At 34.7% G+C, this 144,179-nt stretch overlaps 5 protein-coding genes across 6 annotated transcripts; 3 read left to right on the forward strand and 2 right to left on the reverse strand.

The window, feature by feature from the left end:
* Window positions 1-14,913: 14,913 nt before the first annotated feature.
* Window positions 14,914-17,084, reverse strand: LOC139857323 (serpin-ZX-like). Its single transcript, XM_071846060.1, has 2 exons — window positions 16,550-17,084; window positions 14,914-15,814 (listed from the first exon to the last, which is right to left on the reverse strand). Exons 1-2 carry the CDS (start codon window positions 16,937-16,939, stop codon window positions 15,032-15,034), a joined length of 1,173 nt encoding a protein of 390 aa, XP_071702161.1. The 5' UTR covers window positions 16,940-17,084; the 3' UTR covers window positions 14,914-15,031.
* A 2,747-nt stretch (window positions 17,085-19,831) lies between these two features.
* On the forward strand, window positions 19,832-23,975 carry LOC139857304 (F-box/FBD/LRR-repeat protein At1g13570-like). Of its 2 annotated transcripts, none has more exons than XM_071846040.1 (5): window positions 19,832-19,909; window positions 20,593-20,691; window positions 21,123-21,968; window positions 22,119-22,274; window positions 23,503-23,975. In XM_071846040.1, exons 2-5 carry the CDS (start codon window positions 20,680-20,682, stop codon window positions 23,785-23,787), a joined length of 1,299 nt encoding a protein of 432 aa, XP_071702141.1. In that variant the 5' UTR covers window positions 19,832-19,909; window positions 20,593-20,679; the 3' UTR covers window positions 23,788-23,975. The 2 variants fall into 2 exon arrangements, with proteins under 2 accessions (XP_071702141.1, XP_071702142.1); XM_071846041.1 differs by having other exon boundaries at window positions 19,871-19,973.
* Window positions 23,976-27,524: 3,549 nt separating this feature from the next.
* LOC139857251 (small ribosomal subunit protein uS9c-like) lies at window positions 27,525-29,590 on the forward strand. The gene is made up of 2 exons (XM_071845988.1): window positions 27,525-27,943; window positions 29,054-29,590. The coding sequence occupies exons 1-2, from the start codon at window positions 27,602-27,604 to the stop codon at window positions 29,339-29,341; spliced, it is 630 nt and encodes a 209-aa protein (XP_071702089.1). The 5' UTR covers window positions 27,525-27,601; the 3' UTR covers window positions 29,342-29,590.
* A 17,930-nt stretch (window positions 29,591-47,520) lies between these two features.
* LOC139858046 (small ribosomal subunit protein uS9c-like) lies at window positions 47,521-49,286 on the forward strand. Its single transcript, XM_071846897.1, has 2 exons — window positions 47,521-47,939; window positions 48,999-49,286. The coding sequence occupies exons 1-2, from the start codon at window positions 47,598-47,600 to the stop codon at window positions 49,284-49,286; spliced, it is 630 nt and encodes a 209-aa protein (XP_071702998.1). The 5' UTR covers window positions 47,521-47,597.
* Window positions 49,287-51,657: 2,371 nt separating this feature from the next.
* LOC139857031 (probable galacturonosyltransferase-like 1) lies at window positions 51,658-72,175 on the reverse strand. The gene is made up of 4 exons (XM_071845742.1): window positions 72,120-72,175; window positions 62,457-62,699; window positions 61,807-62,330; window positions 51,658-51,887 (listed from the first exon to the last, which is right to left on the reverse strand). Exons 1-4 carry the CDS (start codon window positions 72,173-72,175, stop codon window positions 51,658-51,660), a joined length of 1,053 nt encoding a protein of 350 aa, XP_071701843.1.
* Between the last annotated feature and the right edge of the window lie 72,004 nt (window positions 72,176-144,179).

Below are 144,179 nucleotides of genomic sequence, written 5' to 3' on the forward strand. Positions count from 1 at the left end.
TAAATTCGGCTTTTTATCATCGGTTTGTTGTGGTGGTTTGTTTTGAAAATTTGGTCTTTGCTGATTATAAGTATTATTGGATACTTGTTGATTGCTAGGACCTTGTTGGTTGTTGTATGGAATATTTCGGTTATAATTCTGGTTTTGATTGTAAATCGGTCTTGGCGGTTGATAATTATTCTGATAATTATTTCCAGGCCTTTGGTTTATGTATGAAATATTCTCTCTTTGTTCCATTGTTAATTCAATACTTAGACAATCTTTTGTCAAATGTGGTCCTCCACACTGCTCACAACTAATTCGTATAGCATGAATATCCTTAGTCATCTTTTCCATTCGTCTCTCGAAAGCATCTATCTTTGCGGAAATGGAATCTAAGTCATGGCTAGAATCGGCTCTAGCTGCTTTAGATGATCTAATGATATCTTTTTCTTGGTGCCACTCATGTGAGTGGGAAGCAGTGTTATCAATAATTTTGTAAGCATCAGTTTCGGTTTTCTTCATAATAGAACCACCAGCTGCTATATCTATGTCTTTTCTTGTAGTGATGTCGCATCCTCGGTAGAATATTTGTACTATTTGACAGGTGTCTAAACCATGTTGCGGACATCCTCTTAGTAACTTTCCATATCTTGTCCACGCCTCATATAGAGTTTCATTTGGCTTCTGTGTGAACGTAACAATTTCTGCTTGAAGTCTTACTGCTTTAGATGCAGGAAAGAATTGTTTAAGAAATTTATCAACTAAAACATCCCATGTATCGATCGCCCCTTCAGGTAACGATTCCAACCAATCTTTGGCTTCTCCCTTTAAAGTCCAGGGAAATAACATGAGATATATCTGTTCATCCTCCACTTCTCGTATTTTAAATAGTGTGCAGATCCTATTAAAGGTACGTAGATGTTCATTTGGATCTTCCTTCGGTGCACCACTAAATTGGCATTGATTAGTCACCATGTGTAGAATTTGTCCTTTGATTTCATAATCTGGCGCATTAATGTCTGGATGAGTAATTGCGTGACCTTGGCCAGTGCGTTTAGCTCTCATTCGGTCTTCCATACTTAAAGGTTCCAGATTCTCCATAATTGAATTTGTTGACTCGGTATCACTAGATGATTCTGATTTAATAGTTCGTTCCTCAACAATCTCTGTTTGAATGATTGGTGGTTCCGGAGGAAAGTTTAATGGTTCAGGATCTACGAACCGTTCCTGAATATTTTCTGGATTCTCAATTGTGAGGTTGGGTTCAAAAAATGGATTATCGGAAATTTGAACTGAAGTACTTGGTCGACTGGATGACGATTCTAAAGAAAAATCAACGGCGGTTATATTTGTTAAACGATGTCTTGATCGAGTTACAGGTGGTGAACGTACAAAAGGTGATGAACGTCTTGCTCGGTGCATTCACTGAATATCCTATTAGTTTTTAAAAGGAAAGAAAAATTATAATAAGTTATCCAATCAATAGACTTTTCTGATTTTGCCCACGTTTCGAATAGCCAAAAGATGCAGCAGAGGGGCAGGATTCGTTTGGTCTCAATATAATTGAGGACTGTTTGGCTCCAATAACCCGGTCCACGTACAAATCCAACTATTACTACGAACCAGAAAATTTTGATGTCTATTAATTTAACCACTTAAAATAAATTTTCGTAATTTTAAGAAATTTAGATAAGAAGTAGAATAAAAATCTATGTCCTAAAAACTAGAATGGCGAGAAATAAGAAAGACAAAGATTGCGCGTCGAAAAATGTCGAAAAAGAAAAAAAAAATGGTTGAAAAATAAAAGGTGACGGAAAAATAAAAGAAACTTATAAAAACTTAAAAATACTTAACTAATTTAACCTTATTACTATAACTAACTTAAAATTATAATCGCAAATTGAAATTACTAATTGGAATGATAATTGATACATAGTAAAAGGTCTAAAAATATTAAAGCTTACAGGAAAAACTAAATCCCAAATGGAAATAACTTAAAAAGAAACTAAAACTTAAAAAGGCGTCGCAAAATTCTAAAGCACCTAAATCTTAGTCTAAAGAAAAAGCACTTAAGGAATTCTACGGCAAAGCCTAAAAATCTAGGAGTAAAAATAACTATAGCAAAAACTAAGTTTAAAATTAATTATGAGCTAAAAATATAAATATTACGCTACAACGATTAAAAAGGTACAAAATATAAAAATATACAAAAAGTTGTAAAAAGTACAATTTTTATAAAAATATTATTTTTATATTATTTATTTTACTAAACTATTAATTTTACAATTTAATAAAACTAATTTAACTAAAATATATAAATATAAAGTAAAAAGTAAAAATAAAACTAAAATTAATAATAATAATAATATTTAGGTTTTAATAATAATAATAATTAAAAATAACCCGTGATTAGGGTTTTTGTCCGTGTGTCAGAGGGTCTCCGCGAGTCGCGGCAAATAAAGAGGAAAACCCCGCAAGTCGCGGGGTTCAGGAATTCAGTTGACAGCTTTGTCTTTTTACGCGTTTTTCTTTAATTTTTTTTTCTTTTTATTTTGTTTTCTGTTTTTTTTTAATTAAATAAAAGATATTAAAATTAAAACTTATATTTTTATAAACTAAAATAAAAATAAAGAAACTTATAAAACTTAAATATTTAACAAAATCCTAAAAATACTTATATTTTTGTTTTTCTTTTTATATTTTTGAATAATTAAAACGTATTTTTACAAAAACGAATTTTTAATAGAAGTAGATAAAAATTTTTTTTTTTTTTATATTAGCGTTGCGCTTCCGGCTTTTAAGAGTTTTCCCCGGCAGCGGCGCCAAAAATACTTGATGTTAAAGCAGAGGGGTATAAAATACTATTAAATTTTAGCAGAAAAATACTATTAAATACGATACAATTTTACACAAGATATTTATTTATTTATAGAATGGATATACTTAAACCTTGCTACAACACTTATAGGCAGTGTACCTAATCGTACAGTAGTGTAGTTTTTAGTAAGTCCGGTTCGTTCCACAGGGAAATCTTTAAACAAAGCTCAACGCTATATTAGTTTACTTTTATAAAAATACAAATATATATATATAAGTAATATTATTATTATAAAGGGGGTTTTTACCGTTTAATGACCGGTTTGTCGATTTTAAAACTTTAGTCGCAGTTAAAACCTAATGTAAAATATAAAATACAAGACTTAAATTAAAGCGTAAAGTAAATAACGATAATGAAATTGCGAATAATAAAAGTGCGATAAAATTAAATTGCGATAATTAAAAAGTACGATAAATAAAAGTGCGATAAAATAACAATAAATAAAAGTGCGATAATTAGAAGTGCAATTAAATATAAAATAAAGGAAATTAAATATGAAATAAAAGAATTATGCTTATTTAAACTTCCGTAATCATGATGTTTGACGTGTTGATTTTAGTTTTATGCCCTTGGGTTAATTGTCCTTTGTCCTGGATTATTCAATATGTCCGTCTGGTTTTTGTCCATAACAGTCCATCAGTCATAAATATAAATTGCAAGTGTCCTTGTCAAATTATTATTATACCCGAAGATAAATATTCCAACTAATTGGGGATTCGAATTGTAACAAGGTTTTAATACTTTGTTTAATGAATACACCAGGTTATCGACTGCGTGTAAACCAAGGTTTTACTACTTTGTTAACAATTACACCAATTACCCTTGAATGTAATTTCACCCCTGTTTTAATTATTCTAGTGGCTATTAATCCATTCCCGTGTCCGGTTAAATGAACGATTATTCGTACATATAAATACCCCGCCCATCGTGTCCGATCGAGTGTATATGGTAATTTATAGGGACGCCCAATTGTAAATCTTTATATTAACATTAACAAACTTTCATTTAGTTAAACAAATATAAAGCCCATTAATAGCCCATAGCCTAGTTTCCACAAGTGTCGTTCTTTTGTCCAAACCCCAATTATGGTACAAAGCCCAATTACCCAATTTTAGTAATTAGCCCAACATCATGATTACTTCGTTTTAAACAAGCATAATAATAACTTAGCTACGAGACATTAATGTAAAAAGGTTGAACATAACTTACAATGATTAAAAATAGCGTAGCGTTACACGGACAGAATTTCGACTTACACCCTTACAACATTCGCTAACATACCCTTATTATTAGAATTATAATTAAAATTAAAATATAAATTATAAATATAAATATATTTACGTATGAAGAGGAAGAGAAAAATGATGTAAAATTCGATCAGAATTCGGTTGGCTTTATAGCCAGAAGTGAATTTTGGGGCTCCGCGACTCGCGGCAAAATACCCTTACAACTCCGCGAGTCGCGGAGAGGTATTTACAGTTTACACCCTTGGAGTTTCCTGCTGCCGACGGTTTTAAATATATATATATAATATATATATAATTAATATAATTAATTATATATTATATTATATTTATATATATAGTTAACTTGTAATTTTTAGTCCGTTGCGTCGAGCGTTAAGAATTGACTCTGGTCCCGGTTCCGGATTTTCGAACGTCCTCGCGTACAATTTAATATCTTGTACTTTGCGTTTTGAATCTTGTACTCTTGTGATTTTGAGACGTTTCTTATCAATAATTGGAACCTTTTTGATTGTCTTTTGTTCTTTTGAGCTTTTTGGTCGTTTGCGTCTTCAATTCGTCGAATCTGTCTTTTGTCTTCACCTTTTATTATTTAAACGAATATCACTTGTAAATAGAACAATTGCAACTAAAAGCTTGTCTTTCTTGAGGAATAATGCTATGAAATATATGTTCGTTTTTAGCATTATCAGACAAGTATAATAAATGATAAATAATAATATAAAAATTTTAATGATAAAAATAATTAATAATTCTAATAATAATAATAATAGTTCTTAATGATAATATTAATAATAAAATCTAATAACAATACTAATAAATATAATAATGATAATAAAAATAATAATAATGATAATAATATCAATAATAATAATAATTGTATTGATAATAATTATTAGTAGTAATATTAAGAATCATAAAATTTATAACTTTAATAAGTTTACTAATAATAATCAAAATAAAACGATAATAATAATAGGTTTATTTATACTAATAATAATACTACTTATCATAATATTGTTGATAATAATAATATTAATAATTTTGATAATATAATAACTTATGTCAAATTTCATATATACTTTATATAATAATATTATTGATACCAATATTGATACTAATAGTGAAATTAATGGTAATGATATTAATATTACAAATATAGTACTATCAATTATATAACTTATTGAATCTTTAATATTTATAAATTACAATATATATCATATTAATTATGTATATATCTAACAACCAATATTCCAACTTACGTTATATAAACAAAGATATTTTAATAAACAAGTTTTATTATATCGAAAAATGTTTTCGCATGTTTGAAAATAGATCAATCAAGTATTATGAAATTCAATTCTCCATTAACTTCTGTCTGACACTAGATAAGTGATTCATTGTTCTCATTTGAAAATCACTTTACCATTTATTCCGAATACCGTTAAAAAGATGATTTCTCAAATTAACGTGGGCCTCGTAACAGAGACTCGTAATCATAATTCAATGTATCTGATAATTCAATCATATGATATTATCTTTTAATTCCGTCAATAACTATATTGAACAAATATTGAAACAAACACGTTTATGTAAAGTATTATACATCTAATATCTTAACGTTTTCAATTAATAAGTATATATTATATATACATATCTATATACACATAAATGTTCGTGAATCGTCAGGCATGGTCAAAGGGTAATTGATTACATGAATATAGATTTCAAAACTTTCGAGACTCAACATTACAGATTTTGCTTATCGTGTCGAAAACATATAAAGATTAAAGTTTAAATTTGATCGAAAATTTCTGGGTCATCATACAACGGGGGTTGTACCCCCTCCGATACAACTCGTCTAATAAATAAATAACACAAGCAATTGAGACAGCTAGACCCCACGTCTTCACACAATAACAACTAAGACCATTGCCAACAATAACGAAAAAAGGCTCGTCAAAGCCAAGTCAAAGATTGAGGTCGTTGACTGCCAAGCCAAAGCTAGCCAGTCTCATCGCCAGTTCACATCACACTTCATCACGAACACAGTGCAATTTTTTGTTATACATTTTAGCATTAAAATTTATACTTTAATTTTAATGAAAGGTTCTACACCTTCGCAGACTTCATGATCCGCTTTTGCCGCAAGCCTTTCTTCAATTGTTCCTTCCAAGAACTCATCCATAAACTCAGCGACCTTATCAGCTTTAGCATTTGCGCCACTAATTTTGTCGATCCATGCAAGCTGAGGAATAGTATCCTCAAAATAGAAATGAGTGACGACCTCTAAATGGGCCTGCGAAACCTTTTTAAACTTCTTCCCTGCCTCCCCACTATTATACTTCCTCCCAAATGTCGCTCGACATGAAACACCATTTGTATGCTAAGAGATCAAATCGCTCAAATTCACAACCTTATTGCATGACCATAACTTTTCAATTTCACTTACAGTAAGCGAATCATCATAAAACTGAAAGCTGTAAAGCATGTGAAGGCGATAAGTTTTGACATTCCAATCAAACCGAGTCCAACCCAAAAGTAACAAGGCTTTATAATACTCGAAACATCCACCCCACCAAACACCTGCACAACAAATAATGGCTAGACGGCTTCATATCGACAGAACTTAGTAAAATAAATCCACTAACGTTCTTCTTTCAGTAATAACCAAATGCAAGAAGACCAAATTGTCAATTGCACTTGCAGCTTTTATAGTATTTGATAGATAAGCTCTGCATTTGACCCATCTACTTGAAAAAGGGTCCACATGGGCTGTGTGGTATCTCAAACAGGTAGAACATAATCTCTACCATTAACAGCAGAGCCATAAAGCATGCAATTTTCCCAACCCAATTTTTCTAACCTACAATTGTTTCAGTTTCACTATTTCGATTTCGCTCTAACATAATCTGTGATGACCTGGAACTTTTTGACCAAATTTAAACTTAATCTTTAACGTTTCCGACACGGTAAGCAAAGTCTGTAAAGTTGAATCTCAAAAATTTTGAACTATTCAATTACCTTTTGATTTTTCTCAACGATTCACGAACAATTATAGGTAAATAGATACATATATATACCATAACTTGAAAACGTAACAAAGTGTTGAGTATATGATACTGTGCAAAAAACTTATTGGTTTGATTATCTGATTGATATATTTAGATACAGAGTTAAAAGATTATGCCAAACGATTGAATTAAAAGATAATTATTGAGTCCCTTAAGGATTATGATATTATTACGGGTCTCTGTTGTAAGGTCCACGTTGATTTGGGAAATCATTCATTCTTAACGGTATTAGGAATAAATGATAAAGTGTTTGTTTAAATAATGTAATTTGGACACATACAATAATAAGGAATATCAACTGTTGGAATTAGATATATGAATAACTTGCGATATGTATTTTAAAACGTGTTTATTAATATCGAAAATATATATTTAACAATACGATAAAATATAATATTAACTTGGTCATAAAAACGAATTGTTATTATATATATATTAACAAATAGCGAGACGATGATTTATAGAAGTAAATGATCAAAATACTCAAAAGTTTAAGATATACTTTGAGTGGTATAGTTTAGGGATAATTTAAGGCTATATTTTGACAAAGGTACGTGACACGAAATGTAAAATACAAGTTTTCTCAGCGTACGAAAGGACATTTGAAAAACCGGAACCAGGACATAAGTTGAGTGATGACGTACGACTTATCGGAACAAAAATTACAAGTCAACTATGCATGTGAATTTAATATAATATATAATTAATTATATAAATTAAATATATTATATATATTATATAAAATTATGTCGACAAACAAAAAGTTAAAAGTTTGTAAGCTGGATCAGAGGGCCATGCGATCGCATGGCCTTGAAGCACAAATCCCATGCGATCGCATGGGGTGCTTTTTCAGAAAAGGTTCTATAAATTGCACGATTTCAGTTCTCACACTCTTAATATTACTCCTAAGTATTTATTTATATTATTATTATTATTATTATTATTATTATTATTATTATTATTATTATTATTATTATTAAGATTAATATTATTATTAATCTTATTATTATTAGTATTATTAATTAGTATTATACATAAAATACTACGACGAGGTTATGAGCGTGTCACCTTCAAAATGGGTTTTCGAGCGAGATAGAGCTAAGGAAATTATGGGTAATGTTCGGGGGTATATTTATGAATCAAACCTAGTGTTTATCATCTCCGTTACGTCTACGTACTTTTCTACAATATTGAATCTCAATATTAATACGTAAGCATTTATATTTTATATTTTATAAATTAATAGTGTATACATACTAGTGCTCGAGTGTATATATTTATACATGCTTGTATGCTAAATTTCGTCGTTAAACATTTTATAATAAATCACGAATCAAATACATATATTACGGGTAAAAGGTATATGATATACATGTTTTCAGAAAGCTGGCGAAAAATCAATAACTTTTCATTTAGATATCGAATAGTTTCGAGGAACGAATCAAAAGATATGGTCAACTGAATTATAATTGACATTAATTGGAATTGCTTTTTGAATCTGCAATTAATACTTAAACAACTTGTTTACGAGATTGATAAAATAGATTTTTGAATATTATCAACCGAGTAAATGAATCCTTATATAAGGTATGTCTCGTTTGTTGAACTATTGTCAAAATTGACTTTTTGAAACAACTTGAATAACTTTTGTATGTCAATTTCGAGCATTAGGATTGTGATACACTATGACCTGACCTAGCTTGATAGACATTTATTGACCAATATATGTTCTCTAGGTTGAGATCTACGATTATTTGATATACCGAGTTTCGGTCACATTACGATGAACAACTTTATGTGCTGCTAAGGTGAGTTTCATTTGCTCCCTTTTTAATTGCTTTTGCAATCTATATTTTTGGGCTGAGAATACATGCACTTTATTTTAAACGCAATGGATACAAGTACATACTAAATTCTACACTGAGTTTGAACCGAAAATCCCTTAGCTTTGGTAACTGTTAACTGCCAGTTATAAGAACCGGTGGACGCGAGTAGTAGTATATGGATCCATAGGGCTTGATATCCCCGTCCGAGCTAGAGCACTAGCCTTTTAACGGACGTATGCTATTTGAGAAGCGTACACGTTGGTTTGCGTGTATTATTAAGATGATTATACAAAGGGTACAAATTATATATACGTTAAGTTTAGTTACCAGGGTGCTCAATTTCGTAGAATATTTTGATAAACGTTTCTGGATGAAACAACTGAAATCTTGTGATCCATCTTTATGTACAGATTATGTGAAACATACAAACTATGAACTCACCAACCTTTGTGTTGACACTTGTTAGCATGTTTATTCTCAGGTTCCCTAGAAGTCTTCCGCTGTTTGCTTATATGATAGACAAGCTATGTGCATGGAGTCTTATATGGCATATTTTTCAAGAAAACATTGCATTCACCAATTCATCATCATGTACCTTATTTTGACTGCATTATCAACGGAAGTACTATTGTAAACTATTATATACGGTGATTGTCTATATGTAGAAATCATCAGATGTCGAAAACCTTTGAATTAAATATTCATTTATGGTGTGCCTTTTCAAAAGAATGCAATGTTTACAAAACGTATCATATAGAGGTCAAATACCTCGTAATGAAATCAATGAATGACGTGTTCGTCCATATGGATTTGGATCGATCGTCACAGTTGGTATCAGAGCGTTGGTCCTAGTGAACCAGGTCTTGTATAAGTGTGTCTAACTGATAGTTGTTAGGATGCATTAGTAAGTCTGGACTTCGACTGTGTCTGCATGTCAAAAGTTTTGCTTATCATTTCTTGTCAGAAATTACCTGTCTATCATCTTAAGTCTAAACGCGTCTTATTGCATTGATTGCATAAATAGTATATAGACAAAATTCATATCTTGGCATATCTATTACAGCAAACTTTGACTGCCATCTTCCGAAAATTTCTCCGTAATTTACGGGATTTTGGTATTATATATACATATGTAAATTATGTATTGAAGAGTACCAATCTAAATTCTATAATCTATTTCATATCAAAAATCATCTCTCTAATTATACAAGATGGATCTCGTATCTAGTTCAAATTTCTTAAATTCCGACAGCTATTCCGATATAGATATTCAACTGAATTCCGAAGACAGTGTAACCGGAATGGATCAACCAATTAGCCATCATCTATTCTGGATGAATTGGGAATGGGTTCGTAGCTAACTTAATTATTGGAGACAAGAAGAAAGCGATCCCTTCCATCCACCACATTGCCCTCTTGGCGAAGAACCTGAAGCACTTACCGACGAACCTGTTCGAGACACCATTTTCTCTCTCATTTCCAGAGTATCTCGTCATGACCATATACTATCTCAAATTCTGGATCTTATTCATCCGCTCGTCCGAACCGCCAATCATCCCGGTGTAGTAGAAGAAGTCAACGAGCTTCGTGCTCGGGTAGTGGCTTTGGAGAATATGGTGCAAAGGTTACAAACACCAGCAGCATCACCGGCATCAACAGTACCACCGACAACAACACCAACAGTACCATTACCACCACTAACAACATCCGCATCGCAAACCTCAACTTCACAATCTGTTCCACGAGCATCAACGTCATACGCACCGTAGTTACCAAGAAATACCAGCAACAATAACCGATGAAGTATTAACTCATTTCCCCTGAAGAAATTTTATGTATATTTAATATATATAAATTTTAAAACCATCATAAATCTTTTCGTACTAAGCTATTATGTATGAATTGAAAAAGGGTAAATACTACTCGGTTAAATTCATATTATTAATGTGCTATGATGTACATCCTTCGATAACAACTTAACCTTGTTAACTACAATCTCTGTTTCAACGCAATGAATTCCATTTCCTAATAAACCAAGTGTATTATTCAATTACATAATTGATTCTACATTTTCATTTTCGATGTACTCGAAACTTTCCAGAAAACATCATCTGTGCCTTGTAAGGTTCACAAAAATTTCCCGAGCATCAACATCCTTCACCAAGGAATAAGAATAAATAATGAAGTATTGATTTCATTAGTGAGATACTCCGCAAAGATTATGTAATCTCTAATGTTTTAGAGATCATTTATTTCTAAGTCAAGCTGAAAATCAAATGAGCTTAATATGATATTAACTCATTAAATCTGTATTACATCTGAAGAAAATATACATACATATATTTTCATAAAGACGGTAATAAAAATTCTTTTGTACAAAATATTAATTGTGAAATCTTTAACGGGTAGGTAATACTCGGGAAATATATAAGTTCACAATTAAGATGTTACACTGTACATTCTTCAACTTTGATTAAAAAAAAATTTATTAACAATGCTCACAATGATATACAATCGTTTTCATACAAATTCAATTACATATTCTGATATTGACGGATCATAATCCAAGTCATAACTCTAAACCGGTGAAATCATTCTTAGATCTCTACATCTTTCAAAGCTATACTTTGACTTCAAAACTGTGAAAAATCCTTTAGTATTGTTTTTACCAAAAATAACCTTGCAGTTCCTTTTCAAAGTATCCAGTATTATCAACCATTCAACCAGTCAACGACAACCTTTCAGACTTGAAACTTTGGTATATACGTTTTTGTTACCGGGGAACTTTTTTGTTCCACCACATTAGCAGTAAATTTACCAACAACTTCATTTATCCTTGACCTTTCGAAAAACCCATATACTCATTGAAACCCTATCATGTACTCATCCACATCTTGTAACAATAATTGTCATACCAACTACCGGGAATTAGCAATCAGTATTTCGAATTTCGCAGCAATTCTACGCCAACAGATATATATATATACATATAATGTCTATCTTCTAGACTTACATACTTCGAATGTGAAGTTTCTGAAAAACATCCCAAACTATGAACTAGCCCTCCGAATTTTGGAAAAATGCTGATGAAGCAGCAAAAACTGTAAACGACCTTAACAGTCAAAAGTTTGATGATAAATAATAGTATGGTGGTAAAGCTGAGAAAAAGAGAAGGTTTGGAACTGGAAAACGGATTGAGCAGACTATGAAGGAGGCTGTAGACAAATCACAAAGACGAAATCTACCTTCAAAGAATACAAATGATTCAGTGTCTGCAGAAATCCTTAGCAAATACCTTGCTCCTTACTCTAAAACCTTTGCGGACAATATTTTTCATCATCATCTTATCTTAAATATTCTAAGATATCATCGTATCTTCCATTATAAATATCATCCATATTTCTGAAGATATTTTTATAATTATTCTTATCTGAAATCATTCATCTCTTCGCGCTATCTGTGTTACATTATAAAAGAAACTATTTTAGTTTCTAAAATCTGAAAAATTCGAAAAATGGATGTTTGAAGTAGTGTTGGGAACTGAAGCATGAATTAGTATAATATAATGACACTTGATCAACGTGATTATATTACAGTAAGTCATGCTGAGTTTCTAATGGAACGTGATAAAGGTTCACAGATCATACCCTCATCATGAACCATGTTACATAACTCTTTCATTCTATTTAACCTCTAAACATATTAAGAAAATATTTTTCTTGATGATTCGGTTTTTTTCGAGGTATTCTGGTAATTTGACAAGTCAGATTATGCCATTACCGTTTCCTTCTTAGAACATTAATTATGTTCATTTCAAAATCCATACCTATGAATTTTAGACCATTATTCGCTTGACTTAAAGTCGGGAAGAGAAAACGAAAGCATGAAGCTCCGAAATATAATGGAAAATATAAAGCCCGAAAACAACCCCGAAATTACAAACCGTGTATATCAATGCGTATAGCAATATAAAGACACGGGAGAATGAAAAACAATATAACCCCAAGGTAATAGTAGAAGAAAATAACCTCCTCTGGTGACAGATGAAAAAGAAGAATGAATGATATGATAGCCAAGAAAATATCAAGAATCAGAACTAGATGAAGCATTTTCACAAATCTTTTGTAAGTATGAAATAAGAAAGAAGATTATAGGAGTGGTGAAAATAAATGAAACGGAAGAGGTTATGTAACGACCCAGAATTTTCCGATCGTTCTATACTTATGAGATTAATATTTACATAAATTAAACCTTACCAACATAATAAGCAAATCCAAACTGTTGAGACTTATATTTTTGAAAAGAGTTTTACACAACGTTTGACCGTCCAATTTGACCGATGATATCACGAACTATATAACACACGATAATTATACGATTATGTATATGTACATATCTATACATATTTAACATGATTTAAGGATGGTTTAACATTTCATTGTGAACTAACAACAATGAGTTATAAGTATACTTTGAGACCATTAACTTAAGTTTTCAAAACGATAACTATATGTAACATTTTTTGACATATATACTTACAATCTATAATGTGTTGTGATTTATGTCACCAATATGATTTAAGTGTAATGAGATTAATTTGTAACCAAAATAATCTTGATAAATATCGAACAAGTTTGGAGAAGTGTGGAGTGCACACTTGTTTGAACTTATCTTGATTATGACGGGGGTTCGGGGGCAGCGCCCCCGATAAGCGGGGTCCGAGCTAGAGCACTAGCCTTTTAACGGACGTATGCTATTTGAGAAGCGTACACGTTGGTTTGCGTGTATTATTAAGATGATTATACAAAGGGTACAAATTATATATACGTTAAGTTTAGTTACCAGGGTGCTCAATTTCGTAGAATATTTTGATAAACGTTTCTGGATGAAACAACTGAAATCTTGTGATCCATCTTTATATACAGATTATGTGAAACATACAAACTATGAACTCACCAACCTTTGTGTTGACACTTGTTAGCATGTTTATTCTCAGGTTCCCTAGAAGTCTTCCGCTGTTTGCTTATATGATAGACAAGCTATGTGCATGGAGTCTTATATGGCATATTTTTCAAGAAAACGTTGCATTCACCAATTCATCATCATGTACCTTATTTTGACTGCATTGTCAACGGAAGTACTATTGTAAACTATTATATACGGTGATTATCTATATGTAGAAATCATCAGATGTCGAAAACCTTTGAATTAAATATTCATTTATGGTGTGCCTTTTCAAAAGAATGCAATGTTTACAAAACGTATCATATAGAGGTCAAATACCTCGTAATGAAATCAATGAATGACGTGTTCGTCCATATGGATTTGGATCGATCGTCACAGTTGGTATCGATCGTCAATGAAATCAAGAATCATGCTTGCACTCTTCTGTAAAGATCTAAATTACTAAAAACCACTGTTGCAAAACTCCCCGTCTCGAGCCGTCTCGACGCCCGTTGCGACGGTTTGGTGACTAGCCCGTCCCGTCTCGAAGAAAACCGTCTAATATGACAGTTAACGGTCAAAATTCGGGTCAAAGTTGAAAAAAATCATGTCAAAGTCTCTCAAAATTCGGAAAATCCAGAAAGTCAGCAAAATCGGTCAAATTTATCGTATTTTAGTTTAAATTTTCAGTATTATATTAATGGTGATAGCAATTATGAGTACAAATTAGTCAATTAAAGTTTTTGACTTCAAAATATGTACACATATATACATTTATATACTTATATATTTAAAAGTCAACTTTGATCAACGTCCGTCTCGACCCCCATCTCGACCCCGTCTTGAACGTCTCGACCTTTTTAGGACCCGGCCGTCTCGACCCCGTCTCACGTCTTTTGCAACCTTGCTAAAAACAATAGCTAGCGATCGAGAAACTAGTAATTCAAAACATAATACGGGAGATATTCACACAATAACATTTATTGCCACTAGTAAGATAGAAACATCACAGCATTCGTATACAAGCAAAAAGTACTACCATTACAAACCATCATACAGGTGCTAAAGTTTCAAAATACAAGTTCAACCAACACGAGGGTCAATTACCTGCCCCATAAACAACACGACCCCAGTCAAATCTTCTCTAATCACAAACAAAAACGGATGATCCGCTACAAAGTCAACCTTATCATTAGTCATCAAAGCTCTCAACATTACAACACCTGCAGAAGCTGCTGCAGCCTCTGTACCTTCTTCATTCACCTCCACAAAAGCCTTATGATGAATGCTCGAAACAAACAAGCTTTGACCAACAGGTGAATCCACCATTTCAGTCAAACCTTCTTCACCACCGAAAGGCAATACAAGCCCTAACTCCTTCAACATATCCGAAGCTTCAAACCCGAACGAGATCTTGAACTTTGGGATCAAAAACTGCCCGACTTCCACTTTTTGACGTGGAATGTTTCTGTTCAAAAACTCAGATCCTGAACTTAATTTCTCGACTAAAGATGATAAACCGTCTTTTGCATCTGGGAGATAAAAGTACATTGTGAATTGGCGTTTATCTTCGCCTTTTAAATAGGGAAGACCCAAGACTTTGAAACCGTCATATTCACGCACGAATTGCTTTTTCTTGCTCGTCATGAATGGTAATTGAACTTTGCTACCATCAAGAAGGTGAAAGTCAGTGTCTTTAGTCTTTGACTGGTCAAACTTCTCACTCCAGGCTCCTTTGAAATAGACTGCATTTGCAAAAATGAGCCTGGTGGAACTCGTAACCGCACCAGCAGGAAGGATATCTTTAATAAGGCCATTCGTATGCTTATCAGCCCAGATATTCACTTCATTGGCTACCTCAACGGCCTACATTAACAAATTAGTACTAAAGGTTGGCAATAGCTTTCATAAACCTTCTATATTTATTTTATATATATAATAAAGAACAATTTAAGAATGGGGAGAGATCCGTACACCACTAATTTTTAGCCATACATGATACACCACCAAACATGCTTTACACATGCTTTATAGTGTTGTAAAGTACAACATTATGCTTTATAGTGATCCATACAACACTGTAAAGCATGTTTGGTGGTGTATGGCTAAAAATTAGTGGTGTACGGATCATCATTTAAGAATCCCTAATTCCTATTGAACCTATTGAACCTAACATTTTAGGCTCATTTTCACTTGTTTATTCCTTTAAAAATAAACACAGCGTTTAAAGGGGGCTTGAATTTACTTATGTAACAAAAATAATCAATAAGCAGATAACACTTGAATAAGCAATCCCAATCACTCCCTTAATCAAACTAATCAAGTTTCATCATTTTGATTAGTTATATGTCAGTGTCTGTTAGGGTTTTGGAGTTTCCACTTCAAACTGAATCAAATCCAATTAAAGTTTTCAGCTTTTGTCTAATCATATAGTATGTCAACAAAATTAACAACACCCATAACAAATCTTGATCAAAAAGGCTAATAAATATATAAATTACCATATATACAGCAACATTAACCTTATTATAACCCTAGATCCTGTAACATAATAATAAAAAGTAACTCTAATAAAAAAATGGAAATGAAAAAAGAACTGACCTTGGATTGAAAATCGACTTGATTAGAAACGGCGTTATAAACAGTATCAACAACCTGTTTAAAAGACGGTTTAAGAGGAAGTGTTTGTTCAACCCAAACGCCGTTAACAAACGACAAACGTGGGCCACCGCTTGGGGTACCGTCAGCAAAGATTAAAGACACAAGCTGAGACGACAGCTTATTGAGATCATCGATGGTTTTTGTTTTGAGAAAAGATAGCATCTGGTCGAGTGTTTTGTTTTTGGAACCGGCGGCGATTAAGCCTAGAACTACGTGGAGCGAAAGAGGTGAGAAAACGATGTTGGAGTTGTGTGAGATCTTGGTCAGCAGATGGTTTGCGAGTGTGATTGAAACATGGGTTTGATTGGTAATTGATTCTTGGATGTCCATTTTTTGTGTTTTTGGAACAAAGATGGTGAACGGTTTGATTTTGATTTGTTAAGGTACGGTGGTCGGACGGTTTTAAAAGAGCGATTTGGTAACGACGTTAAGGAACGAACCTGGTGCTTGTACCACGTATCCGCATTTTTTTATTTTTAAGTTTAATATAGTTTGATTGATGATTGATAGAGATACAGGTGGCTCAATTATATTAACGAGTTGTTTACCCTCGCTTCGCGCCCGGGTTTCGATTTTCAATGTATTTTATTGCGTTTAGTTTAATGATGATGTCGTTGAAGCGCAACTCGAGTCGAACTAAAAGGTATAACCCCTAAAAGATTTAAATGTTATTTTAAATTAACAATATAGGTGCATCTCTGCGGGTGGAGAAAAATATAAAGGAAACCAAAAAAGAAAAAAGAAAAAAAAATTGTTACAACGGGTAGAGAAAAATATAAATGAAACAATTGGTACTATTCATATTTTTTTGCCTAATAGATATTTGCTGCTGCTAATTATAAAAAAACCAGCGGTACTATTCATATTTTTTGTTTAGTAGATATTTGCTGTGGGTGAAGAAAAATATAAAGGAAACTTAAAAAGGAAAAAAATGAGGAAAAAAACGGTTCCAAAAAAATAATAATTAAATTTGCTACATTACCATGAATAGTACTGTTCACGTAAATAGTACTGTTCACGTAAAGAAACCAGCAGTGCTATTCATATTTTTTATTTAGTAGATATTTGCTGTGGGTAAAGAAAAATATAAAGGAAACTAAAAAAGGGAAAAAATGAGGAAAAAAGGGTCCAAAAAAAAAATAAAAATTAAGTTTGTTTGATACAGTATCATGAATAGTGTAAGGTGTACAACCATTGTTGCGAGATGTACAAGCGTTTGGTGCGTGCGAGTAGTATTATTCATAGTTTGTTGATGTTAGTATATATGTAAATGAGTGAGTGAACCACGAAATGTAGATTTATTGGCGAGTCGCTTAGAGTCTAAATTGAATTTAAGTCATATTTAAAATTCATAGAAATTTTGACTATACCATTTTCAAGGCTTCTCACTATTTTTTTAACCTACTTATTGGCTGGAAGTCTATTCGAAAACAATCTTTCTATTCATAGAACATTGAGAGCGAGGATTTTTTCTATTCTTTAGTTGTTTTCACTCTTGATGAAAAAATAACTTATCTTTATTCTAAAATAGCAGAAATGTTTATGTTGTCTACATTTTACCTCTCCATACACAACTTATGAGTTTTGTTGTTGTCTACATATTGAATTTTGTTGTTGTTGTCTACATATTGAGTTTTGTTGTTGTTGTTGTTCAGTTTGTCTTCAATTTCACAATTTTTTTTTTAATTTATATTTATTCGTTATATCTTTGTATCTCCATTCCAATATCTCAATTTCCTCCATCGTCACATTTTTGAAGTCATATTTCAATTAACCAAATAAATGATTGAAAACGTTATATATACTTTTTCTTTTGGTTCTCTTTCAATCCCGACTGATCCAACTCGATATGCGAGTTGATTAAACTCAGGATAACAATTTGATTTACGAGCTGTCCGAGTTGTTCATGATGAACCTCTATAAACGCTAAAGGAAGAAAACGTTTATACTAAACTTCATAAATAATGTGAACAAGATAAACTTTATCAATTCATATGTTACAGTTGACTAAAGAAGTGATTGTAAACATTTAAGGTGGATGTATATTTGATACTCTACCCGAATAATGTGAACAAGCTAAACTTCATCGATTCATTTGTTTTCTTCATGTGATACTTAAACATCACAAGATATTTAGCAGTTGACATCATAATATCCTTATTAGTCGCATATTTTAAAATAATTTTGAGGAGGAGTTAAAAATGGTCGTGGAATAATCAAATTAGATTGTGTATATCAAAGTAAAATACTTATTCTTCTTAAATTTATTTATTTTATATAAGTAACAAAACGTGAAAATAAAAAAGTAACAACTCTTTTAATACATCAAAACATGATTATTGATTTTTCATTTCCATCATATTCTTTCTCTAAATACCCCTTAATAACCTACATAAATTAATGTAAAATCCCTAAACAAAAGAATATTTGTTTTTATAGTTTTACTTAGACACTTCATACAATGATATCGAGCTCGTTTAAGCTCGACTCGAATTTTTAACGAATTGAGCTTGAATAGTTGGGGAGTAGTTGAGGTCTATTTAGGGGTGTTCATCGGTTTGGTTTTCGGTTTTTTGGTTTATTCGGTTTGGTTTTTTCGGTTTTGAAACTTATAAAATCAAAACCGAAACCATATTTAAATATCAAAACTGTAACCAAAACCGAACCAAAAACCGAATTTGATTTCGGCTTGGTTTCGGTTAAAACCAAAAATCACTAAAAGTAAAAATCCTAACCAGCATAAACCTACATATAAATTAAGAATAACGGTTGTTGAATTAATTTAAGCATACATGGTATATAACATGTTTATTGTTTAGTAAAAATATAATAATACATCAAATATAATATAAATATAAATATATTTTAATATGTTATGTATTCTGTTTTTAATTCAGTTTTCAGTTAACCGAATTTAAAATTTTCAAAATCAAAAAACCGAATTACTAATTCGCTTTCGATTTCGATCGATCCGAAAACCGTTTAAAAAATTCGGTTTTAATTTCTTTTAATTTAGATTCAATTCGATATTCAATTTATTCAGTTTGAAATCAAATGATGCATACCCTAATTGAGGGTCTTAAACAGAATTGATGTAAAAGACGTTTTGCTCGGTTAAGAGCCCCTCGTTTTCTTTCTTTTTCTTTACGAATCTCTTTTTCATCTTCACCCAACATTCTATCTTTCTTTGTCTTAATTTTTTTTTGTTAGCACCAAATTTTTTTTTTTTTTTTTTTTTTTTTTTTTTTTTGCGCCAACCGATCATCCCGAATAACAGTTTCAACTTACGCCATATGTTATGTAATTTACACGCTTTACCCTCTTCATTCTTTCACTTGTCTGAATTTCATCAATATCTGCTTAGGTTCTAGCCTTTAATCTATTTTATTAATTTCCGTCTCTGCACGCTTTAATTTTATCATCTGACGTACTTTTTAAGCATTGATTGTCTCATATGATATGACTATTAGGGTAATTGATGTAAAGTTACTAACTTTATCATATACTTGTCACACTGTTGGTGATTAATTGAGATAATTTGTCTTAATTTTGTATCTGAAGGCTTCTAGGGTTTGTAAATTTCATATATCTTTTAATTGAAATGTAGTAATGTAGTTTCATAAGGTCGTTGAACCGAAACCCTCAATTGGTTATCAATTTATATATGTTAACTTGCTTTTCCCCCTTTTTAATTGTTGATGCTGCATGAGACATCTGTATGTATTAATTTGTTCTATAATTTTATTTTATTTATGTTAATTGGGCTTTTTATAAAGGCCAAAGTTTAATCCTTGCTTTTGAATCTAATCTAATAATCGAATTTGAGCATGAAATGAAATAAAAAAGTGATTGCAACTATTATTTGTCATTAATAAGCTACATTTTTCTTGCTGATAAACATGCAGTAGAGAAGATAGTGTATTTTATTTTTCAGTTTTTTGTTTCGTCACTGATTGCCTTTTTTGCTCTGTTGTGGATCAAAGATTCGCCTTTAGAGAATGACAGAAATAGTGCAATGATGATTCCACAATTTACTTGCAAGTTTACATCTACGTCGTTTGTACCCAATCATGAGTAATATGGTAAGTTGTTTTTGTGAGTAATTTGGTAATTTTGCTTTTATTGGATGCTTCCATTTACCTTATGCTGTAAATGTAAAATGAGAATGTTTTAATCGTACTAATTTGACTGTCTTGTTTCCTTTCGACAACGCTTGATGTAGATATTCAGCAGCAGGGCAAGTTTTGGGGCAGAAATATCAGCTTCTACATGTTTATATAAATTAGGCTTAGTAATAAGGAGATCTTATATATTCCTTAAATAATTACGTTTATAAGAAGATAATACATTTTGAGATAATACATGTTTATATATATTAGGCTTAGTCCGATAAGCCTTCAGCTCGTATGATAACCCTTAAACTCGTCCGATAAACCTTAAGCTACTTTCGTCATTGTTTGTGTTCTTTCTGCAACTTATAATGTCATAATTACATATCTGAAATATTTTTCAGAAACAAAGAGAACGACCCAAGGTCCCTTGTAAAACGGATATGGAGATCGACCGAATCAGCAACTTACCAGGTCATATCGTAGACAAAATTTTATCGTTAGTAACACTACGAGATGCTGTAAGAACAAGCATATTGTCAAGTAAATGGAGATACAAATGGGTTAACCTTACAAGTCTCGTGTTCGATAATCAATCCGTGTTAGTCTCATCTCAAGATCCAACGGTAATAAAAAATAAAATGGTTAAAATAGTGGATCATGTCCTCTTACTTCATAACGGTCCGGTTCACAAATTCAAGCTTTCTCACCGAGACCTTCAAGGTGTTTGCGACATCGATCGATGGATACTTTTTCTTTCTCGAGGATCGGTCAAAGAATTTATACTCGAAATTTGGAAAGGTCAACGCTACAAGCTACCTTCTCCTCTGTACCTATGTGACAAATTATCTCATCTCGAGCTTTTTAACTGTTTGTTAAAACCTCCTTCGTTTTTCAATGGTTTTAAAATGTTGACCAGTCTTGACCTTCAACATATAACAATGGACCAATATGAATTTGAGGAATTGATCTATAAATGCTCGTTACTCGAAAGGTTGACGTTGATGAACTTTGACGGAGTTGCTCATCTCAAAATCCACGCTCCGAAACTTACGTTCTTCGACATTGGAGGTGTTTTTGAAGATGTTAATTTCGAAAACACGTTCCATTTATCTACCGTTTCCATTGGCTTGTATGTAAATATTGGCAATGATCATGAGTTGAGTCTCGGAACTACGTGTAAGTTGATCAAGTTTTTTACTTCTTTGCCTAGAATTCAAAGACTCGAGGTTCAAAGTTTCTTTCTAAAGGTAAATAAACTCATTAAACTCTTCCATAGCAAGTTACAATAAAAATGATGTTTTTTTCACACTTTCTGATGAAATCTTTGTAAAAGTATGATATCAATATTTTGGCTATCGAATGGAGGAATTTAACTTTATTTGTATGCCTGTTTATAGTTTCTGACAGTGGGTATAGTACCAAGGAGGTTGCCTACTCCGTGTATGGAACTAAATTATTTGTCGCTGCGTATAAACTTTAATGACGAAGAAGAATCTTTAGCAGCTCTTTGCATTCTTAGAAGTTCACCTAACCTTTTGGAACTTGAGATGTTGGTAAGTTTCTGTTATATATACCCACTTATTAGAATCAGTTAAAACAGGTTTTTTGGAATGGGTTAATATTAAAACAGGCAGAGTTTGGTAGGGCCAACGGCCAATGTGCATCTTTACATTTTTCCAGTTCTAGAATTGAATAATGTTTTAAGTTTGATGTAAGAAATTTCAAGATATAATGATTAGGTTTTATGCATTTTTAACGCATTCTAGTGACTTTTGACCCTTTCAACCCGTTTCTTGTATCGACAGTTTTTGATAAAATTATACTCACTTGACCTGTTAGGTAAAGCATAACCCAAATCTGACTGTTTACCCATGAATGGGTCAACAGTCAAAATTCCACATTTATTTAAAGTTATATAATAGAGTAAATTATACCCATCGTCCTTGCGGTTCATATGAAATTATGCCAATCATTCTTATGTTTTAAAAATCATACCGATAGTCCTCGTGGTTTTTATGAAATTACACGAATCATTCTTATCTTTAAAAAATTACATCTATTGTTCTCGACTTACCTGAAAGTGTACGTCGATGGTCTCTCATATACATAAAATGTGTGTTGATAGTCCCTTCTATTAACGCACATTTTAAGTAATTCAGGGACGATCGGTGCAATTTTTAAAAGGTAATGACGATTGGTGTAATTTCATGAAAACCACAAGGCCCGTCGTGCATTACCAAATCAATCAGGGACGATTTGTGTAATTTGCAAGAGATAAAAGACGATTTATGTAAATTCAAAGGACTATCGCCGTAATTTAGGGGTGTTTAATATTTGGTTTCAAACCGTTTAGTCCGAAAATCAAACTGAATTCAAACCGAAAAAACTGAACCAAATTTGATTTCGGTTTTCGATTTGATTTTGGACCGGTTTTCAAATCTGAATTCGATTTTTGGTGTTAGTTTTTTGAATTCGGTTAAACCGAAAACTGAATTTAAAACAGATTTTGACTAATAATATATATTAAATTATTAATTTATACAGACCAAAAATCAGTTTAAAAACCCAAAATGGAAAACCAAAGTCAACTTTTTTATTTATTTTGATTAAAGTTTGATTTTTTCAGTTTTAACCGATAACGCAGTTTTGGTTTTCGGTTCAGTTTTGGTTTTCGGTTTTGGTTCCAAAATTTTCAAAACCGAGGAAACCGAACCGATGAACACCCCTACCATAATATACTTTACTCTTATTAATAATAATACTGGTGGATTCATCGTGTAGGCACGACCAGATGAACAAACAGCTCCAAGCGCAATTGCAAAGAATTTGCTTGAAGAAGATTTCACAAATTGCATTTTCAACCAGCTGCGGTTTGTCAAAATTGTTGGCGTTATCGGGGTCGCTAGAGAAATGGATTATATTAACTTTCTGCTTTCAAGTTCACCTATACTTGAGAGGATGTCTATTAAGCCTGCTTCACATGAAGGTATCTTGGAGCTGGCTAGAGAATTGATGCGGTTCAGGCGAGCTTCTGCAAATTGTGAAATGATCTATCTGGATCCATAATTTACCGTCGTGTTCTTTTAAAACGTCATTCTATCTTTTGTGACCCCTGTACTTGAAGCTTATGTAAACTGATTCAACCTTTTCTGGAGCAATTTTAAACTTTGTATAAGGTATGTATATTGTCATAAGTATGGATTTGGCTTGTGTTTAACTGTCGTTTTTAAATTTTATCAGTATGTTTCATCTGCGATTGGCGGACTTATGCATCTTAAAACTATGTACCATATAATTTTGCTTATATAGGGTATGTTTGGCAAAACTAGCTGGTAACTGGTAGCTTTTAGCTGTAAACTTTTTAAATATATTTTGTTGTTTGACAGAAGAGTTGAATCTGTTAAATAAAGAGTAAAATGACAAAAAACTAGAATGTAAGTAACGATAAAATGCAATAATGTAAGTAACTGGTGGGGTTATTCATCGGCGAATCTCATTTATTCCGACATTTTTGAGGGTACATTTGGCGCGGTGGCTTCCGACAACAAAAGATTCATTTGGCAAGCATTATGTTGGTGCGTCTCTTACTTGCTCTGGAAATCACGGAATTCTAAAGTTTTTAACAACAAGACGGTTTCGGCTTCGTGTTTGCTAAGTGAAATTCAAGTGGTTTCGTTCGAATGGATCTCGCGGCGTATTAAAAATCATAAGTTAGATTGGCATGTATGGTTCAATGCTCCATTATTGTGTTGATTAATTGTGGTAGGACTTTTAGTTTCTTGTTAGATCTCATGTTGCGATCTTAGCAACGGACGTTTGTTGTATTCGTGTTTGGTTTGTGGTTGGTAATATATCATCTTGCTTTTCAAAAAAAAAAATAATGTAAGTAAAATAAACAAGCTTATACTAGTTAAATTACTAGTTAAACGTTGTACAAAAATACTAGTTAAATTACAAAAATAGGAGTAATAACAAAACAGTATAAGCAAGTTTATACATTGTACGAGTATATTGTATTGGGAAAGAGAGGAACCTAGAAACTGAAAATGAAAGAGGGATATTAAAATGACTAAAATATTATCGTGATAGTCAAAAACTTGCAAAAAAAATTTAAGGTTGCAAGTGAGATTGACTACCACCGCTGCTCGGAAACATCCGGTACTGACCAAGCTGACATACACGAAAGCCGGTGCCGACAGTTGGCCTGCTACAAGTGAAAATTACGAGTACCATTCACGTCATAAAAAACACAAAAACCATACTAGTAATTTTATACAAATCGACATTCCACTTGTTTTTGTATATATAAAATTGCTGAAACATCCCTTTGTGTTAGTACTTTTTATTCGTTTTCATCACTTCTAATTAAAAACTTACATAAACAGTCCATAGATTGAGTTTTAATCCCAAAGTCATCCTTTACAGTTTACTCTAACATTTGTTCAACTATCTGGTTAACTTATATGTGTGTGCAGTTCACGTGGAATGTATTTAAATGCTACTTTCTTAAGTATAATTATGTAAAATGGAGCTCAACATTTGTTAAGAATATCTAAAGGTGTATAAAAAATTTTAACATTCCAATTGATATCATCATAAATTACCAAATAAGAAGTTTATTATGTAAGAGTTGTAATCACTTGCATCCATAAATTTGCTTGAAAACAAAGGGATCAATGAGAACGCGACATGTGGCGCGAAAATCACATGTGATTGGAAAAAAAAATTCGAAAATTTTTTTTTTTAAATTTTTTTTCGAAATTTTTTTTTTTTTTGAATTTTTTTTTAAAATCATATGTGATTATGCATGTCAATTACATGTGATTATGCATGACAAATCTAATCACATGTGATTGTACAATTCAATCACATGTGATTATGCAGGTAAATCACATGTGATTGTAAAAAAAAAAAAATTTTAAAAAAAATTTTAAAAAAAAATTTCGAAAAAAATAAAAAAAAAATTTTCGAAAAAAAATTTTTGAATTTTTTTTCCAATCACATGTGATTTTCGCGACACATGTCACGCTATCATTGATATCTTAAATCTCAACTTAATTTATGGACTCAAATGAATATTCCTCAATAAACAACTAACTATACATAGCATTTAATGAATGAATAAGACAATGAAGTTATGCATGTTCACGATAATCCTAAGGATTCTCGTTAAAAAATATGTGTTTTCCGAAAGTGATTGCTTATTCTTATAACCATTTGGATCGTAATTTTGCTAATTTTCTCTTTGTAGTAAAGAAGGTGTGGTTGAGATGTTTTTGCACGGGATATAAATATAAATAAATAAATGAATTTAATAACAATAACAATAATAATAATTCAATGGGACCCTTTGAAGAAAGTGATGTTCCAGCATCCCCTTTGTATTCTTTTGATAGTGGGCTTGTAAATGAGAAGCAGCCCAATTTACCTAGTGAGAGTATTCCCAAGACGGGCTTGGTTAATTCGAGGCTTATTAATGCTGATAAAGTGTCTCGTGAGTTGAATGTTCTGAATGGTGTTCCTCGAGATGGGCCTACCTCAGTGTATCGTTTTCGATGTAAGCAAAAGATATTCAGGCCTCTGATTAAACAACATTTTATTAATTTCGTTCTTGAAAGAAAACAATTGAAACGTAAAAAATATCGTGAGAAACTTACGTGGCTTGACAGAGTTATTCTCGATAAGTTAATGAAGAACTCAGATGTGGACGAGGAAGATCTTGATGATGACTGCTCATGTTCAGACTCGGACTCGGGCACATAAGAGGCTTTGTTTTGGGCTTCGAATCGTGTCGTAGTTGTTGTCGATTTGGAATTCTTCGTTATTTTGGTTAAAATGTTGTGGTTTGTCGAGATAGTTTGGCTTCTTGGTCGTGATTTATTTGTCGTGGGGTTAGTTTGATCGTTTTTGCTTTTAGAGTTGTGTTTTGCTTGTGGTTTCGGTGTATTTTGCTAGCTTCTTTCTAGTTTGTATTTCGTTTCGTTTCTTAATAAAATTCTTGCCTTTCAAAAAAAAAAAAAAAAAAAAAAAGAGGTTGAGACAAATGTAACCACATGACCTGCACATACATATAATGTAACGCAATAATTAACAAATATTAAGGGAAAGGATGACTTTGAAATTAAAAAGTCATTTAAGAACTGCTTGGGTATTTATTAACGGGGAGGGGGGATGGTTGAAAACGTATATAAAGACCTAGGGATGAGATCGGTACAGTATCGTACCGTACTGATATAGAAAATCCCGATACTGAAAATAAGGAAAATATAGAACCGAATACCGTACCGAATACCGAAATCGGTACCCGTATTTTCGGTATTATACCCGTTTTTCCCTAATTTACATTTTTTTTTCGATTTTAACAACTTTTCTTTTTCAATTCACACAACTAATTTTGTCACACAAATAATATTGGTATATATCTTATATTATATTCACGAATATATATTTTGACAAGGGTTTCATGACATTTTGAGAAATAGAAGGTAGTGTGAAAGTTGTGTGAAGTGATTTGCATGGGTACGAATAACGAAATGTACCGATACCAAATGATACCGTACCGAATGGTACCGATACCGAAAACGTCTCAAATCAAAAACCGATACCGATACCGAATAACATCGGTACAATATTTCAATACCGGTACCGGTACAATTTTGATATTTCGAGATTTTTACTCATTCATATAAGACCTACCTAACAGATACGATTTGAGCAATTTATTTTGTCTTTTTTCTATTATATTTTGAAACTATATAAAAGGGCATTTTGGACATAACAAAATTTATCACATTATCCTATTACTCCCATTTCATCACATCATCTTCGTACAAATCATCTTCTTCTTTCTTTCTTCCCCAAAATTCACAACTCAATAAACATGGCGATATCCATCTCTACCCTCACATCTTCCTTCTCATCTCTATCATTCTCCTCACAAATTTCCCAAAAACCTAATTCAATTTCACTCACTCAATCCCCCAAATCAATTCATTTCACCAAAACTAAAACCCCTTCATTAACTGTACTCGCCACTGTCATAGCTGAGCCACTCACCGGAGACTTGGAAACTGTAAACATCGAGAAATACGTCAAGTCTAGACTCCCCGGTGGCTTCGCCGCTCAAAAGCTTATCGGCACCGGTCGCCGGAAATGTGCTATTGCTAGGGTTGTTATTCAAGAAGGAACTGGAAAGTTTATTATTAATTACCGTGATGCAAAGGTAATAATCACCTTTACATACATTTGGATTGATTTTGCTCTTGTTCTTTTAGGTCATTTTTTTTTTTTAATAAGATAATTCTGTTACAAAATTTATGTATCAAATGCTAACTTTAAAATAAGGGAAGATCATCCCTGCTGCAAACTGCCCACAATCTTAGGTGCCTCAAGAGTCAAGAGTACTTGAAGTGCAAATGTGTTTATATAATAAATTAGAAGGTTAAGATGTTTACTTTTTTAAAAATTTATGCTTAATATATGCCTGTGTTTTAACTTATAAACTTCATATGTTATGTCCTGGATAATTGTTCAGAATTAGTACATTACTTCAACTTGTGATATGATGTCTTAAGATGGAATATATGCAAAATAAGAAGATTGGTAAATGGAAAACGTTTTTCATGTTCAGGCTACGTGGAGAGGTGGAGTATATTTAGTCGGATTAACCGGTTTCTATAATGTCAAATAATAGCTTAAAGGTTCTGCTTTGCTACTGTTTGTGATTAATAAAATTTCTTTGTTGTTACTGTTAGCTAGTTATTATACTCATGTGAGAATATCCCATCATGAAACAACAATGTGTTGTTTGTTTTTCAGTCTGCATATCTTATTACGTCTTATGTCTGCGTGACCGCATAAGTTTTATTGAAGACTGTTTGTTTTTTTGAAGACATAAGATAAACTAATGCCTTATTATGTCTGCAATCTCGCAGACTTAGAAATGTGCTTCTAAATGCTGCAGACAGGATTCAGTTATTTTGCAGACATAAAAACAAACCGTCTTCACATTCATACATACAGACCTTTAGGCCACATCTTTTTCACAGACGTGGCCCACATATTTTCAGACAAAAACATCCTAAGAAACAAACAACACCTTAATCTTGTGAACAGTGTATACAATATACATCATTAGATCATCTGAATACCAAATGATATGAGTAAGTCAAAATTCTCTTTTTGCTGCCTCTACGATATCTGAATATGCGTATTACAACATCCCAGTGTCTATAGTTAACGGTACGTTAGACTAAATATTTCATGTGATATACCTAAAACCAATATTTTATATATCAAGTTCCACCATTATCAATTGTCGAATCTTGTACAGGAATATCTTCAAGGCAACCCATTATGGCTTCAGTATATTAAAGTCCCATTGGCAACATTAGGATACGAGACTAGCTATGATGTGTTTGTAAAGGCCCATGGAGGTGGTCTTTCGGGTCAGGCACAAGCAATATCTCTTGGTATTGCTCGTGCATTGTTGAAAGTGAGTGAGGATCACCGAAAGCCGCTAAGAAAAGAAGGTCTTCTTACTAGAGACGCAAGAATCGTTGAGAGGAAGAAACCTGGTCTGAAAAAAGCCCGAAAAGCACCACAATTTTCGAAACGTTGAGGTACAGAATGCAACCTTAGCCTTTCCATTTTGGAAATTTGTTCATTATTGTCTTGTCTGCTGTAATATCTTTTTTTTTTGCAATTCAACCATTTGTCTATTGTCAAAAATACTAACTTACATAGTAAATTAGACTAATGGTTTGCCTGATGCGATAATATTATCACTTCGACTGCTGCAAAATCTTTGAGCATTATATTTGTAATTTTGTGTGGCCAAAATTCATATTATGTTTGATGTTGCATTTAAGGTTGATGTTAATGTTATGGATGACCAAAGTGCATTTAGGGTGTGTTTGTTTACCTCTTAATTGAGTGGTTCAGCACTGAATTGTAAGACCCGAATATTTATTTTGTATACTTGTTTATTAAAGGCATATGAGATCGGGCTTCGTTGAATATTTATATATATTAAAATTGGAAAAGAGCTGAATCTGTCAATCTGCGCGCCGCGCAAATCGGCCGCGCGCCGCGCAAACGCGCTGACAGAACCTATCTTGTTTTATTTATTTTAAATGAAGGGTATTTGGGTAATTTCACATGGGGCCGGATTTGTGGGCATTATCAGTTGGTTTAGATCCAACTTTGGATCATTTCACATCCATTCATCATCCTCATCCATTCTTAGAGAGAGAGAGAGGTCTAGAGAGAGATTTGAGGTTTTGGGGAAGAAGAAGCTCGAATCGATCAAAGTCTCGGGTTTTAAAGTTGTTCCTTTCGTTCTCGGCTACGTGGTGATAGTATTGGTAAGCTCAAACTCCGAATTTCATCTATTTAATTTGATATTCAAGTTAGGGTTTTGAGTTAATTTGTTGTAATACCCTTTTAGGTGATGAAATGGGTTTAGTGATGCTAGTAATCGGGTTTATTGTTAATTGTTGGTGGATTTTGGGTTGGTGAACAAATTGGCCATGTTTAGAACTTGAAATTTAGTTTAATCACTTTAGTTAGCGATTATGGAAGTATTGGAACCCATTGGAGGTTGTTTGGTTGACTAACTTTGACTTTGGGTCAAATTAGGGTTTGGTGGTGACTATGACCCGATTGGCGATTTAATGAGGTTTATAAACTTAAAATGGATTAAGTTGAAGTATAGAACCGAGTTAAATGTGTTTTGGTGTCAAAACTTGTAAAGGATGAGATTTTGGCCTTTATGGGTCAAAATTAGGGTTTAAGTGTCAAAATGGGTATGACACGTGTTTAACACTTGAGTTCGGGTTTAATTGGCATATTATGACCATTCTCACTTGTGTTAGTGATTATTGGTTGGTTTGGGTACGGTTTGTGCTTGGAAGTGCATTTGGGTCGAAATGGCACTAAGTGACGAATTGGGTTAATTTGTGAATCCAATCTAATTGTGTTGTGGTATTTGTGATAATGGAATAGGTATTTTCCATTGGCGAGTTGCGGTTTACTTGGAAGCTTTCTTCAAGACTTCAAGGTGAGTGATAATATCCTATATGCATATGTATGTGTAGGATGGGTGCGGGTCGGGTGAAGTGATTCTCGGTTATAGAGCTCACTTCACATATAGGTGGATTTGAAGGACTTGTGTATGAGTCCAATTGGCACGTTTGTGCGTCTTGGTTGACCATCTTTGGCGAAGTACACGTTTGTGTGCACGTTATCACACTTGGTTGTGATTTGGTTGTTATAACCCTAATGGCGAAGGGTTGATATGGTTGTGTGGTGGATTTTATAATCCCGTGACCGTGGGTTTTAGTATTGTGAAATGAATCTCGGGTAGTGCGGATTCATGGTGACTCGGGTTGTTCGGTCACCTTATTGGAGGTAATGAATCTCGGGTAGTGCGGATTCATGATGACTCGGGTTGTTCGGTCATCTTATGGTTGAGAAGTGAATTTCGGGTTGTGCGCATTCACAAGGCTCGGGTTGTTCGGCCAATGTTCGTGTGTTTGAGGTTAAGGGGTTAACCTTGTTCGTTTATATTGTTATATATATATTAATGTGTTGTTGTGTTGTAGCTAACCCTCCGGGTGTAGCTATTTGGCGATGTTTACTTTGTCGTTGATGGACTATCTTTTGTGTTGTATCTTTAGCTCGTTGCTTAGATCGTACGGTATGTTTAGTGTAGACGCTTTATACTTGGATGCTTCGGTATGCGGTATTTGTTTTGTGTGGCGTATTCATTTTATACATATATATGTATGTAGTATATTATCATTCACTAAGCGTTAGCTTACCCTCTCGTTGTTGACTCTTTTTATAGATTGCATGCGGACGGTGGCTCGGGTAAGTGCGAGGACTAGAAGACTTTCATAGCTTGCTTTAGAGACTTGCTTTTGGATCGTTTAGGATTGGGTAGCGTATCCCCGATCGCCATGCTCGGCTTTGTGTTGTATTAAAGTCTTAAAGTCGAAAATGGTATTTTGGTACTTAAGGTGGTAAAATGGGTCGATGTGGGACCCGCTTCGTAAACTTAATTTTATTAATTAAACGTGTTAGTTTTATATGTATGAATTCATGGTTAAAAGCGTTTTGGCTAAAAACGTCGGGAACGGGTCAAACATTTTCACATTTCAAGGAAAACCGGACAGCGGGCTGCCAGACAGGTTCTGCGCGCCGCGCAACCTGTTGGCGCGCCGCGCAACTCAGCCAACAGCAAAAAATTTTTTTGTCATGAAATTTAACGGGGTTTTATACGCGGTATGGTTTGGGTTGTTACAAGTGGTATCAGAGCATGGTCTAAGGGATTTAGGTGACTTGAGATAGGTGCCTAGACTTAGACTTTTGTGTGCGCGTAATTTGTTGCGGGACTTGTAGGATTACGGGTCAGGAACAGGTTTAGTTAGTGCCTTGTTTATAGGTCGACTAACGTTTATATTAGTAATGCGGATATTATTAATATATTATTTGTGTTGTGGTGTAATTCTCGCGTGTGCTTCTATCGCGTAGAATTTTGTTTGTGTTTGTTTATAGCATCGAGCGAGGCGGTCGTTGTACTAACGAGTCGATGCGGCGTGCGTGCGTAATAAGAACTTGCAGACCTTATTACGGGTGCAAATCGTGTCTAACAAGTGATGTACGACGAGTGTTTAGCAAGATGGGAGGGTGTTGTGCGTGTCGTCTTATACGTGCGTGGACTAATCGTTTTGCATTCTCTAGAATGACGACGCGAAACGAGACCGAGACGAACGACACGGAATTTAATGCTAGAGTTACGGCCGCCGTTGCGGAGCAAATGAGGGCGTTTCGAGAAGAAATGGATGGGAAGTATTCCGAATTCCAAAATAGGGGTGAAATGGAGCGTTGTCTTAAGAGTTTCATGAGGACTAAACCCCCTATGTATGATGGGAAACCGGATCCTTTGGTGAGTACGACTTGGGTTTCGGATGTCGAAGGGTGTTTTCGTACTATGGAATGCCCACCCGAGAAAAAGACGAGACTCGCTACTAGTTTGTTGCGAGGTAGGGCGAAGGATTGGTTGGATGGCAAGATTGATCTTGTCGGTGGTGAGACGTTTATGGCATTTGAAGGTATTTTGTATGCCCGAGAGACATATTAAATTAATGTGGCTAATGTGTTATGATCCAAGTCGGGTCATACCCAATAACAAGCTTACCAACACTTTACAAGTATTTAATCTTAACGGTTGGATCGTTAAATAAATACGCGACACTTGGATTTTAGAAAATCGGTTTTCTAAAATATTATCACTTGAGATAAATTATTTGGATAATTTACATAATAAGGATTTAATTATTTATAAGTTTAAATAATTATATTGTGTTATATTTTATAAAAGGTTTTATAAAATATGCAAGTAACAAAATAAATTCATGGGTTTGTATATAAATTGTTTTATAAAATAAACACTTATATATAAAATAAACCCCATGATAATTGGCAGTTTTTTTGGGGTCTCCAAGAGAGCATCTCATGCTCTTTTTTTGTTACTTTCAATTCTACACAACTCCATATAAGCATGCTTACACTTCTACCAAGTTAGGCACTTATTCTCTCAAGTGTTACATGCAAAAATAGACTTAAAAAAAACCTGCAGAATTCAGCTCATAAGAGAGCAGTAGGCCGTGGCCTTTTGGGGCTATTAGGGAGGTTCTAAATTCAATTTTGCAAGTCTATAATCAAGTGTAATAAAATTCTAACCAAAGGCTAGGTGTTGGTGCATAAGTTTGGGGTATAACTACTTGAGGTTTCATCCATTTGAAGCTCTATTCTTCATCATCATCTTCATCATCAACTACATAGCTTGGAGAAGGTATAATCTCTTATCTATCTTGTAGTTTGTAAGTATGTTTCACAACTTGATCCTTATTGGGATTTAACTTTAATTGGTTAAAGTTTAACAAGTCTAAAATTAGTAATTAACATGCTTCCGCTTTCTTAATTCTTAAAATGGTTTAAGTATATTATGAACTTGTTAAATCCCAACAATGGTATCTAGAGCCGAAGTTGTTGAAATATGCTTCGAGATGGTTATTAAACCCACTATAATTTTGCATTCTATGAACATGCATGAAGTAGAATGTAAAATTTTCGGTTTTGGGTGGTTTGTCTTTTTGGCCAAAATCACTTGTGATTCTGCATTCTGTACTGCAAATCACTTGTGATTCTGTACTGCCAATCACTTGTGATTCTGTGTTGCCGATCACTTGTGATTCTGTGTTTCCAATCACTTGTGATTCTGTATTGCCTATCACTTGTGTAGTTAATGTTCACAATCTAAGCCTTGACCTTGTGTTTGGTTGCATGCATGGTTGATTGATATTTATTCAATTGGTTTGTAATAATATTTATTCATTTGGCATGTAATAATTCATTTGGTTATGTAATTTATTTTATATTTGGTATGTAAAATAGATTAGGTTGTAATTTCATTTTTTAGACAAAATGTATTAGGATATATTTTGTAAAATGATGAAGAATGATGAAGACTTGAAGAACACATGAAGAAGCATTTGGATGCAAGGTTAAGTGGGAGATTTGAAATCTCCTACTTTGTGTAATTACCCCTTATCCGGTAGCATTTGTTTTCGGCTAAACAAATGTCTACCAATATGGCTTGATTGTGAACATATGATTTTGCATGCGTGGTTGTTTTGTATGATTATGTGGATTGTATGTTTGTATGCTACAAGTTAATCACACAAGTTAACAACAAGCAAAACGACAATTTAATTGGTTAAATCAAAAAATGGCTAAAAGGACATTAATATACGGTTATTAAGATCATGATTAGGATCATATATATAAAATGGTTTATAGACATGAAAATGGAATTTCATAAGAACCATACACTAAATGCATGTTAGTGTATGGCATAAAAGTTTTCTCAAACTAGAATTAATGAAAACTTAAAATCCCTTAACTAAAACAAGGTAAACAAGGTTAACGCCATCCTTTTGTGAGAACACTTGAACATAGTAGGGAATTCATAATGGGATAAAGGTCACCTAACCATTATGAACTAACTAATATGCTTAAGGTAAAATTCGCATGCTTGTGGGATAAAGGTCACCTAACCACTTGTATGTTAATTTTACATGTTTGCACAAGTAGGACGACTTGATTTAGGAATCATGAACTTAGGGTCACCGAAGCATGAGGAACAAATAGGCGTTGATGGGATAAATATGCCATGCAAAAGGATTGCATGATCCCATAACTTAGAAGTTGCAAAAGGATTGCAATTGTCACATAAATGACTACCTAGCTAAATCAAATGACGGGATAAAGGTCACCTAACCAAAATTTGATTTACCGTTGGATTCTAAGATTTAATATAACAATTAAAAATAAAAGGGTATTGTTTATTAAATTTAAAATCGATACTTAAAAGAACCTTGTTGAATTTTGTAGATGGCCGCCAATAACAACAACATGCAAAACGCACCACTTAACATGAACAACCTATCGTTACGGTCTCTCCTCGAGAAAGACAAACTCAACCATACCAACTTTATGGATTGGTTCCGCAATCTTCGGATTGTCCTCAAACAAGAGGATAAAGCGTATGTACTTGAGGACCCCATTCCCGATCAACCGGATGAGAATGATGTGGAGGCAATGGCCTCTTACGATAAGTATTGCCACGACTCCCTTCAAGTCTCATGCTTAATGCTTGGGACTATGATACCCGAACTCCAAAAGGATTTCGAGCACCATAGTGCATATGACATGATAACGCAATTGAAGGAGATGTTCCTTCAACAAGCGCGTGTCGAGCGCTTCGAAACGGTTCGGGCGCTACATGCTTGTCGTATGGACGATACCCAATCGGTTTCATCTTATGTACTTAAGATGAAAAGCCTTATCGATCGTGCTAACCGTCTTAACCTAAACATATCTAATGAGTTAGCCACCGATCTTATCCTTAACTCCCTATCAAAAAGGTTTGATCAATTTGTAATTAATTACAATATGAATGGGATGGATAAGAGCATAGGTGAGCTCCACGGTATGCTTAGAACGGCGGAAACTAGCATGGGTAAAAGGGCTTTACCCGTGTTAGCAATCGATCAAGGTGGATCCAAAGGTAACACCTCTAAGCCTAAGGTGGCTAAGAGAAAAGGACCCGCCCATCAAGGCAAAGGGAAGGGGAAGATGGTTACCCCAACCATCAACAAGGCTAAGAAGCAAAAGGTAGCCGAGAAGGCAAACCCCAAGGAAGACCCATGTTTCGGTTGCGGTGAGATGGGTCATTGGAAACGAAATTGTCCGGTCTACCTTAAGGAGTTGAAGGACAAGAGGGATGCAGGGCAAACCTCAGGTAATATATATATGGTATATATAGAGCTTAGTATTACTTCTTCTAATACATGGGTATTAGACACTGGATGTGGAACTCATATTTGCAATTCTTTGCAGGGGTTCAAAAGAAGTGATGATAAGGCGGGAACATCAAGTCTCTATATGGGCAATGGTGCAAAGGTGCATGTTAAAGCTCAAGGAGATTTTATTTTGAAGCTTCCAAGCGGATTGGAACTTATTTTAGAAAATGTTTTGTATGCTCCAGATTTGTGTAGAAACATTATTTCTATTTCTCGCTTAAAACAATGTGGTTACGTTGTTAATTTTATTGATGATGATATTCATGTTTCTAATGATAATGTATTCTATTTCAAGGCTTCGCCTTCAAATGGAATTTATGAATTGGTTCATGATGACGCATCATCGAGCTCTATATACCATACAAGCACCAAGAAACTCAAAAGGGATTTGAGTGATTCCTATTTATGGCATTGTCGCCTTGGTCACATAAACAAGAACCGAATGCATACACTTCAAAAGAATGGACTTTTGAAATCAAATGAAATGGATTCGTTTGATGTATGTGAATCTTGTTTACAAGGCAAGATGACTAAAGCACCTTTCAAAGGGACTTATGAAAGGGCTAAGGATTTATTGGGATTAATACATTCGGATGTATGTGGACCCTTTAAACCCATGACTAGGAATGGTGAAAGATACTTTGTTACTTTCATTGATGACTTTAGTCGTTTCGGATATGTCTACTTATTAAAACACAAGGACGAAACATTTGAAGCATTCAAAGAATATCAAAACGAAGTACAAAATCAACTCAATAGGACAATTAAGGTACTTCGTACCGATAGAGGAGGTGAATACCTAAGCGATGCTTTCCAAGATCATCTTAGAAGTTGTGGGATTATCTCGCAACTCACTCCTCCTGGAACACCCCAACTAAATGGAGTTTCCGAAAGGAGGAACCGAACCCTAATGGATATGGTTCGATCTATGATGGCTAGAAGCTCGTTACCTCTATCATTTTGGGGTTATTGTCTATGCTCCGCGGCTCGTATTTTAAATATGGCCCCAACCAAGAAAGTGGAACGAACACCTCATGAGATGTGGTTTGGAAAACCTCCATCTCTATCATACTTAAAGGTATGGGGATGTGAAGCTTACCCTAAGCGTTACGTCCCTAATAAGTTGAATGCTCGATCCACGAAGTGTATCTTCATAGGATATCCCAAGAATGATATGGGATATTATTTCTATGATCCATCCGAGCAGAATGTATTTGTTGCTCGGAAGGCGGAATTCCTTGAAACTAAGTTCCTAATGGAAGGAAATAGTGAAAGAAAAATAGATCTTGAGGAGGTTCAAGATCAAGTAGATGATACACAATTGGTTGACACTAGCACTCAACATGAATATGTTGAGGATGATCAAATGGATGATCAAAATGCACAAGACGTTCGCAGATCTGGTAGGATTAGTAATCCTCCTGAGAGATATGGGTTTCTCATGGATGGTTGCTATGTGGTTGATTTGGATGAACCAATAAACTACCAAGATGCTTTATCAAGGATTGATAAAGATAAATGGCAGGAAGCCATGAACGCTGAGATGCAATCCATGTATGACAACCAAGTTTGGGAACTTGTTACACAACCTGCTGGCTCAAGGCTAGTTGATTGTAAATGGCTTTTCAAAATGAAAACCGACATACATGGAAACTTGGATACATATAAAGCTAGACTTGTAGCAAAAGGTTTCACTCAAACTCAAGGGGTTGACTATGATGAAACTTTTTCGCCTGTGGCAATGCTAAAGTCTATTAGGATATTACTTGCCATTGCTGCTCATTATGATTATGAAATATGGCAGATGGATGTCAAGACCGCTTTCCTAAACGGACATCTTGAGGAAGATGTCTATATGGTTCAGCCTGAGGGTTTTGTTGATCCAAAATATCCTAAAAAGGTATGCAAGTTAAAGAAGTCAATCTACGGATTGAAACAAGCATCTAGAATGTGGAATCATCGTTTTAATGAGGAAGCCGTGAAATTTGGCTTCATTAAAAATGGTGATGAAGCTTGTGTATATAAGAAAGCTAGTGGGAGCACTATCATGTTCCTTGTACTATATGTGGATGATATATTGTTATTTGGAAATGATATTCCGGAAATGCAAAGAGTTAAAACTTGGCTAAGTAAATGCTTCTCCATTAAGGATCTTGGAGAAGCACAATACGTTTTGGGGATTGGGATCTACAGGGATAGATCCAAGAAACTGATAGGTTTGAATCAAAGTGCATACATTGAAAAGATCTTGAAAAGGTTCAAGATGGAGAACTCTAAGAAAGGTTTGGTACCTATTCAAAGAGGAACACTCCTTAGTTCATCTCAGTGCCCCACCACGAAAGATGAACAAGAGAGAATGAAGAAAGTCCCATATGCGTCTGCCATTGGGTCAATCATGTATGCAATGATATGTACTAGACCGGATGTGTCATGCGCTCTTAGCCTGACAAGCAGATACCAGAATAACCCAGGAAACAGTCATTGGATTGCTGTTAAAAGTATATTGAAATACCTTAGGAGGACTAAGGATATGTTTCTAATATATGGGTCTGGTGAGGAGGAACTCGCTGTAAAAGGTTACGTGGACGCGAGTTTCCAAACTGATCGAGATGATTCTCGATCACAATCCGGTTATGTCTTCACGTTAAATGGAGGTGCAGTCTCTTGGAAGAGTTCAAAACAGGATGTTGTTGCTCTATCCACTACAGAGTCAGAGTACATCGCCGCATCATTGGCAGCTCAGGAAGCTGCATGGATGAAGAAATTCATCGACGACTTAGGAGTAGTCCCTTCCATTCAGGACCCTCTTGAGATCTTTTGTGACAACGAAGGTGCGATTGCACAAATCAAGGAACCTCGTGCTCATCAAAAGACCCGTCACATTGAGCGGAGATTCAACTACATAAGGGATGAAGTTGAAAAGGGAAAGATATGTATTCGCAAAGTTCACACAGATCTTAATATAGCGGATCCTCTCACGAAGCTCTTACATGGATCAAAACATGCAGGACATGTTTGTGCATTAGGGCTTCGATATTCTAGTGATTGGTCATGATCTGTTTTAAGTATTGTAACGGAACGAAATTGTTCAAACTCATTAATATAATTATGGTTTAATTTATTTTGAGTTAAGTTCCTATTTTGCATATTATATCCATGAATAAGCAATTATTCTAAATTCCGTAGTTGATCACATTTGTGGGAACAAGTGTGAGGTTTAGACTATTATGAACTTGGATTGGTATACATTCACGGACTGAATGTGGGGCAAGGTTGCTACCAAGGTTCATAGATATTTGTGGGATACAAATATTGGAAGACCCGCTTTCAAGATTCACTAAATGGAGCCTTTGTGGTTGATCACATGTAATCTTGAGTAAAGGCGAATATCATTGTATCCTCTGACCTGAGATACATATTGGGTTCAGATATTTGCCAAGTATTGTGCCTTGATTCTTTCCTTCGCTATTCTGAAATATGGTAGTTCATAAGGAGGAGCTCAGGTATAATGCAAGGTATATATTTAGGACATATGTAGTCAAGATGGAATTTGTCCCTCTTATTCGTTGAGAGTCAGATGTCTAAGGCCTGATAAAGTTAAATCTAAAGGAGAGTGATCACTCTGTATCTCTTGGATTTAACATGACATCTAGGACAAAAGGATGTAATGAAAAGATTCACCTATTCATATTCGAGATGGGAACTCGAAAGGGATGATGTTATTGAATGGCACAAAGTCATAACATGTTGGGGGTGATGGACGGTCGTTAGGTGGTATCCATCACTTGCATTAATTTCTTATGTTTCACGTGCAAGTGGGAGATTGAAGGTATTTTGTATGCCCGAGAGACATATTAAATTAATGTGGCTAATGTGTTATGATCCAAGTCGGGTCATACCCAATAACAAGCTTACCAACACTTTACAAGTATTTAATCTTAACGGTTGGATCGTTAAATAAATACGCGACACTTGGATTTTAGAAAATCGGTTTTCTAAAATATTATCACTTGAGATAAATTATTTGGATAATTTACATAATAAGGATTTAATTATTTATAAGTTTAAATAATTATATTGTGTTATATTTTATAAAAGGTTTTATAAAATATGCAAGTAACAAAATAAATTCATGGGTTTGTATATAAATTGTTTTATAAAATAAACACTTATATATAAAATAAACCCCATGATAATTGGCAGTTTTTTTGGGGTCTCCAAGAGAGCATCTCATGCTCTTTTTTTGTTACTTTCAATTCTACACAACTCCATATAAGCATGCTTACACTTCTACCAAGTTAGGCACTTATTCTCTCAAGTGTTACATGCAAAAATAGACTTAAAAAAAACCTGCAGAATTCAGCTCATAAGAGAGCAGTAGGCCGTGGCCTTTTGGGGCTATTAGGGAGGTTCTAAATTCAATTTTGCAAGTCTATAATCAAGTGTAATAAAATCCTAACCAAAGGCTAGGTGTTGGTGCATAAGTTTGGGGTATAACTACTTGAGGTTTCATCCATTTGAAGCTCTATTCTTCATCATCATCTTCATCATCAACTACATAGCTTGGAGAAGGTATAATCTCTTATCTATCTTGTAGTTTGTAAGTATGTTTCACAACTTGATCCTTATTGGGATTTAACTTTAATTGGTTAAAGTTTAACAAGTCTAAAATTAGTAATTAACATGCTTCCGCTTTCTTAATTCTTAAAATGGTTTAAGTATATTATGAACTTGTTAAATCCCAACAGCATTATCATGGGATGAATTTAAGGAGGAATTCTTCGAGGAGTTCCGAACTTCAGCCGATTTATCGGAATTGCGTTGTGAGTTGCGAAATTTGCAACAGGGTTCTATGGACTTGAATACTTTAAAGACGACCTTTATGTCGAAGGCTCGTTTTTGTCCGGAATATTTGGGGAACGATCGTTTGTTGATGGAGGATTTCTATCGAACTTTGAGCGATGACTTGAAAAGCAAAATTAGCCGGGGTTACGCGAAGTCGTTTGCGGAGTTATTTGCGGTGGCTAGAGGTTTCGAGTCTTATACGCGATCGAAAAAGGGCGAACCTTCAAGTGAGGGAAGGGTTGTTTCTTATGGTGCTCCGAGTAAGAGGACTAAGGGTCCGAGTGCGAGTACGAGTAAAGTGGTAAAGGGCGCGGTGGAATCTCGTGCGCCTAGATGTTTCAATTGTGGCGTTAGGGGTCACAAGTTGTGGGAATGCACGATGCCGAGAAGTGAAGGCGGAATGTGCTACTATTGTCATAAAGAGGGACATCGCAAGCCGGATTGTCCCGAGTTGGCGGCGGCGAATGCCGCAAGGAGACGTTGAGGTACGTTTCGTTTTGATAAATATGTCTTTGAATATTTATTTATGTGGCGTTTATGTTCGGACTTGTTAATTGCATAGTGATTTGCATGTTATGGTTAAGGGTGACGTTCCTAACGGAAGTACCCTATGGTGATGTTTGGTTGTTGGAAGAAGGGCGTAAGACTTGGTGTAACCAAGCATTCCTTAGTATTTGGGGAATGTTACTACCAAGCCACGGAAATGGTTTTGGTGTTCGATTGTTTAGCGCGTGTTCGCTTTTGGTGTTGAAGTGATGAACCATGAGGTTCGTCGGGTGATTGGAACCTTTGAGGCCGAGTGTTTAAAATCTCGATGTGTGTTGGTAATGGAGTCTTTATGACGCGACATTAGGTGCCTCTTTTATACCTACTAGCGTGGTGTCGACTCCGATTGTGTTGTGGTTACATTGTACTTAGGGTACCGGGAGAAACCCGTAGGTACATGAGTGACTAGGTGAAACTTGACAAACTAAAGCAATTGGATAATTGCGAGGGTATGGTTTGTGTAATCGTGGTACACTTTTCGTTCGAAGTGTTTAAGGATTGATTGAAATCCTTCGTGTGCTCAAGGTTAGAGCAAGGTGTGGTGATGGGTCGTGTGTACCCAATTGTTGGTAAAGTCTACCTTTGGTAGCATCGTACGGGTGTACGAGTTGTGATGTAGGAACGTGTTTCCAAGTGGGGGAGTCGCACTCCTGCGCGAGGAAAGTGTTAGTGTGATATTTCGGATGATGATTTTGGTAGATCTGGAATTTTTACCGAGACCTAGTTTTGGGTCGATTCGTGGTAGAGTGCGATTTCGGATAAATTGTACTTATGGTTTGGATTGGAATCCCACCGAGGCGGTAATGTGGTAAATCTCGTTGAGAGATAATGGACGTGTTTGGTGAGCAAGGTGAAATCCTTCGGTTAAGGAAGGTGTGTGTCGGGTTCTCTTTTGGAGAATTCTTGTTCGGTACCTATGTTTGATATAGGTGGTTCTTGCTCGATTATGGTATGTAGTTGATGGAGCATGACCTTCGGGGTCCGCTGACTTCATCGTGGTATTGATGATTAATGAAGCATGACTTTCGGGGTCCGCTGACTTCATTATAGTATGGTTGCGTGATGGAGCATGATCTTTAGGGTCCGCTGACTTCATCATGGGAGTACGTGATTGATGGAGCATGATCTTTAGGGTCCGCTGACTTCGTCATGAGCGTGGTGTTGAGATCGGTGAAGCATGATCTTCGGGTCCGCCGACTTCATCCGGTATTGAGATCGGTGAAGCATGATCTTCGGGTCCGCTGACTTCATCCGATATTGAGATTGGTGGAGCATGACCTTCGGGGTCCGCTGACTTCATCAAGAGGGTTGTGTTGTGGGACGTGAATATCGGGTTGTTCGTATTCACAATATTTCGGGTAGTACGAATGTCCCTGTTGGTTGGGCTCATAGTTTGAGGTAGTGAATGTCGGGTAGTTCGGATTCACTAAGGTTCGGGTTGTACGGCCATCCTCGGTTATACTATGTGGCGGTAGTAGTGAATATCGGTTTGCGCGTATTCACGATGACTCGGGTTTTGCGGTCATGTCGTTGTGAGATATATGGATTGGGTTGGTGGATTTCGGGTTGTGCGAATTCACTAAGGTTCGGGTTGTTTCGACCATCCTCCATATGTGTTTTGGCTCGGGTTGTTTCGGCCATGTTGAGTTGTAATCTATTGGTTGTTTGATACACCAATGGTGGGGTCGTGAGGACCATGTTGTGGGAACTATCGGTCGTTTTATGCGTCGATGGTGGGGTCGTGAGGACCATGTGGTATGATTAGTGGTGCGATAGCCGTATTTCGCTCACATGTTTGTTACGGGTGTGACGATAGATGATTTCGTACCCCTTGGGATTTGCGTTCCCATAGCCGTTTTGGGCGCTATCGGTTTCTAACCGTTGGATTGTATTGTTACGGTAGTTGCGTATTGGTCGTATAGCGCACTACAAGGATGTTTAATGATTAGGTGATATCCGTAAGGATTCGTTTGGTTCGGTTTCATCGTTTCGGATTGTTGACTTTAGGTTGAGACTTGGTTGCTTTTAGCGTTGTACTCGGTAATAGTACACTAAGGAATTAACATCTCGGTATGAGATTGGTTGGGTTTTTTTTTTTTCAGTGTTAGGGAATGAGCATGGTGTTAGTGCTCGGATTGTGGATTTGATAAATCGCGGGTGACGATTTAGTTGTGGAAGGCGATTCGTTGGGAAAAAAAAATTGCTTAGGAAAGTCGGATTGGACTTATGTTGAGGACCGTAAAGTGGAGTCTGTTTGGTCAAGTGATGAGGATCACGAGGACGTGATCGAGTTTAAGTGGGGGAGAGTTGTAAGACCCGAATATTTATTTTGTATACTTGTTTATTAAAGGCATATGAGATCGGGCTTCGTTGAATATTTATATATATTAAAATTGGAAAAGAGCTGAATCTGTCAATCTGCGCGCCGCGCAAATCGGCCGCGCGCCGCGCAAACGCGCTGACAGAACCTATCTTGTTTTATTTATTTTAAATGAAGGGTATTTGGGTAATTTCACATGGGGCCGGATTTGTGGGCATTATCAGTTGGTTTAGATCCAACTTTGGATCATTTCACATCCATTCATCATCCTCATCCATTCTTAGAGAGAGAGAGAGGTCTAGAGAGAGATTTGAGGTTTTGGGGAAGAAGAAGCTCGAATCGATCAAAGTCTCGGGTTTTAAAGTTGTTCCTTTCGTTCTCGGCTACGCGGTGATAGTATTGGTAAGCTCAAACTCCGAATTTCATCTATTTAATTTGATATTCAAGTTAGGGTTTTGAGTTAATTTGTTGTAATACCCTTTTAGGTGATGAAATGGGTTTAGTGATGCTAGTAATCGGGTTTATTGTTAATTGTTGGTGGATTTTGGGTTGGTGAACAAATTGGCCATGTTTAGAACTTGAAATTTAGTTTAATCACTTTAGTTAGCGATTATGGAAGTATTGGAACCCATTGGAGGTTGTTTGGTTGACTAACTTTGACTTTGGGTCAAATTAGGGTTTGGTGGTGACTATGACCCGATTGGCGATTTAATGAGGTTTATAAACTTAAAATGGATTAAGTTGAAGTATAGAACCGAGTTAAATATGTTTTGGTGTCAAAACTTGTAAAGGATGAGATTTTGGCCTTTATGGGTCAAAATTAGGGTTTAAGTGTCAAAATGGGTATGACACGTGTTTAACACTTGAGTTCGGGTTTAATTGGCATATTATGACCATTCTCACTTGTGTTAGTGATTATTGGTTGGTTTGGGTACGGTTTGTGCTTGGAAGTGCATTTGGGTCGAAATGGCACTAAGTGACGAATTGGGTTAATTTGTGAATCCAATCTAATTGTGTTGTGGTATTTGTGATAATGGAATAGGTATTTTCCATTGGCGAGTTGCGGTTTACTTGGAAGCTTTCTTCAAGACTTCAAGGTGAGTGATAATATCCTATATGCATATGTATGTGTAGGATGGGTGCGGGTCGGGTGAAGTGATTCTCGGTTATAGAGCTCACTTCACATATAGGTGGATTTGAAGGACTTGTGTATGAGTCCAATTGGCACGTTTGTGCGTCTTGGTTGACCATCTTTGGCGAAGTACACGTTTGTGTGCACGTTATCACACTTGGTTGTGATTTGGTTGTTATAACCCTAATGGCGAAGGGTTGATATGGTTGTGTGGTGGATTTTATAATCCCGTGACCGTGGGTTTTAGTATTGTGAAATGAATCTCGGGTAGTGCGGATTCATGGTGACTCGGGTTGTTCGGTCACCTTATTGGAGGTAATGAATCTCGGGTAGTGCGGATTCATGATGACTCGGGTTGTTCGGTCATCTTATGGTTGAGAAGTGAATTTCGGGTTGTGCGCATTCACAAGGCTCGGGTTGTTCGGCCAATGTTCGTGTGTTTGAGGTTAAGGGGTTAACCTTGTTCGTTTATATTGTTATATATATATTAATGTGTTGTTGTGTTGTAGCTAACCCTCCGGGTGTAGCTATTTGGCGATGTTTACTTTGTCGTTGATGGACTATCTTTTGTGTTGTATCTTTAGCTCGTTGCTTAGATCGTACGGTATGCTTAGTGTAGACGCTTTATACTTGGATGCTTCGGTATGCGGTATTTGTTTTGTGTGGCGTATTCATTTTATACATATATATGTATGTAGTATATTATCATTCACTAAGCGTTAGCTTACCCTCTCGTTGTTGACTCTTTTTATAGATTGCATGCGGACGGTGGCTCGGGTAAGTGCGAGGACTAGAAGACTTTCATAGCTTGCTTTAGAGACTTGCTTTTGGATCGTTTAGGATTGGGTAGCGTATCCCCGATCGCCATGCTCGGCTTTGTGTTGTATTAAAGTCTTAAAGTCGAAAATGGTATTTTGGTACTTAAGGTGGTAAAATGGGTCGATGTGGGACCCGCTTCGTAAACTTAATTTTATTAATTAAACGTGTTAGTTTTATATGTATGAATTCATGGTTAAAAGCGTTTTGGCTAAAAACGTCGGGAACGGGTCAAACATTTTCACATTTCAAGGAAAACCGGACAGCGGGCTGCCAGACAGGTTCTGCGCGCCGCGCAACCTGTTGGCGCGCCGCGCAACTCAGCCAACAGCAAAAAAATTTTTTGTCATGAAATTTAACGGGGTTTTATACGCGGTATGGTTTGGGTTGTTACATGAATGCTGAACCATTCAGCATTCAGCGCATTTGTTTCTGACATATGATTGTGAATTAGCATTCAACGCTGAATCATTCAGAGCTGAAACACTCCCTTAACTATTAAGCACCTATATTTTATGTAATATCCTCCTCAAATCATATCCAGAACACTTAACAAACAAGTACATTAGCTTTTTATTCATGTAACATGTTAATAAGGTAAGATATCGTTCATTCAAAATGATTATCAAACAACGTATTTTAATTCAGAACCAAGTTTATTCAGAGGCTTTGAATTATTCATTTTTTATTCACACACCACCAAATGTGTTTTTTAGCATTCAATTGTAAAATATTCTAATGCACATTTAGGGGCGTACGACTAAAAGTGGTGGTGTACGAATCATTTCCAAATGAGGAAACTACATTCTCATATGGTGTATGGTATGTGGTGTACGGGTTCACTTCCCAATTAGGGTTAACTCATTCTTTTTCGCCCATCTCTTTAAGATTGTCCCTTCTCTTTGGATTTTTTCTGAAACACGAAGATGGGGAACTTTGGATCGGCAAACATCTTTCCGGCCATTTGCCCATACAATTATTATCCATATTAATCTCTTATACAATTATTATCCATGGTAATCTCTTACATGATGTTTCTAGTGTTTGTAATAATTTCTTGAACTCTTGCTGAGTCTAGAGGAACATTTGATCTTAAAATATGCCTATAGACATCCAAACTAACCCTACATATTGCACAATTATTTTGTTTGAAACTGGAGTAATAATTACAAGAATGACTAATGAGTATCATTTGGAAATTATTTTCGGTACCCGTATTTTCGGTATTATACTCGTTTTTCCCGAATTTACATTTTTTTTTTCAATTTTTACAACTTTTCTTTTTCAATTCACACAACTAATTTTGTCACAAATAATATTGGTATATATCTTATATTATATTCACGAATATATATTTTGACAAGGGTTTCATGATATTTTGAGAAATAGAAGGTAGTGTGAAAGTTGTATGAAGTGATTTGCATGGGTACGAATAACGAAATGTACTGATACCAAATGGTACCGTACTGAATGGTACCGATACCGAAAACGTCTCAAATCAAAAACCGATACCGATACCGAATAACATCGGTACAATATTTCAATACCGGTACCGGTACAATTTTGATATTTCGAGATTTTTGCTCATTAGTATAAGACCTACCTAACAGATACGATTTGAGCAATTTATTTTGTCTTTTTCTATTATATTTTGAAACTATATAAAAGGGCATTTTGGACATAACAAAATTTATCACATTATCCTATTACTCCCATTTCATCACATCATCTTCGTACAAATCATCTTCTTCTTTCTTTCTTCCCCAAAATTCACAACTCAATAAACATGGCGATATCCATCTCTACCCTCACATCTTCCTTCTCATCTCTATCATTCTCCTCACAAATTTCCCAAAAACCTAATTCAATTTCACTCACTCAATCCCCCAAATCAATTCATTTCACCAAAACTAAAACCCCTTCATTAACTGTACTCGCCACTGTCATAGCTGAGCCACTCACCGGAGACTTGGAAACTGTAAACATCGAGAAATACGTCAAGTCTAGACTCCCCGGTGGCTTCGCCGCTCAAAAGCTTATCGGCACCGGTCGCCGGAAATGTGCTATTGCTAGGGTTGTTATTCAAGAAGGAACTGGAAAGTTTATTATTAATTACCGTGATGCAAAGGTAATAATCACCTTTACATACATTTGGATTGATTTTGCACTTGTTCTTTTAGGTCATTTTTTTTTTTAATAAGATAATTCTGTTACAAAATTTATGTATCAAATTTAAAATGCTAACTTTAAAATAAGGGAAAATCATCTCTGCTGCAAACTGCCCATAATATTAGATGCCTGATGAGTCAAGAGTAATTGAAGTGCTAATGTGTTTATTTGATGATTCAGAAGGTTAAGATGTTAACTTTCTACTTTTTGTTGCGCATAATAGGCAGTTGCGAATGTAGGATGAAATCCTTATGGGGTACTCAAAAAAATTTCAAAGCTAATTACAGTTGAAGTATACTTTAATGATCATTTAACTAAAAAATAATAAATTTTAAAAATATATGGAGATAGTAGTTAAATTTAGTAGTGTCTTGTACAATTTAAAGTATACATTATATATTTTTTTTTCCGCACTAGTGGGGTCATAGAACCCCACCCCTTATTGCCTACAATCGCCCCCCTGATAATAGGTGTCTAGTCTAGGATCAGTTTTCAGAATTAGTACATAACTTCAACTTGTGATATGATGACCTAAGATGGAACTAATGTTATTTTTAGCGATACAATGAAGCAAGAGGTCACGGGTTCGATTCCTTCAAGGCAAATACCTTGGGGCGAGCTCCATTTAGTGACTGATTGACTAGAGGATGCTTTGCCTGGTAGCGGTGGAGGCCTGGCTTGCCGTTTACTCGGGGTTTACCAACTAGAGGGGAGCCATTATGGCTCGTCGCTGGGGGTTCCTCGTAAAAAAAAAAAAAAAAAAAAAAAAAAATAACATAAGAAGATTGGTAAATGGATAAAGTTTTTCTGTTTAGGCGGTGAGGGGGTATATATAGTCGGATGTACGCGGCCTAACTGTTTAAAATTTCTTTGCCTCTAAGATATCTGAATATGCCGATTGCAACATCCCAATGGCTATAGTTAACGTTGCACTAGACTAAATATTTTCATCTAATATTGTCAACCATAAATTTTATACATTACACTCCACAATTACCAATTGTTGAACGTTGTACAGGAATATCTTCAAGGCAACCCATTATGGCTTCAGTATATCAAAGTCCCATTGGCAACATTAGGATACGAGACTAGCTACGATGTGTTTGTAAAGGCGCATGGAGGTGGTCTTTCGGGTCAGGCACAAGCAATATCTCTTGGCATTGCGCGTGCATTGCTAAAAGTGAGTGAGGATCACCGAAAGCCACTAAGAAAAGAAGGTCTTCTTACTAGAGACGCAAGAATCGTCGAGAGGAAGAAACCTGGTCTTAAGAAAGCCCGAAAAGCACCACAATTTTCAAAACGTTGAGGTATAGAATGCAACCTTAGCCTTTGCATTTTGGAAATTTGTTCATTGTTGTCTTCTGTAATATCTTTTGTTGCAATTCAACCATTTGTCTATTATCAAAAATACCTACTTACATAGTAAATTAGACGTATGGTTAGCTTGATATGATAATATTATCACTCCGACTCCTGCAAAATGTTTGAGCATTATATCTGTAATATTGTGTGGCCAAAATTCATATCATGTTTGATGTTGCATTCAAGGTTGATGTTAATGTTATGGATGACCAAATGCATTTAGGGTGTGTTTGTTTATCTCTTAATTGAATGGTTCTGAATGTTGAACCATTCAACATTCAGCGCGTTTGTTTCTGACATCTGAATGTCATATGATGCTGAATGGTTCAGCATTCAGCGTTGAACCATTAAGAGCTGAAACATTCCCTTAACTATTAAGAACCTATATTTTATGTAATATCCTCCTCAAATCATATTCAGAACACTTAACAAACAAGTATATTAATTTTTTATTCATGTAACACGTTAATAAGGTAATTTTACCTAAATCATATTATTCATTCAAAATGATTATTAAATAGCCTATTTTAATTCAGAACTAAGTTTATTCAAATGTTTTGAATCATTCAGATTATGAACCATTCAGTGCTAAATCATTCAGTTTCATCAAACTTAGGCTTAGTAACATTATAAGAGGAAGAGTTCATTTTTTATTCACACACCACCAAATGTGTTTTTTTAGCATTTAGTTGAGAAATATTCTAATGCACATTTAGTGGCGTATGACTAAAAGTGGTGGTGCACGGCTCACTTCCAAATGAGAAAACTACATTCTCATGTGGTGTACGACTCACTCCCAATTGGGGTTAACTCATTCTTTTTCACCCATCTCTCTAAAATTGTCCCTTCTCTTTGGATTTTTCTGAAACATGAAGATGAGGAACTTTGGACTGGAAAACATCTTTCCGGCCATTTGCCCATACAATTATTATCCATATCAATCTTTTACACAATTATTATCCATGGTAATCTCTTACATGATGTTTCTACTGTTTGTAATCTTTTCCCGAACTCTTACTGAGTTTAGAGGAAAATTTTGATCTTAAAACATGCCTATAGACATCCAACTAACCCAACATATTGCACAATTATTTTGTTTGAAACTGGAGTAATAATTACAAGAGTGTCTAATGAGTAATGAGTATCATTTGGAAATTATTCAATTATTAAGTAGGAATTTCTTGGAATGGAATGTGGCCTGTCAACTCTTTTGGTTGGTATACGTGGTACTCATTCCGTCATGGTCATTGTCTATCACTCGACTATATACTATAGAGAAGTTAGGAAATTACAAAACATACATTGATCAGTTTTATAACCACACGGTCCAATCCAATATGGATTTCTTATATCTAATTGAAATTCAATAAAAAGAATGAACGAGATTGAAAATATGTGGTTGTTATGTTAGAAAAAAGGTATGTAAACAGATAATCCAAATATTTCTAGAATCGTGAAACATTTTTCTAATTGAATATTTCGACCCTCCTTGTCTCGGGTTACACGAAATTTCAATTGGGATAAGACTAGAAATGCAAATCGTTTCCAGACAAGAAGAACGCCATTTAGTGTATAGATTTTTGTGTATGTTTCTGTGTGAAATTGAAAACGTATATGAAAGCAGTTTTCAAACTGATCATATAAAACAGTTTAAAACAGGCGGTTATAATTCGAATGGTTAGGACTCTGCCCCTTGGACCCCGCAAGGGGGCGCAGCCCCCTCGACCCCCCGCCATTACCGTGCGCCAGTGTCTAGTTCACTCTTATGGGCGTGCACTCCGCACTCACCGAACCCATGTTAAGTACCACTAGTCAACTCCTGCTTTCTAGTAAATCACAATCAACTAAAATGATAGTTGAATGACACTAAAATCACCAACATGTTATACATTCAAGTTATATAAAACTAACATATAATTGGTTAAAAAAACAAGTAAAAGCTTCATTTTCCTAAAATCCAATGATATATTAGTTCTATAATCCTCATATTCAGTTTATATGTTATTATTGGTAAGTTTTGTCTACACTGATGTAGTGATGTTGTCCCTTAAGTTCCCACTACAAATTATATAACTAAATTAAAAATAAATAAGAAAATATGTCCTCTGGTACATTGAATTATTCATTTCTCTAGTTACAAAATCAAGAATTTACAATTTATTATTCAAACAATTTCTAGTCAGTGTAATTACCATCCACTTGGACTAATCCTTTATATAATGTCTATGTACAATCTTCATATCAATTATACATATATACGTACACATAATACATAATACATCATAGTAATTCTCACCTTCCTATAATTTTGATAATCAAGAATCAAAAGAAAATGGAGGCTTTAACAGATCATAAGGTGCCCAAAGTGCATCCAATGGACATGGTCTCTCTGCATCAAGTCTAACCCATGGTTTACTTTTACCACTCCAATGCAACAAACTCACCGGACCCGGATGTAAATCCCTACACAGCCCACGAAAATTGTCCCCACCCAGCCCATGTTGGTTCCACCTATGGTTCACCGGAGCTATATTTCCAGCAAAAACTGTTGGGAAAGTTAATCTGATGAGTCAAAGTATTTTGCAGATTTTAGAGTCTGATGATGTTAGAGTCTGAGGAGCAGATGATGTTAGAGTCTGAAGTTTTCAAAAGTCAACTGCCGAATGATTTCTTGTTGATAAAGCCATTTGAAGATTCTGGAAGATCTCTTTTATATTTAGAAGATATATGATGATGCGTTTTTGTGTTTATCTTCCAGAATTAATCTCCTTAAGTTTAGCTTTGATCCTTGTATATCTTTTCCTATTTTGTAGAGTAGTTTGTTAAGAAACCAAATCTGGAAGATTTGGTTCTTCTTGTATAAATACACGTTTATGTTTGCAGTTTTTATATACATATCAAAAACACGATTGTGCTTAATATATTATTGGTTTTCTTCTAATTCGTGTTCTCTTAATTTTCTGCACTTTAATTCCTATTGTTTGTGTGAAATTAAGAGTCTGGTGTTCATAGTTGAATTACTGTGAACTAATAACTGGTATCAGAGCGGGTTAGGTGTAAATCCGTCAAAGGTAATCTTTAAAACGATCTATTTTTCATCTTTGAAGAAATCAAGATGTCTACCAGTACAATTGTTACTCCAGTCATGGCTGGAAAAGGTGTGCCGATTTTTGATGGCACAGACTTTGCAACATGGAAGCTAAAAGTTCTATGGTTTCTTGGATCTGTTCATGAAGATGCAGAAACTGTCCTTACCACAGGACCCATTACACCAGGTCAAATGGTCGATGCTGTTCCTGGATCAGATACTGTTGCTGCACAACCTGCTTATTTTCGTTCAACTCCAAGAGAAAGATGGACAGAAGCAGAAGCTATAAAGTTTAAGCTTGACAGCAAAATAAGAAGTATTATTGGTAATGCTGTCACTGTTCCTATTCTCAGGAAAATTAGTCATGCCAAGACTGCTAAAGCTATGTGGGATCTTTTACTTAATGATTATGAAGGAGTCACAGTTGTTAAGACTCAAAAGAGAAAGAATCTGATCAGATGCTATGAAAACTTTGCTGCTGAGCCTAAAGAATCCTTAAGTGATCTCCACTCAAGGTTTCAGGTTTTGATAAATGATCTTGAAAGTGTTGGTATAGAAAAGACACAACAAGTTTTGTGTCAAAAGTTCATTGAATTACTACCTTCAAACTTTGAATCGGTTATTACTTCTATGGTAATAAGTGAGAAGATTGAAGGGTATGAGCTAAGTGAGTTGTTTGGTATTCTATCAAATTTTGAAGAAACACAGTTGAAGAACAAGATCAATGTTAAGAAGGTTGCTAAAGATCCAGAGGCAGCTTTGGTGGCTACTACAAAGAAGAACAAACAGTTGTTCTCCAGTTACTCTAGTAAGGTTGAATCTGAGGATGATGAAACTTCTGATGATAGTGAATCTGAAGAAGATGAGGAAGATGATGATCTGGAGGCCCAGATAGCTCTTTTGGCTCAGAGAGTTGAGCAAAGAAAGTTTGGTTTTAAGAAGGGTAAAGGTAAGAGTTCATTTGATCCAAAGAAAGCTAAGTGTTTCAAGTGTGGTAAGATAGGGCATATAGCTGCTGATTGCTGGTCTAAGGTTGAAGGAGGTTCAGATTCCTACAAGTCTGTTGACAAAGCAAGAAAGTACAAGTTGAAGTACAAGAAATTAAAGAATGAAGCTGAGAAGGCAAAGGGTAAAGAACAGGAGAAGGCTTTGTATACTGAAACATGGGAGGATGAAGATTCATCATCAGATGATGAGGAAGACAAGTGTTTTATGGCTTTAACTGAAATGGTTGGTGGATCCAGTAATTTTGAAGAGGATCTGAAGGCTATTGAGAAGATGGATATGGATAGTTCTTGTAATAAAATTTCTGCCTATAAGGTACAAAACTTTGTGAACTATTTTGATAATGAAAAAGTGAGAATGTTTCAGTACTTGTTGCTTGACTTTAAGTGGTGTTTAGAAGACATTGATAGGTTAAGAACACAAATCTTTGATCTTAAACAGTCAATTATGGAAAAAGATGCTGAAATTAAAGGATTAAAATCGTGTGAGGCTGAATTAGACACTTATAAAATGGCATATGCTGAAGAAACTAAAAGATTAAATACAGAATTAGGAAGATCAATTAAAAGGTCAAAACATTATGAGTCAATTTGTAGATCTTGGTGTGTATCTTCTAAAAAGAATTCTGATGCTATTGCCAAACAAATTCCAGATGATGTTAAGGCTATATTAGGTGAAAACTACATATTAGACAATAATGTGGAAGCTGATCCTAATAGATTTAAACCTGATATTTTACCAGATACTTTTGTAAAGTTTGATGGTGATAAAAAGATTTTGACAAATGCTTTTGTAAAATCATTAGATCCTGTTAAGCCTTTAGACATCATTGTACTTGAGAGCAGAGATCCTTTAGAGTCTGAAATTTTGTTACCATCAGACTCTAACTGGTCAGAAAGTAAAAGTCAATCAGAGTCTGAACTTGAGAAATCTTCAGACTCTAACAGTTTAGATTTGAAAATTAAAAGTGAATGTTCTGACCAGGAGTCTATCACCCATGAGTCAAGTTGCAAGGACATATCTGATTTATCTTCTGTTACTAGTACCAGTCCAGATTCTAAAAGGTCAAAAAGAAAGTCAAAGTCCAAACAGACTAAGACTATTCGAAAACTTAAAAAGGAAATTTCAAAACTTAATAATGTAATCAAAAGTAAAGAGAAATCTCCTGTTAAGAGTACATGTTGTCTTCCAAAGAGAATTGAAAAGTGTTGGAAACCCAAAGTCTGTGAAAGTGAAAGTGTTTTGAAATCTGTTAAAGACAAGTTGATCTGGATTGGTAACAAAGCTTTTGTATGGAGAGTAAAAGATTCTCCTATTGAACCCACTGAAAAGTGGGTTCCCTCCAAGAATTAATTGTGTAGTTGTTTGTGTCTTGTGTAGCAGGGTAGTAAGTGGTATCTGGATAGTGGCTGCTCAAGACATATGACTGGATGCAAAGAACATCTTGTAGAGTTTGTAGAAGAGAAGGGTCCTCCTGTGAGATATGGTGATAATTCTGTTGCAAAGACAGTTGGTTATGGTACTGTGAAAGCTGGTAGTGTTACTTTGATGAAAGTTGCCTTAGTTGAAGGGTTGATGCATAATCTGCTAAGTGTTAGTCAAATTGCTGATGAAGACTGTGAAATAAGAATCAGAAAGAAAGCTGGTATTATTTATGATCCAAAAGGTAGGCCAACACTTGTGGCCTGGAGACATCAGAATGTGTATGTATTGGATCTGAATTCTGTTAATTCTGGTATTGAGACATGTTTGTATTCTCAGACTGTAAATGAGCTAAATTGGCTGTGGCATAAAAGACTTTCTCATCTTAATTTTAAGAATATAAATGAGCTGTCTAAGAAGAAATTGGTGAGAGGTCTTCCACAGCAACCCTTTAAGAAAGATAAGCCATGTTCTGCTTGTATTATGGGTAAACAAACCAAAACCAAGTTTTCTTCAAAAACCCTGGCTACCATTTGTGATCCACTTCACATGCTTCATATGGATCTGTTTGGTCCAATGAATACTAGTAGTTTGGGTGGAAAAAGGTATACTCTTGTGATTGTTGATGAGTATTCCAGATTTACTTGGGTTATTTTCTTGGCTGCAAAGAGTGATGCTCCTGAAGAAATCATCAGGTTGATCAAAAGAGAGCAGGTTCAAAAGGGTATTCTTGTTAAACAGTTAAGAAGTGATCATGGTACTGAGTTCAAAAATGTTACTTTAATTGATTTTTGTGAAGAATCTGGAATTGGTCAAAACTTCTCTGCTGTAAGAACTCCTCAACAGAATGGAGTTGCTGAAAGAAGAAACAGAACCCTTATTGAAGCAGCTAGAACTATGCTATGTCAATCGAATGTAGCTTTAAGGTTCTGGGCTGAAGCTGTAAACACAGCATGTTACACTCAAAATAGGTCACTGATTGTGAAGAAACATGGTAAAACTCCTTATGAGTTATATCACAAAAAGGTGCCTACTATTCATTATTTTCAAGTTTTTGGGTGTAAGTGCTACATTTTAAATCAAAGAGATCAGCTTGATAAGATGAAGCCAAAGTCTGATGAAGGTATTTTTATGGGATATTCTTCTGTATCTAAAGCTTATAGAGTTTACAATCAGAGGAGAATGAAGATTGAAGAATCTATCAATGTTTCTTTTGATGAAAGCTCCTTAGAAATGGATCAATCATCCAATTCTGAGAATTCTGCACTTGAAGAAATGTCTAAGTTAATTTCAGAGAACATTGTTCAGACTCTGGATTCAGAGTCTGAGTCTGATGAACAGTGGTCAGACTCTAAAAATATTATTGCTGAAGGTGTTCATACAGAAGAATCTACACAAGAAGAAGAGATTGTTGTTAATCAAGAGAGTGGCCAATCATCAGATACCACCTCAGATCCCATTGTACCTATCAGAAGATCTTCAAGAAGCATAGTTCATCCAAAGCATCTTGATGATTATGTTGTGGATACTACAGGGTTACCCAAGACTAGTTCTTCTAATCAGGCTGCTGTGTCTGAATCTGCCATAGCTAATTTCTGTTTGTTTTCAAGTTTTCTTTCACTTATTGAGCCTAAGAAGATTGATGAGGCACTAGGTGATGATGACTGGAATGAGGCTATGACTGAAGAACTTACAGAGTTTGAAAGGAATGAAGTATGGGAATTGGTTCCAAAGCCTGATGATAAAACTATCATTGGCACAAAATGGGTATTCAGGAACAAGGTGGATAAAGATGGTATTGTTATCAGAAATAAGGCAAGGTTGGTTGCTCAAGGGTACAGGCAAGAAGAAGGGATAGATTATGATGAGACTTTTGCTCCTGTGGCTAGAATTGAAGCTATCAGATTGTTTTTGTCTCATGCTGCTCACAAAGGGTTTAAGGTATCTCAAATGGATGTGAAGAGTGCTTTCTTGAATGGAGTTTTGCAAGAAGAGGTGTATGTGAAACAACCTCCTGGTTATGTAAGTAAGAAATTTCCAAAACATGTTTACAAATTGAAAAAGGCATTGTATGGTCTGAAGCAAGCTCCAAGAGCCTGGTATGATACCTTGTCAACATTTCTTCTAGAAAATAATTTTTCCAGAGGAGCTATTGACAAGACTTTGTTTGTCAAAAAGGACAAAGGTGATGTGCTACTTGTTCAAATTTATGTAGATGACATTATATTTGGGTCTACTAATCCTAACTTGGGAAAATGGTTTTCTGATATTATGTCAAAAGAGTATAGAATGAGTAATTTGTGTACATTAAACTATTTTCTTGGGTTGCAAATAAAACAAAGTTCTGAGGGTATTTTTATAAACCAGAGTAACTATATTGCTAACATGTTAGACAAATATGGTTTCAAAAATTGTTCTTCTATAAGAACACCAATGAGCATTTCTGAAAAACTTGATAAGGATGAGTCTGGTAAACTCACTTGTCAATCAACCTATAGAGGTTTGATTGGATCTTTGTTATACTTAACTGCAAGTAGACCTGATATAATGTTTGCTACATGTCTTTGTGCACGTTACCAATCTGACCCTAAGGAGTCTCATTACAAAGCTGTGAAAAGGATTTTTAGGTACTTAAAAGGTACCCCTAACCTGGGTCTTTGGTATCCCAAAGACTCAGGGTTTGATCTAATTGGTTACACAGATGCAGACTATGCAGGTTGCAAGTTAGATAGGAAAAGCACTTCTGGTGGATGTCAATTGTTAGGTGGAAAACTGGTTAGCTGGTCTAGTAAGAAGCAAAACTCTGTTGCTACTTCTACAGCAGAAGCTGAATATGTTGCTGCAGGAAGCTGCTGTGCTCAATTACTTTGGATGCAACATCAACTTTTGGATTTTGGGTTGACATTGTCCAACACTCCAATCATGTGTGACAATGAGAGTGCAATTGCTATTACTGAGAATCCAGTGTTTCACTCAAGAACAAAGCACATTGAAATCAGACATCATTTTATAAGGGATTGTGTTGAAAAGGGCAAAGTGTATTTGAAGCATATTGGTACAAAGGATCAATTGGCAGATATTTTTACTAAGGCACTTAATGAAGAAAGGCATTTTTATCTTCTTGGACAACTTGGAATGTTAAATCCATCTAGTGAAATGTTGTCTAGTGATGACTCTTCCGGAGTCTGATGTTTTAATGAGTCTGGATGAGGTAATGCTATTTCAGAGTCTGAGATGGTGTGACTCTGGTGTATTTTTGATGTAATTTTGTGTAAATTATTTTCTATCTTGAGTCAAATAAAGTTTTTTTTTTTCTTGTTCTGTTTTAGGTAAGTTTATTTTTCTTTATTCTATTTCTTATAATAAAAGGGTCAAAACTGTAACTTTTTGAGGAGGTAAATGGTAAAATTTTTGGCGGTGTCAGAATTATTTAATAGGGTTTAAATTTTAAATTTTTTTTGTCAAATCAGTCGATCATCTCAAAACCCTCATCTGTTTTTCGAAATTCTCTTGCGATTACAATGGCGAACATGAAATTCATCCCTTTTGTTCTGGAACCAACTGAAAGGATGCATCGAGCAAAGGATTTTAGAGGTAATAAGGAGGTACAGGTATCGGTGAACAATAGGGTAGCTTGTGGTAGAATTCCAGAAGGGTTTGCTAATGAGGGATATGAGGAATTGATGCTGTTTATGAGGAATCATCCTTTGAAGGATGCCTTCTTTAAGACAACGGTGATGTATCCTGAGATGCTGGCTGAGTTCTGGTACACTTGTAATGGGAACAGAGAAGCAAGGTCAATTACTGGTACTTACAGGAATGGTAACAACACCTTAACAATTACTGAAAATCATTTAAGGGCTGCTTTAAACCTTCCTTTTAATGAGAATTTTGTTCGAACAGCAGCAAAATCTGCTGTACGAAATTGTTTTAACCTAGTTGGTCAGCCCTTAACCAATTCTAGTGTCAAAATCAGTATGTTCAGTCCAAGGTGGATGTTTCTATTGTCAAATATAATCAGAAGTTTGAGTTTTAAATGTGGGAGTCTAACTGAAATAAATGATTTTGAGGCTCATATTTTTGATGCCATGGTAACAGGGAGAAATATAGACTTTGCACGTCTGTATTTTAATGAACTCTTAGTGCTTACTGAAAAACCTTTAAGAGATCACAATGTGCCATTCATAAGATTTATGAGTCTAATGTTTGAACAAGCAATGACACCAATTTTGTACAATGGTTTGCAAACTTTTAATGTCTATGAGTACAGGTATTTACCTGAATGCAGTGTCAAAATGTTTCATAGGCACATTGTTGATGGTCAAGAAGTCCCTCTTACAGCTGCTATGATGCATTGGGTCAATTTGGGCCGTGCAGACCAACCTGCAGATCCTGAGCAATCAGAATCTGAAGGGGCATCTTCTTCAGGATCTGAGCAATCAGAATCTGAAGAAGGTCACAACAATGGTCAACAACATTCAACAGAATCTGAACATTCAGTTTCTACCCCCCCAATTACTCCACCCCATATTGTCAATCAAACAGAGCAGGCTGAAGATATGGTTGAAGAAACACCACTTCAATCTAACCCATCTTCACCCACTGCTACTGAGCAAATATCTTCATCAAACAACCTTATGAACTCACCAGTTCATACAGAGAATACCACCATACTTGAACCCTTAGATGATTCAGCACCTGTGAATTCACCATTACAATTCACTAGGCAAGATGGTGCTAGTACTGTTTCTTCACCTCTGCTAGAGGTTGTTGCAAGCAGTGCTTTGACCTTAACCAAACCTGATAGGTTAGTTAACTTGGATACCCACATTACAGTTACTGATGCAACCCCCTCAGTTAACTTACAAACAGAGGTCCCAATCCTGGACTCATCAAACCAAATTCAACAACCTACTGAAATGGCCAAACCTACTTCTACCTCAGACTTAAGTCTGTCACTACCTTTCCAGAGCATGTCATCCTTACACACTCTTGCACAGGCTGCCAATGCCACACTCATGTCACAGGGTGTGGTACAGGCCTCAACACCTTCTTTATCCAAGGATTGCTTTTCTTCACAACAGGAAAGTCATGAGGATATACCAACCATACCCACATCTATTGACACTGCAGGTCAGACTGGGGCACCAGTTGAATTGGTTGGCTTGAATAAGGCTTTGACTAATTTGACTAAGAAGTTTGATGACAAACTATCTGTTGTGCAGTCTGATCTTTCTAAAAACTTTAATAATAATTTTGTTTCAAAATCAGAGTTGATGGAGGTGAGGAGGTTGGTTGGGGAGTTGCAGGGTGGTGCTGGTAATTCAAATTCTGTGGTGATGTTTAATGACAGGTTGGATGTATTGGAAAAGAAAGTTGATGGGGTAGAAAGTTGTTTTACAGGGTTTGCTTCTGATTTGGTTACTTTAAAAAATCAACAAGCTGAAATCTGGGAAATCATATCTTCTCTTCAGGTGGATGATGTCAAAAAGGGGGAGAAAAGAAAGAGAGTTGATGATGCAGAGGTTGCTGGTGATAAGAATAAGAGAGCTGCTGTTGAGGGGGAGAATCAAATTGAGGGGGAGCACATTGTTGTTGATGAGGTTGTGGTTTCAGAAAATGTGGTTGAGAATGTTACTGTTGGTGATGAAATTGTTGCTGGTGGTGTTAAGGATAAGGGTAAAAATGTTGCAGCTGTTGGTGAGATGATTGCAGAATCTGCTGGTGATATTTCTGAAAATCCTGCGGTCTTGAATGATCTGAGAGCTAAGTTGAATAAAAGGTTTAGATTTAGAAGGTATGAAGGAGAAGTGTTGAAGGTTGAAATTGATAGGACTGAGTATGATGGAGTGTGTTTGTTTCTGACTTTATCTCATGCTTCTGATAAAAGATTAAGGGTGAAGTTGAATCAAATATTGAGGTTAGGATTTTGTGAATGGAGAGGAATTGCATTTGGTTTGAGAGGTTGTGAAGGTGACAGGGTGATTTTAAGTGAGGTGTTTAAGAGGATTTTTATGTTTGTGCATCTGGTGTTTGAAGAAGGGTTTATTAGTTTGAAGGATTATGAAGTTTTCTGTGAAGCCTTTAATTTGAGAAAGAAAGAAAGAAGGGTCAAGAGGATAGTTGATACATATGCTGTTCCTGAACATATGGAGTTTATAGATGATTTTTATGTTGAGTATTTGGATGCATTGCTGGTTAAAACTTCTAATGGAAGGAGAATGTTGATTAGAGTGGATCAGTTTGAGGATGCTAATATTGAGCTGCTATTAAGTTTGATGACAAGGTGTGAATCTCTGCAGACCTTACCTTTTCGAAGAAAGTTGTTGATGCACTTGTACAGCAAGATCAGTATGATGAAGAAGATCTCACACATGAAGCATAAGTGCAAGCTGATTGAAAGAGAGGTCAAGAAGTTGATGGGTTAGTAGCTTGAATTGTTTTGACATCATCAGATAGGGGGAGATTGTTGGGAAAGTTAATCTGATGAGTCAAAGTATTTTGCAGATTTTAGAGTCTGATGATGTTAGAGTCTGAGGAGCAGATGATGTTAGAGTCTGAAGTTTTCAAAAGTCAACTGCCGAATGATTTCTTGTTGATAAAGCCATTTGAAGATTCTGGAAGATCTCTTTTATATTTAGAAGATATATGATGATGCGTTTTTGTGTTTATCTTCCAGAATTAATCTCCTTAAGTTTAGCTTTGATCCTTGTATATCTTTTCCTATTTTGTAGAGTAGTTTGTTAAGAAACCAAATCTGGAAGATTTGGTTCTTCTTGTATAAATACACGTTTATGTTTGCAGTTTTTATATACATATCAAAAACACGATTGTGCTTAATATATTATTGGTTTTCTTCTAATTCGTGTTCTCTTAATTTTCTGCACTTTAATTCCTATTGTTTGTGTGAAATTAAGAGTCTGGTGTTCATAGTTGAATTACTGTGAACTAATAAAAACTAACAAAAATGGTGGTAATGAACCAAGTTCATAAATCCTCATTCTTTTTTGCAATTCCATCCATTCCTCGATTTTTCTCGTGTATTCGCCCGCACGCCATCGGTCCAAGTCCATTACCATTACTCCGGTATTAAAATAACACGGTTTTCGGTCATCAAATGTGGAAGATAATGAAGGGTTTGACCAAAAAGTTGGAGTGAAATAGAAGGTGAAATTTGCATTGCAATATTCGGGTGCGGCTAGAATGGAGTCACCGAGGGGAGTGGCTGCAAGTTTTGCAATGTCATCGACTAGTACTAAATCTGAGTCGAGGTACACGACTTTTTTGACGTGTAAGGGGAGTATGTTAGCGAGGTAGCTTCTAGCGTAGTTTAGTGGACAATCGAGGGCGGCACGAATAGAGGTTGATATTAGCCCGGATACTAGGGAATCCTCGAACGGGTAGACGTCGAATCTGAGATAAGGAAATGAGTTGGCAATTGTCTCGCGCAAGAGAACTGGTGACGCGACATGCCTGCGCGCCAATAAAGTTAATTAATTTAAAAAATAATCATGTAAAAATGTTAAAGGAAGGAATTTTGAGTGGGGTTCAATGAAGCCCACTCTACTATACCTGACTCTGCCCGTATTAGGCATGGACGTATTGGAGGATGAAGTGACAAAATGGAACATAATATTTTCCGGACACGTGGAGTGTTGAAGGATGGAGATTATAGCGGCCATTGATCCGCGAATGTAGGCGGCGTCAAGGGTCATGGCGACATGAACGGTAGGATCGTGTTCGATGGTGGAAGCATGGGTTTGGATGATTGAAGGGCATTCTTGAGAATTGTAGAATTGTGGGGCTTCTTTAAATTGTTTCGAAATTGTGGTGGCAGCGGTGGTAGTGGTTGTGGCAGAAGAATGGTGGATGAGGAGGAAGAAGGAAATAAGTTGTATCATGGCGATATTTGTGAAGTAGGAGAGGTATTGTGGTATTTATAAAAGAGATGCTGAGAGTTATATAGATAATAGATTGGGTTTGAAGTCAAGTGTTTTTTTAGACTATTTTTGGAGTTGGCATGCTTGTTTGAAGTTGGTGTTGGATTTGTTATACAATGAGAAAGTGTATGTAATGTGCAATGTTTTACATATAGTTTCCATGTCGTTTCAGTATTTTTACACAATATAATGATGATTGATAGATGGAATATAAGTATGTCATTATTAATAAAATAAAAAAAATATTCATTTAATTTTATATTTTTATTGTTATATTATATTATTTTGTTTGTTCTTGTTGTCTATTTAATAATAATTAAATTTCATTATACTCTATATATTACTCTCATTTATTATTTTTGATTAATTATCGATGATTAAAATCAATTATTTATAATTAAAATTTTGAACTTAATTCTACTTTAAATATAACATTATAAATATATTATAAGTATAACTAAATAAAGTTTACTAGTCAAACACACTCATATGTCTTGTTAAGATTTATTTATACTTTTTCTAAACAATAAAATATATGAGTTTATGAGATATATAATATATATTATAATATAATATATCTAATCAATATCAATATCTATATAATAATAATAATAATATGTGCAATAAAATAAAATAAAATAAAATTTTTTTTTCTTCTAAACATAGTCTGGCTATGCTTAAGAAATGAAGTTGAATTTACTTGTAAATTAAGTAATAGTAATTACTCATTCTCTGCAATTAAATGCTCTTCAACTAGCTAAATATACAATTTTTTACGCATAAAATTAATTCTTTAACGATAATTCTTAAGACTATCAATATAAAAACTCTAAAATAAATTCCGTTTCTAGTTTGGTTTGTACATTTGACCCATGCCTTTCATTATTTATTTATATTTATGCTAAATATTATTCTTGTTGATGTTAGTGTTATTAAATGAAAGGGTGGTTAGAAACATGTTTTCAACTTTGTGGGGTTTTCACGAATGTTGACATCCCACATTTGGTGAAAGGGCTACATGAGCTACCGATCCAATTAAGCAAAAGCAACACTTCAACTTCTATATACGGCACAATACCAACAAACACGGCATTTTGTTTTACAATAGAAAAAATTACGTCGTTGGTACCTGTGGATTGTATACAATTTAATGAGAAAACCTTAACTTTGTTTTTTGCATTGTTAGTACCCGTGCTTTCTTCAATTTTCGTGGTTGGTACCCCATGGTAACGTCCATCACTTTTTAATCGATAATCTGTAACGACCTCGATTTTTTTGTTAAATATTTTACGACCGTTACTGAAACTCTATGATTTTTGTTGAGATAAATTAGAAATAATTAAATTAAAAGTGTAATAAGAGTTAGAGTTCTCTTATAATTGTTAATTGGGTTTGTAATAAAATTAGGCTTCCTGGGCTTACAGGAACTATACAGGTATATATATACCCCTTATTGTAATCCTTTTGATTAATTAAGAATAAACGTATTCATCGTTCAATCTATCGATTTTATCATGGTATCTAGAGCAAACGATCCCAATTAAACCTAAACCCCAATCGAACGCTTTCTCAATTAATTCACTCGATCATATCATCTTCTCCAATTCTTCATCCGTAATCTCTATCTCCATTCCAGAATCATTCGTACCTAATCTCCATCCCAATCGACAATCAAAATCTTGAAAGTTAATTCCAAACCCTAAATTGAATTAATAATCGATCAATATCATCATGGCAGGAACGACAATCGACATCACATCACCGTATTACTTGACGCCATCTGATCAACCTGGACAGAATTTTGTTGGAGACAGCCTACTACATGACGAGAATTACAGTGATTGGAAGTCAGAGATGACTAATGCCTTATATGCGAAAAACAAAATTGGGTTTGTAGACGGTTCCATTCCAATGCCAGCAGAGGGATCAACCGATTTAGCAAGTTGAAAACGATGTAACGCTATGGTAAGGGTTGGCTAGTAAGTTAAATGGAGAAGGAGCTTAAGAACAGCGTCAAATATGCTGCAACTGTACGTGATATTTGGGTCGATTTAAAGGAAAGGATTGACAAAGAAAACGCCCCGAGAGTGTAATGACACGGAAATTTTCGACTAATTTTAAACCTAACACTCGATACGATATAATATTTTGACACGATAAGTTAAGTCTGTTAGGTTGAGTCTCAAAATTTTGAACTATTTTCACATATGCAATTACCCTTCGACCACTTCCGACGATTCACGAACAATTGTTTGTAAATATATATATATATATATATATATATATATATATATATATATATATATATATATATATATATATATATATATATATATTTAAAATAATAAAATACAAGTTAATTATTAGAACTACATAGGTAAAATAATATACAAAATAATTAAGTTAATATTAGAATGAATATATATATATATATATATATATATATATATATATATATATATATATATATATATATATATATATATATATATATATATATATATATATATATATATATATATATAGGGGCAGGATCAATGGGGAAGTAACCAATCGGGGGGAAGCGGGGGGAAGCAATTTTTTTTTTTTCGTTTTTTTAGAATTTTTTTTCCGGCATCAAGATCACACGAAAATATGAACATTTAAAAGAGACACTTCGTGATGAATGTTATTATTTAGGCGGGAAAACGATCGACAAAAATAACATTCAAGATAATATTGTTCGTGAAGAATATGAACTTTTTTTTCTTCATGTTTTGTGAAGTAAAATTTAGCCCGATTTAGAGTTTAGGGTTTAGGGTTTGGTGTTTTGGGTTTATTCCATAAACCCAAAACACCAAACCCTAAACCCTAAACTCTAAACCGTTCGTGTTAAAAACTCGATCTAAATCCTAAATCTAAACCCTAAAACCTAAATTTCTAAACCCTAATATCTAAACCCTATAAACCCTAATATCTAAACCCCAATAGCTAAAACCTCAAAATACGCTCGAAAAACACGATAATTGTTATATATTACTTCTTCGAGCATTTTCCCGCCAAAATAAAAACATTTATCACAAAGTGTCTCTACTAAATGTTCATATTTTCATCTCATCTATAATGTTCGTGAACAAAGTTTTTTCAAAAAACGAAAAAAAAAAAGTTTTTGCTTCCCCCCGAATGGTTACTTCCCTCTTGATCCTACCACTATATATATATATATATATATATATATATATATATATATATATATATATATATATATATATATATATATATATATATATATATATATATAGGGGCAGGATCAATGGGGAAGTAACCAATCGGGGGGAAGTGGGGGGAAGCAAAAAAAAAAAAAAATTCGTTTTTTTTGGAATTTTTTTTTTCGGCATCAAGATCACACGAAAATATGAACATTTAGAAGAGACACTTCGTGATGAATGTTATTATTTAGGAGGGAAAACGATCGACAAAAATAACATATAATATAATATTGTTCGTGAAGAATATGAACGCTTTTTTTTCTTCATGTTTTGTGAAGTAAAATTTAGTTCGATTTAGAGTTTAGGGTTTAGGGTTTAGCGTTTAGGGTTTGGTGTTTTGGGATTATTCCATAAACTCAAAACACCAAACCCTAAACCCTAAACCCTAAACTCTAAACCGTTCGTGTTAAAAACTCAATCTAAATCCTAAATCTAAACCCTAAATCCTAAACCCTAAATTTCTAAACCCTAATATCTAAACCCTAATATCTAAACCCCAATAGCTAAAACCTCAACATACGCTCGAAAAACACGATAATTGTTATATATTACTTCTTCGAGTGTTTTTCCGTCAAAATAAAAACATTTATCACAAAGTGTCTCTACTAAATATTCATATTTTCATCCCATATATAATGTTCGTGAACAAAGTTTTTTCAAAAAATGAAAAAAAAAGTTTTTGCTTCCCCCCGCTTCCCCAGATTGGTTACTTCCCTCTTGATCCTACCACTATATATATATATATATATATATATATATATATATATATATATATATATATATATATATATATATATATATATATATATATATATATATATATATATATAAATATTATTATATTGTAATATATATAATGTATAGATATTAAATATTTAATAAATGTTATTATATAATATATTATGTAATTATTAAATATTACATAACTAATAATATAAAATGCAAGTTAAACTATAAATGTTATAACAAATATTATTATTACTACCTTCATTATTACTATTAATATTAATATCAATAGTATTATTAATATTATTATAATTAGTATTACTATTAGTTTTATTAGTAATATTACTGTTATCATTTTTATTATTATTAATTGTTAGTAAACTTATTAAAATTATCATTTGTTTTTTGTTATTAGTAATATCATTATATTATTATTATTATCAGTATTTTTAAATGTATTATTATTATCTTATAAATAATAATATGATTATTATCATTAATATAATTATTATTATTACTAATATATTTATATTAATTATAATTTATAAAAAACAGAAAAGAAAAAGAAAAATATGTACGAATCAGTTTCATGTTACCATCAACTGTATGGATTTTTGTTTTATGCCTCTGAATTGGTTACAAATCGAATGGAATTACAGATACACAACAAAATATGAAAGAATCAACAATGGATATAATAATCCAATAAGATACAAAAATTGTTAAATATTAATCAGATAAAGAAATCGAATTCCGCTTCAGATCACGATAAACCTTTATCAAAAATCTTTTCACGTCTGCAAACTGATACCATTTCACAAGATGACAAGAGTCAGATACAAAAATTGTGGGATAGTGATATCAAATGAAGTACGAATCTGTTAGCCATCACTTTCTACTTTCTATTTTTCTTCTTGAGTGATTCTTCTGGTCGATTGCTTCCAAGCTATATAACAAAATCTGTTAGAAATAAATACCAAATAAGCGTACGAATCTGTTGCAAGTCTCATTCTACTTTTATTTTTCTTGTTTCTTCTTCCTGGTTCGAATATCTCTGTCGACGCCACACATCAATGTGATTCTTATTCTCTTGCTCTCTATCTATATAGTTACATATACATACCTACATATTGATACTTACACTCAAGCATTTACTAAGAGATATTTAGGATTCATAATTGAACATGATCACCACCCATTTGCAATTTCTCTTTTATTCTTTCTTTCTCAAGTGAACAAAACCCACTTTCACAAACCAAAAACCTCCACCATGGTTCCACCATGAAACCACCACTCATATATTCACCACCCTCTTCAACACGACCCAATATGAACTACTGCTACTGCTCGCATTTATACTGCTGCTTTATTTCTATTTAATATGAAGCAACTATACGTGTGCTGCATTTTTTTTCCTTTCTCTTTTGCAATAACCGAAACACTCACACACCACCATCTCCTTCACTCTCATCCTCTCTGTCTCTCTTATTTTTTTTTATCCGAGACAAATGATGTAAAGGGATGAGAACAATTATATGGCTCGTGCAACGTGGATATAATTAGAGTTATATAAAGCGCTTTTATTAATCAATTGGACAAGGCCTCACTTGTGGCCGACAAACTCAAAAGGAAAGTAAACTCCACTTGATATTAAAAATGCACAAAAGGATTCCACTCAAAAGGATTCTTGTGCGTATTCTTTCCTCATTTTCTTGTTTGTTACTACCGACAATCAGTCCCCACCACCCATCGGTGGGATTAATTTGAAACAAATCATTGAATCGTTATTGAACTGGCTGTATTCCGTGAATTTGCTTTAGTAATTGGGCTTAGATAAATCAATGGGCCGAGATCTAGTGTTGTTTTTCAGTTGGGTCGTAACAAATAGATAAATAGACTGCCACTTTAAGTGGACTGCTGCAGCCCACTAGGCAAAATAAATCATAACAGCCGCTGGTCCACTTGTTTATGTAAAAGGTGATATAGAAGTCCCAATGTTTTCGGGTTTTGGCATGATGCCATTGTATAAGAACGTGTTTAGGTACGAGTGATGATGATGGGATGTATTTAAAGTAATGAAAAAGAAAAAGAAAGAAAGACATAGGGCCAACAAATTCATTAGTGGCTGTTATGTTGGCTCTTTTCTTTTGCTTTTAGTAAGTGTAGGATTAGTATATAATCACGAGTATATGGGATACAAGTGGAACTAGATATCAATTGTGGCCGACATTTTATAAGTAAACAATCCCACTTTCAATAAACAATACCAATTTACGGATTCCACTTTCTTTTCCTTTTCGACTTGGACAACTATGGCCCAACAGATTCTTATCATAAATTAAATCGGTTGCATTATCATTGTTGCTGTTGCTCGACAAGAAAATATACCGAAGACCAGTTAGGAACTGATGACCACGGGCTGAAATGTTTTAAACATAATCCTGTTGGGCCGAATAAACTTGATTGTTGGACTGCCTTTTTCTTTTACATTTGGGTCGAGTTTATTGGTGTGTTGGGCCAAATGATAATGAGGTTATGTGAAGATGATAGATGATGATAGTGATTCTGTGATAATTCTATATGATGAGGATAAGTTAGATGATGTATGTTAATAGTCACGATTAGGATATGGTGATGAGAGGATGATGAAAGATGTCGTATAGTGATAATGATGTAATTATGATAGAGGGTTTAGTGATTATGATGATAAAGATTGATGATGAGATGATAAAACAATGATGATGAAGTGATTATTATTATGGTTATAATTATGATTAAGATAATGATAAATATAACAATAATAATACGAGTCATGGTAATGATGAAAATGATACATGATGTTATCGAAATGATTTTTAGGTTGTGATATGTAAATGATGATGAAGAGCTTATGATATGATAATAACGGGATAAAATAATAAAGGGTATGAATTAAAACAGAAAATAAGTAATGGAGCAGTGGTTAGGGGTATTGGGGTTAAGCGAGAGGTCTTGGGTTCGAGCTCGAGCCGAGGCATTATTTTTTTCTAAAATTGAGGTAGAAATTCTATCATTATTATTATTATTATTATTATTATTATTATTATTATTATTATTATTATTATTATTATTATTATTATTATTGTTATTATTATTATTATTATTATTATTATTATTATTATTATTATTATTATTATTATTATTATTATCATTAGTATTAATATAGATTATCATTATTATTATTATTAACATTACTTTATTAAATAAATATAATACATAAAAACATATTTTATACATATTTATATTACATCTTGGAATAAACATACTAATATCAATTATATAAATATTACATATGACAAATCTTGATTACTTATATACATTTTAATATAACTATATGAATAAATATTAATTTATATATATAATATATAATTTAAGATAAATAAAATATATATTGGGATTTAGTAAAAATTCTATATAAACTACAAACAATAAATATATAAATATTATATAATTAATAGGTGAAATTATTTGATTACAAATACATGTGTTTTAATATTTATATTACTGAAATAGGTTCGTGAATCCGAGGACAACCCTGCATTGTTCAATTCCATCGTATAAATATTTTTACTACAAAATATTGTATAGTGAGTTCATTTGATTCCCTTTTACTCTTTACATTTTTGGGACTGAGAATACATGCGCTGTTTTTATAACTGTTTTATTAAATGCTTTTAAAATATATTTTTGGGCTGAGAATACGTGAGATGCTGTTATAAATGTTTGACGAGATAGACACAAGCAAAACATTCCTCGAATGAATTATTATACAGACGAGAGGTTCTGTTGATTATTATATTGGAATTAGTTGGACGTTATAATTGCCACTAATTGATGTGAATATTTTCCCCTGATTATTATAGCTTGGTAACCTAAGAATTAGGAAACGGGTATGGCCCCTAATTCACGCGAATCCTAAAGGTAGCTACCGGGTTTAACACCCCCACCTAGAATGTTCACTAGACAAAAGAGCTAGTGGGCACGGTGTTTAATACTTCGAGGTTTATATATTTATACAGACGATAGGTTCTGTTTTGGGGATATTATTTATGCGCATTAAATGTTAAGGTCAGTTACCAAGCAGAGATTATGTATAGAGAGAATGATTTTTATACACAGGTTATGTGTATGATATTTTATACACGAGATATGTGTACGGTTATTAAGAATTGTTGAAAAATGGTTTCGTACATGAGATATATGTACTGTATTTAAAAGAAATCGCATGTACATTACAGGTGGGTATAGGATTCGGGCCCATTTGTACCATGCACATTTAAATCTTGTGGTCTATCAAAATTATGAATTTTATTGTTTATGATAAACCTATGAACTCACCAACCTTTTGGTTGATACTTTAAAGCATGTTTATTCTCAGGTATGAAAGAAATCTTCCGCTGAACATTTGCTCATTTTTAGAGTATTTACATGGAGTCGTTCATGGTATATAGAGGTCAGTACCTCGCAATGGGACCAGCTGTTGAAGACTTCGTCCAGGTGGATTAGGACGGGTCACTACAGGTGGTATCAGAGCGGTGGTCTTAGCGAACCAGTTCTTGCATTAGTGAGTCTGGACTAGGACCTAGTAGTTGTTAGGATACATTAAAGAGTCTAGACTTGGACCTTGTCTGCATGTCAAAAGTTTTGCATATCATTCCTTGTCGAAAAATTTCTACTTATCATTTTCAGTATCGCCACGTCTTATTGCAGTTATTGTGTAGATGGTGTACAGACGAATTCATATTCCATCACATTAGACCTTGTCTGGCACGTTTCCTTAAATTCCTCCATAATCTACAAGAGACTCTGTACTATATATAGGTATTAGGTATTCTATGTAATCAGAATATCATCCGATATCTGAAAATCATTTCATATCGAAAATTCTTTATCTAACCGTGCAAGATGAATTCTACAACCAGTTCAAGTTCCTCAGATTCTGACAGCTATTCCGATATGGATTTTCACTCGAGCTCCGAAAACAGTGTAACCAGAATGGATCAACCAATCAGCCATCATCTATTCTGGATGAATTGGGGATGGATTTGTAGCCTACTTAATAATTGGAGACAAGAAGAAGGTGATCTTTTTCACCAACCAAATTCACCTCTTGACGAAGAACCTGAAGCACTTACTGGCGAACCAGTCTGAAACACCAATTTCACCCTCATTTCCCGAATATCTCGCCATGATTATATATTATCTCAAATTCAAAACCTTATTCATTCCTTTGTTCAAACCGTCAATCATCCTGTAGTAATAGAAGAAGTCAACGAGCTTCGCGCTCGAGTAGTGGCTTTGGATAATATGGTGCAAAGATTACAAGCACCAGCAACAGCGCCAGTACCACCAACAACATCCGCATTGTAAGCCTCAATACCACAAACACCAGCGCCGTCACCGACACCAACAGTACCACCAGCATCAACAACTGTACCACCAACAACACACGCCTCCACATTACAATCTATACCTCGAGCATAATCCTCATTCTACATGTCGTTCTACATCAATTATCTTCATTCTACATCTTATTCTACATCAATTTTCTTCGTTTTACATCTTGGTCTACGTCGATTATCTTCGTTCTACATATTCGTTCTACATCATTAATCTTCGTTCTACATGGCGATTATGTAATCTCTAATGTTTTAGAGATTATGTATTCTATTTCTAACGATAAATCAAATGAGTTTAATATTATATTGACTCATTAAATCCATGATTACATCTGAAGAAAATATATATGTATATATATTTTCATAAAGACTGTAATTAAAAATTATTTTGTACAAACTGTTAATGGTGAAAATATTTTAACGGGTAGGTAATATTCGGGGAATATTTAGATTTCACATTAATAAGTTACACGGTACATTCTTCAATTCAGATTCAGCAGTCATTAATAATACTATTCAAATCTACACATATATGTATTTGTTCACCAAAGAACAACTATTTTCATTCAAATTCAATTTCATATTCGGATTTTGACCGATCAGAATCCAAGTCAAGATTTGACACGTGACATAATGAAGAAAATGATGAATAAAATAAAATTGATTAGAAACCAGTTAATTAATTACGTAAAATTTCTTCATCATCTTCTAATCTTAAATATTTTAAATCCTAAGATTATATATTGGACTATTGTACTATTGGATTACTAACATCGGACTACTAACCTTGAACAATTAAAAAGTATTAAGAGAGTAGGAAATATGAATTATAACACATTTTGATTTAAAAGATCATTAATAAGCTACATCTTCTATAGTTAAACATTTCCTCAAGTTTGCCACTTGATTTCATCTTAAACATCATTTGTATCTTGACGATTACGATCTACGTTCAAACCCTTCAAAATTCCCAAAAACATCTCGGATTGATAACCAATGATTCAAATTTGAGAATGTTGATGAAGCAGCAAAAGCTATAGATGGTCTTAATGGTCAAAAGTTTGATAATAAAAGAATGATACGTTGGAAAAGCTCGGAAAAAGATTGAAATCTTCTTTCTTCATTATAATATCTTCAATATTCCTTGATATCGTTATATTTTCCTTCATTATAAATATCCTCAACATCGTGAAGGAATCCTTATATCATTCACATTCGTAAATTACCTTCGCCGTCATTCTATCCTTGATATATCATATCGAAAACTGCTTTGACTTCTAATTTCTAGTGAAACCCTAGAAGTTTTAAATCCTTGGATATTATTGAGTAATATTGGAATGAAAGCATGAGTTAATGTAATATAATGACACTTGATCAACGTGATTATATTATGGTAAGTCATGCAGAAATTCTAATGGATTATGATGATGGTAATACTTGATCAACATTACCATCACCACAAACCGTATTACTTGACTTGTATTCACCACGAACCATGTTACTTGACTAATAGTCACCACAAAGCATGTTACTTGATTCGAATTCATCATGAAACCGAACCCGACCCGAGAAGGGATTCATAAAACTATCTGGGTATCAATCTCGAAGAAAATCTTTAATCTTATCATTTTATTCTTCGATGAAACATTCTTAGACGACTAAAATCTCTCTACTAAGAATCTGAGTTCATTTCTGGTACTAAAAGATTCTCGATTTCAATTCCAACTGTCACCACTCAAATTTCGGGACGAAATTTCTTTAACGGGTAGGTACTGTAATGACCCGGAAATTTTTGATTAATTTTAAACCTAACACTCGATACGATATAATATTTTGACACGATAAGTTAAGTCTGTTAGGTCGAGTCTCAAAATTTTGAACTATTTTCACATATGCAATTACCCTTCGACCGCTTCCGACGATTCACGAACAATTATTTGTAAATAAATATATTTATATATATAAAAATATATATATATATATATATATATATATAATAATAATTTGAAATAATAAAATACAAGTTAATTATTAGAACTACATAGGTAAAATAATATACAAAATAATTAAGTTAATATTAGAATGAATATATATATATATATATATATATATATATATATATATATATATATATATATATATATATATATATATATATATATATATATATATATAATATATATATATATATAATTTCTATATATAAATATTATTATATTTTCATATATATAATGTATAGACATTAAATATTTAATAAATGTTATTATATAATATATTATGTAATTATTAAATATTACATAACGAATAATATAAAATGCAAGTTAAACTATAAATGTTATAACAAATATTATTATTACTACCTTCATTATTACTATTAATATTAATATCAATAGTATTATTAATATTATTATAATTAGTATTATTATTAGTATTATTAGTAATATATTGTTATCATTTTTATTATTATTAATTGTTAGTAAACTTATTAAAATTATCATATTTTTTTTTGTTATTAGTAGTATCATTATATTATTATTATCAATAATTTTAAATGTATTATTATTATTATCTTATAAATAATAATATGACTATTATCATTAATATAATTATTATTATTATTACTAATATATTTATATTAATTATAATTTATAAAAAACAGAAAAGAAAAAGGAAAATATGTACGAATCAGTTTCATGTTACCATTAACTGTATGGATTTTTGTTTTCTGCCTCTGAATTGGTTACAAATAGAATGGAATTACAGATACACAACAAAATCTGAAAGAATCAACAATGGATATAATAATCCAATAAGATACAAAATTTGTTAAATATTAATTAGATAAAGAAATCAAATTCTGCTTCAGATCACGATCAACCTTTATCAAAAATCTTTTCACGTCTGCAAACTGATACCATTTCACAAGAAGACAAGAGTCAGATACAAAAATTGTGGGATAGTGATATCAAATGAAGTACGAATCTGTTAGCCATCACTTTCTACTTTCTATTTTTCTTCTTGAGTGATTCTTCTGGTCGATTGCTTCCAAGCTATATAACAAAATCTGTTAGAAATAAATATCAAATAAGCATACGAATCTGTTGCAAGTTTCATTCTACTTTTATTTTTCTTGTTTTCTTCTTCCTGGTTCGAATATCTCTATCGACGCCACACATCAATGTGATTCTTATTCTCTTGCTCTCTATCTATATAATTACATATGCATGCCTACATATTGATACTTACACTCAAGCATTTACTGAGAGATATTTAGGATTCATAATTGAACATGATCACCACCCATTTTCAATTTCTCTTTTATTCTTTCTTTCTCAAGTGAACAAAACCCACTTTCACAAACCAAAAACCTCCACCATGGTTCCACCACGAAACCACCACCCATATATTCACCACCCTCTTCAACACGACCCAATATGAACTACTGCTACTGCTCGCATTTATACTGCTGCTCTATTTTTGTTTAATTTGAAGCAACTGTACATGTGCTGCATTTTTTTCCTTTCTCTTTTGCAATAATCGAAACACTCACACACCACCACCTCCTTCACTCTCATCCACTCTCTCTATTATTTTTTTTTATCCTAGACAAATGCTGTAAAGGGATGAGAACAATTATATGGCTCGTGCAACGTGGATATAATTAGAGTTATATAAAGCGCTTTTATTAATCAATTGGACAAGGCCTCACTTGTGGCCGACAAACTCAAAAGGAAAGTAAACTCCACTTGATATTAAAAATGCACAAAAGGATTCCACTCAAAAGGATTCTTGTGCTTATTCTTTCCACATTTTCTTGTTTGTTACTACCGACAATCAGTCCCCACCACCCATCGGTGGGATTAATTTGAAACAAATCATTGAATCGTTATTGAACTGGTTGTATTCCATGAATTTGGTTTAGTAATTGGGCTTAGATAAATCAATGGGCCGAGATAAATGGACTGCCACTTTAAGTGGACTGCTGCAGCCCACTAGGCAAAATAAATCATAACATCCACTGGTCCACTTGTTTATGTAAAAGGTGATATAGAAGTCCCAATGTTTTTAGGTTTTGGCATGATGCCATCGTATAAGAACATGTTTAGGTACGAGTGATGATGATGGGATGTATTTAAAATGATGAAAAAGAAAAAGAAAGAAAGACATAGGGCCAACAAATTCATTAGTGGCTGTTATGTTGGCTCTTTTCTTTTGCTTTTAGAAAGTGTAGGATTAGTATATAATCATGAGTATATGGGATACAAGTGGAACTAGATATCAATTGTGGCCGACATTTTATAAGTAAACAATCCCACTTTCAATAAACAATACCAATTTATGGATTCCACTTTCTTTTCCTTTTTGACTTGGACAACTATGGCCCAACATATTCTTATTATAATTAAATCGGTTGCATTATCATTGTTGATGTTGCTCGACAAGAAAATACACCGAAGACCAGTTAGGAACTGATGACCACGGGCTGAAATGTTTTAAACATAATCCTGTTGGGCTGAATAAACTTGATTGTTGGACTGCCTTTTTCTTTTTCATTTGGGCCGAGTTTATTGGTGTGTTGAGCCAAATGATAATGAGGTTATGTGAAGATGATAGATGATGATAGTGATTCTGTGATAATTCTATATGATGAGGATAAGTTAGATGATGTATGTTAATAGTCACGATTAGGATATGGTGATGAGAGGATGATGGAAGATGTCGTATAGTGATAATGATGTAATTATGATAGAGGGTTTAGTGATTATGATCATAAAGATTGATGATGAGGTGATAAAACAATGATGATGAAGTGATTATTATTATGGTTATAATTATGATTAAGATAATGATAAATATATAAGAATAATAATACGAGTCATGGTAATGATGAAAATGATACATGATGTTCTCGAAATGATTTTTAGGTTGTGATATGTAAATGATGATGAAGAGGTTATGATATGATAATAACGGGTTAAAAGAATAAAGGGTATGAATTAAAACAAAAAATAAGTAATGGAGCAGTGGTTAGGGGTATTGGGGTTAAGCGAGAGGTCTTGGGTTCGAGCTCGAGCTGAGGCATTATTTTTTCTTTCTAAAAAGCCTATTTCCTTGAGGTAGAAATTCTATCATTATTATTATTATTATTATTATTATTATTATTATTATTATTATTATTATTATTATTATTATTATTATTATTATTATTATTATTATTATTATTATTATTATTATTATTATTATTATCATTAGTATTAATATAGACTATCATTATTATTATTATTATTAACATTACTTTGTTAAATAAATATAATACATAAAAACATATTTTATACATAATTATATTACATCGTGGAATAAACATACTAACATCAATTATATAAATATTACATATGACAAATCTTGATTACTTATATACATTTTAATATAACTATATGAATAAATATTAATTTATATATATAACATATAATTTAAGATAAATAAAATATATATTGAGATTTAGTAAAAATTCTATACAAACTACAAACAATAAATATATAAATATTATATAATTAATAGGTGAAATTATTTGATTACAAATACATGTGTTTTAATATTTATATTACTGAAATAGGTTCGTGAATCCGAGGACAACCATGCATTGTTCAATTCCGCCGTATGCATATTTTTACTACAAAATATCGTATAGTGAGTTCATTTGATTCCCCTTTACTCTTTACATTTTTGGGACTGAGAATACATGCGCTGTTTTTATAACTTTTTTATTAAATGCTTTTGAAATATACTTTTGGACTGAGAATATATGAGATGCTTTAATAAATGTTTGACGAGATAGACACAAGCAAAACATTCCTCTAATGAATTATTATACAGACGAGAGGTTCTATTGATTATTATATTGGAATTAGTTGGACGTTATAATTGCCACTAATTGATGTGAATATTTTCCCCTGATTATTATAGCTTGGTAACCTAAGAATTAGGAAACGGGTATGATCCCTAATTCACGGAAATCCTAAAGGTAGCTACCGGGTTTAACACCCCCACCCAGAATGTTCACTAGACATAAGAGCTAGTGGGCGTGGTGTTTAGTACTTCGAGGTTTATATATTTATACAGATGAGAGGTTCTGTTTTGGGAATATTATTTATGCGCATTAAATGTTAAGGTCGGTTACCAAGCAGAGATTATGTATAGAGAGAATGATTTTTATACACAGGTTATGTGTATGATATTTTATACATGAGATATGTGTATGGTTTTTAAGAATTATTGAAAAATGGTTTCGTACACGAGATATGTGTACTGTATTTACATGTGGGTATAGGATTCGGGCCCATTTGTACCATGTACATTTAAATCTTGTGGTCTATCAAAATTATGAATTTTATTGTTTATGATAAACCTATGAACTCACCAACCTTTTGGTTGACACTTTAAAGCATGTTTATTCTCAGGTATGAAAGAAATCTTTCGTTGTGCATTTGCTCATTTTTAGAGTATTTACATGGAGTCGTTCATGGTATATAGAGGTCAGTACCTCGCAATGGGAATTGCTATTGAAGACTTCATCTAGGTGGATTAGGACAAGTCACTATAGAGTGCTTATGAATTACAAAGAACCATCACTTCCGTTCATCAAGAAAACATGACTTTTCAGCGTACTACACAAAGTTGAGAGGTATTTGGGATGAAATCCAATCTGTAAGTCCCTCACCATTGAAATGTCCCGTTCTTATTGATTAAAAACGTTCCATATTAATTGATTTCGTTGCGAGGTTTTGACCTCTATATGAGACGTTTTTCAAAGACTGCATTCATTTTAAAACAAACCATAACCTTTATTTCATCAATAAAGGTTTAAAAAGCTTTACGTAGATTATCAAATAATGATAATCTAAAATATCCTGTTTACACGCGACCATTACATAATGGTTTACAATACAAATATGTTACAACGAAATAAGTTTCTTGAATGCAGTTTTTACACAATATCATACAAGCATGGACTCCAATTCTCGTCCTTATTTAAGTATGCGACAGCGGAAGCTCTTAATAATCACCTGAGAATAAACATGCTTAAAACGTCAACAAAAATGTTGGTGAGTTATAGGTTTAACCTATATATTATCAAATCATAATAATAGACCACAAGATTTCATATTTCAATACACATCCCATACATAGAGATAAAAAATCATTCATATGGTGAACACCTGGTAACCGACATTAACAAGATGCATATTTAAGAATATCCCCATCATTCCGGGACACCCTTCGGATATGATATAAATTTCGAAGTACTAAAGCATCCGGTACTTTGGATGGGGTTTGTTAGGCCCAATAGATCTATCTTTAGGATTCGCGTCAATTAGGGTGTCTGTTCCCTAATTCTTAGATTACCAGACTTAATAAAAAGGGCATATTCTATTTCGATAATTTAACCATAGAATGTAGTTTCACGTACTTGTGTCTATTTTGTAAATCATTTATAAAACCTGCATGTATTCTCATCCCAAAAATATTAGATTTTAAAAGTGGGACTATAACTCACTTTCACAGATTTTTACTTCGTCGGGAAGTAAGACTTGGTCACTGGTCGATTCACGAACCTATAACAAATATGTACATATATATCAAAGTATGTTCAAAATATATTCACAACACTTTTAATACATTTTGATGTTTTAAGTTTATTAAGTCAGCTGTCCTCGTTAGTAACCTACAACTAGTTGTCCACAGTTAGATGTACAGAAATAAATCGATATATATTATCTTGAATTAATCCACGACCCAGTGTATACACGTCTCAGGCTAGATCACAACTCAAAGTATATATATTTTTGGAATCAACCTCAACCCTGTATAGCTAACTTTGACATTACTGCATATAGAGTGTCTATGGTTGTTCCAAATAATATATATAGATGGGTCGATATGATATGTCAAAACATTTGCATACGTGTCTATGGTATCCCAAGATTACATAATATATTAGAATACATGTATAATACAATATAAGTTAGCTAGGATATGATTTGTATAGAATTGTTAATATTTCCCGTAGCTACTAAAATCAAAAAATATCCAATCTTGTTTTACCCATAACTTCTTCATTTTAAATCCGTTTTGAGTGAATCAAATTGCTATGGTTTCATATTGAACTCTATTTTATGAATCTAAACAGAAAAAGTATAGTTTTATAGTCGGAAATATAAATCACAAGTCATTTTTGTAAGAGGTAGTCATTTCAGTCGAAAGAACGACGTCTTGATGACCATTTTGAAAAACATACTTTCACTTTGAGTTTAACCATGATTTTTGGATATAGTTTCATTTTCATAAGAAAAATTATTTTCCCAGAAGAACAACTTTTAAATCAAATTTTATCATAGTTTTTAATTATCAAACCCAAAACTGCCCGCGGTGTTACTACGACGGCGTAAATCCGGTTTTACGGTATTTTTCGTGTTTCCAGGTTTTAAATCATTAAGTTAGCATATCATATAGATATAGAACATGTGTTTAGTTGATTTTAAAAGTCAAGTTAGAAGGATTAACTTTTGTTTGCGAACAAGTTTAGAATTAACTAAACTATGTTCTAGTGATTACAAGTTTAAACCTTCGAATAAGATAGCTTTATATGTATGAATCGAATGATGTTATGAACATCATTAGTACCTCAAGTTTTCTGGATAAAACTACTGGAAATGAGAAAAATGGATCTAGCTTCAAAGGATCCTTGGATGGCTTGAAAGTTCTTGAAGCAGAATCATGACACGAAAACAAGTTCAAGTAAGATTTCCACTCGAAATAAGATTGTTATAGTTATAGAAATTGAATCAAAGTTTGAATATGAGTATTACCTTATATTAGAAAGATATCTTGCTATAAATAAGAAAGATTTCTTGAGATTGGATGATCACTCTACAAGATTGGAAGTAAGCTAGCAAACTTGGAAGTATTCTTGATTTTATGAAACTAGAACTTGTAGAATTTATGAAGAACACTTAGAACTTGAAGATAGAACTTGAGAGAGATCAATTAGATGAAGAAAATTGAAGAATGAAAGTGTTTGTAGGTGTTTTTGGTCGTTGGTGTATGGATTAGATATAAAGGATATGTAATTTTGTTTTCATGTAAATAAGTCATGAATGATTACTCATATTTTTGTAATTTTATGAGATATTTCATGCTAGTTGCCAAATGATGGTGCCCACATGTGTTAGGTGACTCACATGGGCTACTAAAAGCTGATCATTGGAGTGTATATACCAATAGTACATACATCTAAAAGCTGTGTATTGTACGAGTACGAATACGGATGCATACGAGTAGAATTGTTGATGAAACTGAACGAGGATGTAATTGTAAGCATTTTTGTTAAGTAGAAGTATTTTGATAAGTGTCTTGAAGTCTTTCAAAAGTGTATGAATACATATTAAAACACTACATGTATATATATTTTAACTGAGTCGTTAAGTCATCGTTAGTCGTTACATGTAAGTGTTGTTTTGAAACCTTTAGGTTAACGATCTTGTTAAATGTTGTTAACCCATTGTTTATTAAATCAAATGAGATGTTAAATTTTTACATTATCATGATATCATGATGTATTAATATATCTTAATATGATATATATACATTAAATGTCGTTACAACGATAATCGTTACATATATGTCTCGTTTCAAAATCATTAAGTTAGTAGTCTTGTTTTTACATATGTAGTTCATTGTTAATATACTTAATGATATGTTTACTTATCATAATATAATGTTAACTATATATATATATCCATATATATGTCATCATATAGTTTTTACAAGTTTTAACGTTCGTGAATCGCCGGCCAACTTGGGTGGTCAATTGTCTATATGAAACCTATTTCAATTAATCAAGTCTTAATAAGTTTGATTGCTTAACATGTTGGAAACATTTAATCATGTAAATATCAATTTCATTTAATATATAAAAACATGGAAAAGTTCGGGTCACTACAGTACCTACCCGTTAAATAAATTTCGTCCCGAAATTTTAAGCTGTTGAAAGTGTTGACGAATCTTCTGGAAATAGATGCGGGTATTTCTTCTTCATCTGATCTTCATGCTCCCAGGTAAACTTGGGTCCTCTACGAGCATTCCATCGAACCTTAACAATCGGTATCTTGTTTTGTTTAAGCCTCTTAACCTCGCGATCCATTATTTCGACGGGTTCTTCAATGAATTGAAGTTTTTCATTGATTTGGATTTCGTCCAACGGAATAGTGAGATCTTCTTTAGCAAAACATTTTTTCAAATTCGAGACGTGGAAAGTGTTATGTACATTCGCAAGTTGTTAAGGTAACTCAAGTCGGTAAGCTACTGGTCCGACACGATCAATAATCTTGAATGGTCCAATATACCTTGGATTTAATTTCCCCCGTTTACCAAATCGAACAACACCTTTCCAAGGTGCAACCTTAAGCATGACCATTTCTCCAATTTCAAATTCTATGTCTTTTCTTTTAATGTCGGCGTAGCTCTTTTGTCGACTTTGGGTGGTTTTCAACCGTTGTTGAATTTGGATGATCTTCTCAGTAGTTTCTTGTATTATCTCCGGACCCGTAATCTGTCTATCCCCCACTTCACTCCAACAAATCGGAGACCTGCACTTTCTACCATAAAGTGCTTCAAACGGCGCCATCTCAATGCTTGAATGGTAGCTGTTGTTGTAGGAAAATTCTGCTAACGGTAGATGTCGATCCCAACTGTTTCCGAAATCAATAACACATGCCCGTAGCATGTCTTCAAGCGTTTGTATCGTCCTTTCGCTCTGCCCATCAGTTTATGGATGAAAGGCAGTACTCATGTCTAGACGAGTTCCTAATGCTTGCTGTAATGTCTGTCAGAATCTTGAAATAAATCTGCCATCCCTATCAGGGATAATAGAGATTGGTATTCCATGTCTGGAGACGACTTCCTTCAAATACAGTCGTGCTAACTTCTCCATCTTGTCATCTTCTCTTATTGACAGAAAGTGTGCTGATTTGGTGAGATGATCAACTATTACCCAAATAGTATCAAAACCACTTGCAGTCCTTGGCGATTTAGTGATGAAATCCATGGTAATGTTTTCCCATTTCCATTCCGGGATTTCGGGTTGTTGAAGTAGACCTGATGGTTTATGATGCTCAGCTTTGACCTTAGAACACGTCAAACATTCTCCTACATATTTAGCAACATCGGCTTTCATACCTGGCCACCAAAAATATTTCTTGAGATCCTTGTACATCTTCCCCGTTCCAGGATGTATTGAGTATCTGGTTTTATGAGCTTCTCTAAGTACTATTTCTCTCATATCTCCAAATTTTGGTACCCAAATCCTTTCAGCCCTATATCGGGTTCCGTCTTCCCGAATATTAAGATGCTTCTCCGATCCTTTGGGTATTTCGTCCTTTAAATTTCCCTCTTTTAAAACTCCTTGTTGCGCCTCCTTTATTTGAGTAGTAAGGTTATTGTGAATCATTATATTCATAGATTTTACTCGAATGGGTTCTCTGTCCTTCCTGCTCAAGGCGTCGGCTACCACATTTGCCTTCCCCGGGTGGTAACGAATCTCAAAGTCGTAATCATTCAACAATTCAATCCACCTACGCTTTCTCATATTCAGTTGTTTCTGATTAAATATGTGTTGAAGACTTTTGTGGTCGGTATATATAATACTTTTGACCCCATATAAGTAGTGCCTCCAAGTCTTTAATGCAAAAATAACCGCGCCTAATTCCAAATCATGTGTCGTATAATTTTGTTCGTGAATCTTCAATTGTCTAGACGCATAAGCAATTACTTTCGTTCGTTGCATCAATACACAACTGAGACCTTGCTTTGAGGCATCACAATATATCACAAAATCATCATTCCCTTCAGGTAATGACAATATAGGTGCCGTAGTTAACTTTTTATTCAACAACTGAAACGCTTTCTCTTGTTCATCCTTCCATTCAAATTTCTTCCCTTTATGCGTTAATGCAGTCAAGGGTTTTGCTATTCTGGAAAAGTCTTGGATGAACCTTCTGTAGTAACCAGCTAGTCCTAAAAACTGGCGTATGTGTTTCGGAGTTTTCGGGGTTTCCCACTTTTCAACAGTTTCTATCTTTGCCGGATCCACCTTAATACCTTCTTTGTTCACTATGTGACCGAGGAATTGAACTTCTTCCAACCAAAATGCACACTTTGAAAACTTAGCGTACAATTCTTCCTTCCTCAATACTTCTAACACCTTTCTCAAATGTTCACCGTGTTCTTGGTCATTCTTTGAGTAAATAAGTATGTCATCAATAAAAACAATGACAAACTTGTCAAGGTATGGTCCACACACTCGGTTCATAAGGTCCATGAACATAGCTGGTGCATTAGTCAATCCAAATGGCATAACCATAAACTCGTAATGACCATAACGCGTCCTAAAAGCAGTTTTTGGAATATCATCCTCCTTTACTCGCATTTGATGATATCCAGAACGTAAATCGATCTTCGAATAAACCGACGAGCCTTGTAGTTGATCAAATAAGTCATCAATTCTAGGCAGTGGATAACAGTTTTTGATGGTAAGTTTGTTCAACTCTCTGTAGTCAATATACAACCTAAATGTACCATCTTTCTTCTTGACAAACAAAACAGGAGCTCCCTATGGTGATGTGCTTGGTCGAATGAAACCACGTTCTAATAGTTCTTGCAGTTGGCTTTGTAGTTCTTTCATCTCGCTGGGTGTGAGTCTGTAAGGAGCACGAGCTATTGGTGCAGCTCCTGGTACAAGATCTATTTGAAATTCAACAGATCGATGTGGAGGTACTCCCGGTAATTCTTTCAGAAATACATCGGGAAATTCTTTTGCGACAAAAACATCATTGATGCTCTTTTCTTCAGTTTGTACTTTCTCGACATGTGCTAGAACAGCATAGCAACCTTTTCTTATTAGTTTTTGTGCCTTCAAATTACTAATAAGATGTAGCTTCGTGTTGCCCTTTTCTCCGTACACCATTAAGGGTTCTCCTTCTTCTCGTACAATGCGAATTGCATTTTTATAACATACGATCTCTGCTTTCACCATCTTCAGCCAGTCCATGCCAACTATTACATCAAAACTCCCTAACTCTACTGGTATCAAATCAATCTTAAATATTTCTCTACCCAGTTTAATTTCTCGATTCCGGCATATATAATCTGCTGAACTTAATTTACCGTTTGCTAATTCTAGTAAAAATTTACTATCCAACGGTGTCAATGGACAACTTAATTTAGCACAAAAATCTCTACTCATATAGCTTCTATCCGCACCCAAATCAAATAAAACGTAAGCAGATTTATTTTCAACAAGAAACGTACCCGTAACAAGCTCTGGGTCTTCCTGTGCCTCTGCCACATTAATATTGAAAACTCTTCCGCGGCCTTGTCCATTCGTGTTCTCTTGGTTCGGGCAATTTCTAATAATGTGGCCCGGTTTTCCACATTTATAACAAACTACATTGGCATAACTTTCTCCGACACTACTTGCTCCACCATTACTCGTTCCGACACCATTTGTTCCTTTCGTTCTGTTAACCCCTGGTCCGTAGACCTCTCACTTCGCCTCACTATGACCATTTCTTTTACACTTGTTGCAAAATTTGGTGCAGAACCCCGAGTGATACTTTTCACACCTTTGGCATAGCTGCTTCTGATTATTGTTGTTATTGCGGTTGTTATTGTTGTTGGGATGATTGTTGTAGTTGTTGTTGTTGTTGTTATTGTTGTTGGGCCGTTTGTTGTAGTTGCGATTGATGTTGCGATTGTTGGGATAGTTATTGCGATTATTGTTGTAATTGCTGTTGTTGTTGTATTGATGATTCTTATCACCGTTTTCCTGCCACTTTCTTTTGACTTGCTTCACATTGGCCTCTTCAGCCGCCTATTCTTTAATTCTTTCCTCAATCTGGTTCACTAGTTTGTGAGCCATTCTACATGCCTGTTGTATGGAGGCGGGCTCGTGTGAACTTATATCTTCTTGGATTCTTTCCGGTAACACTTTCACAAATGCGTCGATCTTCTCTTCCTCATCTTCGAACGCTCCCGGACACAATAGGCACAACTCTGTGAATCGTCTTTCATACATGGTAATATCAAATCCTTAGGTTCGTAACCCTCTAAGTTCTGTCTTGAGCTTATTGACCTCGGTTCTGGGACGGTACTTCTCGTTCATCAAGTGCTTGAATGCTGACCACGGTAGTGCGTAAGCATCATCTTGTCCCACTTGCTCTAGATAGGTATTCCACCATGTTAACGCAGTACCTGTGAAGGTATGCGTAGCGTACTTCACTTTGTCCTCTTCAGTACACTTACTTATGGCAAACACCGATTTCCTGTACGATTTCCTGTACTGCTAGATCCAAGGTTATTGTTGGTATGTAGCGCAGCCTGTACTGCGGCTATGTTTGAAGCAAGAAAGGCACGAAATCCCTCTTCGCTCATATTCAAGGTGTGTCGAGTAGTTGGTGCCATTTCCTTCAAAATAGTCAAATGAAACAAGTTAATCATACAGAATATTAAGAGTAGTCAATAGTATCTTGTAGCATAATATGAACTCATTTATAAAAGCTTTTTCTTCATATTAGCATTTTATAAGTTTAAATTCGGGTAGTACCTACCCGTTAAGTTCATACTTAGTAGCTAATATACAATTCAACTACTACAATTCTATATGAAAAACTGATTATAATAATATTTCGCGTTCAAACTTTTACACAATATTTTACAAACTTACAATACCGCTTATTTTACATATAGCATGAAATATAGCACACAATAAATTTGATACAAGATGGTTGTGAAGATAATTCTAGCTAGTACACAAGTCGTTCAGCAAAGGCAATAAAGACACGTAATTCATACGTCCAGAAACAAGTCATGCATTCTGGTTTTACTAGGACTACTTCCCATCCTTGGTCTTGTGGAACATAACCGTTATGGCTGTAGTGACCCGAACTTTTCCATGTTTATATATATTAATTGAGATTGATATTTACATGATTAAATGTTTCCAACATGTTAAGCAATCAAACTTGTTAAGACTTGATTAATTGAAATATGTTTCATATAGACAATTGACCACCCAAGTTGACCGGTGATTCACGAACGTTAAAACTTGTAAAAACTATATGATGACATATATATGGATATATATATAGTTAACATGATACTATGATAAGTAAACATATTATTAAGTATATTAATAATGAACTACATATGTAAAAACAAGACTACTAACTTAATGATTTTTAAACGAGACATATATGTAACGATTATCGTTGTAAAGACATTTAATGTATATATATCATATTAAGAGATATTCATACATGATAATATCATGATAATATAATAATTTAAAATCTCATTTGATATTATAAACATTGGGTTAACAACATTTAACAAGATCGTTAACCTAAAGGTTTCAAAACAACACTTACATGTAACGACTAACGATGACTTAACGACTCAGTTAAAATGTATATACATGTAGTGTTTTAATATGTATTTATACACTTTTGAAAGACTTAAATACACTTATCAAAATACTTCTACTTAACAAAAATGCTTACAATTACATCCTCGTTCAGTTTCATCAACAATTCTACTCGTATGCACCCGTATTCGTACTCGTACAATACACAGCTTTTAGATGTATGTACTATTGGTATATACACTCCAATGATCAGCTCTTAGCAGCCCATGTGAGTCACCTAACACATGTGGGAACCATCATTTGGCAACTAGCATGAAATATCTCATAAAATTACAAAAATATGAGTAATCATTCATGACTTATTTACATGAAAACAAAATTACATATCCTTTATATCTAATCCATACACCAACGACCAAAAACACATACAAACACTTTCATTCTTCAATTTTCTTCATCTAATTGATCTCTCTCAAGTTCTATCTTCAAGTTCTAAGTGTTCTTCATAAATTCTACAAGTTCTAGTTACATAAAATCAAGAATACTTTCAAGTTTGCTAGCTCACTTCCAATCTTGTAAGGTGATCATCTAACCTCAAGAAATCTTTGTTTCTTACAGTAGGTTATCATTCTAATACAAGTTAATAATCATATTCAAACTTTGGTTCAATTTCTATAACTATAACAATCTTATTTCAAGTGATGATCTTACTTGAACTTGTTTTCGTGTCATGATTCTGCTTCAAGAACTTCGAGCCATCCAAGGATCCGTTGAAGCTAGATCCATTTTTCTATTTTCTAGTAGGTTTATCCAAGGAACTTAAGGTAGTAATGATGTTCATAACATCATTCGATTCATACATATAAAACTATCTTATTCGAAGGTTTAAACTTGTAATCACTAGAACATAGTTTAGTTAATTTTAAACTTGTTCGCAAACAAAAGTTAATCCTTCTAACTTGACTTTTAAAATCAACTAAACACATGTTCTATATCTATATGATATGCTAACTTAATGATTTAAAACCTGGAGACACGAAAAACACCGTAAAACCGGATTTACGCCGTCGTAGTAACACCGCGGGCTGTTTTGGGTTAGTTAATTAAAAACTATGATAAACTTTGTTTTAAAAGTTGTTATTCTGAGAAAATGATTTTTATTATGAACATGAAACTATATCCAAAAATTATGGTTAAACTCAAAGTGGAAGTATGTTTTCTAAAATGGTCATCTAGATGTCGTTCTTTCGACTGAAATGACTACCTTTACAAAAACGACTTGTAATTTATTTTTCCGACTATAAACCTATACTTTTTCTGTTTAGATTCATAAAATAGAGTTCAATATGAAACCATAGCAATTTGATTCACTCAAAACGGATTTAAAATGAAGAAGTTATGGGTAAAACAAGATTGGATAATTTTTCTCATTTTAGCTACGTGAAAATTGGTAACAAATCTATTCTAACCATAACTTAATTAACTTGTATTGTATATTATGTAATCTTGAGATACCATAGACACGTATACAATGTTTCGACCTATCATGTCGACACATCTATATATATTTCGGAACAACCATAGACACTCTATATGTGAATGTTGGAGTTAGCTATACAGGGTTGAGGTTGATTCCAAAATATATATAGTTTGAGTTGTGATCAATACTGAGATACGTATACACTGGGTTGTGGATTGATTCAAGATAATATTTATCGATTTATTTCTGTACATCTAACTGTGGACAACTAGTTGTAGGTTACTAACGAAGACAGCTGACTTAATAAACTTAAAACATCAAAATATATTAAAAGTGTTGTAAATATATTTTGAACATACTTTGATATATATGTATATATTATTATAGGTTCGTGAATCAACCAGTGGCCAAGTCTTACTTCCCGACGAAGTAAAAATCTGTGAAAGTGAGTTATAGTCCCACTTTTAAAATCTAATATTTTTGGGATGAGAATACATGCAGGTTTTATAAATGATTTACAAAATAGACACAAGTACGTGAAACTACATTCTATGGTTGAATTATCGAAATCGAATATGCCCCTTTTTATTAAGTCTGGTAATCTAAGAATTAGGGAACAGACACCCTAATTGACGCGAATCCTAAAGATAGATCTATTGGGCCTAACAAACCCCATCCAAAGTACCGGATGCTTTAGTACTTCGAAATTTATATCATATCCGAAGGGTGTCGCGGAATGATGGGGATATTCTTATATATGCATCTTGTTAATGTCGGTTATCAAGTGTTCACCATATGAATGATTTTTATCTCTATGTATGGGATGTGTATTGAAATATGAAATCTTGTGGTCTATTATTATGATTTGATATATATAGGTTAAACCTATAACTCACCAACATTTTTGTTGACGTTTTAAGCATGTTTATTCTCAGGTAATTATTAAGAGCTTCCGCTGTCGCATACTTAAATAAGGACGAGATTTGGAGTCCATGCTTGTATGATATTGTGTAAAAACTGCATTCAAGAAACTTATTTTATTGTAACATATTTGTATTGTAAACCATTATGTAATGGTCGTGTGTAAACAGGATATTTTAGATTATCATTATTTGATAATCTACGTAAAGCTTTTTAAACCTTTATTGATGAAATAAAGGTTATGGTTTGTTTTAAAATGAATGCAGTCTTTGAAAAACGTCTCATATAGAGGTCAAAACCTCGCAACGAAATCAATTAATATGGAACGTTTTTAATCAATAAGAATGGGACATTTCAGTTGGTATCCGAGCGTTGGTCTTAGAGAACCAGAATTTTGCATTAGTGTGTCTTATCGAGTTTGTTAGGATACATTAGTGAGTCTGGACTTCGACCGTGTTTACTTGAAAAATGACTGCTTAACAAATTTTGTTGGAAACTATATATTTTTAACATGTGAATATTATGTGATATATTAATCTCTTAACGCGTTTGATATTATGTGATAGATGTCTACCTCTAGAACAAGTCCCATTGACTCACCTAATAATAATGAAGAGTCAAATGTAAATTGGAATGATTCGTGGACTGATTCACAAGTTCCCGAAGAGGAACCGGAAGAAGAGTCGGAACCGGAAGAAGAATCGGAACCGGAAGAAGAATCGGAACCGGATGAAGAAATAGAACCGGTGGGGGAAATAATAAAACGGTTAAGTAAAAGAAAATCCTCAACCAACCGACCAAGGTTAATTATGGTCAATGGTGTTTCCGCCAAGGAAGCAAAATATTGGGAGGATTACCAATTCTCCGATGAATCGGATTCCGACGAGAATTCCGATGATGTTATAGAAATTACCCCAACTGAATTTAAAAAGGCAAAAGAAAATAATAAGGGAAAGGGCATAAAAATAAAGAAATCGAATTCCAACCCCGATGAACTTTATATGTATCGTCAACCCCCGAAGTCCTTAAGTTGTAACAATGACCCGGGAACCTCTAAACCACCAGGTTTTTCTAAACCAATGTGGAAAACGACGGCTTGTATTAGGGGAACATCATATATCCCTAGAAACTTGGCAAAAAGAACCAAAACCGAAGAAGAAGAAACAAGCGAGTCGGAATAAGATAGTTGTATTCGTGTGGTGTAATATATGTAATATAGTGTGCTTATGCTTTATGATATATGTAAAAATTGCTTGTATTAATAAGTATTTTTTTTTATGAATCTAACTCTTGTCTATTTTACAGTATAAAAACACAAAATGGATAGACAACCCAATATTTTAAGAGACCTACCCGGAGACATGATTGATGAAATCTTGTCTAGAGTCGGTCAGAATTCTTCGGCACAACTATTTAAGGCGAGATCAGTTTGTAAGACATTCGAAGAACGTTCCAAGAATGCCTTGGTTTATAAAAGGCTTTCGTTCGAAATATGGGGGATATCACATTGGGAAATCCATAAGTTACGATGTGTTTACTTTGACGCATATATTGCGGGGAACCCAAATGCTATTTTACGCAATGAGTTAAGAAATTATTTTGACTCAATATATCCGAATATTGGACTTCGTGATTTAGAAAAAGCGGCTAAAATGCAACATAAAGAAGCATGTTATGCTTACGGATTAGTAATGTTCGCTTCTCACCAAAGTGAGAACAAGAACATCGGCCTGCAACTATTAAACAAAACGTTCCCACAAGTGACGGAGTCGGTAATTGGGGTAAGAAATGAGGTTTTTAGATTGTTACGGGACTGTTGGACATTACGTAACCCTCGTCCCTTTGACGACGTTACAACACGCTGTCTTATCAACGGCTATAACGGTTATGTTCCACAAGACCAAGGATGGGAAGTAGTCATAGTAAAACCAGAATGCATGACTTGTTTCTGGACGTATGAATTACGTGTCTTTATTGCCTTTGCTGAACGACTTGTGTACTAGCTAGAATTATCTTCACAACTATCTTGTATCAAAGTTATCGTGGGCTATATTTCATGCTTTATGTAAAATAAGCGGTATTGTAAGTTTGTAAAATATTGTATAAAAGTTTGAACGCGAAATATTATTATAATCAGTTTTTCATATAGAATTGTAGTAGTTGAATTGTATATTAGCTACTAAGTATGAACTTAACGGGTAGGTACTACCCGAATTTAAACTTATAAAACGCTAATATGAAGAAAAAGCTTTTATAAATGAGTTCATATTATGCTACGAAATACTATTAACTACTTTTAATATTCTGTATGATTAACTTGTTCCATTTAACTATTTTGAAGGAAATGACACCGACTACTCGACACACCGTGAATATGAATGAAGAGGAATTTCGTACTTTTCTAGCTTCAAACATAGCCGCAGTACAGGCTGCGCTACATACCAACAATAACCTTGGATCTAGCAGTACAGGAAATCGTGTAGGATGCACCTACAAAGAATTCACTGCCTGCAAACCTTTGGAATTTGATGGAACCGAAGGACCGATCGGATTGAAACGGTGGACCGAGAAGGTCGAATCGGTGTTTGCCATAAGTAAGTGTACTGAAGAGGACAAAGTGAAGTACGCTACGCATACCTTCACAGGTTCTGCGTTAACATGGTGGAATACCTATCTAGAGCAAGTGGGACAAGATGATGCGTACGCACTACCGTGGTCAGCATTCAAGCACTTGATGAACGAGAAATACCGTCCCAGAACCGAGGTCAATAAGCTCAAGACAGAACTTAGAGGGTTACGAACCCAAGGATTTGATATTACCACGTACGAAAGACGATTCACAGAATTGTGCCTATTGTGTTCGGGAGCATTCGAAGATGAGGAAGAGAAGATCGACGCGTTTGTTAAAGGATTACCGGAAAGAATCCAAGAAGATATAAGTTCACACGAGCCCGCCTCCATACAACAGGCATGTAGAATGGCTCACAAACTAGTGAACCAGATTGAAGAAAGAATTAAAGAACAGACTGCTGAAGAGGCCAATGTGAAGCAAGTCAAAAGAAAGTGGGAGGAAAACGGTGATAAGAATCACCAATACAACAACAACAGCAATTACAACAATCATCGCAACAATTATCCCAACAATCGCAACATCAATCGCAACTACAACAAACGGCCCAACAACAACAACAACAACAACAACAATAGTAGCAACTACAACAACCATCCCAACATCAATAATAACCGCAACAACAACAACAATCAGAAGCAGCTATGCCAAAGGTGTGAAAAGTATCACTCGGGGTTTTGCACCAAATTTTGCAACAAGTGTAAAAGAAATGGTCATAGAGCGGCGAAGTGTGAGGTCTACGGACCAGGGGTTAATAGAACGAAAGGAACAAATGGTGTTGGAACGAGTAATGGCGGAGCAAGTAGTGTCGGAGCAAGTTATGCAAATGTAGTTTGTTATAAATGTGGAAAACCGGGCCACATTATTAGAAATTGGCCGAACCAGGAGAACACGAATGGACAAGGCCGCGGAAGAGTTTTCAATATTAATGCGGCAGAGGCACAGGAAGACCCGGAGCTTGTTACGGGTACGTTTCTTATTGACAATAAATCTGCTTACGTTTTATTTGATTCTGGTGCGGATAGAAGCTATATGAGTAGAGATTTTTATGCTAAATTAAGTTGTCCATTGACGCCTTTGGATAGTAAATTTTTACTCGAATTAGCAAATGGTAAATTAATTTCAGCAGATAATATATGTCGGAATCGAGAAATTAAACTGGTTAGCGAAACATTTAAGATTGATTTGATACCAGTAGAGTTAGGGAGTTTTGATGTGATAATCGGTATGGACTGGTTGAAAGAAGTGAAAGCAGAGATCGTTTGTTACAAAAATGCAATTCGCATTATACGAGAAAAAGGAAAACCCTTAATGGTGTACGGAGAAAAGGGCAACACGAAGCTACATCTTATTAGTAATTTGAAGGCACAAAAACTAATAAGAAAAGGTTGCTATGCTGTTCTAGCACACGTCGAGAAAGTACAAACTGAAGAAAAGAGCATCAATGATGTTACCGTCGCAAAAGAATTTTCCGATGTATTTCTGAAAGAATTACCGGGATTACCCCCACATCGATCCGTTGAATTTCAAATAGATCTTGTACCAGGAGCTGCACCAATAGCTCGTGCTCCTTACAGACTTGCACCCAACGAGATGAAAGAACTGCAAAGCCAATTACAAGAACTTTTAGAGCGTGGTTTCATTCGACCAAGCACATCACCATGGGGAGCTCCTGTATTGTTTGTCAAGAAGAAAGATGGTACATTCAGGTTGTGTATCGACTACCGAGAGTTGAACAAACTTACCATCAAGAACCGCTACCCACTACCGAGAATCGACGACTTATTTGATCAACTACAAGGCTCGTCTGTTTATTCAAAGATTGACTTACGTTCCGGGTATCAACAAATGCGGGTGAAAGAAGATGATATTCCAAAGATTGCTTTCAGAACACGTTACGGTCATTACGAGTTTATGGTCATGCTGTTTGGTTTAACTAATGCACCAGCTGTGTTCATGGACCTTATGAACCGAGTGTATGGACCATACCTTGACAAGTTTGTCATTGTTTTCATTGATGACATACTTATTTACTCAAAGAATGACCAAGAACACGGTGAACATTTGAGAAAGGTGTTAGAAGTATTGAGGAAGGAAGAATTGTACGCTAAGTTTTCAAAGTGTGCATTTTGGTTGGAAGAAGTTCAATTCCTCGGTCACATAGTGAACAAAGAGGGTATTAAGGTGGATCCGGCAAAGATAGAAACTGTTGAAAAGTGGGAAACCCCAAAAACTCCAAAACACATACGCCAGTTTTTAGGACTAGCTGGTTACTACAGAAGGTTCATCCAAGACTTTTCCAGAATAGCAAAACCCTTGACTGCATTAACGCATAAAGGGAAGAAATTTGAATGGAATGATGAACAAGAGAAAGCGTTTCAGTTATTGAAGAAAAAGCTAACTACGGCACCTATATTATCATTGCCTGAAGGGAATGATGATTTTGTGATTTATTGTGACGCATCAAAGCAAGGTCTTGGTTGTGTATTAATGCAACGAACGAAGGTGATTGCTTATGCGTCTAGACAATTGAAGATTCACGAACAAAATTATACGACGCATGATTTGGAATTAGGAGCGGTTGTTTTTGCATTAAAGACTTGGAGGCACTACTTATATGGGGTCAAAAGTATTATATATACCGACCACAAAAGTCTTCAACACATATTTAATCAGAAACAACTGAATATGAGGCAGCGTAGGTGGATTGAATTATTGAATGATTACGACTTTGAGATTCGTTACCACCCGGGGAAGGCAAATGTGGTAGCCGATGCCTTGAGCAGGAAGGACAGAGAACCCATTCGAGTAAAATCTATGAATATAATGATTCATAATAACCTTACTACTCAAATAAAGGAGGCGCAACAAGGAGTTTTAAAAGAGGGAAATTTAAAGGATGAAATACCCAAAGGATCGGAGAAGCATCTTAATATTCGGGAAGACGGAACCCGGTATAGGGCTGAAAGGATTTGGGTACCAAAATTTGGAGATATGAGAGAAATGGTACTTAGAGAAGCTCATAAAACCAGATACTCAATACATCCTGGAACGGGGAAGATGTACAAGGATCTCAAGAAACATTTTTGGTGGCCGGGTATGAAAGCCGATGTTGCTAAATACGTAGGAGAATGTTTGACGTGTTCTAAGGTCAAAGCTGAGCATCAGAAACCATCAGGTCTACTTCAACAACCCGAAATACCAGAATGGAAATGGGAAAACATTACCATGGATTTCATCACTAAATTGCCAAGGACTGCAAGTGGTTTTGATACTATTTGGGTAATAGTTGATCGTCTCACCAAATCAGCACACTTCCTGCCAATAAGAGAAGATGACAAGATGGCGAAGTTAGCACGACTGTATTTGAAGGAAGTCGTCTCCAGACATGGAATACCAATCTCTATTATCTCTGATAGGGATGGCAGATTTATTTCAAGATTCTGGCAGATATTACAGCAAGCATTAGGAACTCGTCTAGACATGAGTACTGCCTATCATCCACAAACTGATGGGCAGAGTGAAAGGATGATACAAACGCTTGAAGACATGCTACGAGCATGTGTTATTGATTTCGGAAATAGTTGGGATCGACATCTACCGTTAGCAGAATTTTCCTACAACAACAGCTACCATTCAAGCATTGAGATGGCGCCGTTTGAAGCACTTTATGGTAGAAAGTGCAGGTCTCCGATTTGTTGGAGTGAAGTGGGGGATAGACAGATTACGGGTCCGGAGATTATACAAGAAACTACCGAGAAGATCATCCAAATTCAACAACGGTTGAAAACCGCCCAAAGTCGACAAAAGAGCTACGCTGACATTAAAAGAAAAGATATAGAATTTGAAATTGGAGAGATGGTCATGCTTAAAGTTGCACCTTGGAAAGGCGTTGTTCGATTTGGTAAACGAGGGAAATTAAATCCAAGGTATATTGGACCATTCAAGATTATTGATCGTGTCGGACCAGTAGCTTACCAACTTGAGTTACCTCAACAACTCGCGGCTGTACATAACACTTTCCACGTCTCGAATTTGAATAAATGTTTTGCTAAAGAAGATCTCACTATTCCGTTAGATGAAATCCAAATCAACGAAAAACTTCAATTCATCGAAGAACCCGTCGAAATAATGGATCGTGAGGTTAAAAGACTTAAGCAAAACAAGATACCAATTGTTAAGGTTCGATGGAATGCTCGTAGAGGACCCGAGTTCACTTGGGAGCATGAAGATTAGATGAAGAAGAAATACCCGCATCTATTTCCAGAAGATTCGTCAACACTTTCAACAGCTTAAAATTTCGGGACGAAATTTATTTAACGGGTAGGTACTGTAGTGACCCGAACTTTTCCATGTTTATATATATTAATTGAGATTGATATTTACATGATTAAATGTTTCCAACATGTTAAGCAATTAAACTTGTTAAGACTTGATTAATTGAAATATGTTTCATATAGACAATTGACCACCCAAGTTGACCGGTGATTCACGAACGTTAAAACTTGTAAAAACTATATGATGACATATATATGGATATATATATAGTTAACATGATACTATGATAAGTAAACATATCATTAAGTATATTAACAATGAACTACATATGTAAAAACAAGACTACTAACTTAATGATTTTTAAACGAGACATATATGTAACGATTATCGTTGTTAAGACATTTAATGTATATATATATATATATCATATTAAGAGATATTCATACATGATAATATCATGATAATATAATAATTTAAAATCTCATTCGATATTATAAACATTGGGTTAACAACATTTAACAAGATCGTTAACCTAAAGGTTTCAAAACAACACTTACATGTAACGACTAACGATGACTTAACGACTCAGTTAAAATGTATATACATGTAGTGTTTTAATATGTATTTATACACTTTTGAAAGACTTAAATACACTTATCAAAATACTTCTACTTAACAAAAATGCTTACAATTACATCCTCGTTCAGTTTCATCAACAATTCTACTCGTATGCACCCGTATTCGTACTCGTACAATACACAGCTTTTAGATGTATGTACTATTGGTATATACACTCCAATGATCAGATCTTAGCAGCCCATGTGAGTCACCTAACACATGTGGGAACCATCATTTAGCAACTAGCATGGAATATCTCATAAAATTACAAAAATATGAGTAATCATTCATGACTTATTTACATGAAAACAAAATTACATATCCTTTATATCTAATCCATACACCAACTGTAACAACCCAAACCAACACCCGACAAAACCTTGTGAAAATACGAAATAAAAAAAATATTTCTGTTGCAGACCATCGGCGCGCCGCGCCATATGGCCCGCGCGCCGCGCCATATCTGGCTGTCCCCAGGACTTTTTAACCGCGAAAAGATTGACTAGTTCCCGACACTTTTAGACAAAACGCTTTTTACCATACTACCAAATATGTAAAACTAACATGTTTCAAACATAAAATTAAAGTTTTACAAGCAGGGCCCACATCGGCCGTTTTACGAGTTTAATACAAATGTACGAGTTTCGACCACCAAAAGTTTAAGTTCCAAACTACACAATGAGCATGGCGTTTGGGATTAAACTACCCAACTATCGGTCAAACTCCAAGAGCTACTAAAGCCAAAAGCGTCCCCTAGCATCAAGCGGGATCTCTAGTCCAAAACGATGCCCTTACCCTTGTCCAAAACCGAACCTATAAAATGGTAAACAACGAGAGGGTAAGCAAAGCTTAGTGAATGCAATAATTATACGAATACATATATAATTATACCTACTTGCATACACTTACACAACCCCAAATATGCTAGCAAACAACATTAGCTTATCGTCGCAATATCAAGCTATAAATCTCCAATACCACAAGCTAGCATAACAACCGCATATAAATATAACTCGAATAATATAATATGCTTACAACACAAATAACCATGGTTAACCAATAGTACAAGGGAACGGCGCTCGCGAAAATGCCATCGGTGTTCACAACATCCGTTAGGGCACTTAACACCTCGCACCACTAACCCCTAGGGTGGCACCTTAACACCTCGGCACTTCACCCCGAGTGGCATCTTAACACCTCGATGCTTCACTCATTATTTTACGGAGTGGTGTCTTAACACCTCGACACTACACTCCTAGGTGGCATCTTAACACCTCGATGCTACACCCGAGTGGCATCTTAACACCTCGATGCTACACTCTTCACGTGAAACATGGTGTCTTAACACCTCGACACTACACCTTTCACGCTACAACAAATAGATACATTATATACATACGCATATAATTATTCCACTCACCTCGAAGTCTTCGTGTAAGATAACCGCACTTGCAACGTCAATGTAACGTACCTATTCCATTTTAGCACATAATCAATTCACAACTCAAGTCGGTCAAGCAACTCACTTAACAATCTAGAGTCTTTTGACCCTAAGTGCAATCCCGACCCATTTTGCACCTTTAACCCTAATAATGGGTTAACTTCACCAAAAACCCTAACTTTAGGCAATTAAGGTATTAACACACTTTTAACCACGAAGTTAACTCGTTTTCATACATGCAAGGCCACTTAGGTCATTAAAGACCCATTTGACCCATTTCAAGGTCAACACACCCATTTGGGTCATCCAAACCCAAATAACACCCATTCACATATCATTAAGGTGTTCTAGTACATAAACTAACCAATTTAGGTTCATAATCTAATTTAACACTTTGCAAACCCTAATTGGTCATCCTTGAGTCTTCATGAACCAAATTCACCCAAAACCCCCAAATTACTAGCAAGTGGGTTTTGTGTGCATCACTAACCCAAACCCTAACCCTTAATGCAATTAAAGTAGGAATCTAGGTTTTAGGACTTACCAACACAATCACTACGTAGCTAGCGACTAGATGAACGACTTTAGAACTCGCACTAAGACCCGATTCAACCTCCTTCAAGCTCTAATGAAGCTTTCTCACTCAAGGATGCACTCTCTCACTAGAAATTGAATTTGAGAGGATAAGGTTGTTGGAAGTGGAGTGAATGAAGCTCCAAAACTGATCTAAGGTATTAAATTCGGGCTCCAAAGTGAATTGACCAAAATGCCCTCCAATTGTCTAATTAAAAGGAAAAGAGGATTCTGTCACAGACAGATGGCGCGGCGCGCAACCCTCCCAGTCCAGCTTCTTTTGCCTTTTAAAATATATACAACCAAACCCCGATCCAAGTACCGCACAATACACTTATATACACATATGTACACTACGAATACTCGGGTCTTGCAACTCTCCCCCACTTATTCGGATTGCATCCTCGCAATCCAAGCCGCATGACACGAGGGAAGATAAACCAACACGAACTCTTCGGGTTCCCAAGTGAACTCGGAACCTTTACTTCGTCGCCATTGAACCTTGAAAGTTTTCACCTCTTTATTTCTCAACATTTTCACCTTCTCGTCAAGGATAGCAATCGGTTCCTCGACATATTCTAACTTGTTGTTTAGCTCGATCTCTTCTAAAGGCATCCATGAGGAATCATCTGCAAGACACTTACGGAGGTGGAAAACATGAAATGTATTATGGATCCCCGCAAGCTCTTCGGGTAATTCCAATCGATATGCAACTTCACCAACACGAGCTAAAACCTTGAATGGCCCAATAAACCGAGGAGCTAACTTTCCCCGTTTTCGAAATCGAATAATACCCTTCCATGGCGAAACTTTAAGCATCACCATGTCGCCTTCTTGAAATTCGATCGTTCGCCTACGTTTGTCGGCATACGACTTTTGCCTATCTTGAGCCTTCTTCAAATGTTCCCGAATAATATCAATCTTGTTGTTCGTCTCCAAAACCAAATCGGTGCTCCCGATCTCTCGTTGACCCACTTCTCCCCAACAAACGGGAGTTCGACATCTACGCCCATAGAGCATCTCATACGGTGGCATCCGATACTAGTATGATAACTATTATTGTACGAGAATTCCACCAAAGGCAAATGCTCGTCCCAACTACCACCAAAATCAATAATGCACGCCCGTAACATATCTTCTAGAGTTTGGTTCGTACGTTCGGTTTGACTGTCCGTTTGAGGATGATACGCCGTGCTCAACTTCAATTGCGTACCCATATCTTCATGAAACTTTTCCCAAAATCGAGATGTAAAACGGGTATCTCGGTCCGAGATAATAGATATAGGAACCCCATGACGAGCGACCACTTCCTTGATAAACAACTTAGCCAAGGTCTCCGACGATATCGCTTCTTTAATGGGAAGAAACAAAGCGCTTTTTGTCAATCGGTCAACTATAACCCAAATCGAATCGAATTGGGTTCTCACCGTTTTAGGTAACTTTGTAATGAAATCCATGGTAATGTGCTCCCATTTCCATTTCGGGATTTCTAACGGCTGTAATTTACCATACAGTTTTTGGTGTTCGGCTTTTACTTGCAAACACGTGACGCATTGCTCAACATACTTCACAACATCACGCTTCATGCCCGGCCACCAATAATCTTTCTTCAAGTCAAGGTACATTTTCGTCGCGCCCGGATGAATGGAATATTTTGACTTATGTGCTTCATCAAGTAGCACCCGTCGGTAATCACCCATCTTAGGCACCCACACCCTTCCTTGAAAGGACAACAACCCACGCGGACCCATAGTAATAAACTCTGATTGGCCCACGATTCGCTCCGTATGCTTGTTGTGAACATAAGCCTCTATTTGAATCTCACCAAGCTTTTCAAGAAAATCGTTGGTAATAATCAAACGTAACGACCCAACTTTTATCGCCGGATGTTGACTCTTTCGACTCAACGCATCCGCGACCACATTCGCCTTACCCGGATGATAAAGTATTTCACAATCGTAGTCTTTCACCACATCCATCCACCTACGTTGGCGATAATTCAAATCTCGTTGATTAAAGAGATGTTTCAAACTCTTATGATCCGAATAAATCGTACACTTGACACCATACAAGTAATGGCGCCAAATTTTTAACGCATGCACTACCGCTGCCAACTCAAGATCATGAGTCGGATACCTCGTTTCATGTTCCTTTAATTGTCGAGAGGCATAAGCGATGACCTTACCTCTTTGCATTAGAACACACCCGAGACCATTTAAGGAAGCATCACAATAAACCACCATGTCTTCAACACCTTCCGGCAACACTAACACCGGAGCTTGACACAACTTCTCTTTTAACAATTGAAAAGCAATTTCTTGCTCGTTCTCCCAATTGAACCTAGCATTCTTTCTTGTCAACTTCGTCAATGGAGAAGCAATCTTAGAAAAGTCTTGGATAAACCGACGATAATAACCGGCCAATCCGAGAAAACTTCGGATTTCCGTAGGCGTAGTCGGTCGTCCCCAACTCTTCACCGTTTCGATCTTCCCCGGATCTACTTGAATACCGTTTTCGTTCACGATATGACCAAGGAATTGAACTTCCCTTAGCCAAAATTCACATTTGGAGAACTTTGCATACAACTTCTCCCTTCGTAGCGTCTTCAATACTTCACGCAAATGATGTTCATGTTCGTTCATACTTTTCGAGTAGACTAGTATGTCGTCAATGAACACTATTACCGACTTGTCCAACATAGGTTGGCACACTCGGTTCATAAGATCCATGAATGCCGCCGGTGCATTCGTAAGACCAAAGGGCATAACTACAAACTCATAATGCCCGTAACGCGTTTGAAAAGCCGTTTTTTCTATGTCTTCCTCACGGACCCGCATTTGGTGATAGCCGGACCGTAGGTCGATCTTAGAGAAATACGTTGCACCTTGAAGTTGATCAAATAAATCGTCAATCCTAGGTAATGGATAACGATTCTTGATCGTCACTTTATTCAACTCACGGTAATCAATGCACATACGCATACTACCATCTTTCTTCTTCACAAATAACACCGGAGCGCCCCATGGCGAAGCACTCGGTCGAATAAAACCCTTCTCGAGCAACTCTTGGGTTTGATTTAACAACTCTTGCATTTCCGTTGGTGCTAAACGATAAGGAGTTTTAGCAATGGGAGTAGCTCCCGGAACCAACTCAATACGAAACTCAACTTGTCTTTCCGCCAGAACACCCGGTAATTCGTCCGGAAAGACGTCTTCGAATTCACTAACAACCGGAATTTCACGAATAGGTGGTGGCTCATTGCGAGTATCAACAACATGAGCAAGGAAAGCCATGCCACCGGTAACAACAAAACGACGTGCCCGTGCAAAAGTGCATATCGGCACCGGTCTCCTTCGCTTATCACCATGAATAATTAACTCTCCCCCACTTAGGGTCTTCACACGAATAAACTTATCATGGCATGCAATATCGGCTCTATAATGATCGAGCCAATCCATACCAATGACAATATCAAAGTCGCCCAAGGTCATTGGAATAAGATCAATTTTAAAGGTTTCAGCACCAAAAACAACATCACAATTTTCACACACATCAACCACTAGCACCGTCTTGCCGTCCGCTATTTTGACTTCTATCGGACGACTTAACTTAGCTAACGGTCTATTAAGTTTAGGTACAAATTTAGGAGACACAAACGACAAATTTGCACCGCTATCGAAAAGAATCCTTGCCGGATTAAAATTAACCATGTAAGTACCTGAGACAACTTCGCGCGATTGTTTGGCTTCATCATTGGTCATCAAATAGTTACGACCCCTAGCCGTACCCGCTGTCTTCTCTAAACGCTTAACATTATCGTTGCGCAAATCGGGACACTCCGGCTTCTTATGCCCTTCTTTACCGCAATTAAAACAAGTGAGCTTGTTTCCGGGAGATGGTTTTGGACAATCACGAGCCATATGACCCGCTTGCCCACAATTATAGCACGTAAAAGTAAAACCACCGGAAGCGCCCTTCCTCACGCTATTGATACTTTCGGAACTTTTCTTGTTCTTTTTGTTCGAAAAGTTTGAATAGCTCGAACCTTCACTTTTTCTCTTGCCAAAAGTAAAACCACTCTTTCTTAAGATGAGCGACTCGAAACCTTTGGCCATGTCAAACAACTCATCAAAGCTTTTCACTACGTTCACACTAATCTTATCTTGATAGTTGTCATTCAAGGTTCGATAGAAATCTTCCTTCAACATTTTATCATTCCCGACGTACTCCGGGCAAAATTGGGTCTTGGACAAAAACACGGATTTGAGAGTGTTCAAATCGATCGACCCTTGCCTCAAGGAACGTAACTCGTCCTTAAGCCTAGTAAGATCGGCCGAAGTTCGGTATTCCTTGAAAAATTCGGACTTGAATTCATCCCAAGTGAATTCCATGCATTGCTCTTCACCATAAACCTGGAGCTTTGCGTCCCACCACAACTTGGCATCGCCCCTCAACATACTACACCCGTACCTTGTCCTCTTATCGAGAGGACATTCACAAGTACGGAAGGCCCCCTCCATATCGGATATCCAATGGGCTCTCTTAAGAGGATCTCTTTCACCATCAAAAGAGGGAGGTTGAGAGTCCTTGAAATTCTTATATAAAAAGTCCCGTCTTCCCACATTATCATTCGCGAAGAACGGCCTTAACTTGCTCCTTTACCACATTGACTAATTGCTCGTCAATCGTATCTAGGAACATCTTCTAAACGTCCTCGAGAAAAGCTTCATGATGCCTTTTCAAAATGGCCTCAACCTTGTCCATAAACTCGACTTCTTCACTAGTGCCTCCGCCGTTGATATCATGCCCTTTTCTCATCTTCATTCTATAAGACGGAATAGATTAAACAACGAGACGAAAAGGATTTAACACATAAGTATATACATATACACCACACTACCCCATCTTGCTCAACAATCGTCGTACATTGCTTGTTTGACACGATTTGAACCCGTAACAATGGTAGCTAATCATTGTTACGCGAGCACGTCGCATTAACTTGCTAGTACAACATCCATCTCGCTCGATGCTCGCTAAACATACGTAACAAATAGCACATGATTAGTTTACATAAACCTATGCACAAACCAATCCCGATCCGACCCAAAGTCCTACAAGTCCCGCATAAACGCGCACACAAAAAGTCTAAGTCTAGGCGCCTATCTCAAGTCACCTAAATCCCTTAGACCATGCTCTGATACCACTTGTAACAACCCAAACCAACACCCGATAAAACCTTGTGAAAATACGAAATAAAAAAAATATTTCTGTTGCAGACCATCGGCGCGCCGCGCCATATGGCCCGCGCGCCGCGCCATATCTGGCTGTCCCCGGGACTTTTTAACCGCGAAAAGATTGACTAGTTCCCGGCACTTTTAGACAAAACGCTTTTTACCATACTACCAAATATGTAAAACTAACATGTTTCAAACATAAAATTAAAGTTTTACAAGCGGGGCCCACATCGGCCGTTTTACGAGTTTAATACAAATGTACGAGTTTCGACCACCAAAAGTTTAAGTTCCAAACTACACAATGAGCATGGCGTTTGGGATTAAACTACCCAACTATCGGTCAAACTCCAAGAGCTACTAAAGCCAAAAGCGTCCCCTAGCATCAAGCGGGATCTCTAGTCCAAAACGATGCCCTTACCCTTGTCCAAAACCGAACCTATAAAATGGTAAACAACGAGAGGGTAAGCAAAGCTTAGTGAATGCAATAATTATACGAATACATATATAATTATACCTACTTGCATACACTTACACAACCCTAAATATGCTAGCAAACAACATTAGCTTATCGTCGCAATATCAAGCTATAAATCTCCAATACCACAAGCTAGCATAACAACCGCATATAAATATAACTCGAATAATATAATATGCTTACAACACAAATAACCATGGTTAACCAATAGTACAAGGGAACGGCGCTCGCGAAAACACCATCGGTGTTCACAACATCCGTTAGGGCACTTAACACCTCGCACCACTAACCCCTAGGGTGGCACCTTAACACCTCGGCACTTCACCCCGAGTGGCATCTTAACACCTCGATGCTTCACTCATTATTTTACGGAGTGGTGTCTTAACACCTCGACACTACACTCCTAGGTGGCATCTTAACACCTCGATGCTACACCCGAGTGGCATCTTAACACCTCGATGCTACACTCTTCACGTGAAACATGGTGTCTTAACACCTCGACACTACACCTTTCACGCTACAACAAATAGATACATTATATACATACGCATATAATTATTCCACTCACCTCGAAGTCTTCGTGTAAGATAACCGCACTTGCAACGTCAATGTAACGTACCTATTCCATTTTAGCACATAATCAATTCACAACTCAAGTCGGTCAAGCAACTCACTTAACAATCTAGAGTCTTTTGACCCTAAGTGCAATCCCGACCCATTTTGCACCTTTAACCCTAATAATGGGTTAACTTCACCAAAAACCCTAACTTTAGGCAATTAAGGTATTAACACACTTTTAACCACGAAATTAACTCGTTTTCATACATGCAAGGCCACTTAGGTCATTAAAGACCCATTTGACCCATTTCAAGGTCAACACACCCATTTGGGTCATCCAAACCCAAATAACACCCATTCACATATCATTAAGGTGTTCTAGTACATAAACTAACCAATTTAGGTTCATAATCTAATTTAACACTTTGCAAACCCTAATTGGTCATCCTTGAGTCTTCATGAACCAAATTCACCCAAAACCCCCAAATTACTAGCAAGTGGGTTTTGTGTGCATCACTAACCCAAACCCTAACCCTTAATGCAATTAAAGTAGGAATCTAGGTTTTAGGACTTACCAACACAATCACTACGTAGCTAGCGACTAGATGAACGACTTTAGAACTCGCACTAAGACCCGATTCAACCTCCTTCAAGCTCTAATGAAGCTTTCTCACTCAAGGATGCACTCTCTCACTAGAAATTGAATTTGAGAGGATAAGGTTGTTGGAAGTGGAGTGAATGAAGCTCCAAAACTGATCTAAGGTATTAAATTCGGGCTCCAAAGTGAATTGACCAAAATGCCCTCCAATTGTCTAATTAAAAGGAAAAGAGGATTCTGTCACAGACAGATGGCGCGGCGCGCAACCCTCCCAGTCCAGCTTCTTTTGCCTTTTAAAATATATACAACCAAACCCCGATCCAAGTACCGCACAATACACTTATATACACATATGTACACTACGAATACTCGGGTCTTGCAACTCTCCCCCACTTATTCGGATTGCGTCCTCGCAATCCAAGCCGCATGACACGAGGGAAGATAAACCAACACGAACTCTTCGGGTTCCCAAGTGAACTCGGAACCTTTACTTCGTCGCCATTGAACCTTGAAAGTTTTCACCTCTTTATTTCTCAACATTTTCACCTTCTCGTCAAGGATAGCAATCGGTTCCTCGACATATTCTAACTTGTTGTTTAGCTCGATCTCTTCTAAAGGCATCCATGAGGAATCATCTGCAAGACACTTACGGAGGTGGGAAACATGAAATGTATTATGGATCCCCGCAAGCTCTTCGGGTAATTCCAATCGATATGCAACTTCACCAACACGAGCTAAAACCTTGAATGGCCCAATAAACCGAGGAGCTAACTTTCCCCGTTTTCGAAATCGAATAATACCCTTCCATGGCGAAACTTTAAGCATCACCATGTCGCCTTCTTGAAATTCGATCGTTCGCCTACGTTTGTCGGCATACGACTTTTGCCTATCTTGAGCCTTCTTCAAATGTTCCCGAATAATATCAATCTTGTTGTTCGTCTCCAAAACCAAATCGGTGCTCCCGATCTCTCGTTGACCCACTTCTCCCCAACAAACGGGAGTTCGACATCTACGCCCATAGAGCATCTCATACGGTGGCATCCGATACTAGTATGATAACTATTATTGTACGAGAATTCCACCAAAGGCAAATGCTCGTCCCAACTACCACCAAAATCAATAATGCACGCCCGTAACATATCTTCTAGAGTTTGGTTCGTACGTTCGGTTTGACTGTCCGTTTGAGGATGATACGCCGTGCTCAACTTCAATTGCGTACCCATATCTTCATGAAACTTTTCCCAAAATCGAGATGTAAAACGGGTATCTCGGTCCGAGATAATAGATATAGGAACCCCATGACGAGCGACCACTTCCTTGATAAACAACTTAGCCAAGGTCTCCGACGATATCACTTCTTTAATGGGAAGAAACAAAGCGCTTTTTGTCAATCGGTCAACTATAACCCAAATCGAATCGAATTGGGTTCTCACCGTTTTAGGTAACTTTGTAATGAAATCCATGGTAATGTGCTCCCATTTCCATTTCGGGATTTCTAACGGCTGTAATTTACCATACGGTTTTTGGTGTTCGGCTTTTACTTGCAAACACGTGACGCATTGCTCAACATACTTCACAACATCACGCTTCATGCCCGGCCACCAATAATCTTTCTTCAAGTCAAGGTACATTTTCGTCGCGCCCGGATGAATGGAATATTTTGACTTATGTGCTTCATCAAGTAGCACCCGTCGGTAATCACCCATCTTAGGCACCCACACCCTTCCTTGAAAGGACAACAACCCACGCGGACCCATAGTAATAAACTCTGATTGGCCCACGATTCGCTCCGTATGCTTGTTGTGAACATAAGCCTCTATTTGAATCTCACCAAGCTTTTCAAGAAAATCGTTGGTAATAATCAAACGTAACGACCCAACTTTTATCGCCGGATGTTGACTCTTTCGACTCAACGCATCCGCGACCACATTCGCCTTACCCGGATGATAAAGTATTTCACAATCGTAGTCTTTCACCACATCCATCCACCTACGTTGGCGATAATTCAAATCTCGTTGATTAAAGAGATGTTTCAAACTCTTATGATCCGAATAAATCGTACACTTGACACCATACAAGTAATGGCGCCAAATTTTTAACGCATGCACTACCGCTGCCAACTCAAGATCATGAGTCGGATACCTCGTTTCATGTTCCTTTAATTGTCGAGAGGCATAAGCGATGACCTTACCTCTTTGCATTAGAACACACCCGAGACCATTTAAGGAAGCATCACAATAAACCACCATGTCTTCAACACCTTCCGGCAACACTAACACCGGAGCTTGACACAACTTCTCTTTTAACAATTGAAAAGCAATTTCTTGCTCGTTCTCCCAATTGAACCTAGCATTCTTTCTTGTCAACTTCGTCAATGGAGAAGCAATCTTAGAAAAGTCTTGGATAAACCGACGATAATAACCGGCCAATCCGAGAAAACTTCAGATTTCCGTAGGCGTAGTCGGTCGTCCCCAACTCTTCACCGTTTCGATCTTCCCCGGATCTACTTGAATACCGTTTTCGTTCACGATATGACCAAGGAATTGAACTTCCCTTAGCCAAAATTCACATTTGGAGAACTTTGCATACAACTTCTCCCTTCGTAGCGTCTTCAATACTTCACGCAAATGATGTTCATGTTCGTTCATACTTTTCGAGTAGACTAGTATGTCGTCAATGAACACTATTACCGACTTGTCCAACATAGGTTGGCACACTCGGTTCATAAGATCCATGAATGCCGCCGGTGCATTCGTAAGACCAAAGGGCATAACTACAAACTCATAATGCCCGTAACGCGTTCGAAAAGCCGTTTTTTCTATGTCTTCCTCACGGACCCGCATTTGGTGATAGCCGGACCGTAGGTCGATCTTAGAGAAATACGTTGCACCTTGAAGTTGATCAAATAAATCGTCAATCCTAGGTAATGGATAACGATTCTTGATCGTCACTTTATTCAACTCACGGTAATCAATGCACATACGCATACTACCATCTTTCTTCTTCACAAATAACACCGGAGCGCCCCATGGCGAAGCACTCGGTCGAATAAAACCCTTCTCGAGCAACTCTTGGGTTTGATTTAACAACTCTTGCATTTCCATTGGTGCTAAACGATAAGGAGTTTTAGCAATGGGAGTAGCTCCCGGAACCAACTCAATACGAAACTCAACTTGTCTTTCCGCCGGAACACCCGGTAATTCGTCCGGAAAGACGTCTTCGAATTCACTAACAACCGGAATTTCACGAATAGGTGGTGGCTCATTGCGAGTATCAACAACATGAGCAAGAAAAGCCATGCCACCGGTAACAACAAAACGACGTGCCCGTGCAAAAGTGCATATCGGCACCGGTCTCCTTCGCTTATCACCATGAATAATTAACTCTCCCCCACTTAGGGTCTTCACACGAATAAACTTATCATGGCATGCAATATCGGCTCTATAATGATCGAGCCAATCCATACCAATGACAATATCAAAGTCGCCCAAGGTCATTGGAATAAGATCAATTTTAAAGGTTTCAGCACCAAAAACAACATCACAATTTTCACACACATCAACCACTAGCACCGTCTTGCCGTCCGCTATTTCGACTTCTATCGGACGACTTAACTTAGCTAACGGTCTATTAAGTTTAGGTACAAATTTAGGAGACACAAACGACAAATTTGCACCGCTATCGAAAAGAATCCTTGCCGGATTAAAATTAACCATGTAAGTACCTGAGACAACTTAATGATTTAAAACCTGGAGACACGAAAAACACCGTAAAATCGGATTTACTCCGTCGTAGTAACACCGCGGGCTGTTTTGGGTTAGTTAATTAAAAACTATGATAAACTTTGTTTTAAAAGTTGTTATTCTGAGAAAATGATTTTTATTATGAACATGAAACTATATCCAAAAATTATGGTTAAACTCAAAGTGGAAGTATGTTTTCTAAAATGGTCATCTAGACGTCGTTCTTTCGACTGAAATGACTACCTTTACAAAAACGACTTGTAATTTATTTTTCTGACTATAAACCTATACTTTTTCTGTTTAGATTCATAAAATAGAGTTCAATATGAAACCATAGCAATTTGATTCACTCAAAACGGATTTAAAATGAAGAAGTTATGGGTAAAACAAGATTGGATAATTTTTCTCATTTTAGCTACGTGAAAATTGGTAACAAATCTATTCCAACCATAACTTAATCAACTTGTATTGTATATTATGTAATCTTGAGATACCATAGACATGTATACAATGTTTCTACCTATCATGTCGACACATCTATATATATTTCGGAACAACCATAGACACTCTATATGTGAATGTTGGAGTTAGCTATACAGGGTTGAGGTTGATTCCAAAATATATATAGTTTGAGTTATGATCAATACTGAGATACGTATACACTGGGTCGTGGATTGATTCAAGATAATATTTATTGATTTATTTCTGTACATCTAACTGTGGACAACTAGTTGTAGGTTACTAACGAGGACAGCTGACTTAATAAACTTAAAACATCAAAATATATTAAAAGTGTTGTAAATATATTTTGAACATACTTTGATATATATGTATATATTGTTATAGGTTCGTGAATCAACCAGTGGCCAAGTCTTACTTCCCGACGAAGTAAAAATCTGTGAAAGTGAGTTATAGTCCCACTTTTAAAATATAATATTTTTGGGATGAGAATACATGCAGGTTTTATAAATGATTTACAAAATAGACACAAGTACGTGAAACTACATTCTATGGTTGAATTATCGAAATCGAATATGCCCCTTTTTATTAAGTCTGGTAATCTAAGAATTAGGGAACAGACACCCTAATTGACGCGAATCCTAAAGATAGATCTATTGGGCCTAACAAACCCCATCCAAAGTACCGGATGCTTTAGTACTTCGAAATTTATATCATATCCGAAGGGTGTCCCGGAATGATGGGGATATTCTTATATATGCATCTTGTTAATGTCGGTTACCAGGTGTTCACCATATGAATGATTTTTATCTCTATGTATGGGATGTGTATTGAAATATGAAATCTTGTGGTCTATTGTTACGATTTGATATATATAGGTTAAACCTATAACTCACCAACATTTTTGTTGACGTTTAAAGCATGTTTATTCTCAGGTGAATATTAAGAGCTTCCGCTGTTGCATACTAAAATAAGGACAAGATTTGGAGTCCATGTTTGTATGATATTGTGTGAAAACTGCATTCAAGAAACTGATTTCGATGTAACATATTTGTATTGTAAACCATTATGTAATGGTCGTGTGTAAACAGGATATTTTAGATTATCATTATTACACCACACGAATACAACTATCTTATTCCGACTCACTCGTTTCTTCTTCTTCGGTTTTGGTTCGTTTTGCTAAGTTTCTAGGGATATATGATGTTCCCCTAATACGAGCCGTCGTTTTTCACATTGGTTTAGAAAAACCTGGTGGTTTAGAGGTTCCCGAGTTATTGTCACAACTTTAGAAATACGGGTGTTGACGATACATATAAAGTTCATCGGGTTTGGAATCAAATTTCTCTATTTTTATGCCCTTTCCCTTATTGTTCTCTTTTGCCTTATTAAATTGTGTTGGGGTAATTTCTATAACATCATCGGAATCCTTGTCGGGATCCGATTCATCGGAGAATTGGTAATCCTCCCAATACTTTGCTTCCTTTGCGGAAACACCATTGACCATAATTAACTTTGGTCGGTTGGTTGAGGATTTTCTTCTACTTAACCATTTTATTATTTCCCTCACTGGTTCTATTTCTTCTTCCGGTTCCGATTCTTCTTCCGGTTCCGACTCTTCTTCCGGTTCCTCTTCGGGAACTTGTGAATCAGTCCACGAATCATTCCAATTTACATTTGACTCTTCATTATTATTAGGTGAGTCAATAGGACTTGTTCTAGAGGTAGACATCTATCACATAATATCAAACACGTTAAGAGATTAATATATCACATAATATTCACATGTTAAAAATATATAGTTTCCAACAAAAATGTTAAGCAATCATTTTTAAAGAAAACACGGTCGAAGTCCAGACTCCCTAATGCATCCTAACAAACTCGATAAGACACACTAATGCAAATTTTCTGGTTCTGTAAGACCAACGCTCTGATACTAACTGAAATGTCCCGTTCTTATTGATTAAAAACATTCCATATTAATTGATTTCGTTGCGAGGTTTTGACCTCTATATGAGACGTTTTTCAAAGACTGCATTCATTTTAAAACAAACCATAACCTTTATTTCATCAATAAAGGTTTAAAAAGCTTTACGTAAATTATCAAATAATGATAATCTAAAATATCCTGTTTACACGCGACCATTACATAATGGCTTACAATACAAATATGTTACAACGAAATAAGTTTCTTGAATGCAGTTTTTACACAATATCATACAAGCATGGACTCCAAATCTCGTCTTTATTTAAGTATGCGACAGCGGAAGCTCTTAATAATCATCTGAGAATAAACATGCTTAAAACGTCAACAAAAATGTTGGTGAGTTATAGGTTTAACCTATATATTATCAAATCATAATAATAGACCACAAGATTTCATATTTCAATACACATCCCATACATAGAGATAAAAAATCATTCATATGGTGAACACCTGGTAACCGACATTAACAAGATACATATTTAAGAATATCCCCATCATTCCGGGACACCCTTCGGATATGATATAAATTTCGAAGTACTAAAGCATCCGATACTTTGGATGGGGTTTGTTAGGCCCAATAGATCTATCTTTAGGATTCGCGTCAATTAGGGTGTCTGTTCCCTAATTCTTAGATTACCAGACTTAATAAAAAGGGCATATTCGATTTCGATAATTCAACCATAGAATGTAGTTTCACGTACTTGTGTCTATTTTGTAAATCATTTATAAAACCTGCATGTATTCTCATCCCAAAAATATTAGATTTTAAAAGTGGGACTATAACTCACTTTCACAGATTTTTACTTCGTCGGGAAGTAAGACTTGGCCACTGGTCGATTCACGAACCTATAATAAATATGTACATATATATCAAAGTATGTTCAAAATATATTCACAACACTTTTAATACATTATGATGTTTTAAGTTTATTAAGTCAGCTGTCCTCGTTAGTAACCTACAACTAGTTGTCCACAGTTAGATGTACAGAAATAAATCAATATATATTATCTTGAATCAATCCATGACCCAGTGTATATACGTCTCAGGCTAGATCACAACTCAAATTATATATATTTTTGGAATCAACCTCAACCCTGTATAGCTAACTCCGACATTACTGCATATAGAGTGTCTATGGTTGTTCCAAATAATATACATAGATGGGTCGATATGATATGTCAAAACATTTGCATACGTGTCTATGGTATCTCAAGATTACATAATATATTAGAATACATGTATAATACAATATAAGTTAGCTAGGATATGATTTGTATAGAATTGTTAATATTTCCCGTAGCTACTAAAATCAAAAAATATCCAATCTTGTTTTACCCATAACTTCTTCATTTTAAATCCGTTTTGAGTGAATCAAATTGCTATGGTTTCATATTGAACTCTATTTTATGAATCTAAATAGAAAAATTATAGGTTTATAGTCAGAAATATAAGTCACAAGTCGTTTTTGTAAGAGGTAGTCATTCCAGTCGAAAGAACGACGTCTTGATGACCATTTTGAAAAACATACTTTCACTTTGAGTTTAACCATGATTTTTGGATATAGTTTCATTTTCATAAGAAAAATCATTTTTCCAGAAGAACAACTTTTAAATCAAAGTTTATCATAGTTTTTAATTATCAAACCTAAAACAGCCCGCGGCGTTACTACGACGGCGTAAATCCGATTTTACGGTGTTTTTCGTGTTTCCAGGTTTTAAATCATTAAGTTAGCATATCATATAGATATATAACATGTGTTTAGTTTATTTTAAAAGTCAAGTTAGAAGGATTAACTTTTGTTTGCGAACAAGTTTAGAATTAACTAAACTATGTTCTAGTGATTACAAGTTTAAACCTTCGAATAAGATAGCTTTATATGTATGAATCGAATGATGTTATGAACATCATTACTACCTCAAGTTTTCTGGATAAAACTACTGGAAATAAGAAAAATGGATCTAGCTTCAAAGGATCCTTGGATGGCTTGAAAGTTCTTGAAGCAGAATCATGACACGAAAACAAGTTCAAGTAAGATTTCCACTCGAAATAAGATTGTTATAGTTATAGAAATTGAATCAAAGTTCGAATATGAGTATTATCTTGTATTAGAAAGATATCTTACTGTAAATAAGAAAGATTTCTTGAGGTTGGATGATCACTCTACAAGATTGGAAGTAAGCTAGCAAACTTGGAAGTATTCTTGATTTTATGAAACTAGAACTTGTAGAATTTATGAAGAACACTTAGAACTTGAAGATAGAACTTGAGAGAGATCAATTAGATGAAGAAAATTGAAGAATGAAAGTGTTTGTAGGTGTTTTTGGTCGTTGGTGTATGGATTAGATATAAAGGATATGTAATTTTGTTTTCATGTAAATAAGTCATGAATGATTACTCATATTTTTGTAATTTTATGAGATATTTCATGCTAGTTGCCAAATGATGGTTCCCACATGTGTTAGGTGACTCACATGGGCTGCTAAGAGCTGATCATTGGAGTGTATATACCAATAGTACATACATCTAAAAGCTGTGTATTGTACGAGTACGAATACGGGTGCATACGAGTATAATTGTTGATGAAATTGAACGAGGATGTAATTGTAAGCATTTTTGTTAAGTAGAAGTATTTTGATAAGTGTCTTGAAGTATTTCAAAAGTGTATGAATACATATTAAAACACTACATGTATATACATTTTAACTGAGTCGTTAAGTCATCGTTAGTCGTTACATGTAAGTGTTGTTTTGAAACCTTTAGGTTAACGATCTTGTTAAATGTTGTTAACACATTGTTTATTAAATCAAATGAGATGTTAAATTTTTACATTATCATGATATCATGATGTATTAATATATCTTAATATGATATATATACATTAAATGTCGTTACAACGATAATCGTTACATATATGTCTCGTTTCAAAATCATTAAGTTAGTAGTCTTGTTTTTACATATGTAGTTCATTGTTAATATACTTAATGATATGTTTACTTATCATAATATCATGTTAACTATATATATATCCATATATATATGTCATCATATAGTTTTTACAAGTTTTAACGTTCGTGAATCGCCGGTCAACTTGGGTGGTCAATTGTCTATATGAAACCTATTTTAATTAATCAAGTCTTAACAAGTTTGATTGCTTAACATGTTGGAAACATTTAATCATGTAAATATCAATTTCATTCAATATATAAAAACATGGAAAAGTTCGGGTCACTACAGTACCTACCCGTTAAATAAATTTCGTCCCGAAATTTTAAGCTGTTGAAAGTGTTGACGAATCTTCTGGAAATAGATGCGGGTATTTCTTCTTCATCTGATCTTCACGCTCCCAGGTGAACTCGGGTCCTCTACGAGCATTCCATCGAACCTTAACAATCGGTATCTTGTTTTGTTTAAGTCTCTTATCCTCACGATCCATTATTTCGACGGGTTCTTCAATGAATTGAAGTTTTTCATTGATTTGGATTTCGTTCAACGGAATAGTGAGATCTTCTTTAGCAAAACATTTCTTCAAATTCGAGACGTGGAAAGTGTTATGTACATTCGCAAGTTGTTGAGGTAACTCAAGTCGGTAAGCTACTGGTCCGACACGATCAATAATTTTGAATGGTCCAATATACCTTGGATTTAATTTCCCCCGTTTACCAAATCGAACAACACCTTTCCAAGGTGCAACCTTAAGCATGACCATTTCTCCAATTTCAAATTCTATGTCTTTTCTTTTAATGTCGGCGTAGCTCTTTTGTCAACTTTGGACGGTTTTCAACCGTTGTTGAATTTGGATGATCTTCTCGGTAGTTTCTTGTATTATCTCCGGACCCGTAATCTGTCTATCCCTCACTTCACTCCAACAAATCGGAGACCTGCACTTTCTACCATAAAGTGCTTCAAACGGCGCCATCTCAATGCTTGAATGGTAGCTGTTGTTGTAGGAAAATTCTGGTAACGGTACCAACCACGAAAATTCAGCAAAGCACAGATACCACCGATGCAGAAAACAAAGTTAAGATATCTTCATGAAATTGTAAACAAATTACATGTACCGATAACGTAATTTTTTTTTTACAATATCTCGTCATTACTATAATCAACGTATTTTTTATTATGTAAACGTTAATTTTCGACGAAGAAACATGGCATACTTTTAGTGATTTTATGAAACACGTACGTTAGAAAATGTGGATCATATTGTGATTAAGTTTACATGTTATCTTCGTTTAGAGGCCGGTTAGTTTTCCCGTGTATTTTTTTTTAACATTCTACTAATAAAAGCTCTTTGAATTTTTTTTAACAGCAGTACGGGATCATCCAGGGAGAATTTACCAACCACGCGTTCATCTCCCGCACTTGCATAACCCGCCCTCAACTGCTGCACAGGAGGAAACCCGGTCCAATCCGAGGAAATATGCAATAAAACCCCCCTTCTCCACTGCCCAACAACGCGATGTGCGGAATGCACCCTTGGGTGGAATTCAAGGGTAAATGAGCAACCTTGTGTGCAATGTTGCACCCCACTGGAGTCGAACTCCTGACCTCTCACTAAGGGAGGCAGGTCATGACCACATGAGCTACAACACAAAGTTTGAATCTTGTTTGCTTTACGAGGTTCTAAGTATTTAAAACTAGATCTTTTAGACCACTACCTATCGTAACAGTTCTTAACTGAACTTCTCTCCTCCACGTTATCACAATAAACTTTAACATTCATTTAACTAAAAACTCCATATCTTTCACCAAATAATACCCACAAATATGTCACTAAAATATAATATATATACAGTATATAAAGCACAAGTTACAAGTGGAAAATAGTGCACCCCATGTCTAATCGCCAAGTGATTGTTGCAGTAGCAACTAGCGAGCTAGTTGGTGAGCTGTTCACTATCTATGTGAGTAAGTTGGCGAATGTTAACATGAAGCTGACAAGGAGATATGGAGTGGTCTTAAACATGCATTTGGTTTGCATTAATTCTAATGATTTGGCCATTTTGGATTTTTGATTTAAGCATGCCAAATAACATCTGAATAAATAAATGTTGTGTGTATCGAAATTAGTTAATAGTTATAGTTGTAAGTTTGAAGGTAAAAAATTTCGCAATTGAAAGTAAAACTTATGTAATTTTCATCCGGTTTTGAAAAAGTAGATGAATGTAAGGCTTATGAATGTTACATATCATCACACATATTCGATTGTTGTCTTGTAGGTTATAACCAGGGGGTTGTCAAGTCTTGTTAGGGCTCACCTAATTGTTCCTAACATGTGGTATCAGAGCTTAGGCTCACGTGTTTGCATGAAACAACAGCGGATAAGAGTGATGTGAAGATTGATCGGTTTGATGTAATCGACTTTAACTTTTGGAGGATGCATAATGAAGACCTTCTATATCAAAAGAAGCTTTACCTACCATTAACGGGTGTTAAATCGAAAGAGATGAGGCAATGTGAGTGGGACTTATTGGATATGCAAGCCCTAGGGGTTGTTCGACTTTCTCTGGCCAAGAGTGTTGCTTACGACATTATGGGTGAAATCACAACCGCGTGATTGATTGCGGCGTTATCCAACATGTATGAAAGACATCTACTTTGAACAAAGTTTTCTCGATTTGGTAACTAGTAAATGTTAGGAGGATGGAAGGTCATCGACGGTGGATCATGTTAACGAATTTAATTTGCTTTTAACACGGTTGAAATCGGTTAATATTGAATTCGATGATGAGTTTGAGGCATTATTTTTGCCATCTTCACTCCCCGATAGTTGAGTCGGTAATGTGATGATCGTTAGTGGTTCACCCAGAAACTACTAAGCTCACTTTTGAAGGAATTTGTGATTTGATTCTTAATGAAGGTATTCAAAGGAAAGATTCAAGTGGGAGTTCGGGTTCGATTCTAAGTGTTAGTCGGGGAATAGCTAGGTCAAGGAGTCCATCAAGGAGTGAAAACATTGTGTGTTGGAATTGTCAAGAAGTTGGTCACTGTTAAAGTGCTCGAGTCTTAAGTCGGGTGGGAGCGCGGTGGCTACGGTTGAAATATCCCGTTCATATTGTGATGACCCGGAAATTTCAGATCAAATTTAAACTTTAATCTTTATATGTTTCCGACACGATAAGCAAAATCTGTAATATTGAGTCTCGAAAGTTTTGAAATCTATATTCATGTAATCAATTACCCTTTGACTATGCTCAACGATTCACGAACATTTATGTGTATACTCATATGTATATATAATATATACTTATTAATTGAAAACATTAACAAAGTATTAGATATAAAATACATTACATAAAAGTATTTGTTTCAATATGTTTATCGATTGAATTAAAAGATAATATCATATGATTAAATTATCAGATACATTGAATTATGATTACGAGTCTCTGTTATGAGGTCCACGTTGATTTGAGAAATCATTTCTTTTTAACGGTATTCGGAATATTTGGTAATGTGATTTACAAGTAAGAACAAAAGTGTCATTAACGAGAATTAGACAAAAGTTAGTGGAGATTCATGCTTAACTTTCAATGCATGCTTTACAATGATTGTCTCGTGTCTTTTGGTAAGATAATGATTAGTTTTCATAATATTGAAAACGTTTTACGATATAGATAAAACCTTTTTAAAGGATGATTTGGAATATAATTAATTTTGGAAAACCAAATTTATAAGTACTCGATTTAGTTTCAAGCGTACAAAAACGTTTTCAGTTTAAAAAGAACTTTATTAATAAAACGTATATAACTTTGATAAATATCTAGAACCACTTTTGACAACTCATTACTTAACCAGTATGATAAAGATAACGATATTTATATTTTATTTTATTAAATATATATAACGATTTAAATTAATACGCGTATTATACGTACATAGTTTTATACTTTTACTATACTTTAACTTTACCTTTACTTTACTTTTACTTTACTTTAACTTTAATAATTCATACTTTAATAATTTACTTTAATAATTCATACTTTAATAATTTACTTTAATAATTTATACTTTAATAATTCACTTTAATAATTCATACTTTAATAATTCACTTTAATAATTCATACTTTAATAATTTACTTTAATAATTAATACTTTAATAATTCACTTTAATAATTCATACTTTAATAATTCACTTTAATAATTCAAAAATCTATTATAAATAGAATTCAATAGGTTTCATTATTTCATAGAAACTTGAAAATATATTTCTCTAAACTCTATAAATCAAATTACATATATATATTTAATTAGTATTATTTCAAGATATTATTAGTATACATAAAATACTACGACGGAGTTATATTCAGACGATTTCAAAATAAGTTTTCAAACGGGATAGAGCTAAGGAAATTATGGGTTATAGCTATGGAGGTTATGGGTATTGTTCGAGGGTATTGCTCGTGAGGTCAACCTAACGTTTATCATTTTCGCTGCCTCTACGTACTTTCCTGCAATATTGAATCACAATATTGATACGTTCGTGAATCCGAGACAAACCCTGCACTTGTTCAGTGCCTTCATATACATAATTGCTACGAAATACAGTATTGTGAGTTTCATTACTCCCTTTTTATATATATTTTTGGGCTGAGAATACATGCACTGTTTTATAACTGTTTTACGAAATGGACACAAGTACTAAAAACATATTCTACGTTGAGTTGTACCACTTTGCATATTTTTCCCTAATAGCTTGGTAACTAATATTTACATGTTGTAAGAGCATGTAAGCACGAATCCTATTGATAGATCTATCGGGTTTGACAACCCCAACCGGGCTAGTCGCTCTAGTATCGTAAACGGTTGCATAGTACTTCGTTTTTACTACACTTGGTATGGTGTAGGGAGATTTCATAATAAAGGGAATATGCCACATTAATTGTTAAGTATGGTTACCGAAGTGCTCAACAACTTATAGAATACTTTTATACACTTGCGAGTGTACGGATATTTATGGAAACTGAAATCTTGTGGTCTATTACTATTACGAAAATGATTGATTATGATAAACTAATGAACTCACCAACCTTTTGGTTAACACTTTAAAGCATGTTTATTCTCAGGTATTAAAGAAATCTTCCGCTGTGCATTAGCTCATTTTAAGGATATTACTTGGAGTCATTCTTGACATACTTTGAAAGACGTTGCATTCGAGTCGTTGAGTTCATCAAGATTAATATTAAGTCAATTATAGTTGGATGTAATATGAAATGGTATGAATGCCGTCAATTTTTGATGTAAAGAAAGTTTGTCTTTTAAAAACGAATGCAATGTTTGTAAAACGTATCATATAGAGGTCAAATACCTCGCGATGTAATCAACTATTGTGAATCGTTTATAATGTATATGAACGGGTCCTTTCACATATTGATTATAAACGTTTTATATTAATTGGTTTCGTTGCGAGGTTTTGACCTCTATATGAGACATTTTTCAAAGACTGCATTCAATTTTAAAAACAAACCATAACCTTTATTTTATCGATAAAGGTTTAAAAGCAATACGTAGATTATCAAGTAATGATAATCTAAAATATAACGTTTTACACATGACCATTACATAATGGTTTACAATAATATTACACCTCAATTCAAATCTCCGAATGCAGTTTTTAAACAATATTATACAAACATGCAGACTCAAATTCCTGTCTTTATTTAGCATGCAACAGCGGAAGCTCTTAATAATCACCTGAGAATAAACATGCTTTAAACGTCAACAAAAATGTTGGTGAGTTATAGGTTTAACCTATATATTTATCAAATCGTAATAATAGACCACAAGATTTCATATTTTCCATTTCTCATAAATATACATCCCATACATAGAGATAAAAATCATTCTTATGGTGAACACCTGGTAACCGACATTAACAAGATGCATATAGAATATCTCCATCATTCCGGGACTCCCTTCGGACATGATAATTTCGAAGTACTAAAGCATCCGGTACTTTGGATGGGGTTTGTTAGGCCCAATAGATCTACCTTTTCAATTAGGGTGTCTGTTCCCTAATTCTTAGATTACCAGACTAAAAGGGGCATATTCGATTTCGATCATTCAACCATAGAATGTAGTTTCACGTACTTGTGTCTATTTTGTAAAACATTTATAAAACTGCATGTATTCTCATCCCAAAAATATTAGATTTTAAAAGTGGGACTATAACTCACTTTCACGTATTTTCACTTCGTCGGAATATAAGACTTAGCCACTGGTCGATTCACGAACCTATAACAAATATATACACATATCAAAGTATGACAGAAATATATTCATACCTACGTTTTAACGATTTAAGTTTGTTAAGTTAACAGTCCAACGTTAGTAGTCCACAATTAGTTGTCCACAGTTAGTAGTACAGAAATAAATCAATATATATTATCTCGAATCAATCCATGACCCAGTGTATACAAGTCTCAGACTTGATCACAACTCAAAGTATATATATTATTTTGGAATCAACCTCAACCCTGTATAGCTAACTCGATCATTACCGCATATAGAGTGTCTATGGTTGTTCCAAATAATATATATAGATGACGTCGAAATGATATGTCAAAACATTGTATACGTGTCTATGGTCTATCAAGATTACATAATATATGTTAGAATACATGTACAATACAATATAAGTTAGTTAAGTTATGGTTAGTATAGATTTGTTACAAAGTTTCACGTAGCTAAAACTAGTAATTTTTTACCAATTTTGTTTTACCCATCATTTCTTCGTTTTAAATCCGTTTTGAGTGAATCCAGTTACTATGGTTTTGTATCGAACTTGAATTTATGAAACTAAACAGAAAATGTGATGGTTTATAGTCAGAGTTATAGGTTACAAGTCATTTTTGTAAGAGGTAGTCATTTCAGTCGAAAGAACGACGTCTAGATGACCATTTTGAAAAACATACTTCCACTTTGAGTTTAACCATGATTTTTGGATATAGTTTCATGTTCATAAGAAAAAACATTTTTGCAGAAGGATAACTTTTAAATCAAAGTTTATGATAGTTTTTAATTATCTTACCCAAAACAACCCCCGGTTTCACTACGACGGCGTATGTCCGGTTTTACGGTGTTCTTCGTGTTTCCAGGTTTTAAATCATTAAGTTAGCATAACATATAGATATAGAACATGTGTTTAATTGATTTTAAAAGTTAAGTTAGAGGATTAACTTTATTTGCGAACAAGTTTAGAATTAACTAAACTATGTTCTAGTGATTACAAGTTTAAATCTTCGAATAAGATAGTTATATATATATGAATCAAATGATGTTATGAACATCCTTACTACCTAAAGTTTAGTAGGTAAACCTACTGGAAGTGACAAGAATTGATCTAGCTTCAAAGGATTCTTGAATGTCTTGAAAGTTCTTGAAGTAGAATCATGACACGAAAACAAGTTCAAGTAAGATTTCTACTCGAATTAAGATTGTTTTAGTTATAAAATTGAATCAAAGTTTGAATATGAGTATTACCTTGAATTAGAGAGATAACCTACTATAAATAACAAAGGTTACTTGATCTTGGATGATTACTTGGAATGGATTAGAAAGCTTGGAAGTAAACTAGTAAACTTGAAAGTGTTCTTGAGTAGATGTTTTGTAAGTTGATCTACGTTAGCTAGATTGAACTAGATTATGAAGAAAATGATGAAGAACACTTAGAACAATGAGAGAAAACTTGAGAGAGATTAGTTTGATTCAAGAAAATTGAAAAATGAAAGTGTTTGTGTGAGTGAAAGTGGACGTGATCTTAGTGCTTCCATATAGGCTCCATTAGTTTGTAATTTTGTGAGATATTTCATGCTAGATGTTAAATGATGGGTCCCACATGTTTAGGTGACTCATTAAGGCTGCTAAGAGCTGATCATTGGAGTATATATACTAATAGTAAATACATCTAGAAGCTGGGTATTGTACGAGTACGAATACGGATGAATACGAGTAGAATTGTTGATGAAAACGAATGAGAATGTAATTGTGACCAACTTTGATAAGTATGAGTGTTTTGATATGTGTCTTGAAGTCTTTCAAAAGTGTATTAATACATATTAATACACTACATGTATATACATTTTAACTGAGTCGTTAAGTCATCGTTAGTCGTTACATGTAAGTGTTGTTTTGAAACCTTTAAGTTAACGATCTCATTTAATGTAGTTAACCCATTATTTATTATATCTAATGAGATGTTAAATTGTTATGTTAACATGATAACATGGTGTATTAATATATCTTAATATCATATATATATGTTAAAATGTTATTACAACGATAATCGTTACATATATATATTGTTTCGAAACCCTTAAGTTAGTAGTCTCGTCTTACCCGTGTAGTTCATTGTTAATACACTCAATGATATATTTAATTATCATTTTATCATGTTAAACATAGTGTGTTAATATCCTAATACAATACATATGTATCTATTTTAATTAAAACGCCGTTATAAAGATAATCGTTATATATATATACATATATATATATATATATATATATATATATATATATATATATATATATATATATATATATATATATATATATATATATATATATATATATATATATATATATCGTTTCGAGTTTCTTTAATTCAGTAGTTTCATTTTATGCATATAAATCTTTGTTAATATATTTTGTGAGATATTTACTTATCATAATATTATGTAATATATATATATATATATATATATATATATATATATATATATATATATATATATATATATATATATATATATATATATATATATATCATGTCATTTTTACAAGTTTTAACGTTTGTGAATTGCCGGTCAACTTGGGTGGTCAATTATCTACATGAAACCTATTTCAATTAATCAAGTCTTAACAAGTTTGATTGCTTAGCATGTTGGAAACATCTAATCATGTAAATATCAAATTCATTTAATATATAAACATGGAAAAGTTTGGGTTACTACAGTACCTACCCGTTAAATAAATTTCGTCCCGGAATTTTAAGCAGTTGGAGGTGTTGACGCATCTTCTGGAAATAGGTGCGGGTATTTCAGCTTCATCTGATCTTCACACTCCCAGGTGAACTCGGGTCCCCTACGAGCATTCCATCGAACCTTAACGATCAGTATCTTGTTTTGCTTGAGTCTTTTAACCTCACGATCCATTATCTCGACAGGTTCTTCGACGAATTGTAGTTTTTCGTTGATTTTCATTTCGTCTAAAGGAATAGTGAGATCTTCTTTGGCTAAGAATTTCTTCAAATTTGAGACGTGGAAGGTATCATGTACATTGGCGAGTTGTTAAGGTAATTCAAGTCGGTAGGCTACTGGTCTGACACGATCTATAATCTTGAATGGTCCAATGTACCTTGGATTTAGTTTCCCCCGTTTACCAAATCGAACAACACCTTTCCAAGGTGAAACCTTAAGCATGACCATCTCTCCAATTTCAAATTCTATATCTTTTCTTTTAATGTCAGCGTAGCTCTTTTGTCGAATTTGGGCAGTTTTCAACCGTTGTTGAATTTGGATGATTTTCTCGGTAGTTTCTTGGATTATTGATGTTATGCGAGGTGTATATAAAATAGTTTATATTTTACAAGGAAAATACTCTTAGATACGATACAATTTTACACAAGTTATTTATTTATTTATAGAGTGGATATACCTAAACCTTGCTACAACACTTATAGGCAGGGTACCTAATCGTACAGTAGTGTAGTTTTTAGTAAGTCCGGTTCGTTCCACAGGGATCTAATAAACTAGTTCAACGCTATATTAGTTTTAACTTATAATTGTAAAAATACAAATATATATATATAAGTAATATTATTATTATAAAAGGGGGTTTTTACCGTTTAATGACTGTTTTGTCGATTTTAAAACTTTAGTCGCAGTTAAAACCTAATGTAAAATATTAAAAATAAAATTAACTTAATTTAAAGCGGAAATTAAATAACGATAATGAAATTGCGATAAAATGAAATGACAGTAAATAAAGTGCGATAATTAAAAAGTACGATAATTAAAAGTGCAATTAAATACAATGACAGTAAATAAAAGTGCGATAATTAAAAGTGCAATTAAATATGAAATATATAATTATGCTTATTTAAACTTCCGTAATCATGATGTTTGACGTGTTAATTTTAGTTTATTCCCATGGGTTAATTGTCCTTTGTCCTGGATTATTCAATATGTCCGTCTTGTTTTTGTCCATAACAGTCCATCAGTCATAAATATAAAGTGCGAGTGTCCTCGTCAAATTATCCTTATATCCGAAGTCAAATATTCCAACTAATTGGGGACTTAAATTGTAACAAGGTCTTAATACTTTGTTTAATAATTATACCAGGATATCGACTGCGTGTAACCCAAGGTTTTAATACTTTGTTAACAATTACGCCAAGTGTCCTTGTACATAATTCACCCCTGTTTTAATAAGTCCAATAACTATTAATCCATTCCCGTGTCCGGTTAAATGAATGATTATTAGTACTTATAAATATCCCGCCCATCGTGTCCGATCGAGTGTATATGGTTATTTATAGGTATGTTCAATTGTAAATCTTTATATTAAATTAACAAACTATCATTTAATTAAACAAATATAAAGCCCATTAATAGCCCATAGTCTAATTTCCACAAGTGTCGTTCTTTTGTCCAAACCCCAATTATGGTACAAAGCCCAATTACCCAATTTTAAATATTTTAGCCCAACATCACGATTACTTCGGCTTAAATAAGCATAATAATAACTTAGCTACGAGACATTAATTAAAAAAAGTTGAACATAACTTACAATGATTAATAATAGCGTAGCGTTACACGGACAGAATTTCGACTTACACCCTTACAACATTCGCTAACATACCCTTATTATTATTAAAATTAAAATTAAAATTAAAATTATAATATATATATATATATATATATATATATATATATATATATATATATATATATATATATATATATATATATATATATATATATATATATATATATATATATATGTATATATATGTATATATATGTATACGTGAGAGATATAGAAGAAAAAGATGTGTTTTAGTTCGCTCAACAAATGGCTTTTTATAGAGATGTGGCCTGACTTTTTGGGTCATGCGACCGCATGAAGATTACACTTCCAGGCCATGCGACCAGCTCAGGATCGCTTGTTTTCTTGTTTGCCGACAGTTTAATTAAATATATATAATATATAAATAATTTTAAGAATTATTTAAATATTATATTATATTTATGTGCATAGTTGACTTGTAATTTTTAGTCCGTTGCGTCGAGCGTTGAGAGTTGACTCTGGTCCCGATTCCGGATTTTCGAACGTCCTTGCGTACAATTTAATATCTTGTACTTTGCGTTTTGAATCTTGTACTCTTGTAATTTCGAGACGTTTCTTATCAATAATTGGAACCTCTTTGATTGTATTTTGTACTTTTGAGCTTTTTGGTCGTTTGCGTCTTCAATTCGTCGAATCTGTCTTTTGTCTTCACCTTTTATTATTTAAACGAATATCACTTGTGAATAGAACAATTGCAACTAAAAGCTTGTCTTTCTTGAGGGATAATGCTATGAAATATATGTTCGTTTTTAGCATTATCAAATATTTCCACACTTGAGCGTTGCTTGTCCTCAAGCAATATAGTCTTGAAATAAAAATACTAGAATCACTTCTTTATTCTTCACACTTTGTATATCAGTGATTTCTATCCGGCGGTATAAACAATGATAGTAACGTTGTGGTTTACAGTCCCATATGAATATGAAATTTTAGATCCTTAAGGAAATTGGATCTTTATGAAAACATTTGATCTTTTTGAAAATTAAATCTAGCTTTTACCCTGGATAAGTTTTCCGGAATAACCCTTCACCGTTGTTTGCGAAATTGTTTTTGTGGGTTTGGTGGGTTTCAGATTTGAAAATTTTAGCTCAAAACTTGCGGTTTTGTGTCACCCACTTGATAACCTTGTATTGGGAAAGCAACACGTCCAGTATATTTGCTCCGTATATTACCTTTCGATAAACTACTGTCCGGTTGTAAAGGAAAGCATTGAACAAGCAACTGTTAAGGCAATGTCCCGTGACATGCTTTTAATTATGGTCTATAACGTGTCGGATGCAATTACTATCCTTTGTATTAGCAATAGTAAAGCTCACCCTATAGTTTTTCTGTCTGGCACAAGGTCCTGTCTTCGACCATGCTATGCAACCACCGTTCTTACGGTTGACACCCGATTTGGTTCAGGTGACCTAATGAATTCCAGGTGAATTCCTAGGATTTTACGTTCAATGGTAATGAACGCATTAAAAATGGGTTTTCAGAAAACAAATCGGTTTGTAATTTTGATCAAAGTATTTTCTCGTTCAAGCTCGAGTTTAGATATCATCGAATTCCATGAGTTTGAAATTTTCAATCTTTAAAAGTCAATCTCTAGGATTGAGTAATATCAGGCTTAAAAGTTTATTTTTAATCTTTTAAGGAGATTATCCTTTTCTGGGGGTCTGATTCATTAGTCTTATCAAGCTAATTTGCACGGCGCCCTCCCCATTTTACGAGACAGATCCTCTCATGGTTAGGATAAGTCTGACCACTTGGCGACCCTGTTTGATGCTGAGATCCGTGAATTTCCTGCTGATTTTAGTGATGACTTTTCTAGATTTTTCGTCAACCTACAGCTGGTCTGGACGACAACTTCCTGACCTAAATCAAGAAGCGCGTGTCTTTTTCGGAAGACTTTACTTCCTTTTAATGATGGAATTGATTCATCGTGTAGATCCATCTTTCTTTCAAATATATTACAGTTTTTCGGGTAAAACAGTTAATTTTGTCCAAAACAAAAGTATCTTCAATTATTTGTACAAAAATATGTGATATATGTTCAAAATAACTTGGTAAATTTTTCCCACGCTTGACTTTTATTTTCCTTTCTTTGCCTTTTTATTGTCCTCTATTCCATTTTAAATGAATTCTAACATTTTGGGTTGTTTCTCAATTTATGTCCTTTCCGAGGTAACAATAATTTCGGTGTTTTAACACCTAGTTTTATCATTCATAAATATGTATAAACATGATTTTGAGTTCATTTAATTAAAAATTTTGAAAATTTTTACTAGAATTGGGTAGTCAGTATATAAGACTAGGGCTGTTCTTTATTATCAGAGAGCACTAGATTCTAATACAACTACTGCGTTACTAGTATTTTTAATGATAACCAAGTGTATAAGTTAAAATTTTTAAAAATCCGAAAGAATTTAACCCCTTCCCACACTTAAGATCTTGCAATGCCCTCATTTGCAAGAAATCAGTAACAATTTAAATTATTGAGGGTGATTAGCGTAGAAAAATGATTAAATTTTACCAAAGTTTCCAAACATATTGGCGTTTGTTTGTTGAATGATAAATGGTGCACATCATTTGTTCATTTCGTCTTATTGTTACATCACATTTGTTTTTCGTTTTGTCGTCAAAATCAGTAGCTTTTGCTGAACTTAATGCTAGTCTTTGAAAATGCCCTGTTTTACCCTGTTGTGTACAATTGACAATATACATACATACAAATAATAACATGCATGGTAGTTTGAAATGGGCCTTAAAATCCCACTTTCAAATCAAATATGAAATATTAGTACAACAAATAAAAATATTAAACATTACAATAAAAGTATCAAAATATAATGTGTTTAAACATAAATAAATAGAAATAATAAAAAGATAAAAATCATAGAAATCACCAACAGGAACTATATCAATCTGGATAGGGGTTCCAGTTCATGTCGTCGTCCGGGTTCCATGGTTGGTGATAGGTGTACTGATAGGCCTGGTTAGGATCGTAGAGAGTATATAGTGGTCTTATCTCGGGCTGGTATGGAGGATAGTAAGCGGGTCGGGTTGGGACGTTGTGATCCTGAGGTGACAGCCGGCTCATGATCTGACGCTGATGGTAGTCCCATCTATCATGCTGTCGTTTCCTGGAATGCTCGTAATCATTCCGGGCTTGCCACTGCTCCATCCGACTAAATCTTTCCACGCTTGTCATTTGCACCTCATCTACATGCTGGTAGACGTCAGTCATAGCCTCCCTAATGACATCCCTAATGTCATCTGCTTCCTCCATTTCCTCATCTGAACCTCTCTCTACCTGAGGATGATTACCAACATAGGGTATTGCCTGATTGCGTCTGCTTTTTAATACCTTAGCACCCTGATAGACCCTCAATCCTAAAGGCTCATCCTGTTCCCTACATTCTAAAAGTAGACCCCCTTGGTCCCTATCTACACCCAAATACTCTCCAATGAGAGTAACAAAAATACCTCCTCCTATTATTCCCCCTTCTGTATTCCTTCCACCATCTTAGACAAATAAAAACCAACACAGTAAGGGATATTAACAAAGCCTCTTGGGTCTTGAATACACTTTAGGTAAAATAAATCATGTAAAGTCATTTTCTCCTTATTGTGACCTCTCTGTGTAATCGAGTTAGCCAAAAATCTATGAATTATACGAAGCTCGGCTTTGTTAATATGTAAGTAGGAGTGTTTTTCTCCCAGCGTAAAAACATTATAATCTGACATACGCCTCCAGATGGCGTTTGTGTCAAAATTCCTATCTACCATTTCACCACGATAAATCAAATTCATACAATCGGGTAGTAGTAATTCACCAGGAGTATATATCTGCAAAGCCCTGGCCATGTCCAGCATGGACATCCTGTACATCCTAAGGCCAAGTATAAATCTAAGAAAACTTCTATCATCTAATCTATCTACATCTGCATTTAACGCTATAGTACTCATAAGCTCAATACACCATTCCTTATATACAGGTCTACGAATGGTGAATAGACGTTCCCAATCGGAAAAAGAAGAACTGCCATACCTTTGGATCAGATGCTCCCTAACTGAGTTAACTAGTTGGACCCTTTCTAAAGGCTCCCAATCGATTACCCTCGGCACTTCTACATTTTTTGGTATCAGTTTGAATTTGTTACTTTGATATGTCAGGTAATCTCTCCAGCTTCTATCGAATCTCAGATTAGGATGCAACGTGTGTTCAGGAATCGTTGGGTATTCTACTGGCGGATGCATCGGAAATACTATAAAGGCATCAACAAATTGTAGCGGATCATAATAAGGTACGTGTTGATCAGGTTGATGTTGTTGTTCCTGTTGTGGTTCTTGTTCGGGTTCTGGTTCGTATTGCAATTCTGGCTCAGGTTCCGGTTGTGGTTGTCTAGATGATGATGATGCACCTCCAGTTTCAGTATATTTCTGTAAAACACATTAAACACAAAATTTGTGCATCCAAATATGCATTATTGTTAGCAAAATAACAACTTAAAACAATCACAATGACATGTTTAATCTATACTAAACTTATGCTCATTTTCATATTTTTTTCAAAATCTACACTTTTTCAAATAAGCATATATGAAAATGTATACAAAGTTCATAAGCATTTAACTCAAATAACATGTCAAAATAGTCATTACTAACAATTAAACAAGTCTCAAATGGCAATTATATCAAATTAATCAAGTTCATGAATTTTAGACTTAAAAAGTCCACTTTAATTCTCAAAAATCATGTTTAGGATCAAAGTTTAGATCATTTAGTTACCTAAACATGTTACACTACTTAATTTAGTAATAATTCATGACAAAAATCGGCCATAACCTGTTTATATCAAAAAGCCCCAACTTGCTCAAGAACACAATGAAATGTCCCGTTCTTATTGATTAAAAACGTTCCATATTAATTGATTTTGTTGTGAGGTTTTGACCTCTATATGAGACGTTTTTCAAAGACTGCATTCATTTTTAAAACAAACCATAACCTTTATTTCATAAATAAAGGTTTAAAAAGCTTTACGTAGATTATCAAATAATGATAATCTAAAATATCCTGTTTACACACGACCATTACATAATGGTTTACAATACAAATATGTTACATCGAAATCAGTTTCTTGAATGCAGTTTTCACACAATATCATACAAACATGGACTCCAAATCTTGTCCTTATTTTAGTATGCAACAGCGGAAGCTCTTAATATTCACCTGAGAATAAACATGCTTTAAACGTCAACAAAAATGTTGGTGAGTTATAGGTTTAACCTATATATATCAAATCGTAACAATAGACCACAAGATTTCATATTTCAATACACATCCCATACATAGAGATAAAAATCATTCATATGGTGAACACCTGGTAACCGACATTAACAAGATGCATATATAAGAATATCCCCATCATTCCGGGACACCCTTCGGATATGATATAAATTTCGAAGTACTAAAGCATCCGGAACTTTGGATGGGGTTTGTTAGGCCCAATAGATCTATCTTTAGGATTCGCGTCAATTAGGGTGTCTGTTCCCTAATTCTTAGATTACCAGACTTAATAAAAAGGGGCATATTCGATTTCAATAATTCAACCATAGAATGTAGTTTCACGTACTTGTGTCTATTTTGTAAATCATTTATAAAACCTGCATGTATTCTCATCCCAAAAATATTAGATTTTAAAAGTGGGACTATAACTCACTTTCACATATTTTTACTTCGTCGAGAAGTAAGACTTGGCCACTGTTGATTCACGAACCTATAACAATATATACATGTTGTAACGACCCGGATTTTTCCGATCGTTTTATACTTATGAGATTAATATTTACATAAAATAAACCTTACCAACATGATAAGCAATCCAAACTGTTGAGACTTATGTTTTTGAAAAGAGTTTCACACAACGTTTGACCGTCCAATTTGACCGATGATATCACGAACTATATAACACACGATAATTATACGATTATGTATATGTACATATCTATACATATTTAACATGATTTAAGGATGGTTTAACATTTCATTGTGAACTAACAACAATGAGTTATAAGTATACTTTGAGACCACTAACTTAAGTTATCAAAAAAATAACTATATGTAACATTCTTTGACATATATACTTACAATATATAATGTGTTGGTGATCTATGTCACCAATATGATTTAAGTGTAATGCGATTAAATTGTAACCAAAATAATCTTGATAAATATCGAACAAGTTTGGGGATAGGCGGAGTGCACACTTATTTGAACTTATCTTGATTATGACGGGGGTTCGGGGGCAGCGGCCCCGATAAGCGGGGTCCAAGGGGTGGCAACCCCTGGCGGGGTCCAAGGGGCAGAGCCCCTGGCTAACATTGCTTTATTAAAAATGTCTTAAAATTTTATTTTGGCCCGGTTTGACCCAAAAATAAAAGCCCAGTTTTGAGCCTCTTTTACAGTTATAAACCCGTCCATATTTGAATTCTCGTTCCGATTCCTCAAAATTTCTACAAGTATATCTAGGGTATATGTAACCGTATCATACCCGGCTTCTATACGTATTTACTATTGGTATATACTAAAAATAAACTTCAATGATCAGCCACTAGACATGATGTTACATGTGGGAACCAGCCATTTAACCTCATGTGTGACTTTTGTGCAAGAAAACAAACTAAATCTCCTATATATCCATCCCATAATCATGCTATTTTGCACACACACACACACATACAATTTCATTTCCAATTTTCTTTCAAGTTAATTCACTCCCTAATCTCTCTTCATTTACCTACTCAAGAACGTATCATTATAGTCATCCGATTTCAAGGAGATTACTTCCAATCTTTCAATCCCACTCCACCACTCTTTTGATTCCAAGATTTTTCTTACCTTTTCCAGTAGCTTTGTCCAAGTAACTTGAGGTAGTAACCTTATTCATAACCTTATTCGATTCATATTTATATAGCTATCTTATTTTGTGTTATAAAATTTTAACAACAAGAACATAGTTTGAGTGATTTCAAACTTGTTCGCAAACTAAATAGATCCTTCTAATTTAATTTAAAAAAAAACACTTCAAGACCTGTAATATATCATATTATGACAAAATCGGATTAATCATATCTTGGCTAATTAACATAATATTTAATATATATTTACTTATGATTTTATTTTATATATTTCAGGACCACCCGTAAACAACACGAGAAGATTAATCATAAGACCTCATGATTGTACACAACACGTCATTTGACAAGACGGTACTTTATGTACGCAACACGTCATTTGACAACATGGTACCATGGGTCAAGATTAATTCTGATCAACACGAATACGATGGGGTCTTTATTTATTTTATTTAGGCAACTAATTGTGGACCAGTAACATCGAACTGCTAACTACGGACTAAGAAAATATTAAAAGTATATATATATATATATATATATATATATATATATATATATATATATATATATATATATATATATATATATATATATATATATATATATATATATATGTAACGATTACTTGAAAAGAAAATATGTTGATATATTATATATATGGTTAGGTTCGTGATATCTATCGGAGACCAAGTCGAGTTAAATACCTTCAAGACAAAAGTGAGTATATAGTCCCACTTTTAAACTCTAAATATTTCGGGATGAGAATACATGCATTTTATGATTTACGTTATGGACACAAGTGATTAAAAATATATATTCTACGTTGAGTTGTACCACTGGCATACTTCCCTGTAACTTGGTAACTACTATTTACATGAGGTATTGTAAACGCGAATCCTGTTGATAGATCTATCGGGCCTGACAACCCCAACCGGACTGGACGACCAGTATTCAACGGTTGCACAGTACTTCATTTCGGTAACTACACTTGGTACGGTGTAGTAAGATTTCATAATAAAGGGAATATGCGACGTTGATTAAATGTTAAGTATGGTTATCAAGTGCTCAACAACTTAGAATATTTTTATTAAAATGTTTATATATGAAATCTTGTGGTCTATATTCATAACGCTGCCGGCTTTAAACCTATATCTCACCAACTTTATGTTGACGTTTTAAGCATGTTTATTCTCAGGTGATAACTAAAAGCTTCCGCTGCAACATGTTGAATTTAAGCAAGATCTTGAGTATGCATATTTGTGTCAAAAATAAAACTGCATATCGGAGGATTTGTAATGTAAAATATGTTGGAGGTCGTATTGTTATTATCACATGTAAAGTTTGTAAGTCTAAGATTATCGCTAAACGATAATCATTATTAAGTTGTTTAAACTTGTATTTGTAATAAAAGCTATGGTTTGTATTGTAAAAACGAATGCAGTTTTTGAAAAATGTCGCATATAGAGGTCAATACCTCGCGATGAAATCATATGTTATTGTATTCGTCCTTATGGTTAAGGTCGGGTTATGACATGTGGTATCAGAGCGTTGGTCTTAGAGAACCAGAGAATTTGCATTAGTGTGTCTTATCGAGTTTGTTAGGATGCATTAGTGAGTCTGGACTTTGACCGTGTTTGATTTCGAAAACTATTGCTTATCCTTGTTGGTTAAAAATTAATATGTAAATATTATGTGGTATTAACGTGCTAGTTGTTATGTGATAGATGTCTGGCTTAGAACTTATTATCACATTCAGCGACTCCGAACCAGACTCTTCAGATGGTGTTCCAGTCATTAATCTATCTGATGTTGAAAACGATACCTTTGGGGAAGACTCACAAGTTCCGGATGAATCAATTGAAGAGGAACTGGAAAGTGATCCTGAGGAGGAAGAAATACAGGAAATTACGAAAGACAAGTTCGAACGAGGAAAGAAACGAAAGGCTACTGAAATGGAAAATCTAAATCCCGAGTCTAGAGAGGATGTTGTGGCACCAACTCCACCAGATACTTCCACACCTATTCCCGCTATTCCTATTAGTTCTATCCCGACATCCAGTTCTTCGGTTCCTCAGCCAAAACGCAGGGAGACAACCAGGATAACCTTTAAGTGATTTCTTTGAACACAAACGCTTTGGGTTAAATGATGCGCTGTTGTTTTAAACCATGGGATCATATAATGTTTTGTATAATATTACTAGTGTGGTTTGCATAATGTTTGATGTAAGATAAGCATATGTAAAATAGTGAAGTGTGAAATGCAATAATTTTCCATGGTTAAGTATTATTTGGGTGGTAGTAATTGATTTTCGTACTAAGCTATTAAGTATGAACTTTAACGGGTAGGTACTACCCTAGATATAATTATAAAACGCTAATAAGAAGAAAAGGCTTTTATAATAATAACTGGTTCATATTATTAATAAGCTACGATGTACTGTAAATACATACTACATCTATAATATTCCATGTGAATAATTATTTTTTTTCATTCTTGTTGAAGATTATGGCGCGATTGAACCGAATGACGGAACAAGAAATCCAGGAACTCATCAATCAGCGAGTGAACGATAGAATGTTATGGGTCGAGGCTGCAAGAGGTGCTGCAGTTAACCCAAATCCTCGTGTGGGGTGCACTTACAAAACTTTTCAAGGTTGCAAGCCCTCATCATTCAGTGGAACAGAAGGACTGGTTGGTTTAACCCGGTGGATCAAAAAGATTGAGTCTGTGTTTAAAATCAGTGGTTGTATTGAGAAGGACATGACCAAGTATGCATCGTGCACCCTACAAGATAGTGCACTCACGTGGTGGAAAAACTATGTGAAGGCCGTAGGAGGAGATGTAGCTTATGATACTCCTTGGGAAGAATTCAAAACAATGCTAATCAACGAATATTGTCCAAGGAACGAGGTTAGGAAGTTGGAAGCTGAATTACGAAGCCTGAAAGCTGTTGGTACTGAACTCACCACCTACAATCAGCGATTCATGGAATTAGCTTTGCTATGTCCCGAATTGGTACCAACCGAAGAACGGAAGATTGAACTGTACAAAGACGGTTTGCCTAAAAAGGTCAAGGCAAATGTTACAGCATCCAAACCCAAGACTATTCATGAAGCTATCACCATGGCGAACGAGTTGATGGACCAGATTATTCTGGATAAGAACACCGATGTCAAGACATCGGGAAACAAAAGAAAGTGGGAAGGTAATCATCAACAATCCAACAAGAAACAAGAAACCACGCAAGGTGCGGGTAGCGGTTTGAACTCAGGTTACAAGGGACGAAATCCTTTATGTAACAGATGCCACAAACATCACTCTGGTTATTGTAATGTGGTGTGCAACAATTGTAATCGAAAAGGTCATCTTGCTGAAGATTGTAGGGTTCCCGCTACAAATACAAAAGGTACCAAGACTCCTGCCACCAATGCAAATAGAACTGCCTTGACCACTGTTATTTGTTATGGGTGTGGGAAACAGGGTCATTATAAGAGTCAGTGCCCGAATCCAGAGAAGAATAATGGATCTGCACGTGGAAGAGCATTTGTTATTAATGCTAGGGAGGCGTATGAAGACCCGGAGCTTGTTACGGGTACGTTTACCATTAATAACTTATCCGCATCTATTATATTTGATACTGGTGCCGATAGAAGTTACGTGTGTAGAGACTTTCACGCTAAATTGAATTGTTCATCATTACCTCTAGATGCTAAGTACATGATTGAGTTAGCTAATGGTAAACTAATTAAAGTCGATAAAATTTGCCGTGATTGTAAAATAAATTTAGCCGGAGAAACATTTAAGATTGATTTGATACCCGTAGAATTAGGAAGTTTTGATGTAATAGTCGGCATGGACTGGATGTCCAAAATAGGAGCTGAAGTTGTGTGCGCCATGAAGGCAATTCGCATTCCTCGTAAGGATAGAACGCCATTAATGATTTATGGAGAGAAGGGTAACTCAAAGCTAAAACTCATTAGTTGTTTGAAAGCTCAAAAGTGCTTGAAGAAAGGGTGCTATGCTATCCTAGCACATGTTAATAAAGTCGAAACGAAGGAAAAAGTAAAGAGCATCAACGACGTGCCTGTGGCAAGAGATTTTCCTGAAGTATTTCCGAAAGAGTTGCCGGGATTACCTCCATTTAGATCTGTAGAATTTCAAATAGATCTAGTACCAGGAGCTGCACCAGTGGCTCGTGCTCCATATAGACTTGCACCATCTGAGATGAAAGAGTTACAAAGCCAGTTACAAGAATTACTGGACCGCGATTTCATTCGACCGAGCACTTCACCGTGGGGAGCTCCGATTTTATTCGTCAAGAAGAAAGATGGATCTTTCCGAATGTGTATAGATTATCGTGAATTAAATAAGTTAACTATCAAGAATCGGTATCCACTACCGAGAATTGATGACTTATTTGATCAATTACAAGGATCATGTGTGTACTCGAAAATCGACTTAAGATCGGGCTATCATCAATTACGTGACAAAGAAGAAGATATTCCGAAAACTGCTTTTCGGACACGCTACGGTCATTATGAATTTTTGGTCATGCCGTTTGGGTAGACTAATGCGCCAGCTGTATTCATGGACCTCATGAATCGAGTTTGTAGTCCGTATTTAGATAAGTTTGTTATCATTTTCATTGACGATATTCTTATCTATTCCAAGAGTGAGCAAGAGCATGAGCAGCATTTAAGGTTGGTATTAGAATTGTTAAGAAAAGAACAGTTATACGCCAAATTTTCTAAGTGTGCATTTTGGTTGAAAGAAGTGCAATTTCTTGGCCACATTGTTAGTAGCAAAGGAATTCAGGTTGATCCAGCTAAAATTGAGGCCATTGAAAAATGGGAGACTCCTAAGACACCAACGCAGATACGCCAATTTTTGGGTTTAGCCGGTTATTATAGAAGGTTTATTCAAGATTTTTCCCGAATAGCTAAACCATTGACAGCGTTAACACAAAAAGGGAAGAAGTACGAATGGACCGTTGAGCAGGAGAGTGCATTTCAATTACTCAAGAAGAAGTTGACCACGACACCTATTTTATCGTTACCTGAAGGGAACGATGATTTTGAGATATATTGTGACGCTTCGCGACAAGGTTTTGGTTGCGTCCTTATGCAACGAAAGAAAGTTATTGCATACGCATCTCGACAATTGAAGATTCACGAGCGGAATTATACGACGCATGATCTAGAATTGGGGGCAGTAGTGTTTGCATTGAAGATATGGAGACACTATTTATATGGAGTTAAATGCACTGTGTTTACTGATCATAAAAGCCTTCAACATATTTTCGATCAGAAACAGCTGAACATGAGGCAACGTAGGTGGGTCGAGCTGATAAACGACTATGATTGTGAGATTCGCTATCATCCCGGGAAAGCGAATGTAGTAGCCGACGCTCTAAGCAGAAAGGAACGGGAACCAATTCGAGTACGAGCAATGAACATAAAAATTCGCATGAATCTCAACTCACAAATCAAAGAGGCTCAACGAGAAGCTCTTACTAAAGAAAACATAGGAAATGAAATAATGAAGAAATATGAGAAGCAACTCGTTATGCGGGAAGACGGAATTCGATATTTCGCAAACCGTATTTGGGTACCGAAGTTGGGTGGATTAAGGAAGTTGATATTGAATGAGGCACATAAGACAAGATACTCGATACATCCTGGAGTTGGAAAGATGTATCAAGATCTTAAGACGCATTATTGGTGGCCTAATTTAAAGACAGATGTTGCAACATATGTTGGGGAATGTTTAACTTGTTCCAAAGTCAAAGCAGAACATCAGAAGCCGTTAGGGTTACTTCAACAACCAGAAATCCCAGAATGGAAATGGGATGGTATTACCATGGATTTCATCACAAAGTTACCTAAGACTGCCTGGGGTTATGACACCATTTGGGTAATAGTTGATCGTCTCACCAAATCTGCACATTTTTTGCCTATAAAGGAAACGGATAGAATGGAGAAACTATTACGATTATACATAAAGGAAATTGTTTCAATGCATGGAATACCTATTTCCATTATATCTGATCGTGATAGTAGATTTACATCAAAGTTTTGGCAATCACTACAGGAGGCCCTGGGAACCCGTTTGGATATGAGCACCGCATACCATCCGCAAACTGACGGGCAGAGTGAAAGAACAATTCAGACTCTTGAAGACATGCTCAGGGCATGTGTGATCGATTTTGGAAATGGATGGGATAAATATATACCATTAGCAGAATTCTCGTATAATAATAGTTATCATGCGAGCATTAAAGCTGCACCATTCGAAGCACTGTATGGAAGGAAGTGTAGATCCCCTATCTGTTGGAATGAAGTAGGAGATCGACAATTAACTGGTCCCGAGATCATCCATGAAACTACTGAGAAGATAGTGCAAATCAAGGAGAGATTGAAAACAGCCCGTAGTCGCCAAAAGAGCTACGCTGATGTCTGAAGGAAACCATTAGAGTTTCAGATCGGTGACATGGTTATGCTAAAGGTGTCACCTTGGAAAGGTGTAATACATTTTGGAAAAAGGGGTAAACTGAACCCAAGGTATGTAGGCCCGTTCAAGATCATCGAACGCATCGGACCGGTAGCTTATCGACTCGAGTTACCACAACAACTCACCGGGGTACATAATTCATTTCACGTCTCAAACCTCAAGAAATGTCTTGCAAAGGAAGATCTCACCATTCCTCTTGAAGAAATCCAAGTCGATGAGAAACTACAATTCATAGAAGAACCAGTCGAAATCATGGACCGTGAAGTTAAACGGCTCAAGCAGAGCAACATACCAATCGTTAAGGTTCGTTGGAATGCTCGGTGGGGTCCCGAGTTTACTTGGGAATGAGAGGATCAGATGAAACAAAAGTATCCACATTTGTTTCCGGACAACGCAAAATAGGTACAACTTTAAAATTTCGGGACGAAATTTATTTAACGGGTAGGTACTGTAACGACCCGGATTTTTCCGATCGTTTTATACTTATGAGATTAATATTTACATAAAATAAACCTTACCAACATGATAAGCAATCCAAACTATTGAGACTTATGTTTTTGAAAAGAGTTTCACACAACGTTTGACCGTCCAATTTGACAGATGATATCACGAACTATATAACACACGATAATTATACGATTATGTATATGTACATATCTATACACATTTAACATGATTTAAGGATGGTTTAGCATTTCATTGTGAACTAACAACAATGAGTTATAAGTATACTTTGAGACCACTAACTTAAGTTATCAAAACGATAACTATATGTAACATTCTTTGACATATATACTTACAATATATAATGTGTTGGTGATCTATGTCACCAATATGATTTAAGTGTAATGCGATTAAATTGTAACCAAAATAATCTTGATAAATATCGAACAAGTTTGGGGAAGTGTGGAGTGCACACTTGTTTGAACTTATCTTGATTATGACGGGGGTTCGGGGGCAGCGCCCCCGATAAGCGGGGTCCAAGGGGTGGCAACCCCTGGCGGGGTCCAAGGGGCAGAGCCCCTGGCTAACATTGCTTTATTAAAAATGTCTTAAAATTTTATTTTGGCCTGGTTTGACCCAAAAATAAAAGCCCAGTTTTGAGCCTCTTTTACAGTTATAAACCCGTCCATATTTGAATTCTCGTTCCGATTCCTCAAAATTTCTACAAGTATATCTAGGGTATATGTAACCGTATCTTACCCGGCTTCTATACGTATTTACTATTGGTATATACTAAAAATAAACTTCAATGATCAGCCACTAGACATGATGTTACATGTGGGAACCAGCCATTTAACCTCATGTGTGACTTTTGTGCAAGAAAACAAACTAAATCTCCTATATATCCATCTCATAATCATGCTATTTTGCACACACACACACACATACAATTTCATTTCCAATTTTCTTTCAAGTTAATTCACTCCCTAATCTCTCTTCATTTACCTACTCAAGAACGTATCAATATAGTCATCCGATTTCAAGGAGATTACTTCCAATCTTTCAATCCCACTCCACCACTCTTTTGATTCCAAGATTTTTCTTACCTTTTCCAGTAGCTTTGTCCAAGTAACTTGAGGTAGTAACCTTATTCATAACCTTATTCGATTCATATTTATATAGCTATCTTATTTTGTGTTATAAAATTTTAACAACAAGAACATAGTTTGAGTGATTTCAAACTTGTTCGCAAACTAAATAGATCCTTCTAATTTGATTTTTAAAAAAACACTTCAAGACCTGTAATATATCATATTATGACAAAATCGGATTAATCATATCTTGGCTAATTAACATAATATTTAATATATATTTACTTATGATTTTATTTTATATATTTCAGGACCACCCGTAAACAACACGAGAAGATTAATCATAAGACCTCATGATTGTACGCAACACGTCATTTGACAACACGGTACTTTATGTACGCAACACGTCATTTGACAACATGGTACCATGGGTCAAGATTAATTCTGATCAACACGAATACGATGGGGTCTTTATTTATTTTATTTAAGCAACTAATTGTGGACCACTAACATCGGACTGCTAACTACGGACTAAGAAAATATTAAAAGTATTAAAAGTATATATATATATATATATATATATATATATATATATATATATATATATATATATATATATATATATATATATATATATATATATATATATATATATATATATATATATATATAACGATTACTTGAAAAGAAAATATGTTGATATATTATATATATGGTTAGGTTCGTGATATCTATCGGAGACCAAGTCGAGTTAAATACCTTCAAGACAAAAGTGAGTATATAGTCCCACTTTTAAACTCTAAATATTTCGGGATGAGAATACATGCATTTTATGATTTACGTTATGGACACAATTGATTAAAAATATATATTCTACGTTGAGTTGTACCACTGGCATACTTCCCTGTAACTTGGTAACTACTATTTACATGAGGTATTGTAAACGCGAATCCTGTTGATAGATCTATCGGGCCTGACAACCCCAACCGGACTGGACGACCAGTATTCAACGGTTGCACAGTACTTCGTTTCGGTGACTACACTTGGTACGGTGTAGTAAGATTTCATAATAAAGGGAATATGCGACGTTGATTAAATGTTAATTATGGTTATCAAGTGCTCAACAACTTAGAATATTTTTATTAAAACGTTTATATATGAAATCTTGTGGTCTATATTCATAACGCTGCCGGCTTTAAACCTATATCTCACCAACTTTATGTTGACATTTTAAGCATGTTTATTCTCAGGTGATAACTAAAAGCTTCCGCTGCAACATGTTGAATTTAAGCAAGATCTTGAGTATGCATATTTGTGTCAAAAATAAAACTGCATATCGGAGAATTTGTAATGTAAAATATGTTGGAGGTCGTATTGTTATTATCACATGTAAAGTTTGTAAGTCTAAGATTATCGCTAAACGATAATCATTATTAAGTTGTTTAAACCTTGTATTTGTAATAAAAGCTATGGTTTGTATTGTAAAAACGAATGCAGTTTTTGAAAAATGTCGCATATAGAGGTCAATACCTCGCGATGAAATCATATGTTATTGTATTCGTCCTTATGGTTAAGGTCGGGTTATGACACATGTATATTAAAGTATGTTCAAAATATATTTACAACACTTTTAATATATTTTGATGTTTTAAGTTTATTAAGTCAGCTGTCCTCGTTAGTAACCTACAACTAGTTGTCCACAGTTAGATGTACAGAATAAATCGATAAATATTATCTTGAATCAATCCACGACCCAGTGTATACGTATCTCAGTATTGATCACAACTCAAACTATATATATTTTGGAATCAACCTCAACCCTGTATAGCTAACTCCAACATTCACATATAGAGTGTCTATGGTTGTTCCGAAATATATATAGATGTGTCGACATGATAGGTCGAAACATTGTATACGTGTCTATGGTATCTCAAGATTACATAATATACAATACAAGTTGATTAAGTTATGGTTGGAATAGATTTGTTACCAATTTTCACGTAGCTAAAATGAGAAAAATTATCCAATCTTGTTTTACCCATAACTTCTTCATTTTAAATCCGTTTTGAGTGAATCAAATTGCTATGGTTTCATATTGAAGTCTATTTTATGAATCTAAACATAAAAAGTATAGGTTTATAGTCGGAAAAATAAGTTACAAGTCATTTTTGTAAAGGTAGTCATTTCAGTCGAAAGAACGACGTCTAGATGACCATTTTAGAAAACATACTTCCACTTTGAGTGTAACCATAATTTTTGGATATAGTTTCATGTTCATAATAAAAATCATTTTCTTAGAATAACAACTTTTAAATCAAATTTTATCATAGTTTTTAATTAACTAACCCAAAACAGCCCGCGGTGTTACTACGACGGCGTAAATCCGGTTTTACGGTGTTTTTCATGTTTTCAGGTTTTAAATCATTAAGTTAGCATATCATATAGATATAGAACATGTGTTTAGTTAATTTTAAAAGTCAAGTTAGAAGGATTAACTTTTGTTTGCGAACAAGTTTAGAATTAACTAAACTATGTTCTAGTGATTACGAGTTTAAACCTTCGAATAAGATAGTTTTATATATATGAATCGAATGATGTTATGAACATCATTACTACCTCAAGTTTAGCAGGTAAACCTACTGGAAGTGACAAGAAATGATCTAGCTTCAAAGGATCTTGGATGGCTTGAAAGTTCTTG

Source organism: Rutidosis leptorrhynchoides, chromosome 7, assembly GCF_046630445.1.
Source record: "Rutidosis leptorrhynchoides isolate AG116_Rl617_1_P2 chromosome 7, CSIRO_AGI_Rlap_v1, whole genome shotgun sequence".
Lineage (NCBI taxonomy): Eukaryota > Viridiplantae > Streptophyta > Magnoliopsida > Asterales > Asteraceae > Rutidosis > Rutidosis leptorrhynchoides.

Bases quoted from the DNA above. Each gene is read 5' to 3' on its own strand.
- LOC139857031 (XM_071845742.1), bottom strand. From the start codon at position 72,175: ATGCGGATGTTGTTGGTGGTACTGGCGCTGTTGCTGGTGCTTGTAATC. The intron at 62,700-72,119 runs ATATTATCCAAA...CACAACCACTAC, and splicing joins GTGCTTGTAATCTTTGCACC to CACCGCTGCCACCACAATTT. The intron at 62,331-62,456 runs GTCCATGCCTAA...ATTGGCGCGCAG, and splicing joins GTCACTTCATCCTCCAATAC to GCATGTCGCGTCACCAGTTC.
- LOC139857323 (XM_071846060.1), bottom strand. From the start codon at position 16,939: ATGGACATCCAAGAATCAATTACCAATCAAACCCATGTTTCAATCACA. The intron at 15,815-16,549 runs GTCAGTTCTTTT...TTGTTAATGTAG, and splicing joins AAGTCGATTTTCAATCCAAG to GCCGTTGAGGTAGCCAATGA.
- LOC139858046 (XM_071846897.1), top strand. From the start codon at position 47,598: ATGGCGATATCCATCTCTACCCTCACATCTTCCTTCTCATCTCTATCA. The intron at 47,940-48,998 runs GTAATAATCACC...AACGTTGTACAG, and splicing joins TTAATTACCGTGATGCAAAG to GAATATCTTCAAGGCAACCC.
- LOC139857251 (XM_071845988.1), top strand. From the start codon at position 27,602: ATGGCGATATCCATCTCTACCCTCACATCTTCCTTCTCATCTCTATCA. The intron at 27,944-29,053 runs GTAATAATCACC...AATCTTGTACAG, and splicing joins TTAATTACCGTGATGCAAAG to GAATATCTTCAAGGCAACCC.
- LOC139857304 (XM_071846040.1), top strand. The intron at 21,969-22,118 runs GTAAATAAACTC...GCCTGTTTATAG, and splicing joins TTCAAAGTTTCTTTCTAAAG to TTTCTGACAGTGGGTATAGT. The intron at 22,275-23,502 runs GTAAGTTTCTGT...TTCATCGTGTAG, and splicing joins TTTTGGAACTTGAGATGTTG to GCACGACCAGATGAACAAAC.